The sequence below is a fragment of the Cucurbita pepo genome, chromosome 20 (assembly GCF_057944985.1).
Source record: "Cucurbita pepo subsp. pepo isolate OVF chromosome 20, ASM5794498v1, whole genome shotgun sequence".
In the NCBI taxonomy this organism is placed as follows: domain Eukaryota; kingdom Viridiplantae; phylum Streptophyta; class Magnoliopsida; order Cucurbitales; family Cucurbitaceae; genus Cucurbita; species Cucurbita pepo.
This window is the reverse complement of record NC_141817.1, coordinates 9,399,179-9,542,438: the sequence shown is the minus strand read 5'-3', so window position 1 is coordinate 9,542,438 and position 143,260 is coordinate 9,399,179. Positions and strand designations below refer to the sequence as shown.

Below are 143,260 nucleotides of genomic sequence, written 5' to 3'. Positions count from 1 at the left end.
AATCAAATTTCGTTTTTAGGAGTTTGGTGTATGTTCCAAGCAAGTATGGTGAACCACACCCGATCATGATCGGAAAGGAGGTGAGCACCAAAAACCATCGTCATTCAACAACTTGTTTTACAAATTGCCAACTTTCTGTCCCACGGTTGTCATCCATGGGTCACTAAAAATTGATTATTGATTAGGAATAAGAGAAGTCAGCGTTGAATGTGAATGAGAATGAGAATGAGAATAAGGAATGAGGAATGAGGAATGAGGAATGGGGAACAAAGAATAAAGATCAAAGAGTGAAAATTGGGAATGAGATTTCGGGTCCCCAATTTGGTTCCCTATAAAGGAAATTCAGTTCCACAGTTGACGTACCAAACATCTTACCTAAAGCAACGTAGGAAAAGTTTAGTGATGGAAAATGGTGTCCCAAGCTGAAATAAACAGCAACTTCCTCTTCTACACCCCATCAACCGTGAGCTTTCAGGTGAACTTAGCCAAGAAGGATAAAAATAAATAAACCCCCAACAACCCACCCCTTCCATAACATCATTTGTCGTTCCTAGTGTCATCGATGCATTTTCACCCTTCTAACATTCTATTTTCTTCACCTTCGATCTATATCTTTTTCGATATGTTCATAACAATATAATTTATGACAAAAGTTGTTTTGAAGAATAGGTTCATGCATCTCTATTGACATTTATTGGGTTCACAACTCTCATTTATTCTATTTGTAACCTTTTATTCATAACTCTCATCTATTTGGTTCATAACTCTTTTGATTCATAACTATCATCTATTTGGTTCATCTCTCATTTATTTTGTTCATAAACCTTTTGATTCATCTTTCATTTTGATACATGAATCATCTTGATTCAGGTATGACATTATTGTCTAGGATGATTGAGATGTATTCAGTTTGAATGTCATTTTTGTCTTTGTTGAGTGACATATGGGAGGAATTTTGTTTGAGAGACTTTGTAGTGGGAGAGTGTGAGATATACACTTTGTAAACACTTTAATTATTGAGATTTGTCACCCCTCATGGATGTAAGAGAATTTTTTTTCTCCAAACATCATAAATTTTTGCTTCTCTTTGTTTAGTTTCTGTTTGTGGGTGTGTGAGTGCTATCGATCTTGCTTTCGCTTCTGTTACAACAATTAGTATTAAAGCATTTTGATGGTAGTTTTTGGGTATTCTAAAAAATTTAACTTTATTGACCTGAGACGTGCTTACACTCACTATCAATTATCTAAAACAAGTTTTATTGCAAGCATGCTTATTTTCTAGGAAATTATTTTTCAAGAATTTGCACATTGTTGACTCATTGAAAAGGAAGGTGCACATGGTTGATATAGATAGTAACTTTAAATTGTTTTAAGTTTTTTAGTCATTCTATTTTTAGAATCGCCTCTCACTAGGATTGATCTAGAATCGCCTCTCATATATTTTGAGAACACTTGTGGAAACTTACCTCAAAGTAGATGGGTGATACTATTGGTTTTGTCATATATAATCTTTAGTTCTCCGTCATGTTAATGAAAAAAATTACATCTTTAATGAAATTAGATTGTTGTGAAGGTGAAATTAGATTGTTAGAGGGATGAAAATGAATCTATGACACCAAGAACTACAACTGATGTTATGGAAGGGGTGAGTTGTTGTTTGGGATTTATTTATTTTTATCCTTTTGTCCAAGTTCAAGCTCAACTGAAAGCTCATTGTTGACAGGGTGTAGGAGAGGAAGTTGCTGTCTGTTTCAGCTTGAAAACCATTTTCCATTATTAAACTCGGCCTTTGTTACCCTTAGGTAAGATGTTTGGTACATAAACTGTGGAACTGAATTTCCTTTATACAGGATGTAGGAGAGGAAGTTGCTGTCTGTTTCAGCTTGAAAACCATTTTCCATTATTAAACTCGGCCTTTGTTACCCTTAGGTAAGATGTTTGGTACATAAACTGTGGAACTGAATTTCCTTTATACGGCACCAAATTGGGACCCAAAATCTCATTCCCAATTTTCATTCTTTATTCTCCATTCTCAGCCACCACTAACTCCTCTTATTCTTGATCAATCATCAAATTCTAGTACCCATTAGCCCGATCGGTGACCATGGGCGACAACCGTGGAGTAGAAAGTTAGCTATTTGTGAAACAAGTTGTTGAAGGATGATGGTTTTCAATGTTCACATATTTTCTAATCATGATCGGCTGCGGTTCACCTTACTTATTCGGAACATACTCTAAACTCTTAAAAACAAAATTTGACTACAATCAAACCCAACTTAATACCTTGGGATTCGCTAAAGATCTCGGCTCCAACCTCGGAGTTTTTGCCGGGCTTTTCGCCGAGGTGGCTTCGCCGTGGATGCTTTTCCTTGTGGGGATATCCTCCAATTTCTTCAGTTACTTTATGATTTGGCTCTCTGTTTCTAACTACGTCCCAAAACTCCATTTATGGCTAATGTTTGTTTACATCTATATTACTTCTAATTCACAGAACTTCCCCAACACCGTTGTTATGGTCACCAGCGTTGGAAATTTTTCCGATCAACGCTGTATCATTTTGGGCCTTCTCAAGGGTTTCGTTGGCCTCGGTGGGGCCATCCTAACTCAAATTAATGTAGCAAGGCAACCAAAATTCTATCGATCTTCTCCTCCTTCTTTCATGGCTACCCTCTATTGTATGTTTCTTGTGTTTTCTTCCAATTCGGACAATCAAAGCTCGAAAGCATCCACAGGAGCTCAAAGTGTTCTACCACTTGCTTTACGTGGCCATAGCGATAGCAGTCTTCCTCTTGTTTCTCACCATAACCCAGAAAAATATTGTTTTCTCTCAGGCTGGCTATGCCAGTGGCGTCGCGGTCATCGTCATATTAATTTGTTTGCCCCTTATGATAGCTATTAAAGAAGAACTTTTTCTCTTCAAACTCGGTAAACAAACTATGAATTCTTCTGTTCTTGTTTCGATTCCGCGTGAGCAACTTGAGGAAATTTTAGAAATTTCTTTGCCGAGTGTCTCACATGTATATAAGAAGCCACAAAGAGGAGAAGATTTCAGCATCTTGCAAGCTCTTCTAAGCAAAGATATGACTCTTATTTTCATAGCAACGGTTTCAACATGTGGGTCCTCCGTTGCAGCCATTGACAATCTTGGGCAGATCGCCGAGTCACTTAAATATCAAAATCATTCCATAAGTATACTGGTTTCATGGATTTCCATATTCAATTTCTTTGGTCGGGTCTTCTCTGGTTTCATCTCTGAAACCCTTATGACCAAATACAAATTACCTCTCCCTTTCATGTTCGGTCTTACACAACTTTTCACCTGCACTGGTTTGCTCTCCATCGCCTTCCCTTATATAAATTCAGTCTATGTAGCTTCGTTGATCATTGGGTTTGGCCTTGGAGCCCAAACTCCATTGATATTTGCCATAATCTCTGATCTCTTTGGCCTCAAACATTACTCGACATTGCTCAACTGTGGGCAATTGGCTGTCCCACTTGGATCTTATATAATGAACGTGGAAGTAATAGGGAGGTTTTACGATGCAGAAGCCACTAAAATTTGAAATGTGAAGAATGGGAAGGGCCTAACTTGTGCGGGAAATCATTGCTTTAGTGAATTGTTCATGATTTTGGCTACAGTGACTTTGTTTGGAGCGATGGCTTCGTTTGTGCTAGCTTATAGAACTCGAGACTTCTACGAAGGTGATGTATATAAGAAATACAGAGATGACATAGAGGTTACGCAGTCGAACGTAGAATTATATTCTTTTGATGCTAAGAACAATGAACACAAAAAGAAAACTGATGATCGAAATAAATAAGAGAAACTGCCCAACAAAAACATCAAACTTTAGGACATTCTACTTTGCTTTTAACCTTTTGATTTTGTGTGGTAGATGCTTCATTCTTTTGTAAAGTTTGCTTGAATACGTGACCATTTATAAATATATTATCAAAGACAATTGCATGGTGAAACAAATTGTGGATATGGGAGAAGGGAGTTTGAAATTTAATGTTTTTGAAACATAAGTGGTTGATATATCTAATATCAACCGTCTTTTTATTTCTTACAATTGACATACTTTACATTTGATATGTCAACATATTTACCATGACTCTCTTTTTGAGATATAAGATACAGCCACTCTAGATTTGGAATGAAAATTGACTCCATAATTTCTATAATTTAAAAAACAATAGTTGATCAAATAGATTTTGATATAATTCAACAAAAGTTTATAAAAAAGACAGGTAGAAATCATTAACAAACATACCAAAAACAAAAACAAAGTATACATTCAAAACATAAAAATCTTATGCATGACTTAGATCTATGTTCTAACCTTACTCTTTTCTTGAACTTTAAATTAAAAATTTCTTGAACTTTAAATTAAAAATTGCAAGAGGACTGACAAATAGATATCGAAAAGTAAGATGAAATTTTTTGCAAACTTTAAAAACAATAAAATATTTTTAAAAAAAATATAAACCAATACATTTACCATTTATGTACCATTTTAGATTTAATTAAAAAACTAGCATGGAAAACAAAATACTAAGTACCAAAAATCCACCTCGGTGGCCACATAACTCCCAAAATTTTTCGAGGTGGATCAATAAATCAATTATCACCTTAAAAAAGAAAAAGGTAATATCTTGTAAGTATAAATAAACTCAATAAGTAATCTACTTATAGGTTCTTAATTGCATCCATGACTTAATTAGTTACCATTGGTTTTGATCTCGAGTCTAAGAAGTTCGGACCTAGTACAACTATCTAAGCTTTTGGAGTTCCTAAAGTACCTAAGGTAGTTTTCCTGCATGCCATAAACCAAAATGTCGTTTCGAGGAAATTCACGTAACCTGGTGCCGCAGGATCTCCTGAATGGCCTAATTGAGCTTTTGTGTGAACATCTTTCTTAACTAGCTTACATTGTCTAGGAAGTAAATTATCGGTTTCAATAGGAGCAACCTCATCAAACATAATAACATGAAAGACGATATGGTATCATGAATCTTGAACATCATTCATGCAAAGGTGCTGGTAACCCTCCACAGACCTTAACGTCCTACTAAAATGGTGGAAAGCCCTCGTGTGTAGATAAACTACTGAGCCTATTTAGAGACTCTTAACCATTTTCACATATGATAAGAGCATTAACACGAAACAACCTCAATGCACTACTATATGACCAAATGAGTCAAACTCAATAGCACTAATCATGAAGCTACCACTCGACAAGGTATTTTTAGGTCTATTTATGTCCCTAAGAGCATTAATAATTTCCTAGAGGGAATATGAAGTGATCTCGGCTCTAGTGATATCATTCACCACTGCTAATAGGCATGATAAGCTATCAACGTTCTCCTAAATGCTATAATTATAAACTAGGTACTTAAGGACATCTTTAACGGTTTATAACTTACATTCTTGTTTTAAGGATTTTCTGGACTAATTCATGGGGTTAATCATAATCTAGGAGCACTAACGTTCAATTCTTTAAGCATAACTCATGATCCATTGGTCTTTGATTCACTGAAAATTTCCTAACATGATAATTGTGACATAACTCTAGTTCTAGTGCTCTAATCTTATCATAATTTTCTTATTCAAGTTTGTGCAAGGATTTAAATTTTGAAATCCTATTATTAGTGTTTTAACTAAAATCAAAGTTTCTAGCATAGCAAAAATCTTCTTATATAGCTTAAAACATTTAGTTCTCATCGTGGAAGAATGTAGTCTTCTGACACGTATTCTTCTAACATGCAAATCAATATGCTGAGTTTAGCATTCTAATTATGCACTCTAGCTATTTAAAATAATCATGCTCATAAGCTATCATATCCCAACAATTCCTAATATAACAACTTATGGGTCATTTTGTCCTTCGGCCCATAAGCCATCATATCCCAACAATTCCTAATATAACAACTTATGGGTCATTTTGTCCTTCGGCCCATTATGGGTCTTGATTGGTCTTAACACAATACCGGCAAAAGAAAGAAAAGTTGGAAAGTTGAGAGAAGTAGAAGAGAAGAAAGAAAGAGTGGCCAGAGTACTCACCGGACCACCGCCGGAATTCGCCCTCAACCTTGATGTAGTTTCATGGACCTCTTTCTTGAAGTTATAGTGAGGTTCAAGAGGTCGGAGTCCTATTTCTTCCGTCAACAAACCGAGAAGGTCCGTGAGGTGAGTTATTGGTATTCTTCAGATCCAAGACCACCATTTGCGACTCATGAATATGTTCATATAGGAGGATTGCTCTACAAGATCAGTGAAGAAACTTGCCCGGGAAATGTGACTGATATCGATATTTCGAGGTCTCTTTCCAAGAACTATAAGGAGGCGAACGACCTATTTTTAACTCTCTTATTTTGGTCTATGTTGAAGTAAAGTTTAAGAAAAAAAATATCCAGACCCAGTTTAAATCACGGTCTATAACTTTACCAACGAAACTATATCAGATTTGGATTCTGTATCAAAAGATATGAAAAAAGAGAAAATGGGAAAAAATCTAACAAAAAATTTGATTAGAGGGAGGGGGGGGGGGGGGGGAGGGCGATAGGAGAAACGTGTTGAGACCAGAGAGGGACAGAGTCAAGTTTTGGGTGGAGTCACGATTCGTATGCCATGTGGAGCAATGCAGCTTTGTCCTTTCTGTGACGGTCTGACCCAACCCACTAACTCGAGTAACGATCCCAACCCAGCGAAGCAGTCGACCCACTGTCCAACCTTAACTGCCATCCGAAACCCAGTCCGTGACTCGCGTGTGAGACCTGCGATTGGAATCCTCCTTGGCACTCGGGGTGCGCGGAAGGTGCGTGTAAGCTCCTTTTAGGCCCGTTCGATTTCTATTTGTCCGATTTTTATCCCGATTCTAATCCTAACCATGTTTTTATGTGAATTAGGACCTTATTGGAGAAAATCAGTATTTTTAGAAATGCTATTTGTGTAGAAACGCTAAATGAAGGGCATGCGTCAATCATGTAAGTCACCGGATTTTTAGGAAGCAATACTCGTAGGGATTGCTTGGAATGCATGCATGCTAGTGAATTTACCTTAGGTGGCAGCTTTCCATGACTGAATTTTAGTAATGTGATTATTACGAGTTTGGATGTAATATGTGAAGCATTATGAGAATCGTCTGAGTGTTGTACTTATGCTTTAAACTTCCGCTATATATGTATGTGTTTAATTCATGGTTAAAGGAAGATGAGAATTTGTGAACTTTGTGCTCTGGAAGCATGATGATTGCTTGTGTTATCTTTCTTATTGAATAGGAAGGAATTATGAGCGTAGATTAGGGTGCTTGTGACTAAGTATGCTAGACGAGATCCTAGATTGGGAGACCTCTAGAACACCGTGCATATAGACCCGCAAAATGATTACTGGCAGATCCAGAGCCTAGAATTCCAAACCCGATAGGTTTGTGAGAGTAGGCACGAGAATCCTAGAGATGCATGAATCCAAGTCTAAGCCACCAAGTTCCACCCTAGAAAGGATAGTAGAACACCACGGTAAGTGTAGGTAGCCCGCTAGAGTTGAGCAGTGTGGGTAGTATCATCAGAATCTCCACTTCCCTCTCTACTCCTATACCGTACCGTCGAGACAGAGCTCTGGTACGAAGATCGGTGAGCTTGGCAGATCCAGATAGGGAAGTGTGACAGGTGCCCAGACTTAGTGGTGATAGCTAAGGGGTCTTCTGAACAGGACTCTTGGGCCGTAGAAACCCGTCCCTGAGCGGGGGACGTGGAGCCACGTAGGATGACTTAGTAGCTGACCGGCACACAGGGGGTCGCACCCCGAGTTTAGTGGATGTATGGTCCCATGAGAGGGTTGTCAGCTAACCTCTTCGGATGATGTTCAGAGAGAGACGTATTCAGATCCAGCCATACGATCCCCTCAGATTTACTTATGAGGTCGCCTCACCTCAGGACACTGACCATTTCACTGCATATGATGGGCAAGCCTCCTAAGATACAGAAAAGAGAGTTGTAGCTTAGATCACTCTCCTAAGAAACCTGAGAAAGACCGTGGATACGTAGATAAGGATGCGAAAAGAGACTACAAGTAGGTTGCTTACTGAGTATATTTTTGTACTCACCCCTTTCTCCCCTTTTTTTTCAGTACCCGTCGATACGGAGAGGTGTTCGAGAGCTGCACTGTCACAGTGGGGTGTCATTCTGGAGCGTTAGTCCCTTGTCGTTTTTTTAGAGTTTTGTATTTTTCTTCATAATTGTATTTTATTTTATTTTAATTTTGTATTTAATTTTGGTGTCATTCACTCCTTTTTCTTGTTTTAAATTTTATCAAATTTTCATCTCCTATTTTATCTTCTTTTTAATTTCATTTGTTTTTTATTTCATCTTTTTAGTCACGATTTTGTTTTTTGAAACCTCAAAAACCGGGTCATGACATTATGTATGTTAAATGTCTTAATATGTTGTCGTGAGTTAACAGTCATGTGATGCATGTAGTAGCAGCTCTATTTCAAAAGAAAATATGGTCATTACAATTAGCAGAAAGGCCATATTTTTTTTTATAGTTCTGTCGACAAAAAAGTCTTATAATAAAGTCTTATGTTAATAATGACATGAATAATCATATTAAAATGAAATTTTAAAAAAATTAGGGATACAAAAATTTGAATCTTCCCTCTTAGAAAATATCTCTTTCAAAGGACATGAAGGGACATCCCTATTTGGTTCATGTTCTGATGCTTGATACAAAGATTTGAATCATAAGCAACAAATAATGTAATGAGGGGATATCCCTATTTAGTTCTCTGATAGCTCTGGATCTTTTCAACGTTTGCTCAAGCGTCAATTCCCTCCTGCACCATATATCTTTTTAGATATGTTCACAACAATATAATTTCAAACCAATATAATTTCATGAAATATACCATTTATACCGTGATTTTTTGCTACTCCTAATCTCCCTAATTTATGCATAATTTTTATGTTTCTTGAATTCTATACTTTTCTAAAGTTCCTTGATCTCTCCAAACTTTCACTTTTTATTTTTTAATCTTATTCTTTAGAGAGGGTTGTTTTGAAGATATTGTTTTGAATATTCAAATTGTAAATCTACTCTTCAACTCAGCTGTGTTGTATTCTTCAAAATTTCAACATCTATAACGGTTTGATCTTGAGTCGTAGAAAGAATTGAGTTTGCTTTTAAACTCGTAAAAAGAGTTTGTAGCAGTTTTACTCTGATGTGTGGAACGAGTCAAGAAAGATTTGTAGCAGTTTTACTCTGATGTGTGGAAAGAGTCCAGAAAGATTATTTTCAAAATTCTCAATAGGTACTTATTGAGTGGAGTAAGTCGAGTTTGATTGAACCACGGTAAAGCTACAGTGTTATATTCTCTTCTAACACTATTGAAGTGTGAAATTAATATTGTGATTTATTCCTTATTCTAAATCTTTCATAATTATTTATGGTTTTGAATAGAACTATTATTACTTGATGTGTTAATTATTAATTGTGATTTTTAATTGATCTAAATAATTCGGAAAATTAAGCATATTTAAATACTTTTTTTTTAGAACCTTATTCACCCTCTATGTTGCCATATCCATTCAATAGAGGTGACATTTGACCACAAAATTCCTTAGAGCACATCTGATCCTTAGGGTTGAGTACAGGATCCTTAAGATAAATTAGTTAGTCACTTTATTTATGTCTATGTCGTGATCCTGTGTATCTTATAATTATGAGGTGCTACCTCGTTTTAGTTTCAATATTGAATGATTTGCCAGGGTCATCGTGGAATAAACTTGATCAATACCGAATTTTTATCTACAAAAGATTGGTTGTTGAACAGATCCATATTGTCGTGTCAAGTTTTAAGAGGGAACGACCCTTGTGTCTACCAACTACGAAGTACTCGTATGACTTCTCTTCGAGCTTGTAGGCGAAAAAGTAGGAGCTCTATTGGGAGACCCATGTCTATTTTAACGTATGATACTAGCACATATCAAGTTCTATTCTTCAGCATCTCATAAAAGTTCAGTTAACTCATTTTAACTTTGTCCTCCATCAAAGTAGTTTTTCACAAAGAACCTATAAAAATTAAGTTCATACCATTTAATTAACTATGAAAAACTTGGCTCAAATAACTATGAAAAACTTGGCTTTTCGAAAGTTATTTCCCTTCGATTTTATTAAAAGAATTGTCCCTTTAAATGTAACAGCCCAAACCCACTGCTAGCTAGTATTCTCCTCATTTTGCTTTTCTTTTGAGTTTTGCCTCAAGATTTTTAAAATGTGTCTGCTAGATAATGAAGAATCATTGTATGATGTATTGAACAATCACTTTTTCCAATACTTCAGGTTCTATCCATCAGAAGGTCTTCTAAAAGATCATCACTAATTTAAGAAGATTAATCGATCTTGTTAGAGCATGAGTTCACTATTTAGAAGTTTCTCTAAAAAGTTTTAGATATTTATATATATTTTGGAATAATATAAAAAAATTCAAATATTTGGTCAACATTTAATAATGAAATGGATAATCATATTAAAATGAAATTTTAAAAAATTTAGAGATACAAACATTTGAATATTCCGTCTCAAATATCTTTTTCAAAGGACCCTTAGGGTGTCCTCAAATTGAGTGAGCATGAGAGGTTTGAAAGATTAATGGTTTGAATTTAATCCTCAATGTTCTTCTTGTTATCTAAGCGATAGAACTCCATTTCGGTTTGGGGAACCCATATCTCCTCGTTAAAGTTCTTATACACATCCCTTTTGTAGAATTCTCGAGTCCGGTAAGCCAACACAAACATAACCACAGCTCCAAACAATGTGGTTGCAGCCAATATTGTGAAAGACCCACCAAAGCAATGAGCTCCGGTGCAAGTTAACCCCTTCCCCGCAATCTGCTTATGTTCACGTAAAGCTTCCATATCGTACAACTTCCCAACAACATCCACGTTCAGTATGTAAGACCCAAATGGGGCTGCCAATAACCCACAATTGAACAGCGTCGAGTAACGTTTAAGACCAAACATCTCAGATATTACGGCAAATAGCATTGGATTTTGAGCTCCAAATCCAAACCCAATAATTATGGCAGCTAAGTAGACGGAGCCTGGGAAAGGGTAGGCGATGAAAAGCTGGCCAATGCAAGTGATGAGAAAGGCAAAAGCAAAGGTTAGAGGACGAGGCAACTTGTATTTGGTCATGAGGGTTTCTGAGATGAAGCCAGAGAAAACTCGGCCGAAGAAATTGAATATGGAAACCCACGAAACAAGGATGCCTATGGCTCGTTGTGGGTAGCCAAGTGATTCCCCAACTTGACCTAGATTATCTATAGCGGCTAGAGAGGACCCACATCCAGAAAATGTAGCTAACCAAATAAGAGCCATATCTTTGCTGAACACGGCTTGCAAGATGGTGAAATCCTCCCCTCTTTCAGGCTTGTTCCATATGTTTTGGCAACACGAGGGCGAAACCTCGGGGACTTCTGAACTGGCAGAGGTAGCGAGGGTGGGAGGGTTTTGGTGAAGCATGGAGACTGGGACAGAAGGACTAGCGGTTTGCTTGTTGAGTTTGTAGAGCAACAACTCTTCTCTACATGCGATTAAAATGGGTACGCATAGTAAGCAAACCACAAAGGATGCGCCACCTACGTACCCAGCTTGAGAGAAAACCACTTGTTTTTGTGCAATGGTTAAAAACAAGATGAAAATGGCCAAAAGAATTGAGACGTAAAGTAACTGGTAAAACACTTTGAGTTCATCGGGATGCTTACGGATACGGATTGGTCGAATTGAGGGGAAAAGGATGAAGATTAGGAGAGAGGGGAGCCATGCGAAAAGAAGAACCAGATTGGATGGATCATTGTGGCCGTAAATGGCTAAATAAAGTTGGCTTATGATGGCACCTCCAATACCCACATATCCTTTAAGAAGACCCAAAATGATCCCTCGTCGGTCGGGGAAGTTTCTCACGCTCGTCACCATAATGGCAGTGTTGGCCCAATTTGAAGAATTAGTACCGAAGCAAACCAGAATGAACATTTGCCAGAATTTTGGCTTGGCGATCCGGGCAGTTATGGAGAGCCAAATCAAGAAGAAGCCGGTGAAGTTTTGAAATGCCCCAATTATGAAGAGAACCCACGTCGGAGTCACCTCCGCCAGAAGCCCCGCGATAATTCCGATGTTCGACCCGAGATCTTTGGCGAATCCCAATGTGTTAATTTGGGTTTGGCTATAATCAAATTGGGTTTTTATGACTTTGGAATATGTTGGAAACACGTAAGTGGTGCCGTTGCCGATCATCATTATCAGTCCCGCGAATACACTAAACCATCGTCCTGCTACCACTTGTTTGATGAAAGCCCAAGCTTCTGATCCTCCCTTGTTGCCCATATCTTTTCTTGGTGCAATTCAGTGCCTCACTCTTTTAAAACCAATTCAGTTCCATAGTTTGGTGCGCTTTGGTAAATTTTAATGGACAACAAACCAAACTCAAACTTCCTCATCTTCATCATTATTGTCAGCCTAACCATTTTCTTTTTTTACCCTAAAATAACCCAAAGCATAACTACATGCTCTCACCAAAATAAGACATTCATTCATTTGTAGGTTACAAGTTTAGTCCCTTCTACTTTAATAAGCATTTCATCAAAACTAAGCACCAATTTTTCTTAACCCACATTTAATTAGTAATTAATTTAGTTGAATGTGATGACACAGAAATTCAAGCAGATACTCTAGACAACGTTGAATTATCATGTTCCTGGTTTGAACAAAAATCTTAGCTTCTATATCACAAATAACAGATTTAGGAAGCTATGCTCTTTTTTTGTCTTAAAGATATTCAAATTCATGTTGTTGCTGATATCATATTCTGTGGAAAAAGAAAGAATCTTGTCTGTTTTATCAGCTAGTGTTGAATCTATCAAGAAAACTGGTCATAATGCAAGCTCAACGCTTTGGCGTGCTCATTTGAGTCATGTGGATTTTTAGTTGTTGTAGAAAATATCCACAAAACAACTTCTTGATGGTGTCCTTGTTTTTAAAGCTATTCAGCATGATGCGATTTGTCCCAGACTGCCAATATGGCAAGTTTCATCGTCTTCCTTTCCCAAGCTCAAGGAGTAGAGCTTCAACAGTATTGGAATTGATCCATTCTGATCTTTTGGATCCAACGTGAACAGCAAGCTATACCGGCCTTCAGTACGTGATGGTGTTTGTGGATGATTTCTCTCATTTCAGTTGGGCATACTTCTTAGAACACAAAACTAAAGCTTTTTCAAAGTTTATTCAGTTTTGTTAAAGATGACATATTTGTTTAGATTGTTGTATCTGATTAAATCTCCTTATCAGAGCTATTTTCTTAAGGGATCGGTGAGATCAAAATGGAAGGAGAATCCAGTTTTTCAGCTGTTGCACCACCAGTCTTCGATGGAGATAATTATCAAATGTGGACAGTTCGTATGGAGACTTATCTAGAGGCTTTGGATCTTTAGGAAGTAATAGAAGAGGATTATGAGGTCCCTCCGCTTCCAGCAAATCTTACTGTAGCACAAATCAAAGTACAGAAGGAAAAGAAAACAAGAAAATCAAAGGCAAAAGCTTACCTATTTGCCGTTGTATCTCAAATGATCTTCATGCAAATAATGTCCCTCAAAACAGCAAACGAAATCTGGGATTATATCAAGGTTGAATATGAAGGAGATGAGAGGATTCGTGGAATGAAAGTCTTGAATTTGATTAGGGATTTCGAGTTGCGGAAGATGAAGGAGTCGGAGTCGGTGAAAGAGTACTCTAACAGACTTCTCAGCATTGCCAACAAGATGAGATTGCTTGGTTCTGTGTTAAATGATTTCAGGATGGTTGAAAAGCTGCTAGTCACTGTTCTAGAGAAGTTTGAAACCACCATTACTACTCTGGAGAACACCAAAGACTTGTCAAAGATTTCTCTTATAGAGCTCCTGAATGCTTTACAGGCATAAGAGCAAAGGAGGCCTATGAGGCAAGAAGGGGTGATTGAAGGTGCCTTACATGTCAAGCATCAAGACGACAGGTATAAAACAAGAAAATTTTCAAAAACCAATCGACGAATGGAGATCCATTTGCCAATTATTAGAAGACAAAAGGAGGAGGTTTCGAAAAATCCTAGTGTTGGAGAAGACCTGATGCCTTTTGTTCCAAATGCAATCAACTTGGACATGAAGCTGTGATCTACAAAGCCAAAGATCAGGTGAAAGAAGTAGATGCACATGTAGTTGATCAAGAAGAAGAAGAAGAAGATCAATTGTTTATGGTCACTTCTTCCTTAGGCAAAGAATCAAGCGAGAGTTGGTTGATTGACAGTGGGTGCACAACTCACATGACATATGACAAGAAGTTTTTTAAGGAATTAAGAGACATTGAAGTCAAGAGAGTGAGGATTGGCAATGTTGAACACTTGGAAGTCAAGGGAAAAGGCACAGTAGCTATAACAAGCTATGAAGGTACAAAATTTATTCGAGATATTTTATTTGTGCCTAAAATTGATCAAAATCTCTTAAGCGTTGGTCGGTTACTTGATAAAGGCTATAAAGTGTTGTTTGAGAATAAGCAGTGCTTGATTAGAGATGCTTGTGGCAAAGACTTGTTCCATGTCAAAATGAATGGAAAAAGCTTTGCTCTAAATTCGACGGCCTTTATATCCAAAGTTAGTGCCACTGAGATTTGGCACTAAAGACTTGAGAACTTCCATCATCGAGGTTTGCTTCATATACAGTCAAAGAAACTGGCAGGACACGCTGACATTGTTGATGACATGCCTCTTTGCCATGCTTCTAATTTTGGGAAGCAACATAGGCAACCCTTTCCTAAACGGGCATGGAGAGCCTCGAAAAAACTACAGCTGGTTCATATTGATCTTTGTGGTCCTCAGCGAACACCATCATTAAATGGTAATCTTTATTACATTCCTTTTATTGATGATCTAACAAGAATGTGTTGGATCTTCTTTATGAAGCAAAAGTCAGAAGTTGCGGGTGTATTTTGGAAATTCAAAGCCAGAGTTGAGAATGAAAGTGCATGCTTGATTCAAACTGTAAGATCAGATAATGGCAAGGAGTACACTTCGGAAACTTTTAATAGGTTTTGTGAAGAGGCTGGAATTGAACATCACCTGACAGCACCATACACTCCTCAACAGAATGACGTTAGTGAAAGGAGGAATAGATTCATAATGGAGATGACGAGATGCATGCTTCATGAGAAGAATCTTCCAAATCGTTTTTGGGGAGAAGCAGCAAACACTGTTGTGTACTTGCAAAATCGAATATCAACAAAATTTGTGAAGGACCTGACACCATTTGAAGCTTGATATGGTTACAAACCTTCTTTAAAGTTCCTTTGGGTTTCTTTGTTGTACTTACATTCCACAAGTCAAGCATGATAAGCTTGACAAGCTTGACAAAAAGGCAGAAGCTAGCATCTTTGTTTGGTATAGCACTATATTCAAAACTTACAGAGTTTTTCAACCACACAGTAGTCGTGTTATTGTGAGCAGAGATGTTCATTTTAGTGGAAATGCGCAATGGAATTGGGAAGAATTGACGAAGGTGAATCAGATTTCTAATGCACCAAGCAATTTAATCTTTGGTAGCATGTTAGAAGAGTCTGAAGATGAACGACTAGAAGAGTCTGAAGATGAACGACAAGAAGAGTCTAAAGATGAACGACAAGATGCTTTGGTTGATGATGCACCTGTCAAAGGAGGAGCTTTTGATGATCGAGAAAGACAAAACTTGGGAGTTGGTTAATTGACCACTGAACAGAAAGATAATTGGAGTAAGATGGATCTTCAAGAAAAAGTTTGGAGTTCACAGCATCTAAACAAGGAGGAGTGTTAAAAGATCACATATTTGTTTAGATTGTTGTATCGGATTAAATCTCCTTGTAGTTAAGAGTTAGATTTAGTTTTGATTTGATTTAGTTTGTTATTCGTTTACTAGTTTGTTACCAGATTTTCTACAGCTTTTTAGGTAGATTTTCTAAATATCTTTTTGTATTGTTTGTATATATATAGAGCATTCTTGCTCTTCATAACATAATCTTCTTATCAACCATTCAATCACTCATTCTTTCACTAATAAGTTTAAGTATGCTGTAGAAAAAGAATTTGAATTGAAAATCAAATGCTTGCGCACTGATAATGGTGGGAAATTTCTTTCAAATGATTTTATGGAATACTCTAAGGAGCATGGGATTCAGGGTCAACTGACTTGTCCAGAAATCCCGCAACAAAATGGGGTGGTTGAGCGCAAGTTGCTCATCTTACATCAGTTTGCTTGTCTTGGCTGCATGTGAGGAGTCTTCCAAGAGAGTTATGGACATCGACTTTTCAAATAGCTTGTCATGTTGTAACTGGCTGCCTCCATGGCCAGAGACAGAATCATCACCATTCGAGCTAATTTATCATCGTAAACCCAATGTGAGTTATTTTAGTAATTTTGGTCTATTTTTTATGTTCATGTACTAAAACATAATCGAACTAAACTTGACCCAAAGAACAAGAAATACATTTTTGTTGGCTATGATACACATAGAAAGAAGGTTATTGTATCTCGTGATGTGGTGTTTGATGAAATTTCATGTTACAAAGACGATGCAGATGGCAGCAAAAGTACAACTATTGTTGCACACTTTCCTAATGATTCTACATTAGGGAGAAAGAAAATTTTCAATTGCGACAGGCATTCAAGCTAAGAACAATACAGAAGCCACTACAAATATTGAGGTTGGCACAAGAAAAAATCCTTAAAGACAGAAAAAGTTACCAGATCATTTGTCTGGTTTTGTATTAATCAATTTTATGTTCTATCTTATTTTTTTATGGGAGATACAAGGAAAAATGAGCCGAAGTTGTATAGTGAAGCTAAAGGGATTTCAGAATGGAAAAATGTAATGATGGAACAAATTTCAGCACTTGAAAAAAATGACACCTGTGAGCTTGTACCAAAGTCTCATAATGCCGATTTAATTACTTGTAAGAGGGTTTACAAGTTGAAGAAAAAAGCTCATGATAGAATTGATAGACACAAAGCTCGTCTTGTTGCTCGTGGGTTCTCTTAGCAATATGGTCGAGACTATGATGAGGCTTTTAGTTCGGTCACAAGGATGACATCATTACGGACAATCATCTCTTTAGCTACTAGTAAAGGCTGAAAGTTATGGCAGCTTGATGTGAAAAATGCTTTCCTTTATGGAGAGTTGAATCGTGATATTTTTATGGAGCAGCTGCAAGGATTTACCGCTAAGGAATATCCTGATTATGTGCGCAGACTTAAGAAGACATTGTCCGGACTCGAGCAAGCTCGTCGTGCTTGGTTTGGTAAGATTGCTCAGTATCTTAATTTTTGTTGTTTTAAGTCTTCATGTGCTGATCCAAGCTTATATGTTAAGAAAATAACAACTGTATGCACCCTACCCTTACTTTATGTTGATGCCATGATTATTACTGGTGATGATATTGTTGAAATCAGTAGTCTCAAAGATGTCTTGTCTGTTCGTTTTCAAATGACAAGATTAGGTGAAGTTGATTGGTTTCTCGGTTTGGAAACTAAGAAGTGTGATGGTTATTTTCTCTCTAAAAAATGATATGCAGCATGTTTATTGCAGCGGTTTCGTATAGAGAATTCAAGAGATAAAATTACTTCTATGGAACCAAATCTCAAATTAGCTAGAAATGAAGGGAAGTCATCCGAAGATGCTACATTCTTTCGGCAACTTGTTGGTAGTTTATTCTATTTAACTATCACAAGGCCAGACATTGCTTTTTTAGTAGGAGGTGTGTCTCAATTTTTGGATAAGCCACATGAGACTCATTTAATTGCAGCAAAAAGAATTCTTTGTTACATCAATGACATTCTAAATTATGGATTAATGTATGAGAAATCAAAGTCATTTTTCTTAAGTAGTTTTGTGGATGCTGATTGGGCTGGTGACGTGAACGACAGATACCTCACAACAAGTTTTTTTTTTACAGCAAGCTCAACTGCAATTTCATGGTGCAGTAAAAAGCAAAGAACTGTTGCTTTGTCCAGCTATGAAGCAAAATATGTAGCTGCTACAATGGCTACTCAAGAATGTTTGTGGCTTAGGAGGCTTATTCAAGAAATGGTGACTACTCTCAATCATCCAACTCAAATTAATTGTGATAATGAAAGTGCAATAAAACTTGCTCGAAATCCGGTGATTCATGCTCGTTCGAAACATATTGAAGCTCATTATTATTTTGTTCGAGAGAAAGTGTTTTCGCAGGATTTTGAACTGCAGAAAATACATACTAATAAGCAAGTTGCAAACATATTTACTAAGGCACTTGTCAAAGTGAATTTTGATGTTTTTCGTAAGGCTCTCGAAGTTATTGAGAAATAAGCTTGCACTAACTGAGGCTACAGAATTTAGTGTAACTTATTGCTAGCTTGAATTAGTCAAGTTATTCATTTCTATTAGAACTCTGTTAGCTTTATTTCTGCAAATAAATTAGTTGCACGTTAAGTAGTTTGGTGCAAATCGGTTGAGTCTTTATAGAAGTTATTTTAGTTTAAATAGAAGTCTTACTTTTAGTAAAATAAACCTACGGTACAACACTTCATATTTCAGTTTTCTCTCTTTTTTTAGTAATAATAATTTCAGATTTATTCATACTTTTGAGTGTTAGATATTGTGTCATGGTTCTTTGTCCTTTAATTTAAACTCTAAGAGTTCCCTCATTCCAAGCTGTGAATGACTTGTGACATACGAGGAGCTACCTCAAGCATTGCTTATGAGACTACTTGGTATCTTACCTAGGAAGTGAGCTAGAACCCCCTAGGTCCATAATAGTCCACCTCATCAGGGAGGGGCTACCCTTCCCTTATCTCATCCAACTAAATGGTCTGTTCGACGTGGGCTCACGTTTTCCATGCAAACGGCTAGGAGCAGTGGATTCTGATCGGGAATCCCTGGTCCCTCATGAAGCTAAGAGACCGTTCATACACTTGCAGCCTAAGGGTACTCCTAAGGTGGTTTGTATGTCGTGGTGGTCTATTAGGCTTCTATGACTTGTCATTTTAACCATAAATCTCTAGACATAACATAATACTGGATAATGAAAACTAAGTGTGCGTGCAACTATTTTCTAGCATCATCATACATAATTCATGTAAAATTAAAAAATACATGCTCAACGGAGCGATGACATCCATCAAGCTTCCGGAGTAAAATTCTCATCTTCCTTTCAGCATGAATTAAACACATACATATATAGCGGAAGTTTAAAGCATAAGTGCAACACTCAGACGATTCTCATAATGCTTCAAATATTACATCCAAACTCGTAATAATCACATTACTTAAGTTCAGTCATGGAAAGCTGCTACCTAAGGTAAATTCACTAGCATGCATGCATTCCAAGCAATCCCTACAAGTATTGCTTCCTAAAAATCCAGTGACTTACATGATTGACGCATGCCCTTCATTTAGCGTTTCCACACATATAGCATTTCTAAAAATATTGATTTTCTCCAATAAGGTCCTAATTCACATAAAAACATGGTTAGGATTAGAATCAGGATAAAAATCGGACAAATAGAAATCGAACGGGCCTAAAAGGAGCTTACACGCACCTTCCGCGCGCCCCGAGTGCCCAGGAGGATTCCAATCGCAGGTCTCACACGCGAGTCACGGACTGGGTTTCAAATGGCAGTTAAGGTTGGACAGAAAATGATAAGAAAATCAACTATAATGAGGAAGGTTCGGCTAAGAGAGATTAAATAGATAAGTTGTTGAGTTTTGTGGTAGATTTTAGTTCCTTTTAATAGATTCTCAAGCCCACTTCCGAGGGTCATGAATGGTGATTATTTCCATAATCGTTGTAATTTCTATTAACAAGGCTCTAGAAGAAGAATTATTCCTAACCCTTCTATTACCCTTCAAGTCTCCTTGCTATGGAACTAGAGTATTAAAGAGGATTTCATTGCTCCCTCTCTTATCCCGAATAAGAGAACAACTATGTATGTAAAATAGCTAATTAAACATACATGTAAATCATTGACAACAACTCTTTCATAAACTAAAATCATACCGTCAACGTACTTAAACTATATAAAACTCTCTCGCCTCCCCTATTAAGTTTAGCTCTCCATACAAACTGAATTAAACAGAGAAATCCGCATCTTCATCATGTAAAATTGATGGAATAAGGAAAGAGAATAAGGAAATAGAGAGTTATCCCGGTTTGTTGCCATTCGTCAATGGAAGTTTCCTTCTCTTGAGCTCTCACGTCCACCTCTTTGCCCTAATCAATCCTTATTGGTCTCCTGTTCCTTCTGCTGGCAACAGCTGCTGGATTAGGGTTTTCTTCTTCTTCTTTGGTTTCACAGCAGTTCACTGCAGCAGAGGCTGCTGCTGTGTAATTCGATTTTCTCCCCCAAAGTGTGGCTCCCCTTCCTCTTGGTCTTCCTTTTCCTTTTATATTGTGCATGAGTTCCCCCTTAGGGCTGAAAAGGAATAAGTTGTCCATTTCCTCATTGGGCTTTAGGGCTGAAAAGGAATAAATTGTCCCCATAGGATGTTCCTCATTGGGTAGTCAATGACCCACTTGGACTGCTGACGTGGATTTAAAATTTCCATGTCATCCCCATTTGTTTCCAAATTTGCTACTCCCACATGGTTTAGCATAAATGTCTGAAATTTTACCACATAATTCAATTAAATATACAATTAAGATCGATTTATGCCAAATCATATTTTTTTCATGTTCAGCCGCAATAAACGATTTCATGTTCACTAAGTAGAATAAATGGGGAATAAATGAGAAAATGGTGAATAAGAGTGCAATATTAACTACAAAAAGACTTGATATGACTCTACATTTAGAGAGTTATCACACACCCAAACTTAAAAGATTGCTCATCCTTGAGCAATCATTCTCTTCACTCTCCCTTTTTTCTCATTAACAAACTGTTCGTGAGTATTCATCATAGACATGATTTAGATCACATTCTTTATATTCCTTCCTCAAATTAGTTATTTCCCACATTTCACCCTACACTTATCACCAAATCTTACCACAAAAGTAACACATTCCTCACTTCCATCGTATTCTCCAAAACACTACTAAAATGATTACCATTCATTTTACCTTTGCTTCATAATTTATTTCATTAACTTTCTCTTATCATGACAAATTTTTTTCTCCTAAGAATCCTTCAAGTCATCCCCCTATTCTCTGGGTGCTTCCACTTGTGGTGCAAATCACCTAAGTCTTCAAGGGATGACTATACAGGCTAACACTCATTCTCCCCTTAACTCGACTCTTTTGCTAGCATCCTATAGTTTTTAGTGTGGCCACATTTGTGATGCAACTCATCTGAACAATAAGGATACTCTTTTTTTTTTTTTTTTTTTTTTTTTTACATCCCAATTACCTTCGATTCAGACACCTCCATTGGTGATGCAGATTGTCTGACAACGAGCAATTAGGACTTTTTTTCATATTTTTTTTTTTTTAGCATTGAGAGTTCAAGCTTTAGGTTGACGATCTATAATTATCATGTTAGGACATTTTTAGTGAATCGAACACCCATGAATCGTGAGTTATGCTTAACTGAACTTTAGTGCACCTAGATTATGATTAACCCCATGAATTAGTCTAGAAAGTCCTTAATACAAGTACCTAGTTTACAATTATAGCATTTAGGAGAACTTGGAAAGGTTATCTTGCCTATTAGCAGTGGTGAATGATATCACTAGAGCCAAGACCACTTCATATTCCCTCTAGGAAATTATTAATACTCAGTGACACAAATAGACCTAAAAATACCATGTTCAGTGGTAGCTTCATGATGAGTACTATTGAGTTTGACTCAGTTTGGTCATAGAGGTAGTGCATTGAGGTTGTTTCGTGTTAATGCTTTTATCATGTGTGGAAATGGTTAAGAGTCTCTAAATAGGATTTTTTTCCATAAACCCATCTCAATCGGGAGAATGGGCATCACAGGTAGACTCAGTAGTTTGTCTGCACACGAGGTCTTTCCTCCATTTTAGTGTGACGTTATGGTTTGTGGAGGGTTACAAACTATCCTTTTCATAAATGATGTTCAAGATTCATGATACCATACCATCCTTCAAGTTATTATGTTTGATGAGGTTGCTCCTCTTCAATTTAGGATACCCATAATTTACTTCTGAAGAAATGTAAGAAGAGTCTGAAGATGAACGACTAGAAGAGTCTGAAGATGAACGACAAGAAGAGTCTGAAGATGAACGACAAGAAGAGTCTAAAGATGGACGACAAGATGCTTTGGTTGATGATGCACCTGTCAAAGGAGGAGCTTTCGATGATCGAGAAAGACAAAACCTGGGAAGATGCGGATTAACTCTCTATTTCCTTATTCTCTTTCCTTATTTTATCAATTTTACATGATGAAGATGCGGATTCCTCTGTTTAATTCAGTTTGTATGGAGAGCTAAACTTAATAGGGGAGGCGAGAGAGTTTTATATAGTTTAAGTATGTTGACGGTATGATTTTAGTTTATTAAAGAGTTGTTGTTAATGATTTACATGTATGTTTAATTAGCTACTTTACATACATAGTTGTTCTCTTATTCGGGAGAAGAGAGGGAGCAATGAAATCCTCTTTAATACTCTAGTTCCATAGCAAGGAGACTTGAAGGGTAATAGAAGGGTTAGGAATAATTCTTTTCTTAGAGCCTTGTTAATAGAAATTACAACGATTATGGAAATAATCACCATTCATGACCCTTGGAAGTGGGCTTGAGAATCTATTAAAAGGAACTAAAATCTACCACAAAACTCAACAACTTATCTATTTAATCCCTCTTAGCCGAACCTTCCTCATTAGAGTTGATTTTCTCATCATTTTCTGTTTTTCGACAGCAGTGGCACTCTGTTTTAGTTTTGTTTAAATAGTTAAAATCTCCAACTCCCATTTGAATGTTACCCAAAAACTCATTTAATTTCCAGCGATAAAATTAACCAAAAAGATAGGTTCCATGTGGAATCGATAATTTACTTATTACTTGCTACTTGTGATAGTGTATACTTGCACTTATTCTTGTGAATTTTACATCATTTTATTATATACATCCACAAGTGATCAAATAGCTTGGCATGTTGTATATGGCTGCCTCCATGGCCAAGGACACAATCATCACCATTCGAGCTAATTTATCATCATAAACCCAATGTGAGTTATTTTTATAATTTTGGGTCTATTTGTCATGTTCATGTACTGAAACATAATCGAACTAAACTTGACCCAAAGAACAAGAAATGCATTTTTGTTGGCTATGATACTCATAGAAAGCGTTGGTGGTGTATGGATTTGGAAACAAAGAAGGTTATTGTATCTCGTGATGTGGTGTTTGATGAAATTTCATATTACAAAGACGATGCAGATAGCAGCAAAAGTACAACTACTATTGCACGCTTTCCTAATGATTCTACATTAGGGAGAAAGAAAATTTTCAATTGCAACCGGCATTCAAGCTGAGGAGAATACAGAAGCCACTACAAATATTGAGGTTGGCACAAGAAAAAATCCTCAAAGATAAAAAAATTATCATATCATTTGTCTGATTTTGTAGTTGACAATAATAAATTTTCTGTTCTATCTTGTTTTTTTAGGGGAGATACAAGGGAAAATGAGCCGAAGTTGTATAGTGAACCTAAAGGGATTTCAGAATGGGAAAATGCAATGATGGAACAAATTTCAGCACTTGAAAAAAATGACACCTATGAGCTTGTACCAAAGTCTCATGATGCCGGTTTAATTACTTGTAAGAGAGTTTACAAGTTGAAGAAAAAAGTTGATGATAGAATTGATAGACACAAAGCTCGTTTTGTTGCTCGTGGGTTCTCTCAGCAATATGGTCGAGACTATGATGAGGCTTTTAGTTCGGTCGCAAGGATGACATCATTACAGACAATCATCTCTTTAGTTGCTAGTAAAGGCTGAAAGTTATGGCAGCTTGATGTGAAAAATGCTTTCCTTTACGAAGAGTTGAATCGTGATATTTTTGTGCATGGATTTACCTCTAAGGAATATCCTGATTATGTGTGCAGACTTAAGAAGGCATTGTACGGACTCGAGCAAGCTCCTCGTGCTTGGTTTGGTAAGATTGCTCAGTATCTTAATTTTTGTTGTTTTAAGTCTTTATGTGCTGATCCAAGCTTATATGTTAAGAAAACAACAGCTGTATGCACCCTGCCCTTACTTTATGTTGATGACGTGATTATTACTAGTGATGATATTGTTGAAATCAGTAGTCTCAAAGATGTCTTGTCTGTTAGTTTTGAAATTACAAGATTAGGTGAAGTTGATTGTTTTCTCGGTTTGGAAACTAAGAAGTGTGATGGTAATTTACTCTCTCAAAAAGGATATGCAGCAAGTTTATTGCAGCTGTTTCGTATAGAGAATTCAAGAGATAAAATTACTCCTATGGAACCAAATCTCAAATTAGCTAGGAATGAAGGGAAGTCATTAGAAGATGCCACGTTCTTTCTGCAACTTGTTGGTAGTTTATTCTATTTAACTATCACAAGGCCAGACATTGCTTGTTCAGTAGGAGTTGTATCTCAATTTATGGATAAGCCACATTAGATTCATTTAATTGCAGCAAAAATGATTATTTGTTACATCAATGACATTCTAAATTATGGATTAATGGATGAGAAATCAAAGTCATTTTTCTTAAGTAGTTTTGTGGATGCTGATTGGGCTGCTGACGTGAATGACAGATGCTCCACAACAAGTTTTTGTTTTATAGCAGGCTCAACTGCAATTTCATGTGATGGTGTTAATATAACACATGCGGAAGCAATTTGGATCTTAGGCACTTTTAGAACATCAATTATAGTAAATAACTAGCATGTTCATAAGTATTAAAACTTAATGAGTTTGAATACTAACCTTGTGTAGTTCAAATTCTTTTTTCCTCACGAACTGGTTTCGAACCACCACTAGTGTCTTCTCCACTATCCTCCGGCCTTAGAACGGGATTGTGGAATCCGGTGAGTGACTAAACTTGGGAGGGATTTTGTATATATGAAAAGAGTGTTTGTGAGAGGTTTTTCTAAGGTTTTTCACCAAGAAGACCTTCCATGTACCATGATCACTCTATTTATAGAGTTATGTTTGCATGTTCATTCAAATTTGAGATCACAAAATTTTGACACTCAAAATTTCACTCAAATGTTTGGGCTTATGTGGCAAGCATGCAAGTTTGAGTTCACCAAATTTTGACACTCAAAATTCCACTAAAATTTGTGGAGTTTATTTGGCAAGCATGCAAGTTTGGTTAAACCAAATTTTGACACCTCAAAATTCCACTGACATGGATTTTTCCATTAAATGAAGTTAGCATTTTGACTTTCTTCATTTTAATTCAACAATTAATTTGAATAATTAATTTCAAATTGAAGTAATATTAAATGATTAATTAAACTATTTAATTAATATTTAATATTAATTCAAATGTCAATCTCAATCAATTCCAACCGATTAAGATATTTAAATCTTATTTAAATATCTTAGATTCTCTCTTTTTGTTTAATTCGTAAATAAAACAAAAATGCGGTTAAATATATCGTATATATGTAGCGCATATTCCCTAATTTGAATTCGAACACTTTGAACTCTCTCGTCACACTGTTCTATGGTTTAGTCCAATATGAGCTAGCATCGGGACCTAATGGACCTATAGATCATGGGCTCCAACGATCCAAGATTAACCGGTTAAACTCATTAACCTTGTTAACCAACATTCGTTAACTACTAGGACACTCCACTATAGCCTAGTAGTTGCACTCCCCTCACTATAGATATATTTCTGTTCATTTGATATAACCATGATTAGTAAGTCGATCCTTCACAGGTTGTTCGTAACAAGAGCTGGGTCAATTTACCGTTTTACCCCTGAAGTTACTTCCTGTTCCTTATGTCTCACTAATTCTCTAATGAACAATTTGTTTGTGGTCCAACCAGTAAACCGAATCCCTCTCGGGCCAATGAGAGGGTGGGGCCCCTTGTTCAAGATCTAGAGTCAGTGCTTAAGGAAATTACATCTCTTCTATCCCTAAAAGTGGGTAGGAGTGGATTCCATCTTGCACCCCACGTCCCCAGCCATTCACCCAGTCTTACCCCTGAAATGGGAGGTCTATTGAGTCGGCGAACTCGAGCCACTCTCACCCATGTAAATCTAAGGATAATTCCGAATAAACAGGAGTTCATGGTTAGCTCAGGATTAAAATTGAGTTACCTAGGTCATCGAATAAAAAGAAAATCAGTCTCAACAGTAAACGACATTATAAAGTGAGAGTGATTTTCTTCACGATCTTATATATTACTCATTGCATAGGACACCCCCACTCACATGTCTCCACATGTACAATTTAGTGATCACATTGTTTATGTCATATACAAAAGTGGGCCGCATCCATAGTGTCCCCAAGATAAGGTACTCAGCCTTATATCCCCATACGATAGATCATTTTGACTATATACTTGAACTTGATCCACTCTTATGTCTCTACATATAGTTCAAGTAATCATACTATAGTTAGAGTGTTATTAGTTTATTGGATTTAGATTAATAATCGTAAAACAATCTTTACTGAATAAACAACAATAATAACTTTATTGAAAATAGAATATGTTTTTGTTTACAAACTATGAGTTTTAGGACATAAAACCCAACAAACTCCCACTTGGACTAAAACTCTAGTGGGGTTTTATAACGTTGAGTAGAGAGAAAGACATAAATGCAATAAACTATAACATCACATACTCATGCCTTTTCTCCCACTTGCCCTAGATTACATAACTCGCAGTCCTAGACTCACTAGGTGCCTTTCAAACACTTTAGCCCTGAGAGGCTTTGTAAATGGATCAACAATGTTGTGCTCTAAAGCTATCTGTGTGACGATCACATCTCCTCATTGCACAATCTCCCTTATGAGATGATATTTGTGCTCAATATGTTTTCCTCGCTTATGGCTTCTTGGTTCTTTTGAATTTGCAACTACTCCACTGTTGTCACAATAAAGAGTGACAGAAAGATGCATATTTGGAACGACTTCCAAATCAGTTAAGAACTTCCTAAGCCATATAGATTCTTTCGCTGCTTCACAAGCAGCAACATACTCAGCCTCCATGGTGGAATCAGCAATGCAACCTTGCTTTATGCTTCTCCATATTATTGCTCCTCCATTTAGAGTGAAGACAAATCCTGATGTCGATTTTCTCAAATCTACATCGGTCTGAAAATCTGAGTCAGTGTACCCTATAAGGATTAGATCCCTAGCACCGTACATTAGCATATAGTCCCTCGTTCTCCTAAGATACTTGAGGATATTCTTAACGGAAGTCCAATGAGCACGTCCCGGATTGGACTGATATCTGCTGACAATTCCCACAGCATAGCATATGTTGGGTCGGGTACATAGCATGGCATACATCAGACTACCGACCGCTGATGCATAGAGAATATGTCTCATATCCTCAACTTCTTGAGGTGTCTTAGGACTTTGTTCCTTTTACAAATGAACTCCATGCCTGAAAGGTAATAATCCTTTCTTGGAGTCCTGCATCTTATATCGAATCAACATTTTGTCGATGTACGATGCCTGAGACAATGCTAGTGTTTTGTTCTTGCGATTCCGAACAATTTGAATTCCAAGAACAAACTGAGCCTCTCCTAAATCTTTCATTTGGAATTGTGTCACTAGCCAATGCTTAATGTCAGTCAGAAACCCCACATCATTTCCAATGAGTAAGATATCGTCAACGTACAACACCAGGAAAGCTACTGTAGAGTTGACTATCCTTTTATAAATACAAGGTTCGTCAACATTCTGTTTAAAGCCATAAGATTTGATCGCAATATCAAACTTTATATTCCAGGATCGAGATGCTTGCTTCAACCCATAAATGGATCTTTTAAGCTTGCAAACCCTTTGCTCGTGATCCTGTTCAATGAACCCCTCTGGTTGAGCCATATAGATACTCTCTTCAAGATTGACGTTTAGAAAGGCTGTCTTAACATCCATTTGCCAAATTTCATAATCATAAAATGTGGCAATAGACAAGAGTATTCTAATCGATTTAAGCATAGCAATAGGAGAGAAGGTTTCTTCATAGTCTACCCCCTCTCTTTGGGTATAACCCTTTGCTACTAGTCGAGCTTTAAAGGCTTGTACCTTACCGGTTTGGTCTCGTTTCCTCTTATAGATCCATTTGCAACCAATAGGTTTTACCCCATCTGGTTGATCTACTAGTTCCTAGACTGAATTGAAGTACATTGACTCCATTTCAAGATTCATGGCTTTAATCCACTGATCTCTATCTTCATCATTCAATGCCTGTTTATAGGTCAACGGATCCTCAACGCCATCATCAGGTATGATGACTTGAGTTTCTGCCAAACCCAAGTAACGATCGGGTTGAGTTATAACCCTCCCACTACGTCGAGGCATTCTCAACTCTTGAGAAGGATGTGATTGACTAGAAGTGTCTGCTCCATCAACAACTCTTGTTGAAGGACCAGCTTGATCAACAACTCTTGTTGTTTTATCAGTAGCTTCTTTAGAAATCTCACTTAATACTAGTTTGCTGCGAGGTTGATGATTTCTTACGTGGTCTTCCTCTAAGAATGTAGCGTTTATTGATACAAACACTCTATTTTCTTGAGGGTCATAAAACAAACCACCTTTCGTCTCTTTGGGGTATCCTACGAATAGACATAATTTTGAACGACGTTCTAAATTCGTGGGGTTTTGCAATAACACATGTGCTAGACATCCCCAAATTCTGAAGTGACGTAAACTACATTTACGCCCTTTCCATAACTCATAAGGTGTTTCTAAAACACTCTTAGTAGGAACCATGTTTCAAAATGTATGCAGCAGTCTCCACTGCATATCCCCAAAACGGATCGGGTAATTGAGCGAAACTCATCATAGACCGAACCATGTCTAACATAGTTCTATTTCTCCTTTCTGATACACCATTTTGTTGAGGCATACCAGGGGCTGAAAGTTGAAACTTTATTCCATGTTCTATCATATAGTCCTGAAATCTTAAGTCCATGTACTCTCCACCTCGATCTGATCGAAGCGTTTTAATAGTTTTACCTAATAGATTCTCAACCTCAGTCTTATACTCTCTGAATTTTTCAAGAGCTTCGAACTTGTGAGGCATTAGGTAAAGATAGCCATACCTAGAATAATCATCAATAAAACTGATGAAATATTCATACCCTCCTCGTGCTTTGACATTCATTGGACCACAGAGATCTATATGCACGAGTTCTAAGGTTTCTTTGGCTCTATAACCTTTTTCGGAAAATGATCGTTTAGTCATTTTACCCTCAAGACAAGACTCACATGGAGGTAAAGAGTTGTCTTCTAACTCATTTAGAAGTCCTCTTTTAACCAATCTCTCAATCCTATTGAGATTAATTTGGCCTAGTCTTAAGTGCCAAAGATAGGTATTAGGAGAAATCTTTTGTCGTTTATTTTGAGTTTCAGCTGTTTTAAACATCTCGGTATTTAAAATAGCTTTTGTTTCGCTCGGTTTTAACATATATAAGTTGTTTTCTAGTTTTGCAGAACAAATATGAATACCTCTTTTGCAAATGAACACTTCATTGATTTCAAAAGATACTTTATACAATTGTTCTAATAAACAAGAGATAGATATTAGATTTCTTTTCATTTCAGGAACAAAAAGTACATTATCTAATATAATGAATCTATCTCCAAAAAACAACTTTAAATTTCCTACTGATCTTGCTGAGACAACCTCTCCTGTTCCAACCCTGAGTGTTATCTTGCCGTCTGCAAGCATTCTCCAGGAGCTAGTTTGCAGGTAAAAAGAACAAATATGATTAGTCGCCCCTGAATCTAGTATCAAAGTTGAGTTGTCATACTCTACTAAACATATTTCTACAACGAGTAAATCATATTTACCTTGTTGTGTCTTTTCGGCTTTCTTCTCTGCAAGGTATTTTGGGCAGTTTCTCTTCCAGTGCCCGCTTTCGTTGCAAAGGAAACATTTTCCTTTATCTGCTTTTTGAACCTTGTGTTTGCGGTTAGTAGGAATCTTATTTTTCCCTTTACCCTTCTTCTTCATCAAAACACTTTTAGAAGTTGAAGGTCCAGACTTATTTTTGGAGGACGATCCTCGTAGTAATTTCTTGGAGATAGCAACATTTGCTTCTCCTGTTTGTCCCTTGTTCGTTAAGAGGGACTGATAAGTCTGTAGCTCATTGAGAAGAGCAGTCAAGTTATATTCTATTTTGTTCATTACCACATTTGTGCGGAACTGGAAGAAGCTCTTCTATAAGTTATAATCTTATTTAGTCAAGTTATTCATTTCTATTAGGAGTCTGTTAGCTTTATTTCTTCAAATAAATTAGTTGCACGTTAAGTAGTTTGGTGCAAATCGGTTGAGTCTTTATAGAAGTTATTTTAGTTTAAATAGAAGTCTTACTGTTAGTAAAATAAACCTACGGTACAACACTTCATATTTCAGTTTTCTCTCTTTTTTTAGTAATAATAATTTCAGATTTATTCATACTTTTGAGTGTTAGATATTGTGTCATGGTTCTCTGTCCTTTAATTTAAACTCTAAGAGTTCCCTTATGCCAAGCTTTGAATGACCCATGACCTACGAGGAGATACCTCAAGCATGGCTTATGAGACTACTTGGTATCTTACCTAGGAAGTGAGCTGCAACCCGCTAGGTTCATAATAGTCCACCTCATCGGGGAGGGGCTACCCATCCCTTATTCGTGGGCTCACGTTTCCCATGCAAAACGGCTAGGAGCAGTGGATTCTTATCAGGAATCCCTGGTCCCTCATGAAGCTAAGAGACCGTTCATACACTTGCAGCCTAAGGGTACTCCTAAGGAGGTTTGTATGTCGTGGTGGTCTATTAGGCTTCTATGACTTGTCACTCTAACCACAAATCTCTAGACTTAACATAATACTGGATAATGAAAACTAAGTGTGTGTGTGCAACTATTTTCTAACATCATCATACATAATTCATATAAAATAAAAAAATACATGCTCAACGGAGCGATAACATCCATCAAGCTTCCGGAGCACAAAGTTCACAAATTCTCATCTTTCTTTTAGCATGAATTAAACACACACATATATAGTGGAAATTTAAAGCATAAGTGCAACACTGAAACGATTCTCATAATGCTTCACATATTACATCCAAACTCGTAATAATCACATTACTTAAATTCAGTCATGGAAAACTGCCACCTAAGGTAAATTCACTAGCATGCATGCATTCCAAGCAATCCCGACGAATATTGCTTCCTAGAAATCCGGTGACTAACATGATTGATGCATGCCCTTCATTTAGCGTTTCTACACAAATAGCATTTCCAAATATACTAATTTTCTCCAATAAGATCCTAATTCACATAAAAACATGGTTAGGATTAGAATCCGGATAAAAATCGGACAAATAGAAATCGAACGGGCCTAAAAGGAGCTTACACGTACCTTCCACGCGCCCTGCGTGCCCAGGAGGATTCCAATCGCAGGTCTCACACGCGAGTCATGGACTGGGTTTCAGATGGCAGTTAAGGTTTGACAGCGGGTCGACTGCTTCGTTGGGTTGTTGATCGTTACTCAAGTTAGTGGGTTGGGTCAGACCGTCACAGAAAGGACAAAGTTGCATTGCTCCACGTGGCGTATGAATCGTAGCTCCACCCAAAACTTGACTCGTGTCCCTCTCTGGTCTCGATGCGTTTCTCCTATCGCCAGAGGACATGTGGCTCGTTGGAAAAACTCTCTCTCTCTCCTGGTGGAAAGCGAAACTCGATTTTTGGTTAGATTTTTTCCCATTTTCTCTTTTTCATATCTTTTGATCGAGAATCCAAATCTGATAGTTTCGTCGGTAAAGTTATAGATCGTGATTTAAACTAGGTATGGATATTTTTTTTCTTAAACTTTACTTCAACATAGACCAAAATAAGAGAGTTAAAAATAGGTCGTTCGCCTCCTTATAGTTCTTGGAAAGAGACCTCGAAATATCGATATCAGTCACATTTCCCGGGCAAGTTTCTTCACTGATCTTGTAGAGCAATCCTCCTCTATGAACATATTCACGAGTCGCAAATGGTGGTCTTGGATCTGAAGAATACCAATAACTCACCTCATGGACCTTCTCGGTTTGTTGACGGAAGAAATGGGACTCCGACCTCTTGAGCCTCACTATAACTCCAAGAAAGAGGTCCATGAAACTACATTAAGGTTGAGGGCGAATTCCGGCGGTGGTCCGGTGAGTACTCTGGCCACTCTTTCTTTCTTCTCTTCTACTTCTCTCAACTTTCCAACTTTTCATTCTTTTGCAGGTATTGTGTTAAGACCAATCAAGACCCATAATGGGCCGAAGGACAAAATGACCCATAAGTTGTTATATTAGGAATTGTTGGAATATGATAGCTTATGAGCATGATTATTTTAAATAGCTAGAGTGCATAATTAGAATGCTAAACTCAGCATATTGATTTGCATGTCAGAAGAATACGTGTCAAAAGACTACATTCTTCCATGATGAGAACTAAATGTTCTAAGCTATATAAGAAGATTTTTGCTATGCTAGAAACTTTGATTTTAGTTAAAACACTAATAATGGGGATTTCAAAATTTAAATCCTTGCACAAACTTGAATAAGAAAACTATGATAAGATTAGAGCACTAAAACTAGAGTTATGTCACAATTATCATGTTAGGACATTTTCAGTGAATCGAACACCCATGAATCGTGAGTTATGCTTAAAGAACTGAACTTTAGTACACCTAGATTATGATTAACCCCATGAATTAGTCCAAAAAGTCCTTAAAACAAGAATGTAAGTTATAAACGGTTAAGATGCCCTTAAATACCTAGTTTACAATTATAGCATTTAGGAGAACTTGGAAAGATTATCTTGCCTATTAGCAGTGAGCCAAGACCACTTCATATTTCCTCTAGGAAATTATTAATACTCGGTTCAGTGGTAGCTTCATGATGAGTGTTATTGAGTTTGACTCAGTTTGGTCATAGAGGTAGTGCATTGAGGTTGTTTCGTGTTAATGCTTTTATCATGTGTGGAAATGGTTAAGAGTCTCTAAATAGGATTTTTTTCCATAAACCCATCTCAAGCGGGAGAATGGGCAACACAGGTAGACTCAGTAGTTTGTCTACACACGAGGTCTTTCTTCCATTTTAGTGTGACCTTATGGTTTGTGGAGGGTTACCAACTATCCTTTTCATAAATGATGTTCAAGATTCATGATACCATACCATCCTTCATGATTTTATGTTTGATGAGGTTGCTCCTCTTCAATTTAGGATACCCATAATTTACTTCCTAAATAATGTAAGCTAGTTAAGTAAGTTGTTCACTCTAAAGCTCAATTAGGCCATTCAGGAGATCCTGCGACACCAGGTTACATGAACTTCCTCTAAACCACATTTTGGTTTATGGCATGCATGAAAACTACCTTAAGTACTTCAGGAACTCCCAAAAGCTTAGATAGTTGTACAACTTAGGTCTGAACTTCCTAGATTCCAGACGAAAACCAAAGATAGCTAACTAAGTCATGGATGCAATTAAGAACCTATAAGTAGATTACTTATTGAGTTTATTTATACCCACAAGATATTACCTTTTTGGTTTTTTTAGATGATAGTTGATTTATTAGTCTAGGTAGAAAATTTGTGGGAGTTATGCGGCCATGAAGGAGGCTTTTCCTTGGGCGTCAGTCTTTTTGGTACTTGATTTGTATTTGGTTTTCTATGCTAGTTTTTTAATTAAATCTCAAATGGTACATTTGAATGGTAAATGTATTTGTTTATATTTTAAATTTTTTTTTTATTGTTTTAAGGTTTGTAAAAAAATTCATCGTACTTTTCGATATCTATTTGTCAGTTTTCTTGCAATTTTTTATTTGAAGTTTCAGAAAACGAGTCACGGTAGAACATAGATGTAAGTCATGATTTAGATATTTTATGTTTTGAATGTATACTTTGTTTTTTATATGTTTGTTAATGATTTCCACAACCTACTTTTTGTAAATTTTTGTTGAATTATATAAAAAACTATTTAATTAACTATTATTTTTTAAATTATAGAAATTATAAATTATTTTCATTCTAAGTCAAGAGTGACTTGCCTCTATTTTGTATATGGCATATCAAATGTAAAGTATGTCAATGGTAAGAAATAAAAAGACAGTTGATATTAAAATATCAACCAATGTTCCAAAAACATTAAATTTCAAACTCCCTTCTCCCATGTCCACAATATGTTTTACTAGTCATGCAACTTTCTTGATAATAAATTTATAAATGGTCACGTATTAAAATAAACCTTATAAAAGAATGAAACATCAACAACACAAAATTAAAAGGTTAAAACTAAAGTAGAATCTCCTAAAGTAGGTATGCTTTTGTTGAGTAGTTTCTCTTATTTACTTTGATCATGAGTTTTCATTTTGTGTTCATTGTTCTTATCATCGGAAGAATATAATTTCACATTCGAATGCTTAACCTCCATGTCATCTCTGTATTTCTTATATACATCTCCTTTGTAGAAGTCTCGAGTTCTATAAGCTAGCACAAATGAAGCCATCGCTCCAAACAACGTCACTGCAGCCAAAATCATGAACGATTCACTAAAGCAATGAGTTCCATTACAAGTTAGGCCCTTCCCATTCTTCACATTTCCAATTTTAGTGGCTTCTGCATCATAAAACCTCCCTATTACTTCCACGTTCATTATATAAGATCCAAGTGGGACAGCCAGTTGCCCACAGTTGAGTAGTGTCGAGTAATGTTTGAGGCCGAAGAGATCAGAGATTATGGCAAATATCAATGGAGTTTGGGCTCCAAGGCCAAACCCAATGATCAACGAAGCTACATAGACTGAATTTATATAAGGGAATGCGATGGAGAGCAAGCCGATGCAGGTGAAAACTTGGGTAAGACCGAACAGGAAAGGGCGGGGTAATTTGTATTTGGTCGTAAGGGTTTCAAAGATGAAACCGGAGAAGACCCCACCAAAGAAATTGAATATGGAAATTCATGAAACCAAAATACTTATGGAATGATTTGGATATTTAAGTGACTCGGCGATCTGCCCAAGATTGTCAATGGCTGCAACGGACGACCCACATGCAGAAACCGTTGCTATGAAAATAAGAGCCATATCTTTGCTTAGAAGAGCTTGCAAGATGATGAAATCTTCTCCTCTTTGCGGCTCCTTACATACCTTTGAGACACTCGGCAAAGAAATTTTTGAAATTTCCTTAAGTTGTTCACGGGGAATCGAAACAATAACAAAAGGATTCATGGTTTGTTTACTGAGTTTGAAGATAAAAAGTTCTTCTTTAATAGCTATTAGAAGGGGCAGACAAATTAAGACGACGATGACCGCGACATCACCGGCATAGCCAGCCTAAGAGAAAGCAATGTTCTCTGGGTTATGGTGAGAAACAAGAGGAACATCGCGATCCCTATGGACACGTAAAGCAAGTGGTAGAACACTTTGAGCTCCTCTGGATGCTTTCGAGCTTTGATTGTCCGAATTGGAAGAAAACACAAGAAACATACAATGGAGGGTAGCCATGAAAGAAGGAAGAGAAGATCGATAGAATTTTGGTTGCCGTGGATTGCTAAATTAATCTGAGTTAGGATGGCAGCACCGAGGCCAACGAAACCCTTGAGAAGGCCTAAAATGATACCGCGTTGATTAGGAAAATTTTCAACGCTAGTGACCATAACGGCCGTGTTGGGGAAGTTCTGTGAATTAGAAGTAATATAGATGTAAACAAACATTAGCCATAAATGGGGTTTTGGGACGTTGCTAGAAATGGAGAGCCAAATCATAAAGTAACTGAAGAAATTAGAGGATATCCCCACAAGGAAAAGCATCCACGGAGGAGCCACCTTGGCGAAAAGCCCGGCAAAAACTCCGAGGTTGGAGCCGAGATCTTTAGCAAATCCCAAGGTATTAAGTTGGGCTTGATTGTAGTCAAATTTTGTTTTTAAGAGTTTGGAGTATGTTCCGAACAAGTAAGGTGAACCGCAACCGATCATGATCGGAAAAGAGGTGAACACTGAAAACCATCGTTCTTCGACAACTTGTTTCACAAATAGCTAACTTTTTGTTTCATGGTTGTAGCCCATGGTCACTAACTAGACTAATGGGCGCTAAAAATTGATTATTACTTAGGAATAAGAGGTGTCAGCATTGGCTGAAAATGAGAACGAGAATTGGCTGAAAATGAGAACGAGAACGAGGAATACAGGACAGGAATAAGGAATAAAGAAGGAAGAATGAAGAATGAAAATTGGGAATGAGATTTTGAGTCCCCAATTGGTGCCCTATAAAGAAAATTCAGTTCCAAACATCTTACCTTATGTTCATAGATAGAGTTTAATGATGGAAAATGGTTTCACAAGCGGGAAAAAACACTAACTTCCTCTCTTCCTCTCTGACACCGTATATCTTTTTAGATATGTTCACAACAACATAATTTCATGAAATATACCATTTTTTACGATGATTTTTGCTACTCCATCTTCCTTTTTAAATTCGTCTTAATCTCTCTAATTTATGCAAAAAATTTACCTTTCTTGAATTTTATACTTTTCTAAAGTTTTTGTGTTTGACTCTCCAAACTTTCACTTTTTATTTTTTAATCTTCTTGAGAGAGAGTAATATTATATTTTGAGTATATTGTTTTGAGTATTCAAATGGTATATCTACTCTTGACCTCAACTGTGTTGTATTTTTTAGATTTCAACAACTATAACGGTTTGATCTTGAGTCCTAGAAAGGATTAAGTTTGCTTTTAAACTCGTAAAGAGAGTTTGTAGCAATTTTACTCTGATCTGTGTAGAGAGTCAAGTAAGATTCTTTTCAAAATTCTCAATAGGTGCTTGGTGAATGAAGTAAGTCGAGTTTGATCGAACCACTGTCACGAATACAGTATTAAATTTTCTTACTCTTCCCTATTTAATTGTGAAATTAATATTGTGATGCTAAGCCTTTCCTAATTATTTATTGTTTTGAATAGAATTATAATTGATCTAAAAAGCTTGATAATTCGGAAAATTAAGCATATTTAAATACTTTTTTATTTAAAAGCCTATTCACCCTCTAGGGTTGCCATATTGATCCAATAGATTTGACATTTAACCACAAAGTTGCTTAGGGAACATCTAATCCTTAGGGTTGAGTATAGGATCCTTAAGGTAAATTAGTTAACCACTTTATTTACGCCTATGTCGTGATCCTGTGTATCTTAGAATTATGAGGCGCTACCTCGTTTTAGTTCTAATACTAAATGATTTGCTAAGGTCATCATGGAATAAATTTGATCAATATCGAATCTTTATCCACAAAAGATTATTGGTGAATAGATCCATAACGTCGTGTCAAGTTCTAAGAGGGAGCGACCCTTGTGTCTACCAACTACTAAGTACTCATATAGCCTTGAAAAAGTAGGAGGTTTATTGTGAGACCATGTTTATTTTAACATATAATACTAGCACATATCAAGTTCTATTATTGAGCATACCTCATCCCCTTTTCATATGTTTTCCACTTTAACTCATTTCAAAAGTTGAAAAGTTTTTTCACAAAGAATCTATAAAAATTAAATTCATACCATTTAATTATGAAAAACTTGGCTTTCCAAAAGTTATTTCTTAATGGCCCCTTTAAAAGTGTTTTTAAAATGGGTCTACTAAGAAGAGGTTTGCCCAAATCTACCACTAGTAGATATTGTTTTTTGGACTTTCCTTTTCGGACTTTCCTTCTCGGGCTTCCCATCAAGATTTTTAAAACATGTTTGCTAGGGAGAGGTTTCCACACCCTTGTAAAGGGTGTTTCGTTCTCCTACCCAACCGATGTGGGATCTTACAATTCACCCCCTTTTAGGGCCAAGCGTACTCGTTCCCTTCTTCAATCAATGTGGGACCCCTCAATCAACCCTCCATTGGGGCCAAAGTCCTTGCTGGCACACCGCCTCGTGTCCACCCCCCTTCGGGGCTCAACCTCCTCGATGGCACATCGCGTGCACTCCGGCCCCAACTCAGTTCTACAACTCGCGTGAACTCCTATCCCAAAAATCGACCCACAAACTGAACTCGATCACAGTTTTGACCTGTACGCGCCATTGTCTTTAGCTCGGCTTAGCTTCAACACGACTCAGTGCTCCATGACTTCTAATGTGCTTATTCGGGTTGGATTAGGGTTTTTGGACTCCTTCCCTACGCTTTTGGCCCTTGGCCCTTCTAGAGTTATTTTTGATCTTATTGAGGCATTTAAGGTTAGTATGACTTATAAATGGTCAATTTAAATTATATTTTAAGCTAAAAATGAAATTACGAGGAACTATCCGGTAGGTTATGTATGTTATATGTCTTAATATGTTGTCATGAGTGAACAGTTATGTGATGCATGTAGTAGCAGCTCTATTTCAAAAAAAAAATATGACCATTATAATTAGCAGAAAGGACATTTTTTTCGATATTTCATGTTTTGTCTACACAAAAAAATCTTATAATAAAGTTTTATGTTAGTAATGAAATGAATAATCATATTAAAATGAAATTTTAAAAAATTTAGGGATACAAAGATTTGAATCTTCCCTCTCAGAAAATATCTTTTTCAAAAGACCCTTAGGGTGTCCTCAAATTGAGTGAGCATGGGAGGTTTGAAAGATTAATGGTTTGAATTTAATCCTCAATGTTCTTCTTGTTATCTAAGCGATAGAACTCCATTTCGGTTTGTGGAATCCATATCTCCTCGTTAAAGTTCTTATACACATCCCTTTTGTAGAATTCTCGAGTCCTGTAAGCCAACACAAACATAACCACGACTCCAAACAATGTTGTTGTAGCCAATATTGTGAAAGACCCACCAAAGCAATGAGCTCCAGTGCAAGTTAACCCCTTCCCCACAATCTGCTTATGTTCACGTGAAGCTTCCATATCGTACAACTTTCCGACAACATCCACGTTCAGTATGTAAGACCCAAGTGGGACTGCCAATTGCCCACAATTGAACAGCGTCGAGTAAAGTTTAAGACCAAACATCTCAGATATTACGGCAAATAGCATTGGATTTTGAGCTCAAAATCCAAACCCAATAATTATGCAGCTAAGTAGACGGAGCCTGGGAAAGGGTAGGCGATGAAAAGCTGGCCAATGCAAGTGATGAGAAAGGCAAAAGCAAAGGTTAGAGGACGAGGTAACTTGTATTTGGTCATGAGGGTTTCTGAGATGAAGCCAGAGAAAACTCGGCCAAAGAAATTGAATATGGAAACCCACGAAACAAGGATGCCTATGGCTCGTTGTGGGTAGCCAAGTGATTCCCCAACTTGACCTAGATTATCTATAGCGGCTAGAGAGGACCCACATCCAGAAAATGTAGCTAAGCAAATAAGAGCCATATCTTTGCTGAACACGGCTTGCAAGATGGTGAAATCCTCCCCTCTTTCAGGCTTGTTCCATATGTTTTGGCAACACGAGGGCGAAACCTCGGGGACTTCCGAACTGGCAGAGGTAGCGAGGGTGGGAGGGTTTTGGTGAAGCATGGAGACTGGGACAGAAGGACCAGCGGTTTGCTTGTTGAGTTTGTAGAGCAACAACTCTTCTCTACATGCGATTAAAATGGGTATGCATAGTAAGCAAACCACAAAGGATGCGCCACCTACGTACCCAGCTTGAGAGAAAATCACTTGTTTTTGTGCAATGGTTAAAAACAAGATGAAAATGGCCAAAAGAATTGAGACGTAAAGTAACTGGTAAAACACTTTGAGTTCATCGGGATGCTTACGGATACGGATTGGTCGAATTGAGGGGAAAAGGATGAGGATTAGGAGAGAGGGGAGCCATGGGAAAAGAAGAACCAGATTGGATGGATCATTGTGGCCCTACATGGCTAAATAAAGTTGGCTTATGATGGCACCTCCAATACCCACATACCCTTTAAGAAGACCCAAAATGATCCCTCGTCGGTCGGGGAGGTTTCTCACACTCGTCACCATAATGGCAGTGTTGGCCCAATTTGAAGAATTAGTACCGAAGCAAATCAGAATGAACATTTGCCAGAATTTTGGCTTGGCGATCCGAGCAGTTATGGAGAGCCAAATCAAGAAGAAGCCGGTGAAGTTTTGAAATGCCCCAATTATGAAGAGAACCCACGTCGGAGTCACCTCCGCCAGAAGCCCCGCGATAATTCCGATGTTCGACCCGGGATCTTTGGTGAATCTCAATGTGTTAATTTGGGTTTGGCTGTAATCAAAATGGATTTTTATGACTTTGGAATATGTTGGAAACACGTAAGTGGTGCAGTTGCCGATCATCATTATCAGTCCCGCGAATACACTAAACCATCGTCCTGCTACCACTTGTTTGATGAAAGCCCAAGCTTCTAATCCTCCCTTGTTGCCCATATCTTTTTTTGGTGCCAAGCAATTCAGTGCCTCACTCTTTTAAAACCAATTAAGTTCGATAGTTTGGTGCGCTTTGGTAAATTTTAATAGACAACAAACCAAACTCAAACTTCCTCATCTTCATCATTATTGTCAGCCTAACCATTTTCTTTTTGTTACCCTAAAATAACCCAAAGCATAACTACATGCTCTCACCAAAATAACACATTCATTCATTTGTTGGTTGCGAGTTTAGTCCGCTCTACTTTAATAAACATTTCATCTATCAATTATTTTTATGAGCCCACGTCCTAGAGATCTTTTAGCTGGATGGACGGTGGGTTATGGGCCCACCACGCTTCGCGCCACTCTGATTTGTTAAATATATGGCTACAATTATTTTTATATAAATATAGCTTAATTTAGAAATATGAAAATTTGTTAAATTCCAAGTATTTGTCTATATATCTACCCAACTTGAATTAAATCCTTTTTTCACCTACAATTATTTATTTCTATTATATTTTTTTTTTTACTAACATTTTATATTCCTTGTTCTTGCTTAATTTAACCTTTTATAAACTAAACTCAATTATTTCATTAATGATTTTTTTTAAATTGAATTTAATTATTATAACATATTTTTTACCTTTCTTGTAAAGTTATCTAATTGTCGTAACAATTATATATATATTAAATAAACTTTCAATTATTCAAATATGGAATAGTATTAATTAAAAAGGGACAAAATGGGGAGAAAGTCTCTACTAGAATCATTGATGGATTATAGATTATAGATGGTTGAGAATTATTATTATTATTTAAAAGTAGTTTTCAATTTTTCAAATATTACATTGACCAAATACACACTAAATTAAATATCAACTATTTTTATCTTAAATTATTTTGACCATTATAATAAGATATACGTAGCCTTCCATATATTTAATAAGAATTATAAAAATATTAATTCATAAAAAGAGAGAAAATACCAAAGTTCTGCCTATCCACTTTATTATTGATATAAATATAATTCAAGAAATTATTATTATTATTATTATAAATGTGAAAGTTTGAATCTTCCGTTATTCATCTCTAATAAATATCAAATTAAATAATTATTTTCAACTAGACTTTCTTTAAAAGATTAAAATGTTCTTTGATCTCTAGTTAACTACGATTTATGATCGTATAAAGATGCAAGTTAGGAAGATGGGAACGAGGACGAAGATAAAGAATAAGATGATAATTATGAATATTTGTTTCCTTCTTTTTTCTTTTCTTTCTTTTTGTTCTCACACCCATGCAGCTATCTTTGAAATTCGGAATAATTGTGACTTCACTGTTTGGGCTGCCGCAGTGCTAGGCGGTGGACGACTGCTTAATCAAACTGATGTTTGGACACTCGAAGTGAAACCCGACGTTACGAATGCTCGTATTTGGGCTTGAACCAACTGCAACTTCGATGCGTCAGGTCGTGGTAGATGTGAGACTGGTGACTGTGGTGGCCTCCTCCACTGCCAAGCTTAGGGTACTCCACCCACCACCCTCGCCAAATATATATCCTACCAGTTTGATATCTTGAACTTAGACATTGGTGATATTTCTCTCACCGATGGGTTTAATGTTCCAATGGAGTTCAGCCCCACTTCTAGCGAGTGTACTGGTGGCTACCCTTTCCTTATCCCATCCAGCTAAAAGATCTGTAGGACGTGGGCTCATGTTTCCCATGCAAAACGGCTAGGAGCAGTGGGTTCTGATCAAGAACCCCTGGTCCCCCATGAAGCTATGAGACCGTTCATACACTTGCTAAGGGTACTCCTAAGGGTGTTTGTATGTCGTGGTGGTCTGTTAGACTTTTATGACTTGTCACTCTAACCACAAATCTCTAGACTTAACATAATACTTGGTTATGAAAACTAACTAAGTGTGCATGTAACTATTTTCTTTCATCATCATACATAATTCATGTAAAATAAAAATACATGCTCAGCAGGGCGATAACATCCATCAAGCTCCCGGAGCACAGAGTTCACAAATTCTCATCCTCCTTTTAGCATGAATTAAACACATACATATATACCGGAAGTTTAAAGCATAAGTGCAACACTCTAACGATTCTCATAATGCTTCACATATTACAACCCAAATCATAATAATCACATTACTTAAATTCATTCATGGAAAGCTACCACCTAAGGTAAATTCAATAGCATGCATGCATTCCAAGCGATCCTTATGAGTATTGCTTCCTAAAAATCCGTACGGTGACTTACATAATTGACGGATACCCTTCATTTAGTGTTTCTACACAAATAGCATGTCCAAAAATACTGATACAAATAAAATCGGGATAACAATCGAACAAAAAGAAGTCGAACCGGCTAAAAAGGAGCTTACACGAACCTGCCACGCGCACCACACGCCCAGGAGGATTCTAGTGGCGGATTTCACGCGCAAGTGCCATGCGCGGGCCAAAACCTGCAGTCGCAAGTCATGGACTGGGTTTTGGATGGCGGTTCAGGTTGGACGACGGGTCGGCTGCTTCGCTGTTTCGTGGATCGGTACTTGAGTTTTTTGGTTGGGTCAGGCTGTCACGAGAAGGACGAAGCTGCATTTCTCCATGTGGCGTACGAATCGTGGCTCCACCCAAAACTTGACTCGTGTCCCTCTATGATCTAGACACATTTCTCCTATCGCCGGTGGACACGTGGCTCGTCAAAAAAACTCTCTCTCTCTCTCTCTCTCTCTCCTAGCGAAACGCGAAATTCAATTTTCGGTTAGAGTTATGTCACAATTATCATGTTAGAAAATTTTCAGTTAATCCATGGATCATGAGTTATGCTTAAAGAACTTAACTTTAGTGCTCCTAGACTATGATTAACCCCATAAATTAGTCCAGAAAATCCTTAAAACAAAAATGTAAGTTATAACCTGCCCTTAAGTACCTAGTTTACAATTATGGCATTTAGGAGAACGTGGATAACTTATCATGCCTATTAGCAGTGGTGAATGATATCCCTAGAGCCGAGACCACTTCATATTCCCTCTAGGAAATTATTAATGCTCTTAAGGACATAAATAGACTTAAAAATACCCGGTGGAGTGGTACTTCATGATTAGTGCTATTGAGTTTGACTCACTTTGGTCATATAGATAGTGCATTGAGGTTCTTTCGTGTTAATGCTCTTATTATGTGTGGAAATGGTTAAGAGTCTCTAAATAGGCTCAGTAGTTTGTCTGCACACGAGGACTTTCCTCCATTTTAGTATGACGTTATGGTTTGTGGAGGGTTTACCAGCTAACCTTTTCGTGAATGATGTTCAAGATTCATGATACCATATCATCTTTCATGTTATTATGTTTGTTGAGGTTGCTCCTCTTCAATTTAGGAAACCGATAATTTACTTCCTAGACAATGTAAGCTAGTTTAGAAAGATGCTCACTCGAAAGCTCAATTAGGCCATTCAGGAGATCCTACGACACCAGATCACGTGAACTTACGATAAACCACATTTTAGTTTATGGCATGCATGAAAACTACCTTAGGTACTTTAGGAACTCCCAAAAGCTTAGATAGTTGTACAACTTAGGTCTGAACTTCCTAGACTCCAGACCAAAACCAATGGTAGCTAATTAAGCCATGAATTTAATTAAGAACTTATAAGTAGATTATTTATTGAGTTTATTTATACTCACAAGATATTTCCTTTTTCTTTTTTAAGGTGATAGTTGATTTATTGATCCTGGTGGACAATTTTTGGGAGTTATGCGGCCATGAGGGAGGGTCGTCCTAGGGCGTCAGTGTTTTTAGTACTTAGTTTGTATTTTTGTCTTCTATGCTAGTTTTTTAATTAAATCTCAAATGGTACATTTGAATTGTAAATGTATTTGTTTATATTTTTAAAACAAATGTTTTATTGTTTTAAAGTTTGAAAAAGATTTCATCGTACTTTTCGATATCTATTTCATCGTACTTGCAATTTTTTATTTGAAGTTCAAGAAAACTAGTCAGGGTAGAATATAGATATAAGTCATGATTTAAATTTTTATGTTTTGAATGTATAGTTGTTTTTGGTATGTTTGGTAATGATTTCGACGTCTGTTTTTATAAATTTTTGTTGAATTATATCAAAATCTATTTGATCAACTATTGTTTTTTAAGTTATAGAAAGTACGAGTCGATTTCATTCTAAGTTAGAAGTGGTTGTATCTTGTATATCAAATGTAAAGTATGTCAATTGCAAGAAATAAAAAGGGAGTATCCACAATTTGTTTTACTAGTCATGCAATTGTCTTTGATAATATATTTATAAATTGTCACATATTCAAGTAATCCTTACAAAAGAATGAAACATCTACGACACAAAATCAAAAGGTTAAAAGTAAAGTAGAATGTCCTAAAGTTTGATGTTTTTGTTGAGCAGTTTCTCTTATATACTTCGATCATCAGTTTTCTTTTTGTGTTCATTGTTCCTATCATCAGAAGAATATAATTCCACGTTCGACTGCGTAACCGCTATGTCATCTCTGTATTTCTTATATACATCGCCTTTGTAGAAGTCTCGAGTTCTATAAGCTAGTACAAACGAAGCCATCGCTCCAATAAAAGTCACTACAGCCAAAATCATGAACGATTCACTAAAGCAATGAGTTCCAGTGCAAGTTAGGCCCTTCCCATTCTTCACATTTCCAATTTTAGTGGCTTCTGCATCGTAAAACCTCCCTATTACCTCCACGTTCATTATATAAGATCCAAGTGGGACAGCCAGTTGCCCACAGTTGAGCAGTGTCGAGTAATGTTTGAGGCCGAAGAGATCAGAGATTATGGCAAATATCAATGGAGTTTGGGCTCCAAGGCCAAACCCAATGATCAACGAAGCTACATAAACTGAATTTATATAAGGGAATGCGATGGAGAGCAAGCCAGGTGAGAACTTGGGTAAGACCGAACATGAAAAGGCGAGGTAATTTGTATTTGGTCATAAGGGTTTCAGAGATGAAACCGGAGAAGACCCGACCAAAGAAATTGAATATGGAAATCCATGAAACCAAAATACTTATTGAATGATTTGGATATTTAAGTGACTAGGCGATCTGCCCAAGATTATCAATGGCTGCAACGGACGACCCACATGCAGAAACCGTTGCTATGAAAATAAGAGCCATATCTTTGCTTAGAAGAGCTTGCAAGATGCTGTAATCTTCTCCTCTTTGCGGCTTCTTACATACATTTGAGACACTCGGCAAAGAAATTTTTGAAATTTCCTCAAGTTGCTCGCAGGGAAGCGAAACAACAACGGAAGGATTCATGGTTTGTTTACCGAGTTTGAAGAGAAAAAGTTCTTCTTTAATAGTTATCAGAAGGGGCAGACAGATTAAGATGACGATGACCGCGACGCCACCGGCATATCCAACCTAAGAAAAAGCAATGTTTCTCTGGGTTATGGTGAGAAACAAGAGGAACACCGCTATCACTATGGACACGTAAAGCAAGTGGTAGAACACTTTGAGCTCTTGTGGATGCTTCCGACCTTTGATTGTCCGAATTGGAAGAAAACACAAGAAACATACAATGGAGGGTAGCCATGAAAGAAGGAGGAGAAGATCAGTAGAATTTTTGTTGCCCTAAATTGCTAAATTAATTTGAGTTAGGATGGCCCCACCAAGGCCAACGAAACCCTTAAGAAGGCCCAAAATGATACCGCGTTGATCAGGAAAATTTCTGGCGTTGGTGACCATAACAGCGGTGTTGGGGAAGTTCTGTGAATTAGAAGTAATATAGATGTAAACAAACATTAGCCATAAATGGGGTTTTGGGACGTAGTCAGAAACGGAGAGCCAAATCATAAGGAAAAGCATCCACGGAGGAGCCACCTCGGCGAAAAGCCCGGCAAAAACTCCGAGGTTGGAGCCGAGATCTTTAGCGAATCCCAAGGTATTAAGTTGGGTTTGATTGTATCAAATTTTGTTTTAAGAGTTTGGAGTATGTTCCGAACAAGTAAGGTGAACCGCAACCGATCATGATCGGAAAAGAGGTGAACACTGAAAACCATCGTCCTTCAACAACTTGTTTCACAAATAGCCAACTTTCTACTCCACGGTTGTTGCCCATGGTCACCGATCGGGCAAATGGGCACTAGAATTTGATTATTGATCAAGAATAAGAGGAGTCAGTGGTGGCTGAGAATGGAGAATAAAGAATGAAGAATGGAGAATGAAAATTGGGAATGAGATTTTGGGTCCCAATTTGGTGGCCTATAAAGGAAATTCAGTTCCACAGTTTATGTACCAAACATCTTACCTAAGGTAACAAAGGCAGAGTTTAATGATGGAAAATGGTTTTGCAAGCTGAAACAAACAGCAACTTCCTCTCCTACACCCTGTCAACAATGAGCTTTTCCGGTGAACTTGAACAAGATGGATAAAAATAAATAAACCCCAAACAACAACTCACTCCTTCCATAACATCATTTGTAGTTCCTGGTGTCATACATTCATTTTCATCCCTCAAACATTCTATTTCTTTCTACTTCACAACAATAGAATTTCATAAAAGATGTAATTTTTTTCATTAACACGACCGAGAACTAAAAATTATATATGACAAAACCTATGCTAAATAGACCCATCTACTTTGAGGTTGGTTTCCACCTTTTGTGTTCTGGAAATAAATGAGAAGTATATAAATACATGAGAGGAATTTTAAAAATAGAATTTTTAAAAAACTTAAAACAATCTAAAGTTACTATCTATACCAACAATAATGTGCATCTTCATTTTCAATGAATCAACAATGTGCAAATTCTTGAAAAGTGATTTCAAAGAAAATAAGCATATTTGCAATGAGAAACTTGTCTTCGACAATTGATGGTGAGTGCAAGCATGTCTCGTAGTCAATAAAGTTAAATCTTTGAGAATACCCAAAAACCACAATCAAAATGTTCTAATACTAATTGTTGTAACGGAAGCGAAAGCAAGATCGATCGCACTCACACGCCCACAAACAGAAATTAAACAAAGAGACGCAAAAATTTACGTTGTTCTGAGGGAAAAATTCCCCTATATCAAGGAGTAGTAACAAATCTCAATAATAAAAGTGTGTACAAAGTGTATATCTTGTTAGTTTATTTAATCTTGTATTAACCGTAATTTATTTGTATTTACTGTTTGTATTTCAAATTATGTCAGTTGAGGGAAGTAATTAGTGGTTAAGGGTAGTTACTAGCGGTTAAGGGTAGTTACTAGCGGTTAGTGTGGCTATTCTGTCTATATATGTATTCTGTAACAAGTTGAATAATGAGGAAGTTGGTTTATTGTCTCTCTTAGTAGTATGTGTGTTTTCTAACATTTGGTATCAGAGCTTGGTTACATGCCTAAGATCATGCCGAGAAATAATAACAACACTGGAGAGAGAGGAGAGTCGTCGAAGTTTGCAACAAAGGAAGGTCTGGTAACACTCCAATACCCAACGTTATCGAGAACCAACTACTCAGCATGGGCTATGAAGATGAAGGTCTATTTGCGTGCTCAAGGGGTGTGGGACGCAATCGAATCAACTGAGCCTCTGGATAGTCTTGATGAAAGGAAGGATCAAATGGCCTTAGCAGCTATCTATCAAGCAATCCCTGAGGAGATGTTGTTTTTGTTAGCAGAGAAAGAGACAACAAAGGAAGCATGGCAGACACTAAAAACTATTCATCTCGGTGCTGAACGTGTAAAGGAGGCAAAGATCCAAACTCTGAAGATTGAGTTTGAAATTATGAATATGAAGGAGTCCGAGACTATTGATGATTATGCAGCAAGGTTGACAGAAGTTGTTAATAAAATACGTACTTTTGGAGACAAGTTTGAAGAGGCATACTTGGTGAAAAAATTTCTCCGCTCAGTACCTCCTAAGTTTCTTCATATCGCATCGGCAATAGAGCAATTTGCCGATTTAAAGGTGATGACTATGGAGGAAGTCATCGGTCGTCTTAAAGCATACGAGGAACGGATCGGTGGCAACAAAGAGAATGCTGAGCATGTCTTATTGACTGAAGGAGAATGGAAAGCAAAAGAATGTAGCGACAATGGAGGCCATAGCCGAAGGCGAGGTCGCAGTGGTCGCTGGAGAGGGAGAGGTCATGGACGTGGAAACGACTCGTTTCATCAAGAGAAGAAGGCTGACAAGAGCAAGGTAAGATGCTACAATTGTCAAGGCCTAGGCCACTATGCCTCAGAATGTCGGAAGGTGAAGTGTTATAATTGCCAAAAGATTGGCCATTATGCATCCGACTGTAGATCGAAGAAAAGGGAGGACCATTATGCATCCGACTGTAGATCGAAGAAATGGGAGGATCAGGCGCACTTGGCTGAGACGCAAAGTGATGAGGATGAGCCAGCCTTACTTACAGCACAAGTTTGTGAAGTCCGAACTCTCGGTTCACCAGAGTTGACGGAAATGGCTCTTTATGAAGAGAAGATTGTCTCGGAAGAAATTGAGAAGAAAAACAACATTTGGTTCCTAGATACGGGAGCCAGTAATCACATGACTGGTTGTTGAGGTTGGTTCTCGGAATTGAACGAGTCAGTGACCGGCACGGTGAAGTTCGGAGATGGAACACTTGTAGAGATAAAAGGACATGGAGATGTGAAGGCTGCGTCTGTGAAAAAAACAGAGAAGATGATTGATGAGGAGAAAATCGATGGCTCTGTGAAGATTAAATCGAAGGAAAAAACAGAGAAGCGAGAAGAGAAGAAGAGCGATGGCGAGAAAATCGTTGGCACTGTGAAGTTTGAATCCAAGGAGAAGAGCGATAGCGTTGTGGCGGAGGTCCAGAATGTGGCAACGGAGGTAGCGAAAGTAAAGGAGATAAAAGAGAAGGACTGTGACGGCGAGAAGAAGGAGAAGGAGGACGGAAACAATGGCGGTGCTATTGAAAAACAGGTCGCCGGATAAACGAAAGCGGAGAAGGAGAAGGAGGCCATTGTTTCCGGCAGTGCAATTGAGGTGGCACAGGTAATTAAACCTGTTGAGGAAAAGCCATTGGCCGGACAAGTAGAACAGGTAATTAAAACTGTCGATGAAAAGCAGTTGCCCATTGAAAGGAAGACAGAGAAGAAGGAAGGCGGAGATAATGGCGGCAGCTTTCATCCTAGGAAGCGGAGTATATTGTGGCGACGTCAGCTGCTTGTCAAGGAATATGGTTAGGACGTTTACTGAAAGAATTGATTTGAAGAATGTAAGAATGTGAAGATCGAAATACAAGATTAAGGGGATGATTTGTTAGTTTATTTAATCTTGTATTAACCGTAATTTATTTGTATTTACTGTTTGTATTTCAAATTATGTCAGTTGAGGGAAGTAATTAGCGGGTAAGGGTAGTTACTAGCGGTTAAGGGTAGTTACTAGCGGTTAGTGTGGCTATTCTGTCTATATATGTATTCTGTAACAAGTTGAATAATGAGGAAGTTGGTTTATTGTCTCTCTTAGTTGTAGTTGTATGTGTGTTTTCTAACATATCTCACCCTCTCCCACTACAAAGTCTCTCAACAAAGTTCCTCCCAAATGTCACTCAACAAATACAAAAATGACATTCAAACTCAATACATCTCAATACGTTAAAAAATGACATTCAAACTCAATATATATATCCTACCTATACTTTAATTTCATATTTACATACGTCGTAGTGACAAAACTTTCTTTCGGCACTACCACTTTTAATTTATAGCATACTATAAGATATTGTTGTCTATCAAGCTTCTTTTGTCATTTTCATTTGAAACTACTTACTCATCACTATACATTGGTACATTCATTTTCATCTTTATGGTATTAATAAAGAGTGCCGAGTGTTTTCCACAAAAAGTTGTGCTCAACCAGAAGTTCATTGGATACATCTTAGACTTAGATTCATTTGGGAGATACATGTATTAGATTACTCATGAATCACCATAACGATAGTATATATATTCGGCAAATTCATTATTTAATACTTTGGTACATGGAGAATGTTGCAAAAGGCGTATATAAAGATCGCCTAGGTAGAGATTTCAACAAAAACAAATAACTTAAGAAAGAGAATAGAAAATTATGCCCGTTTCCATAAAGAATAGCAAATTACAAACACGAATAGAGTTTCGTCCCAATGGCATGAGACCCATATCCAAAGCTATTTGACAACCTTGGTTGATATGATCATATAGAAATTTTTAGCTTGAAATTTAGATATCAATTTCAATTATGTGCCTAAACGAAATGTTTAAGGCAAAGAATACAATACTTGACAAGATTTGGCGACACACCAACTACATTAAAGCTTGAGAAAATTATATTTGGGCGGCATATCCATCCGTGGTAAATTGTTACCACCTTTCTTCCTGTCATCTATACAATAGAATTCCATATCCGATTGAGGAATCCACATGTCCTCTCTATACTTGTTATAAACGTCGCCTTTGTAAAAGTCTTGAGTCCTATAAGCCAACACAAGCGAAACCACTGCTCCGAACAATACCACCACAGCCAAAATCAAGAAAGACCCACTAAAGCAAGGAGTGCCCGTGCAAGTTAGCCCCTTCCCATTCTTAACCCCACCAAGCTTTGCTGCTTCAATGTCATACAACTTCCCAATTACATCAACGTTCAGTATGTAAGATCCAATTGGGACAGCCAATTGCCCACAATTGAAGATTGTCGAGTAATATTTGAGGCCGAAGAGTTCCGAGATTATGGCGAACACCATTGGAACTTGCGCTCCAAATCCGAACCCAATGATCAAGGACGCTGCGTAAACGGAACCCTTATATGGGAAGGCAATAAAGAGAATGCCAATGCAAGTTAAAAGATGGGAAAAAGCGAATATGAGAGGACGGGGTAATTTGTATTTGGTCATAAGCGCTTCCGAGATGAAACCGGAGAAGACCCGACCGAAGAAATTGAATATCGAAACCCATGAAACGAATATGCTTATTGATTGAGATGGATAGCCAAGTGATTCACCAACTTGACCTAAGTTATCAATGGCTGCAATTGATGCGCCACAGGCAGTAAGTGTGGCTATGAAAACAAGCGCCATGTCTTTGCTGAATAAAGCTTGTAAAATGGTGAAATCTTCACCTCTTTGTGGCTTTTTGAATGTCATTGAGAAACACGAGGTTGAAGCTTCGGGAATTTGCTGTATTGTGGGTGGGGCTTTGGGGGAAGGCTCGTGCTCCGGCATTAAAATGGGGACGGTAGGATTGTTATTTAGGGTTTGTTTGTTGAGTTTGAAGAGCATGAACTCTTCTCTAATGGCTATCAAAAGAGGGATAAGCAATAAGCCGATGATGACGGTGGCGCCGCTCATGTAAGCTTCTTGAGTAAACACTGTTTGTTTTTGGGTTATGGTTAAGAATAAGAGAAACAGCGCCAAAATTATGGACACATAAAGCAAATGGTAAAGAACTCTAAGCTCATCTGGATGTTTACGGACTTTGATTGGTCGAATTGAGAGAAAAAACAACATAGACACAACGGTTGGTAGCCAAGAGAGAAGAAGCACCAAATTGGTTGGGTTATCATGGCCGTAAAGAGCTAAATAGAATTGAGTCAAAATAGCACCTCCGAACCCAACGAAACCTTTGAGAAGCCCGAGAATGATGCCTCGTCGGTCCGGGAAGTTTCGAACGCTCGTGACCAAAATGGCGGTGTTGGCGAAATTTTGTGAATTTGCAGCTACGCAGATGAAAAGGAACATTTCCCAAAACGGGGGCTTGGCGATACGGCCGGTGATGGAGAGCCAAATCATGAAGTAGCTCCAGAAGTTGAGAGCTGAGCCGACGAGGAATAGAACCCACGGTGGAGCAACTTCGCCGAGAAGGCCAGCGAAAACTCCGAAGTTTGAGCCGAGATCTTTGGCAAATCCTAATGTGTTGATTTGTGTTTGATTGTAATCGAATTGCGACTTTATCGCTTTTGAGTATGTTCCGAAAATGTAGGTTGAACCAGCTCCGATCATGATTAGAAAGGAGGCGAATACCGCAAACCATCGTCCTTCGACGACTTGTTTGATAAAACGCCAGCTTTCTGGTAAAGAGTTGTCGGCCATTGCTACAAAGAATGGTTGGTAATGGAAGAGGAGAGCTGCGGAGAAGATTGGAAGTGAGAATTGTGTTTAATTTGGTGGGTTAATAAAAGGAATTCAGTTCTTCAGTTTGTGTAACAAATACCTGTCTCATCTGACATCTGTATAATTTAACCGTTGGTGTCATTCAAGTTGTAAGGAAGTCAAAACTTCCTAACCAATGATATCACAACAACTACAACTAACCATTCAGGAAAATATTAGAATCCCACTAACTCATAATTCGATATAAAGATTAGATCTAAATGAAGAGCACGAAATAGAGAATATATCAATCATGAGTACATTAATAATAGAGATATATTATTTATACACTAATGTCTTATTCTTGAAATAAATTTTGGATAAGTGACCATTTGATGGACTATGGTACATCAATGTTATGCTAAAATTGCATTTTTGAATGAGTGCCAATATATTACTGATATATTACTCGTATACACTATATATCAGTATCTACTTTATATTCAAAATATCAATTGTATACCTAATATTATATGGCTAAATTAATAAGAATATATGTATTTATAAAAAAAAAAAAGCATTTAATTTTTTTAAAATCGTTAATATTAAGTTTCAAAAAATACTCATCAACTTTCTTAAATAGAGTATTCTATGAATTTTCTCTAAGTTTCTCCTCTTTTAATCTCCCGTAGATTTCTTTCCATGGGTTCTTATAATATTTTTTTTCTTGGGTTCGAGTTATAACATGAAAATTTTGTGAGGATATTTGACATCATTGACATCACATTTCATCATTGTGAGTAGGTTATCCGGAATTTTTACGATACTTACATTTTATATATATATATATATATATATATATAAGCAATTCATGGCTTTTGTTAACCATTATAAATTTTCTATTTTATTTTTATGTTCAAAACAAAAATTAATGTTATGTCCTTTTAAAAAAAAATATGTTGTAATTATAGATTAGTGATTACTTTGTTGAGATTGTTCTCTAGTCAAGAAAATGGTCGATTATGTTGTAGATGAAGTCCTACTCACATGAAGTCGGTCACTCTTCGGGATGGAATGGAAAGGGGGAGGAGATTCACGAACAAGAAAATGGATCCAATGACTTCGAAAGAATTGAACGAGGAGCTGTATATGACAATCTCATGTACAATTGTGTCGAGTGGCCATATGGGTGACTTTGTCAACTTTTTCACTATCACTCAAAAAAAAAAAAAAAAAAAAAATCTTTTCTTTCTTCTTTCCAAGTTATTTATTATTTATACTATTTTAGAAGATAAAAGGACCAAGTAAGAAATTAGAAAGGAAAAAACTAAATTTCTATTTGATAAACTCCATTTTTATTTAAATTATAGAAATTAATGTCCATTTTTATTCCAAGTGACTTTGGATATCTCAAAAGAGAGTCATTATAGATATTGTTATTGTTGACATATCAAATATGAAATATGTCGACATTATCAAATATAAAATATGTCAGTGCATGAAATAAAAGACAGTTAGATATTCTATATATATAAACTACTAATATTTTAAAAATCTTAAATTTCAAATTCCATTCTTCAATATACACAATTTGTTTTACTAGTCATGTAACTGTCCTTGATTATATTAATAAATTGTCACGTTTTCAAGCCATCTTTTAAAAAGGATAAAACATATACATACAAAATTAAAAAGTTAAAAGGAAAAAAGAATGCCCTAAAGTAGGTATGTTTTTGTTGTGCAATTTCTCTTATTTACTTCCATCATCATTTTTTTTTCCTCACCAGAAGAATATAATTCCACGTTCGACTGCGTAACCCTCATGTCATCTCTGTATTTTTTATATATATCGCCTTTGTAGAAGTCTCGAGTTCCATAACCCAGCACAAACGAAGTCATCGCTCCAAACGAAGTCCCTGCAGCCAAAATCATGAACGATTCACTAAAGCAATGAGTTCCAATGCAAGTTAGACTCTTCCCGTTCTTCACATTCTTTATTTTAGTGGCTTCAGCATCGTAAAACTTCCCTACTACTTCCATGTTCATTATATATGATCCAAGTGGGACTGCCAGTTGCCCACAGTTGAGCAGTGTCGAGTAATGTTTGAGGCCAAAGAGATCAGAGATTATGGCCAATATCAATGGAGTTTGGGCTCCAAGGCCAAACCCAATGATCAATGAAGCTACATAGACTGAATTTATAAAAGGGAAGGCGATGGAGAGCAAGCAGGTGCGGGTGAAAAGTTGGGTAAGACCGAACATGAAAGGGCGAGGTAAATGTATTTGGTTATAAGGATTTCAGAGATGAAAGCAGAGAAGACCCGACCAAAGAAATTTATTATGGAAATCCATGAAACTAGAATACTTATGGAATGAGTTGGATATTTAAGTGAGTCGGCGATCTGCTCAAGATTGTCAATGGCTGCAATGGACGACCCACATACAGAAACCGTTGCTATAAAAATAAGAGCCAAATCTTTGGTTAGAAGAGCTTGCAAGATGCTGAAATCTTCTCCTGTTTGGGGTACATATTGAGACACTGGGCAAAGAAATTTTTTAAATTTTCTCGAGTTGCTCACAATTAATTTGAATAGCAACAGATGGACTCATGGTTTGTTTATCAAGTTTGAAGAGAAAAAATTCTTCTTTAATAGCTATCAGAAGGGGTAAACAGATTAAAACGACGATGACTGCGTCGTCACCAACATAGCCTATTAGATAAATCCCTAAGTTAAGCCATTCCTATTTTTCTATTGTTCGAGTGATCCCTATTTCTTAGTTAAAGCCACATAAATTAAGAGTGGAATAGCCACGCGTGGGAGGGCTTTAATTGAGTTGCCATTTTTTTTTTCCTATTTTTAGGATATACTGTTATTTAAATATGACAATTGAACGACAAACAGATATTGAGTCTTCAACGCAAATATTGTCTCTCTCTTTATTCTTCCGTTATTTTCTTCTCCCAACAATATCTTCGGCTTTTTCCTCCGTCAACGATTTCCTCACACTCAGTCGCAGATAACATAGCCAGCCTGAGAGAAAGCAATGTTTCTCTGGGTTATGGTGAGAAACAAGAGGAACACCGCTATCGCTATGGATACATAAAGCAAGTGGTAGAACACTTTGAGCTCTTGTGGATGCTTCCGAGCTTTGATTGTCTGAATTGGAAGAAAACAAAAGAAACATACAATGGAGGGTAGCCATGAAAGAAGGAAGAGAAGATCGATAGAATTTTGGTTGCCGTAAATTGCTAAATTAATTTGAGTTAGGATGGCCCCATGGAGGCCAACGAAACCCTTGTGAAGTCCTAAAATGATACCGCGTTGATCAGAAAAATTTCCAACGCTAGTGACCATAACGGCGGTGTTGGGGAAGTTCTGTGAACTTGAAGTAATATAGATGTAAACAAACTGTTAGGATCGATATCAGTTGTTAGCTCTAATACCAATTGTTAGGATTGCTCAACAACGCATACAATCGAACAAGATGAACACAAAGAACATGAGGGAGAAAATAAAATGAGAAATATTGGCTAAAAGTTTTATTTTTGATGACTTCAGATATGTACAACAAGATAGAATACAGAAAAGGAAGAAAAGTACATTTTGAGAGCACCGCCTAGTGAGGTATATATATGTTTTCAATTTACTAAATATAGCTTCCAAAGATTTAATCCTACAAGATATATCTAACAAATATATCTCTATCAAATATTTCCAAATATCTACCATATATATCTGTTAGGATCACACAACAACGCACACACTCGATCTAGATGAACACAAAGAACAAGATAGAGAAAATGCAAGGAGAATATTAGCTAAATGATTTGTATTGATAAGTCCAAGTATATACAGTAAGAGAGAATACAGAGAATATAGAAAGTACATTTTCATAGCTCTGCCCGAGGGATATATATATGGTTTAGCTTACTATATATAGTTTTACCAGATATAACCATCTACTATATATAACTATCTACCATATATAGCTTTACCTTACAGTTATTTACTATAAATTACAATTTACTTTATATGTCATTTACTAAATATAGCTTTACTATGTATAACTGTTGACTAAGCTATAAATAAGCATTAGGCTCGATAGCCTAACAATTCTCCCACTTGGAGACGGATCTAGTCAACCAAGAATTTCATTCTCAAACGACCATGAGCATCTTCATGGCACCATACCAATTGATGCTTTGCACAACCTCAATATTCCAACATCAACACATTTTGTCAACATGTTTGTTGGATTCTTTGCACCCTCTACCTTCTCCAAACACATCACCATCTTCCACTAACCTACGAGTGAAATTGAATTGCCTTCTGTGTTTTGTCTTTAAATGATAGATCGAGTTCCTCACCAACTATATGGCACTCTGACTATCTCTATAAAGAATTTTTTCGTGCTGCTTCTTGCCCAATTCTTCTAGATAGTCAGTCATCCATATCGTCTCCTTTCCAGCTTCTGTTATTGCCATGCACTCAGCCTCAGTACAGCACATTTTTGAAGCCTAGACATCCCATCATCCATGGCTTGCTCCCACTTGGTTGTATCCTCCAATTGTAGGGCCTCATCAAAGGGCTCTGGTTCCCTTTCATTAGCAACAAATAGGGTAATGAAGGTACATACATATATGGTACTCTGATAGTACTGGATGATCTTCTCAACATCGGTTCAGGTGTTACTTGCACTACCGCTGGTTCTTCTGCAACAGTCTCAGAAGTTTCTTGAGTATCTGCTATAACATCACTAGGTGATTTTTTCCGCAACTCAACCTCAACTCCCACTTGCTTCGTTGTCTTGGAACCTTGCTCCACATCTAGTTCCTCAGCAGTAGTCTCAAGAGTTTAATGAGTATCTACTACATCACTAGGTGAGTTTCCCTGCAACTCAAGCTCAATTCCCACTTGCTTCGTGGTCTTGGAACCTTGCTCCACAATTGGTTCCTCAGCAGTAGTCTCAAGAGTTTCAATAGTATCTGCTACAACATCACTTAGTGAGTTTCCCTGCAACTCAAGCTCAACTCCCACTTTCTTCAATTCTCTAGCAGTCCTTGTGAAGTTAACTCGTTTCTACTTGCTCATAACGTAGTTCTCACAATGATCCACATCAACAAATTTCAGACCTTCTAAAACTCCTTTCGTAGCCAGCATCTTCATTCCTTTCATGCTCATATGTCCAAGTCTATTGTGCCGTAGACTTGAATTTGAAGCACTCTCAGCAATAGCAGCTATGTTCATACCACCATAGCACCCTTAATAATCTTCCATGAACTCTTCCCTAACTTTGTTGCATAACCTATGCTGTCCAACTAACCAATAGAGATTAAGTTCTTCTTGAGACCAGGAATATATCTAACAACCTTTAATGTCCACTGATTTCTTGTCCGAGTTTTTATGCAGACATCCCCTTTTCCTTTAATCTCCAACTCTTTGTTGTTGCAAAGATACATCTTCTCGAAATTTTCAGACTTGAAATTTTGGAACAACTTTTTATTTGGAGACGAATGAAAAGATGCACCTGAATTTAAAATTCAGAATTCAATCGAACTGTCCACGCTAAGGATTAAAGCATCCTCAATGTCTTCTTCTGAATTTATATAATCATCATCATCTCCAGATTTGTGATTCTGCTTCCTCTTTGGTCTTGTAAAATATGTCCGAAAGTGACATTTTTCTCCACAATTCCAACACGTTACGTTTGGTCTATTTGAAGATTTTTCTCGGTTCTTTGATTTTGATTGCCCTTTGTTTGGGCCCTTCGGTTTACTTCTTCCCCATTGGTCAACATTGAGAGCACTACCAAATGAATTTCCAATTTCTCGTTTGCGAGTACTTTCGCTGAGAACTACATCTCAAATTTCATCAAACTTCAGTTACTAGATCCTCGGGAACTACTGATTGAGGAAACAACAGTATCCCATTACTCGGGTAAAGATGACATCAAAATCAACGCTTTAATTTCATCCTCGAAATTAATTTTCACCGAACTCAGTTGTCTAACAATTATATTGAATTCATTAATATGATCAACAACAGATTCACCTTCAGACATCTGTAGATTAAACAATCTTCGTATCAAATATACCTTGTTCATAGCCGACGGTTTTTCGTACATATTCGACAGCACATTCAACAGATCTGACGTTGTTTTCTCCTTGATGATGTTAAACGCAACACTTCTGGATAGCGCCAAACAGATCAACCCTAATGCCTGTCGATCCTTGAGCTTCCACTGTTCCATGGTCATGGTATCCAGCTTCACCCCCACCAAGGGTTCGTGAAGATCTTTCTAATACAAATAATCTTTAATCTGCATCTTCCAGAAACTGAAATTGGATCCATCGAACTTCTCAATTCCAATCCAATCTTTAAGCTTTCCATCTTCGATGATTGTGGTGACTTCTGCCTAGCTCTGATACCAGTTGTTAGGATCGCACAACAACGCACACACTCGATCTAGATGAACACAAAATAGGATAGAGAAAATGCAAGGAGAATATTGGCTAAAGGAATTGTATTGATGACTCCAAGTATGTACAGTAAGAGAGAATACAAAGAACATAGAAAGTACATTTTCAAAGCTCTGCCTGAGGGGATATATATATGGTTTAGCTTACTATATCTAGTTTTACAAGATATAACCATCTACTATATATAACTATCTATCATATATAGCTTTACCAAATATAGCTTTTTACTATACATAACTATTTATATAAATGACAATTTACTTTATATGTCATTTACTAAATATAGTTTTACTATGTATAATCGTTGACTAAGCTATAAATAAACATCAGGCTCCATAGCCTAACAATATCTCTATCCGATCTTTACGAAATATCTTCAAATATATCTCTGCCAGATCTTTACGAAATATCTTCGAAATACATCTCTACTAGATCTTTACGAAATATCTTCCAAATATATCTCTACCAGATCTAGGCATCAGACTCCATATCCCAACAATCTGGAGACTGATTCAGTCAACCCCAACAATCTCCCAATTGGAGATTGATCTAGTCAACCCTAACAATCTCCCATTTGGAGACAGATCCAGTCAACCAAGAATTTCATTATCAATCTGTACCATACCACTTGAGGTTTTGCACAACTTCAATGTTCCAGCATCAACACAAAATGCTTGTTGGATTCTTTGCACCCTCTATCTCCTCCTAACACATCACCATCTTCCACTAACCTGCTAGTGAAATGGTATCGCTTTCTGTGTTTTGTCTTTGAATGATAAATCGGGTTCCTAACCAACTGTATGACACACTAACTATCTGTATAAAGAATATTCTCGTGCTGCTTCTTGCCCAATTCATCTAGATAGTCTGTCATCCGTATCATCTCCTTTCCAGCTTCAACTATTGTCACGTACTAAGCCTTAGTAGATGAAAGAGCAACACATTTTTGAAGCCTAGACATTCCATCATCCGTAGCTTGCTCCCACTTAGTTGTATCCTTCAACTGTAGGGCCTCATCAAGGGGCTTTCGTTCCCCTTCATTAGTCACCAACCGATAGTGTAAATAAGGTACATACCTATCTGGAATCTGATGACTCTGGATGATCTTTTCAACACCTGCTCAGGTGTCACTTGCTCCTCTTCCAATTCTTCAGCAACAGTCTCATGAGTTTCTTAAGTATTAGCTACAACATCACTAGGTGAATCTTTCAACAACTCAACCTCAACCTCAACTCCAACTTGCTTCACCTCTGGTTCCTTAGCAAGAGTCTCAGGAGTTTCTTGAGTATCCGCTACAACATCACTATGTGAATCTTTCAGCAACTCAACCTCAACTCCCACTTGCTTCCCTCTGGTTTCTCAGCAACAGTCTCAGGAGTTTCTTGAGTATCTGCTACAACATCGCTCTGTGAATTGTTCTGCAACTCAACCTCAACTCTCACTTGCTTTGTTGTCTCGGTACTTTCCTTCAATTCTCTGACAGTTTTTGTGAAGCTAACTCGTTTCTGTTTGCTCATAATGCAGTTCACACAATGACTTATATCAACAGATTTCAGACGTCCCAAAACTCCTTCCAGCATCTTCATTGCTTTAACGCTCATATGTCCAAGTCTATTATGCCATAGGCTTGAATTTGAAGCACTCTCAGCAACAGCAGCCATGTCCATACACCCTGTAGTGGTGTACAAAGTTCCAGATTTTGTGCCACGTGCTACCACCATAGCACCCTTCACAATCTTCACGAACTCTTCTTAAACTTTGTTGCATAACCTATGCTATCCAACTGACCAATAGAGATCAGGTTCTTCTTGAGACTAGGAATATATCTACATCGTTTAATGTCCACTGATTTTCTGCCAGAGTTTTTATGCAGACACCCCCTTTTCCTTCGATCTTCAAATCTTTGTTGTCAGCAAGATACACCTTTTCGAAACTTTCAGACTTGAAATTTCGAAACAACTCTTTATTTGGAGACGAATGAAAAGATGCATCTGAATCCAAAATCCAGGATTTAATCGGACTATCCACGTTGAGGATTAAAACATCGCCAATGTCTTCTGCTGAATTTACCGAATTATCGTCATATTCTGATTTGTGATTCTGTTTCCTCTTTGTACAATCTGCCCGAAAGTGACCTTTTTCTCCACAACACCAACACTTTACATTTGGTTTGTTTGGAGATTTTCCTCGGTTCCTTGATTTTGATCGCCCATTGTTTGGGCTCTTTGATTTACTTCTTCCCCTTCGATCAACACTGAGAGCATTGCATGATGAATCTACGATTTCCCATTTGCGAATACTTTCGCTAAGAACTACACTCGAATTTCATCAAACTTCACTTCATCAGATCCTTGTGAACTGCTGATCGTGGCAACATATAGTATCCCACGACTCGGGTAAAGATGACATCAAAATCAATGCCTTAATTTCATCTTCGAAATTAATATCCACCGAACTTAGTTGACTTGTAATCATATTGAATTCATTTATATGACCAGCAACAGATCCACCTTCAGACATTTATAGATTAAACAGCCTTCGCATCAAATACACCTTGTTCATAGTCGACGGTTTCTTGTACATATTCGACAGCGCCTTCAACAGATCTGACGTTGTATTCTCCTTGATAATTTTGAACGCCACGTTTTTGGACAGCGTCAACCAGATCAACCCTAAGGCCTGATGATTCTTGAGCCTCCACTGCTCCGTGGTCATAATATCCAGCTTCACCCCCAACAGGGGTTTGTGAAGACCGTTCTAGTACAGACAGTCTTCAATCTATATCTTCCAAAAACTGAAATCGGGTCCATCAAACTTTTTAATTCCAATCTTTGAAATTTTCATCTTCACAGATCCTAGTGAATTTTACCTCGCTCTGATACCAGTTGTTAGAATCATACTAGTTGTTAGCTCTGATACCAATTGTTAGGATCGCTCAACAATGCACACACTCGATCAAGATGAACACAAAGAACAGGAGAGAGAAAATACAATGAGGAGGTATGTACAACAAGATAGAATACAGAGAATGAAGAAAAATACATTTTAAGAGCCCTGCCTGATGGGTATATATATGGTTTCAATTTACTAAATATAGCTTCCAAAGATTTATGTAGATATAATCTAATAAATACATCTCTATCAAATATCTCCAAATATATGTTTACTAGATCTTTACGAAATATCTCCCAAATATATCTCTCTGCCAGATCTAGGTATCAGGCTCCATATCCCAACATAAACATTAGCCATACATGGGGTTTTGGGATGTAGTTAGAAACAGAGAGCCAAATCATAAAGTAGTTGAAGAAATTGGAGGATATCCCCACAAGGAAAAGCATCCACAGTGGAGCCACCTCGGCAAGAATTTCGGCAAAAACTCCAAGGTTGGAGCCGAGATCTTTAGCGAACCCCAAGGTATTAAGTTGGGTTTGGTTGTAATCAAATTTTGTTTTTAAGAGTTTGGTGTATGTTCCAAGCAAGTATGGTGAACCACACCCGATCATGATCGGAAAGGAGGTGAGCACCAAAAACCATCGTCATTCAACAACTTGTTTTACAAATTGCCAACTTTCTGTCCCACGGTTGTCATCCATGGGTCACTAAAAATTGATTATTGATTAGGAATAAGAGAAGTCAGCGTTGAATGCGAATGAGAATAACAATGAGAATGAGAATGAGGAATGAGGAATGAGGAATGAGGAATGGGGAACAAAGAATAAAGATCAAAGAGTGCAAATTGGGAATGAGATTTCGGGTCCCCAATTTGGTTCCCTATAAAGGAAATTCAGTTCCACAGTTGACGTACCAAACATCTTACCTAAAGCAACGTAGGAAGAGTTTAGTGATGGAAAATTGTGTCCCAAGCTGAAATAAACAGCAACTTCCTCTTCTACACCCCGTCAACCGTGAGCTTTCAGGTGAACTTAGCCAAGATGGATAAAAATAAATAAACCCCCAACAACCCACCCCTTCCATAACATCATTTGTCGTTCCTAGTGTCATCGATGCATTTTCACCCTTCTAACATTCTATTTTCTTCACCTTCGATCTATATCTTTTTCGATATGTTCATAACAATATAATTTATGACAAAAGTTGTTTTGAAGAATAGGTTCATGCATCTCTATTTACATTTATTGGGTTCACAACTCTCATTTATTCTATTTGTAACCTTTTATTCATAACTCTCATCTATTTGGTTCATAACTCTTTTGGTTCATAACTATCATCTATTTGGTTCATCTCTCATTTATTTTGTTCATAAACCTTTTGATTCATCTTTCATTTTGATACATGAATCATCTTGATTCAGGTATGACATTAATGATTCTATGCATATATTAAAGGTTGTCTAGGATGATTGAGATGTATTGAGTTTGAATGTCATTTTTGTCTTTGTTGAGTGACATATGGAAGGAACTTTGTTTGACAGACTTTGTAGTGGGAGAGTGTGAGATATACACTTTGTAAACACTTTAATTATTAAGATTTGTCACCCCTCATGGATGTAAGAGAATTTTTTTCTCCAAACATCATCAATTTTTGCTTCTCTTTGTTTAGTTTCTGTTTGTGGGTGTGTGAGTGCTATCGATCTTGCTTTCGCTTCTGTTACAACAATTAGTATTAGAGCATTTTGATTGTAGTTTTTGGGTATTCTAAAAAATTTAACTTTATTGACCTGAGACGTGCTTACACTCACTATCAATTATCTAAAACAAGTTTTATTGCAAGCATGCTTATTTTCTAGGAAATTATTTTTCAAGAATTTGCACATTGTTGACTCATTGAAAATGAAGATGCACATGGTTGATATAGATAGTAACTTTAAATTGTTTTAAGTTTTTTAGTCATTCTATTTTTAGAATCCCCTCTCACTAGGATTGATCTAGATTTATTTATATACTTCTCATATATTTTGAGAACACTTGTGAAAACTTATCTCAAAGTAGATGGGTGATACTATTGGTTTTGTCATATATAATCTTTAGTTCTCCGTCATGTTAATGAAAAAAATTACATCTTTAATGAAATTAGATTGTTGTGAAGGTGAAATTAGATTGTTAGAGGGATGAAAATGAATCTGACACCAAGAACTACAATTGATGTTATGGAAGGGGTGAGTTGTTGTTTCGGATTTATTTATTTTTATCCTTTTGTCCAAGTTCAAGCTCAACTGAAAGCTCATTGTTGACAGGGTGTAGGAGAGGAAGTTGCTATCTGTTTCAGCTTGAAAAACCATTTTCCATTATTAAACTCTGCCTTTGTTACGCTTAGGTAAGATGTTTGGTACATAAACTGTGGAACTGAATTTCCTTTATACGGCACCAAATTGGGACCCAAAATCTCATTCCCAATTTTCATTCTTTATTCTCCATTCTCAGCCACCACTGACTCCTCTTATTCTTGATCAATAATCAAATTCTAGTACCCATTAGCCCGATCGGTGACCATGGGAGACAACCGTGGAGTAGAAAGTTAGCTATTTGTGAAACAAGTTGTTGAAGGATGATGGTTTTCAATGTTCACATCTTTTCTAATCATGATTGGTTGCGGTTCACCTTACTTATTCGGAACATACTCTAAACTCTTAAAAACAAAATTTGACTACAATCAAACCCAACTTAATACCTTGGGATTCGCTAAAGATCTCGGCTCCAACCTCGGAGTTTTTGCCGGGCTTTTCGCCGAGGTGGCTCCGCCGTGGATGCTTTTCCTTGTGGGGATATCCTCCAATTTCTTCAGTTACTTTATGATTTGGCTCTCTGTTTCTAACTACGTCCCAAAACCCCATTTATGGCTAATGTTTGTTTACATCTATATTACTTCAAGTTCACAGAACTTCCCCAACATCGTTGTTATGGTCACCAGCGTTGGAAATTTTTCTGATCAACGCGGTATCATTTTGGGCCTTCTCAAGGGTTTCGTTGGCCTCGGTGGGGCCATCCTAACTCAAATTAATGTAGCAAGGCAAAAAAAATTCTATCGATCTTCTCCTCCTTCTTTCATGGCTACCCTCCATTGTATGTTTCTTGTGTTTTCTTCCAATTCGGACAATCAAAGCTCGAAAGCATCCACAGGAGCTCAAAGTGTTCTACTACTTGCTTTACGTGGCCATAGAGATAGCGGTCTTCCTCTTGTTTCTCACCATAACCCAGAAAAACATTGTTTTCTCTCAGGCTGGCTATGCCAGTGGCATCGCGGTCATCGTCATCTTAATTTTTGTTTGCCCCTTATGATAGCTATTAAAGAAGAACTTTTTCTCTTCAAACTCGGTAAACAAACTATGAATTCTTCTGTTCTTGTTTCGATTCCGCGTGAGCAACTTGAGGAAATTTTAGAAATTTCTTTGCCGAGTGTCTCACATGTATATAAGAAGCCATAAAGAGGAGAAGATTTAAGCATCTTGCAAGCTCTTCTAAGCAAAGATATGACTCTTATTTTCATAGCAATGGTTTCAACATGTGGGTCCTCCGTTGCAGCCATTGACAATCTTGGGCAGATCGCCGAGTCACTTAAATATCCAAATCATTCCATAAGTATACTGGTTTCATGGATTTCCATATTCAATTTCTTTGGTCGGGTCTTCTCTGGTTTCATCTCTGAAACCCTTATGACCAAATACAAATTACCTCGCCCTTTCATGTTCGGTCTTACACAACTTTTCACCTGCACTGGTTTGCTCTCCATCACCTTCCCTTATATAAATTCAGTCTATGTAGCTTCGTTGATCATTGGGTTTGGCCTTGGAGCCCAAACTCCATTGATATTTGCCATAATCTCTAATCTCTTCGGCCTCAAACATTACTCAACATTGCTCAACTGTGGGCAATTGGCTGTCCCACTTGGATCTTATATAATGAACGTGGAAGTAATAGGGAGGTTTTACGATGCAGAAGCCACTAAAATTTGAAATGTGAAGAATGGGAAGGGCCTAATTTGTGCCGGAACTCATTGCTTTAGTGAATCGTTCATGATTTTGGCTACAGTGACTTTGTTTGGAGCAATGGCTTCGTTTGTGCTAGCTTATAGAACTCGAGACTTCTACGAAGGTGATGTATATAAGAAATACAGAGATGACATAGAGGTTACGCAGTCGAAGGTAGAATTATATTCTTTTGATGCTAAGAACAATGAACACAAAAAGAAAACTGATGATCGAAATAAATAAGAGAAACTGCCCAACAAAAACATCAAACTTTAGGACATTCTACTTTGCTTTTAACCTTTTGATTTTGTGTTGTAGATGCTTCATTCTTTTGTAAAGTTTGCTTGAATACGTGACCATTTATAAATATATTATCAAAGACAATTGCATGGTGAAACAAATTGTAGATATGGGAGAAGGGAGTTTGAAATTTAATGTTTTTGAAACATAAGTGGTTGAAATATCTAATATCAACCGTCTTTTTATTTCTTACAATTGACATACTTTACATTTGATATGTCAACAATATTTACCATGACTCTCTTTTTGAGATATACAAGATACAGCCACTCTAGATTTGGAATGAAAATTGACTCGATAATTTCTATAATTTAAAAAACAATAGTTGATCAAATAAATTTTGATATAATTCAACAAAAGTTTATAAAAAAGACAGGTAGAAATCATTAACAAACATATCAAAAACAAAAAACAAAGTATACATTCAAAACATAAAAATTTTATGCATGACTTAGATCTATGTTCTAACCTTACTCTTTTATTGAACTTTAAATTAAAAATTGCAAGACGATTGACAAATAGATATCTAAAAGTAAGATGAAATTTTTTGCAAACTTTAAAACAATAAAATATTTTTTTTAAAAATATAAACCAATACATTTACCATTTATGTACCATTTTAGATTTAATTAAAAAACTAGCATGGAAAACAAAATACAAACTAAGTACCAAAAATCCACCTCGGTGGCCACATAACTCCCAAAATTTTTCGAGGTGGACCAATAAATCAATTATCACCTTAAAAAAGAAAAAGGTAATATCTTGTAAGTATAAATAAACTCAATAAGTAATCTACTTATAGGTTCTTAATTGCATCCATGACTTAATTAGTTACCATTGGTTTTGGTCTCGAGTCCAGGAAGTTCAAACCTAGTACAACTATCTAAGCTTTTGGGAGTTCCTAAAGTACCTAAGGTAGTTTTCCTGCATGCTATAAACCAAAATGTCGTTTCAAGGAAATTCACGTAACCTGGTGCCGCAGGATCTCCTGAATGGCCTAATTGAGCTTTCGAGTGAACATCTTTTTTAACTAGCTTACATTGTCTAGGAAGTAAATTATCGGTTTCAATAGGAGCAACCTTATCAAACATAATAACATGAAAGATGATATGGTATCCTGAATCTTGAACATCATTTATGCAAAGGTGCTGGTAACCCTCCACAAACCTTAACGTCCTACTAAAATGGTGGAAAGACCTCGTGTGTAGATAAACTACTGAGCCTATTTAGAGACTCTTAACCATTTTCACATATGATAAGAGCATTAACACGAAACAACCTCAATGCACTACTATATGACCAAAGTGAGTCAAACTCAATAGCACTAATCATGAAGCTACCACTCGACAAGGTATTTTTAGGTCTATTTATGTCCCTAAGAGCATTAATAATTTCCTAGAGGGAATATGAAGTGATCTCGGCTCTAGTGATATCATTCACCACTACTAATAAGCATGATAAGCTATCCACGTTCTCCTAAATGCTATAATTGTAAACTAGGTACTTAATGACATCTTAACGGTTTATAACTTACATTCTTGTTTTAAGGATTTTTTGGACTAATTCATGGGGTTAACCATAATCTAGGAGCACTAAAGTTCAATTCTTTAAGCATAATTCATGGTCCATGGATGCTCGATTCACTAGAAATGTCCTAACATGATAATTGTGACATAACTCTAACTGAAAATTGAATTTCATGTTTCGCCAAGAGAGGGAGAGAGTTTTTCCGACAAGTTCGTGTCCGCCGGTGATAGAAGAAACGTGTATGGACCATAGAGGGACAAAAGTCAAGTTTTGGGTGGAGTCACGATTCGTACGCCACATGGAGCAATGCAACTTCGTCCTTTCCGTGATAGCCTGACCCAACCCACAAACTCGAGTACCGATCCACGACACAGCAAAGCAGCTGACCCGCCATCCAACCTGAACTGCCATCCGAAACCCAGTCCGTGACTCGCGACTGCAGATTTCTGCCCGCGCATGGCACTCGCGCGTGAGATCTGCGACTGGAATCCTCCTAGGTGCGTGGGGCGCGTGGCAGGTTCGTGTAAGCTCCTTTTTAGCCCGTTCGACTTCTTTTTGTTCAATTTTTATCCCGATTCTAATTCTTACCATATTTTTATATGTATTGGGACCTAATTCGAGAAAATCGGTATTTTTGGACATGCTATTTGTGTCAAAATGCTAAATGAAGGGTATCCGTCAATTATGTAAGTCACGGTACGGATTTTTAGGAAGCAATACTCGTAGGGAACGCTATTCATGCTAGTGAAGTTACCTTAGGTGGTAACTTTCCATGAACGAATTGAAGTAATGTGATTATATTGATTTTGGTTGTAATATGTGAAGCATTATGAGAATGGTCAGAGTGTTGCACTTATGCTTTAAACTTCCGCTATATATATATATGTGTGTGTTTAATTCATGCCGAAAGGAGGATGAGAATTTGTGAACTCTGTGGCAAACTTTAAGCTTAGGATGTGAATAGAGCCTACAAGTAGGCAGTATAATTTTTATACTCATCCATATCTTCCAATCTTTTTCAGGTATTTGCTTGCAACCGGTCGAGGTGAAGGAGCGTTCGAGAGCTGTCCGGTCACAAAGGGGGTCAGTCAGATTGATAAATTAATATTCGAGAACTTTCTTTCCCACACAGAATGAGAAATTAATTAGAAATCAAATGTGATTAAGGAAAATTGATAGATGAAATGTTAATTAAAGTAGAAGGGACTAAACTCACAACCAACAAATGAATAACTTGACTAATTCAAACTAGCAATAAGTTACACTAAATTCTGCAGCCTTCGTTAGTGCAAGCTTATTTCTCAATAACTCCGAGAGCCTTACGAAAAACTTCAAACTTCACTTTGACAAGTGCCTTAGTAAATATGTCTGCAACTTGCTTATTAGTATGTATTTTTTGCAATTCAACATCCTACAATAACACTTTCTCTTGAACATAATAATAATGAGTTTCAATATGTTTCGAACGAAAATGAAACACCGGATTTCCAACAAGTTTTATTGCACTTTGATTATCACAATTAATTTGAGTGGGATGATTGAGAGTAGTCACCATTTCTTGAATAAGCCTCCTGAGCCACAAACATTCTTGAGTAGCCATTGTAGCAGCTACATATTTTGTTTCACAACTGGACAAAGCAACAGTGATTTGCTTTTTACTGCACCATGAAATTGCAGCTGAGCCTACTGTAAAACAAAAACTTGTTGTGGAGCATCTGTCGTTCACGTCACTAGCCCAATCAGCATCCACAAAACTACTTAAGAAAAATGACTTTGATTTCTCATACATGAATCCATAATTTAGAATGTCATTGATGTAACAAAGAATCCTTTTTGCTGCAATTAAATGAGTCTCATGTGGCTTATCCATAAATTGAGACATAACTCCTACTTAAAAGCAATGTCTTGCCTTGTGATAGTTAAATAGAATAAACTACCAACAAGGTGCAGAAAGAATGTAGCATCTTCTAATGCCTTCCCTTAAGTTCTAGCTAATTTGAGAATTGGTTATATAGGAGTAATTTTATCTCTTGAATTCTCTATACGAAACCGCTGCAATAAACATGCTATATATTCTTTTTGAGAGAAAAATAACCATCACACTTCTTAGTTTCCAAACCCAGAAAACAATTAGCTTCACCTAATCCTATCATTTCAAAATGAATAGACAAGACATCTTTGAGACTACTGATTTCAAAAATATCATCACGAGTAATAATCACGTCATCAACCTAAAGTAAGGGCAAGGTGCATACAGTTGTTTTTTTTCTTAACATATAAGCTCGAATCAGTACATGAAGACTTAAAACAACAAAAATTAAGATATTGAGCAATCTTACCAAACCAATGTCTTCTTAAGTCTGCACGCATAATCAGGATATTCCTTAGAGGTAAATCCTTGCGGCTGCTCCAAAAAAATATCACGATCCAACTCTCCGTAAAAGAAAGCATTTTCCACATCAAGCTGTCATAACTTTCAGCCTTTACTAGCAGCTAAAGAGATGATTGTCCGTAATGATGTCATCCTTGCGACTGAACTAAAAGCCTCATCATAGTCTCGACCATATTGCTGAGAGAACCCACGAGCAACAAGACGAGCTTTGTGTCTATCAATTCTATCATCAGCTTTTTTCTTCAACTTGTAAACCCTCTTACAAGTAATTGAATCGACATCATGAGACTTGGGTACAAGCTCACAGGTGTCATTTTTTTCAAGTGCTGAAATTTGTTCCATCATTGCATTTTCCCATTCTGAAATCCCTTTAGCTTCACTATATAACTTCGGCTCATTTTCCCTTGTATCTCCCATAAAAAAAACAAGATAGAACAGAAAATTGTCAACTACAAAATCGGACAAATGATCTCGTAACTTTTTCTGTCTTTGAGGATTTTTTCTTGTGCCAACCTCAATATTTGTAGTGGCTTCTGTATTCTCCTCAGCTTGAATGTCTGTCGCAATTGAAAATTTTCTTTCTCCCTAATGTAGAATCATTAGGAAAGCGTGCAATAGTAGTTGTAATTTTGCTGCCATCTGCATCGTCTTTGTAACATGAAATTTCATCAAACACCACATCACCAGATACAATAACCTTCTTTGTTTCCAAATCCATACCCCACCAATGCTTTTTATGAGTATCATAGCCAACAAAAATGCATTTCTTGTCTTTTGGGTAAAGTTTAGTTTGATTATGTTTCAGTACATGAACATAAAAAATAGACCCAAAATTACGAAAATAACTCACTTTGGATTTACGATGATAAATTAGGTCGAAGGTGATGATTCTGTCCCTAGCCATGGAGGCAGCCATTTACAACATGACAAGCTATTTGAAAAAACGATGCCCATAACTCTCTTGGAAGACTCCTCGCATGCAGCCAAGACAAGCAAACTGATGTAAGATGAGCTAACTTGTGCTCAGCCACCCCATTTTGTTACAGGGGTTCTGGACAAGTCAGTTGACCCTGAATCCCATGCTCATTGGAGTATTCCATAAAATCATTTGAAAGAAATTTCCCTCCATTATCAGTGCGCAAGCACTAGATTTTCAATTCAAATTCTTTTTCTACAGCATACTTAAACTTGTTAGTGAAAGAATGAGTGATTGAATGGTTGATAAGAAGATTATATTATGAAGAGCAAGAATGCTCTATATATATACAAACAATACAAAAAGATATTTAGAAAATCTAACTAAAAATATGCAGAAAATCTGGTAACAAACCAGTAAACGAATAAAAAACTAAATCAAATCAAAATTAAATCAAATCAAAATTAAATCAAATAAAAGCTAAATCTAACTCTTAACTATAAGGAGATTTAATCAAATACAAGAATCTAAACAAATACATGATCTTTTAACACTCCTCCTTGTTTAGATGTTGTGAACTCGAAGCTTTTTCCTGAAGATCCATCTTACTCCAATTATCTTTCTGTTCAGAGGTCAATTAACCAATTCCCAGGTTTTGTCTTTCTCGATCATCGAAAGCTCCTCCTTTGACACGTGCATCTCATCAACCAAAGCATCTTGTCGTTCATCTTTAGACTCTTCTTGTCGTTCATCTTCAGACTCTTCTTGTCATTCATCTTCAGACTCTTCTAGTCGTTCATCTTCAGACTCTTCTAACATGCTACCAAAGATTAAATTGCTTGGTGCATTAGAAATCTGATTCACCTTCGTCAATTCTTTCCAATTCCATTGCGCATTTCCAATAAAATGAATATCTCGGCTCACAATAACACGACTAGTGTGTGGTTGAAAAACTCTGTAAGTTTTGAATATAGTGCTATACCAAACAAAGATGCCAGCTTCTGCCTTTTTGTCAAGCTTGTCAAACTTATCATGCTTGACCTGTGGAATGTAAGTGAAGCAAAGACCCCCATAGGAACTTTAAAGAAGGTTTGTAACCATATCAAGCGTCAAATGGTGTCAGGTTCTTCACAGATTTTGTTGATATTCGATTTTGCAAGTACACAGCAGTGTTTGCTGCTTCTCCCCAAAAACGTTTTGGAAGATTCTTCTCATGAAGCATGCATCTCGTCATCTCCATTATGAATCTATTCCTCCTTTCACTAACGCCATTCTGTTGAGGAGTGCATGGTGCTGTCAATTGATATTCAATTCCAGCCTCTTCACAAAACCTGTTAAAAGTTTCCAAAGTGTACTACTTGCCATTATCTGATCTTACAGTCTGAATCAAGCATGCAATTTCATTCTGACTTTTTCCAAAATACACCCGCAACTTCTGACTTTTGCTTCATAAAGAAGATCCAACACATTCTTGTTAGATTAGCAATAAAAATAATGTAATAAAGATTACCATTTAATGATGGTGTTCGCTGAGGACCACAAAGATAGTACGAACCAGCTGCAGTTTTTTCGAGGCTCTCTATGCCTGTTTAGGAAAGGGTTGCCTATGTTGCTTCCAAAAATTACAAGCACCGCAAAGAGGCATGTCATCAACAATGTAAGCGAGTCCTGCCAGTTTCTTTCACTGCATATGAAGCAAACCTCGATGATGAAAGTGCCCAAGTCTTTTGTGCTAAATCTCAGTGGCACTAACTCTTGATATAAAGGCCGTCGGATTTAGAGAAAAGATTTTTCCTTTCATTTTCACATTGAACAAGTCTTTGCCACTAGCATCTCTGATCAAGGACTGCTTATTCTCAAACAACACTTTAGAGCCTTTATCAAGTAGCTTACCAAAGCTTAAGAGATTTTGATCAATTTTAGGCACAAATAAAACATCTCGAATAAATTTTGTACCTTCATAGCTTGTTATAGCTATAGTGCCTTTTCCCTTGACTTCCAAGTGTTCACCACTGCCAATCCTCACTCTCTTGACTTCAGTGTCTCTTAATTTCTCAATGAACTTCTTGTCATATGTCATGTGATTTGTGCACCCACTGTCATTCAACCATCTCTCGCTTGATTCTTTGCTTGTGGAAGAAGTGACCATAAACAATTAATCTTCTTCTTCTTCTTCTTCTTCTTCTTCTTCTTGATCAACTACATGTGCATCTACTTCTTTCACCTGATCTTTGGCTTTGCAGATCACAACTTCATGTCCAAGTTGATTGCATTTGGAGTAGAAGGTGTTAGGTCTTCTCCAACACTTGTATGGTGGATGACCTTTCTTCTCACAATGACAGCAAGGTGGATAGGATTTTTTGAAACCTCCTCCTTTTGTCTTCTGATAATTGGCAGATGGATCTCCATTCGTCGATTGATTTTTGAAAATTTTCTTGTTTTTATACCTGCTGTTGTTTTGATGCTTGACATGTAGCACACCTTCAATCACCCCTTCTTGCCGCCTCATAGACCTCCTTTGCTCTTGTGATTGTAAAGCATTCAAGAGCTCTGTAAGAGAAATCTTTGACAAGTCTTTGGTGTTCTCCAGAGTAGTAATGGTGGCTTCAAACTTCTCTGGAACAGTGACTAGCAGCTTTTCAACGATCCTAGAATCATTTAACACAAAACCAAGCAATCTCACCTTGTTGGCAATGCTGAGAAGTTTGTCAGAGTACTCTTTCACTGAATCCGACTCCTTCATCTTCTGCAACTCGAAATCCCTTATCAAATTCAGGACTTTCATTCCACGAATCCTCTCATCTCCTTCATATTCAGCCTTGAGATAATCTCAGATTTTCTTTGCTGTTTTGAGGGACATTATTTGCATGAAGATCCTTTGAGTACCTTATTCTGGGGACACTATGGATGCGGTCCACTTTTGTATATGATATAAACAATGTGATCACTAAATTGTACATGTGAAGACATGTGAGTGAGGGCATCCTATGCAATGAGTATTGCATAAGATCGGACCATGAAGAAAATCACTCTCACTTTATAATGTCGTTTACTGTTGAGACTGATTTTCTTTTCATTCGATGACCTAGGTAACTCGATCTTAATCCTGAGCTAACCATGAACTCCTTTTTATTCGGAATTATCCTTAGATTTGCATGGGTGAGAGTGGCTCAAGTTTGCCGACTCAATAGACCTCCCATATCAGGGGTAAGACTGGGTGAATAGCTGGGGACGTGGGGTGCAAGATGGAATTCGCTCCTACCCACTTTTAGGGATAGAAGAGAGGTAGTTCCCTTAAGTACTGACTCCAGATCTTGAATAAGGGGCCCCACCCACTCATTGGTCTGAGAGGGATTCGGTTTACTGGTTGAACCACAAACCAATTGTTCATAAGAGGATCAGTGGGACATAAGAAACAAGAAGCAACTTCAGGGGTAAAACGGCTAATTGACCCAGCTTTAGCTACGAACAACCTGTGAAGGATCGACTTACTAATCATGGTTATATCAAATGGACAGAAATATATCTATCGTGAGGGGAGTACAACTACTAGGCTATAGTGGAGTGTCCTAGTAGTTAACGAGTGTTGTTGATTAACAAGGTTAATGAGTTTAACCGGTTAATCTTGGATCGTTGGAGCCCATGATCTATAGGTCCATTAGGTCCCTCTGCTAGCTCATATCGAACTAAACAATAGAATAGTGTGACGAGTGAGTTCGAAGTGTTTGAATTCAAATTAGGGAATATGCGCTACATATGTACGATATATTTAACCGCATTTTTGTTTTATTTACGAATTAAACAAAAAGAGAGAATTTGAGATATTTAAATAAGTTTTAAAGATTTTAATCAAATATGTGTCGGAATTGATTGGGATTGGCTTTTGAGTTAATATTAAATATTAATTAAATAGTTTAATTACTCATTTAATATTACTTTAATTTGAAATTAATTATTCAAATTAATTGTTGAATTAAAATGAAGAAAGTCAAAATGTTGACTTCATTTAATGGAAAAGTGGAATTTATAAGTGTCAAAATTTGGTTTAACCAAACTTGCATGCTTGCCAAATAAACCCCACAAGTTTGAGTGGAATTTTGAGTATCAAAATTTGGTGATCTCAAATTTGCATGAACATGCAAACATGACTCTATAAATAGAGTGATCATGGTACATGAAAGTTCTTCTCGGTGAAATACCTTAAGAAAAACCTCTCACAAACACTCTCTTCATATATACAAAATCCCTCACAAGTCTAATCAGTCACCGGATTCCACAATCCCGTTCTAAGGCCGGAGGATAGTGGAGAAGACACTAGTGGTGGTTCGAAACCGGTTCGTGAGGAAAAAGGAATTTGAACTACAAAAGGTTAGTATTCAAACTCATTAAGTTTTAATACTTGTGAACATGCTAGTTATTTACTATAATTGATGTTCTAAAAGTGCCTAAGATCCAAGTTGCTTCCGCATGTGTTATATTAACACCATCACAAACTTCTATTCCAGTGACTAGCAGCTTTTCAACGATCCTGGAATCATTTAACACAGAACCAAGCAATCTCACCTTGTTGGCAGTGTTGAGAAGTCTGTTAGAGTACTCTTTCACCGACTCCGATTCCGACTCCTTCATTTTCCGCAACTCGAAATTCCTAATCAAATTCAGGACTTTTATTCCACAAATCCTCTCATCTCCTTCATATTCGGCCTTGATATAATCCCAGATTTCCTTTGCTGTTTTGAGGGACATTATTTGTATGAAGATCATTTGAGATACAGCGGCAAATAGGCAAGCTTTTGCCTTTGATTTTCTCGTCTTCTTTTCCTTCTGTACTTTGATTTGTGCTACAGTAGGATTTGCTGGAAGCGGAGGGACCTCGTAATCCTCTTCTATTACTTCCCAAATATCCAAAGCCTCTAGATAACTCTCCATACGAACTGCCCACATTTGATTATTGTCTCCATCGAAGACTGGTGGTGCAACAGCTGAAAAACTGGATTCTCCTTCCATTTTGATCTCACCGATCACTTAAGAAAATAGCTCTGATACCAACTGTTAATGAAATAATGAGTGATTGAATGGTTGATAAGAAGATTATATTATGAAGTGCAAGAATGCTCTCTCTGTATATATAAACAATACAAAAAGATATTTAAAGAATCTACCTAAAAATTGGTTAACAAACCAGTAAAGAAATAAAAAACTAAATCAAATCAAAACTAAATCAAATTAAAATTAAATCAAATCAAAACTAAATCTAACTCTTAACTAGAAAGAAGATTTAATCAGATACAACAATCTAAACAAATACGTCATCTGTAACAAAACTGAATAAACTTTGAAAAAACTTCACTTTTGTGTTCTAAGAAGTATGCCCAACTGAAACGAGAGAAATCATCCACAAACACCATCACGTACTGAAGGCCGGTATAGCTTGTTGTTCGCGTTGGACCCAAAAGATCAGAATTGATGAATTTCAATACTGTTGAAGCTCTACTCCATGAGCTTGGGAAAGGAAGACGATGAGACTTGCCATATTGACAGCCTGGACAAATCTCATCATGCTGAATATCTTTTTAAATAGGAACGATGTTGTTTTGTGGATATTTTCTGCAACAACTGAAAAACTCACCTAACCCAAACGAACATGCCAAAACGTTGAGCTTGCATTATGACCAATTTTCTTGATATATTCATCCCTAGCCGATAAAACATACAAGGATTCTTTTCTTTTTCCAAAGAACAGGATATCAACAGCAACATGTTTCACATAAGAAAGAATTTGAATATCTTTAGGACCAAAAAGAATATACTCTCCTGTATCTGTTATTTGTGATACAGAAAGCAAGATTTTTCTTCAAACCAGGAACATGATAATTCAACGTTGTCTAGAGTATCTACTGGAATTTGTGTGTCATCACATTCAATTAAATTAATTAGAATGATAAATTAATTAGAAATTAAATGTGGGTTAAGAAAAATTAATGCTTAGTTTTGATGAAATGTTAATTAAAGTAGAAGGGATTAAACTTGTAACCTACGAATGAATGTCTCATTTTGGTGAGAGCATGTAGTTATGCTTTGGGTTATTTTAGGGTAACAAAAAGACAATGGTTATGTTGAGATGAGGAAGTTTGAGTTTGGCTTCTTGTCCATTAAAATTTACCAAAGCGCACCAAACTATCGAACTGAATTGGTTTTAAAAGAGTGAGGCACTGAATTGCTTGGCACCAAGAAAAGATATGGGCAACAAGGGAGGATCAGAAGCTTTGGCTTTCATCAAACAAGTGGTAGCAGGACGATGGTTTAGTGTATTCGCGGGACTGATAATGATGATCGGCAACGGCACCACTTACGTGTTTCCAACATATTCCAAAGTCATAAAAACCCAATTTGATTACAGCCAAACCCAAATTAACACATTGGGATTCGCCAAAGATCTCGGGTCAAACATCGGAATTATCGCGGGGCTTCTGGCGGAGGTGACTCCGACGTGGGTTCTCTTCATAATTGGGGCATTTCAAAATTTCACCGGCTTCTTCTTGATTTGGCTCTCCATAACTGCCCGAATCGCCAAGCCAAAATTCTGGCAAATGTTCATTTTGGTTTGCTTCAGTACTAATTCTTCAAATTGGGCAAACACTGCCATTATGGTGACGAGCGTGAGAAACTTCCCCGACCGACGAGGGATCATTTTGGGTCTTCTTAAAGGGTACGTGGGTATTGGAGGTGCCATCATAAGCCAACTTTATTTAGCCATTTACGGCCACGATGATCCATCCAATCTGGTTCTTCTTTTCGCATGACTCCCCTCTCTCCTAATCCTCGTCCTTTTCCCCTCAATTCGACCCATCCGTATCCGTAAGCATCCCGATGAACTCAAAGTGTTTTACCAGTTACTTTACGTCTCAATTCTTCTGGCCATTTTCATCTTGTTTTTAACCATTGCACAAAAACAAGTGGTTTTCTCTCAAGCTGGGTACGTAGGTGGCGCATCCTTTGTGGTTTGCTTACTATGCGTACCCATTTTAATCGCATGTAGAGAAGAGTTGTTGCTCTACAAACTCAACAAGCAAATCGCTGGTCCTTCTGTCCCAGTCTCCATGCTTCACCAAAACCCTCCTACCCTCGCTACCTCTGCCAGTTCGGAAGTCCCCGAGGTTTCGCCCTCGTGTTGCCAAAACATATGGAACAAGCCTGAAAGAGGGGAGGATTTCACCATCTTGCAAGCCGTGTTCAGCAAAGATATGGCTCTTATTTGCTTAGCTACATTTTCTGGATGTGGGTCCTCTCTAGCCGCTATAGATAATCTAGGTCAAGTTGGGGAATCACTTGGCTACCCACAACGAGCCATAGGCATCCTTGTTTCGTGGGTTTCCATATTCAATTTCTTCGGCCGAGTTTTCTCTGGCTTCATCTCAGAAACCCTCATGACTAAATACAAGTTGCCTCGTCCTCTAACCTTTGCTTTTGCCTTTCTCATCACTTGCATTGGCCAGCTTTTCATCGCCTACCCTTTCCCAGGCTCCGTCTACTTAGCTGCCATAATTATTGGGTTTGGATTTGGAGCTCAAAATCCAATGCTATTTGCCGTAATATCTGAGATGTTTGGTCTTAAACATTACTCGACGCTGTTCAATTGTGGGCAATTGGCAGCCCCACTTGGGTCTTACATACTGAACGTGGATGTTGTCGGGAAGCTGTACGATATGGAAGCTTTACGTGAACATAAGCAGATTGCGGGGAAGGGGTTAACTTGCACTAGAGCTCATTGCTTTGGTGGGTCTTTCACAATATTGGCTGCAGCGACATTGTTTGGAGCCGTGATTATGTTTGTGTTGGCTTACCGGACTCGAGAATTCTACAAAAGGGATGTGTATAAGAACTTTAACGAGGAGATATGGATTCCACAAACGGAAATGGAGTTCCATCACTTAGATAACAAGAAGAACATTGAGGATTAAATCCAAACCATTAATCTTTCAAACCTCCCATGGGCACTCAATTTGAGGACACCCATAGGGTCCTTTGAGAAAGATATTTTCTGAGAGGGAAGATTCAAATATTTGTATCCCTAATTTTTTAAAATTTCATTTTAATATGATTATTCATTAAATTATTAACATAAAACTTTATTATAAGACTTTTTTGTTGACAGAACATGAAATATCGAAAAAAATGAGCAGAAATGACCATATTTTTCTTTTGAAATAGAGCTGCCACTACATGCATCACATGACTGTTAACTCACGACAACATATTAAGACATATAACATACATAACCTATGGGATAGTAGCTCGTAATTTCATTTTTAGCTTAAAATATAATTTAAATTGACCATTTATAACTCATATTAACCTAAAATGCCTCAATAAGGTCAAAAATAGCTCTAGAAGGGCCAAGGGCCAAAAGCGTAGGGAAGGAGTCCAAAAACCCTAATCCAACCCGAATAAGCACATTAGAAGTCGTGGAGCACTGAGTCATGTTGAAGCTAAGCCGAGCTAAAGACAGTGGCGCGTACAGGTCAAAACTGTGATTGAGTTCCGTTTGTGGGTCGATTTTTGGGATAGGAGTTCACGCGAGTTGTAGAATTGAGTCGGGGCAGGAGTGCACGCGATGTGCCATCGAGGAGGTTGAGCCCCGAAGGGGGGTGGACCCGAGGCGGTGTGCCTGCAAGGATGTTGGGCCCCAATGGGGGATTGATAGGGGGTCCCACATTCATTGGAGAAGGGAACGAGTGCTAGCGAGTACGCTTGGCCTTGAAGGGGAGTGGATTGTAAGATCCCACGTCGGTTGGGGAGGAGAACGAAACACCCTTTACAAGGGCGTGGAAACCTCTCCCTAGCAAACATGTTTTAAAAACCTTGATGGGAAGCCCAAAAAAGGAAAGTACAAAAAACAATATATGCTCGTGGTAGACTTCAACAAACTCTCCTTTGGAGACCCATTTTAAAACCCCTTTTTAAAGGGGCATTCTTTTAAGAAAATAGAGAAGGGGAAATAACTTTTGGAAACCCAAGTTTAACCAAGTTTTTCATAATTAAATGGTATGAATTTAATTTTTATAGATTCTTTGAGAAAAACTTTTAACTTTGTTCATCAAAGTTGAAATGAGTTAAGTGGAAAACATATGAAAATGAGATGAGTTATGCTCAATAATAGAATTTAATATGTGCTAGTATCATATGTTAAAATAAATATGGGTCTCCCAATGGATCTCCTACTTTTTCGAGGCCATATGAGTACTTAGTAGTTGGCAGTAACAGGGTCGCTCCTTCTTAGAACTTGACACGACGTTATGGATCTGTTCACCAATGATCTTTTGTGGATAAAAATTTGGTATTGATCAAATTTATTCCACGATGACCCTAGCAAATCATTCAGTATTAGAACTGAAACGATGTAGCACCTCATAATTCTAAGATACACAGGATCACGACATAGGCGTAAATAAAGTGGTTAACTAATTTACCTTAAGGATCCTATACTCAACCCTAAGGATCAGATGTACCCTAAGCAACTTTGTGGTCAAATGTCACATCTATTGGATTGATATGGCAACTCTAGAGGGAGAATAGGGTTTTAAATAAAAAAGTATTTAAATATGCTTAATTTTCATAATTATCCAGCTTTTTAGATCCATTATAACTCTTAGAATATGGAATAAATCACGATATTAATTTCACAGTTCAATAGGGAAGAGTAAGAAAATTTAACATTGTATCCCTTACACTGGTTCGATCAAACTCGACTTACTCCACTCACCAAGTACCTAGAGAATTTTGAAAAGAATCTTACTTGACTCCTTCCACATATCAGAGTAAAATTGCTACAAACTCTTTTTACGAGTTTAAAAGCAAACTCAATACTTTATAAGACTCAAGATCAAACCGTTATAGTTGTTGAAATTTTAAACAGCTGAGGTCAAGAGTAGATTTACCATTTGAATACTCAAAACAATATACTCAAAATATAATATAACTCTCTCTAAAGAAGATTAAAAAATAAAAAGCGAAAGTTTGTAGAGTCAAACACAGAAACTTTAGAAAAGTATAGAATTCAAGAAAGGAAAAACTTTTGCATAAATTAGGACGAGTTTAAAAAGGAAGATGGAGTAGCAAAAATCATGGTATAAATGGTATATTTCATGAAATTATGTTGTTGTGAACATATCTAAAAAGATATATGGTGTAGGAGAGGAAGTTAGTGTTTGTTTCCGCTTGCGAAACCATTTTCCATAATTAAACTCTATCTATGTTGCGTTAGGTAAGATGTTTGGAACTAAATTTCCTTTATAGGGCACCAAATTGGGGACTCAAAATCTCATTCCCAACTTTCATTCTTCATTCTTCATTCCTCATTCTCGTTCTCATTTTCAGCCAATTCTGACACCTCTTATTCCTAAGTAATAATAAATTTTTAGCGCCCAATAGTCCAGTTAGTGACCATGGGCGACAACCATGAAACGGAAAGTTGGCTATTTGTGAAACAAGTTGTCGAAGGACGATGGTTTTCAGTGTTCACCTCTTTTCCGATCATGATCGGTTGCGGTTCACCTTACTTGTTCGGAACATACTCCAAACTCTTAAAAACAAAATTTGACTACAATCAAACTCAACTTAATACCTTGGGATTTGCTAAAGATCTCGGCTCCAACCTTGGAGTTTTTGCCGGGCTTTTCGCCGAGGTGGCTCCTCCGTGGATGCTTTTCCTTGTGGGGATATCCTCCAATTTCTTCAGCTACTTTATGATTTGGCTCTCCGTTTCTAGCTACGTCCCAAAACCCCATTTATGGCTAATGTTTGTTTACATCTATATTACTTCTAATTCACAGAACTTCCCCAATACCGCCGTTATGGTCACTAGCGTTGGAAATTTTCCTGATCAACGCGGTATCATTTTGGGCCTTCTCAAGGGTTTCGTTGGCCTCGGTGGTGCCATCCTAACTCAGATTAATTTAGCAATCCACGGCAACCAAAATTCTATCGATCTTCTCCTCCTTCTTTCATGGCTACCCTCCATTGTATGTTTCTTGTGTTTTCTTCCAATTCGGACAATCAAAGCTCGAAAGCATCCACAGGAGCTCAAAGTGTTCTACCACTTGCTTTACGTGTCCATAGCGATAGCGGTGTTCCTCTTTTTTCTCACCATAACCCAGAGAAACATTGCTTTCTCTCAGGCTGGTTATGCCGGTGGCGTCGCGGTCATCGTCGTCTTAATCTGTCTGCCCCTTCTGATAGCTATTAAAGAAGAACTTTTTCTCTTCAAACTCGGTAAACAAACCATGAATCCTTCTATTGTTGTTTCGATTCCCCGTGAACAACTTAAGGAAATTTCAAAAATTTCTTTGCCGAGTGTCTCAAATGTATGTAAGGAGCCGCAAAGAGGAGAAGATTTCAGCATCTTGCAAGCTCTTCTAAGCAAAGATATGGCTCTTATTTTCATAGCAACGGTTTCTGCATGTGGGTCGTCCGTTGCAGCCATTGACAATCTTGGGCAGATCGCCGAGTCACTTAAATAAACAAATCATTCCATAAGTATTTTGGTTTCATGGATTTCCATATTCAATTTCTTTGGTCGAGTCTTCTCCGGTTTCATCTCTGAAACCCTTATGACCAAATACAAATTACCCCGCCCTTTCCTGTTCGGTCTTACCCAAGTTTTCACCTGCATCGGCTTGCTCTCCATCGCATTCCCTTATATAAATTCAGTCTATGTAGCTTCGTTGATCATTGGGTTTGGCCTTGGAGCCCAAACTCCATTGATATTCGCCATAATCTCTGATCTCTTCGGCCTCAAACATTACTCGACACTGCTCAACTGTGGGCAACTGGCTGTCCCACTTGGATCTTATATAATGAATGTGGAAGTAATAGGGAGGTTTTACGATGCAGAAGCCACTAAAATTGGAAATGTGAAGAACGGGAAGGGCCTTACTTGCACTGGAACTCATTGCTTTAATGAATCGTTCATGATTTTGGCTGCAGTGACCTTGTTTGGAGCGATGGCTTCATTGGTGCTAGCTTATAGAACTCGAGACTTCTACAAAGGAGATGTATATAAGAAATACAGAGATGACATGGAGGTTAAGCATTTGAACGTGGAATTATATTCTTCCGATGATAAGAACAATGAACACAAAATGAAAACTCATGATCAAAGTAAATAAGAGAAACTACTCAACAAAAGCATACCTACTTCAGGACATTCTACTTTAGTTTTAGCCTTTTGATTTTGTGTGGTTGGTGTTTCATTCTTTTATAAGGATTTCTTTAATACGTGACCATTTATAAATTTATTATCAAGAAAGTTGCATGACTAGTAAAACAAATTGTGGACATGGGAGAAGGGAGTTTGAAATTTAATGATTTTGGAACATTAGTGGTTGATATATTTAATATCAACTATCTTTTTATTTCTTACCATTGACATACTTTACATTTGATATGCCATATATATGCCATATACAAAATCGAGAGGGTCACTCTTGACTTAGAATGAAAATCGACTCGATAATTTCTATAATTTAAAAATAATAGTTAATCAAATAGATTTTTATATAATTCAACAAAAATTTACAAAAAGTAGGTTGTAGAAATCATTAACAAACATATCAAAAACAAAGTATACATTCAAAACATAAAATATCTAAATCATGACTTACATCTATGTTCTACCGTGACTCGTTTTTTGAAACTTCAAATAAAAAATTGCAAGAGGACTGACAAATAGATATCGAATGTACCATTTGAGATTTAATTAAACAAAATACAAATCAAGTACCAAAAAGATTGACGCCCTAGGAAAAGCCTCCTTCATGGCCACATAACTCCCACAAATTTTCCACCTAGACTAATAAATCAACTATCACCTAAAAAACGAAAAAGGTAATATCTTGTGGGTATAAATAAACTCAATAAGTAATCTACTTATAAGTTCTTAATTGCATCCATGACTTAGTTAGCTATCATTGGCTTTCGTCTAAAATCTAGGAAGTTCAGACCTAAGTTGTACAACTAGCTAAGCTTTTGGGAGTTCCTGAAGTACCTAAGGTAGTTTCCATGCATGCCGTAAACCAAAATGTGGTTTAGAGGAAGTTCACGTAACCTGGTGTCGCAGGATCTCCTGAAGGGCCTAATTGAGCTTTAGAGTGAACAACTTACTTAACTAGCTTACATTTCTTAGTAAGTAAATTATGGGTATCCTAAATTGAAGAGGAGCAACCTCATCAAACATAATAACATGAAGGATGCTATGACATCATGAATCTTGAACATCATTTATGAAAAGGATAGTTGGTAACCCTCCACAAACCATAACGTCACACTAAAATGGAGGAAAGACCTCGTGTGGAGACAAACTATTGAGTCTACCTGTGTTGCCCATTCTCTTGCTTGAGATGGGTTTATGGAAAAAAAAATCCTATTTAGAGACTCTTAACCATTTCCATACATGATAAAAGCATTAACACTAAACAACCTCAATGCACTACCTCTATGACCAAACTGAGTCAAACTCAATAGTACTCATCATGAAGCTACCACTAAACAGGGTATTTTTAGGTCTATTTGTGTCCCTGAGTATTAATAATTTCCTAGAGGGAATATGAAGTGGTCTTGGCTCTAGTGATATCATTCACCACTGCTAATAGGCAAGATAAGCTTTCCAAGTTCTCCTACATGCTATAATTGTAAACTAGGTACTTGTATTAAGGACTTTCTGGACTAATTCATGGGGTTAATTATAATCTAGGTGCACTAAAGTTCAGTTCTTTAAGCATAACTCACGATCCATTGGCCTTTGATTCACTGAAAATGTCCTAACATGATAATTGTGACATAACTCTAGTTCTAGTGCTCTAATCTTATCATAATTTTCTTATTCAAGTTTGTGCAAGGATTTAAATTTTGAAATCCTATTATTAGCTTTTTAACTAAAATCAAAGTTTCTAGCATAGCAAAAATCTTCTTATATAGCTTAAAACATTTAGTTCTCATCATGGAAGAATGTAGTCTTTTGACACGGATTCTTCTAACATGCAAATGAATATGCTGAGTGTAGCATTCTAATTATGCACTCTAGCTATTTAAAATAATCATGCTCATAAGCTATCATATCCCAACCATTCCTAATAATAACAACTTATGGGTCATTTTGTCCTTGGGCCCATTATGGGTCTTGATTGGTCTTAACACAATACCTGCAAAAGAAAGAAAAGTTGGAAAGTTGAGAGAAGTAGAAGAGAAGAAAGAAAGAGTGGCTAGAGTACTCACCGGACCACCGTCGGAATTCGCCCTCAACCTTGATGTAGTTTCATGGACCTCTTTCTTGAAGTTATAGTGAGGTTCAAGAGGTCGGAGTCCCATTTGTTCCGTCAACAAACCGAGAAGGTCCGTGAGGTGAGTTATTGGTATTCTTCAGATCCAATACCACCATTTGCGACTCGTGAATATGTTTATATAGGAGGATTTCTCTACAAGATCAGTGAAGAAACTTGCCCGGGAAATGTGACTGATATCGATATTTCGAGGTCTCTTTCCAAGAACTATAAGGAGGCGAACGACCTATTTTTAACTCTCTTATTTTGGTCTATGTTGAAGTAAAGTTTAAGAAAAAAAATATCCAGACCCAGTTTAAATCACGGTCTATAACTTTACCGACGAAACTATATCAGATTTGGATTCTGGATCAAAAGATATGAAAAAAGAGAAAATGGGAAAAAATCTAACCAAAAATTTGATTAGAGAGGGAGGGGGGGAGGGAGGCGATAGGAGAAACGTGTCGAGACCAGAGAGGGACACGAGTCAAGTTTTGGGTGGAGCCACGATTCGTATGCCACGTGGAGCAATGCAGCTTTGTCCTTTCTAAGACGATCTGACCCAACCCACTAACTCGAGTAACGATCCACAACCCAGCGAAGCAGTCGACCCGCTGTCCAACCTTAACTGCCATCCAAAACCTAGTCCGTGACTCGCGTGTGAGACCTGCGATTGGAATCCTCCTGGGCACTCGGGGCGCGCGGAAGGTGCGTGTAAGCTCCTTTTAGGCCCGTTCGATTTCTATTTGTCCGATTTTTATCCCCATTCTAATCCTAACCATGTTTTTATGTGAATTAGGACCTTATTGGAGAAAATCAGTATTTTTAGAAATGCTATTTGTGTAGAAACGCTAAATGAAGGGCATGCGTCAATCATGTAAGTCACCGGATTTTTAGGAAGCAATACTCGTAGGGATTGCTTGGAATGCATGCATGCTAGTGAATTTACCTTAGGTGGCAGCTTTCCATGACTGAATTTTAGTAATGTGATTATTACGAGTTTGGATGTAATATGTGAAGCATTATGAGAATCGTCTGAGTGTTGCACTTATGCTTTAAACTTCCGTTATATATGTATGTGTTTAATTCATGGTTAAAGGAAGATGAGAATTTGTGAACTTTGTGCTCCGGAAGCTTGATGGATGTTATCGCTCCGTTGAGCATGTATTTTTTTATTTTACATGAATTATGTATGATGATGCTAGAAAATAGTTGCACGCACACTTAGTTTTCATTATCCAGTATTATGTTAAGTCTAGAGATTTGTGGTTAGAATGACAAGTCATAGAAGCCTAATAAACCACCACGACATACAAACCACCTTAGGAGTACCCTTAGGCTGCAAGTGTATGAACGGTCTCTTAGCTTCATGAGGGACCAGGGATTCCCGATTAGAATCCACTGCTCCTAGCCGTTTTGCATGGGAAACGCGAGCCCATGTCGTACAGACCATTTAGTTGGATGAGATAAGGGAAGGGTAGCCCCTCCCCGATGAGGTGGACTATTATGGACCTAGGGGGTTGCAGCTCACTTCCTAGGTAAGATACCAAGTAGTCCCATAAGCCATTCTTGAGGTAGCTCCTCGTAGGTCACGAGTCATTCACAGCTTGGCGGCATAAGGGAACTCTTAGAGTTTAAATTAAAGGATAGAGAACCATGACACAATATCTAACACTAAAAAACATGAATAAATCTGAAATTATTATTACTCAAGAAAGACAATACAGAGAAAACTGAAATATGAAGTGTTGTACTGTAGGTGTATTTTACTAATGGTAAGACTTCTATTTAAACTGAAATAACTTCTATAAAGACTGAACCGATTTGCACCAAACTACTTAACGTGCAACTAATTTATTTGCAGAAATAAAGCTAACAGACTCCTAATAGAAATGAATAACTTGACTAATTCAAACTAGCAATAAGTTACACTAAATTCTGCAGCCTTCGTTAATGCAAGCTTATTTCTCAATAACTCCGAGAGTCTTACGAAAAACCTCAAACTTCACTTTGACAAGTGGCTTAGTAAATATGTCTGCAACTTGCTTATTAGTATGTATTTTTCAATTCAACATCCTGCAATAACACTTTCTCTCGAACATAATAATAATGAGTTTCAATATGTTTCGAACGAGAATGAAACACCGGATTTCCAGCAAGTTTTATTGCACTTTGATTATCACAATTAATTTGAGTGGGATGATTGAGAGTAGTCACCATTTCTCGAATAAGCCTCCTGAGCCACAAACATTCTTGAGTAGCCATTGTAGCAGCTACATATTTTGCTTCACAACTGGACAAAGCAATAGTGCTTTGCTTTTTACTGCACCATGAAATTGCAGCTGAGCCTACTGTAAAACAAAAACTTGTTGTGGAGCATCTGTCGTTCACGTCACTAGCCCAATCAGCATCCACAAAACTACTTAAGAAAAATGACTTTGATTTCTCATACATGAATCCATAATTTAGAATGTCATTGATGTAACAAAGAATCCTTTTTGCTGCAATTAAATGAGTCTCATGTGGCTTATCCATAAATTGAGACATAACTCCTACTGAAAAGAAATGTCTGGCTTGTGATAGTTAAATAGAATAAACTACCAACAAGGTGCAGAAAGAATGTACCATCTTCTAATGACTTCCCTTAATTTCTAGCTAATTTGAGATTTGGTTATATAGGAGTAATTTTATCTCTTGAATTCTCTATACGAAACCGCTGCAATAAACATGCTATATATTCTTTTTTAGAGAGAAAATAACCATCACACTTCTTAGTTTCCAAACCCAGAAAACAATCAGCTTCACCTAATCTTGTCATTCCAAAACGAACAGACAAGACATCTTTGAGACTACTGATTTCAAAAATATCATCACGAGTAATAATCACGTCATCAACCTAAAGTAAGGGCAGGGTGCATACAGTTGTTTTTTTCTTAACATATAAGCTCGAATTAGCACATGAAGACTTAAAACAACAAAAATTAAGATATTGAGCAATCTTACCAAACCAAGCACGAGGAGCTTGCTCGAGTCCGTACAATGTCTTCTTAAGTCTGCACACATAATCAGGATATTCCTTAGAGGTAAATCCTTGCGGCTGCTCCATAAAAATATCACGATCCAACTCTCCGTAAAAGAAAGCATTTTCCACATCAAGCTGCCAAAACTTTCAGCCTTTACTAGCAGCTAAAGAGATGATTGTCCGTAATGATGTCATCCTTGCAACCGAACTAAAAGCCTCATCATAGTCTCGACCATATTGCTGAGAGAACCCACGAGAAACAAGACGAGCTTTGTGTCTATCAATTCTATCATCAGCTTTTTTCTTCAACTTGTAAACCCTCTTACAAGTAATTGAATCGGCATCATGAGACTTGGGTACAAGCTCACAGGTGTCATTTTTTTCAAGTGCTGAAATTTGTTCCATCATTGCATTTTCCCATTCTGAAATCCCTTTAGCTTCACTATACAACTTCGGCTCATTTTCCCTTGTATCTCCCATAAAAAAACAAGATAGAACAGAAAATTGTCAACTACAAAATCGGACAAATGATCTCGTAACTTTTTCTGTCTTTGAGGATTTTTTCTTGTGTCAACCTCAATATTTGTAGTGGCTTCTGTATTCTCCTCAGCTTGAATGTCTGTCGCAATTGAAAATTTTCTTTCTCCCTAACGTAGAATCATTAGGAAAGCGTGCAATAGTAGTTATAATTTTGCTGCCATCTGCATCGTCTTTGTAACATGAAATTTCATCAAACACCACATCACGAGATACAATAACCTTCTTTGTTTCCAAATCCATACCCCACCAACGCTTTTTATGAGTATCATAGCCAACAAAAATGCTTTTCTTGTCTTTTGGGTAAAGTTTAGTTCGATTATGTTTCAGTACATGAACATAACAAATAGACCCAAAATTACGAAAATAACTCACTTTGGATTTACGATGATAAATTAGGTCGAATGGTGATGATTCTGTCCCTGACCATGGAGGCACCCATTTACAACATGACAAGCTATTTGAAAAAACGATGCCCATAACTCTCTTGGAAGACTCCTCGCATGCAGCCAAGACAAGCAAACTGATGTAAGATGAGCTAACTTGTGCTCAGCCACCCCATTTTGTTGCGGGGGTTCTGGACAAGTTAGTTGACCCTGAATCCCATGCTCATTGGAGTATTCCATAAAATCATTTGAAAGAAATTTCCCTCCATTATCAGTGCGCAAGCACTAGATTTTCAATTCAAATTCTTTTTCTACAGCATACTTAAACTTGTTAGTGAAAGAATGAGTGATTGAATGGTTGATAAGAAGATTATATTATGAAGAGTAAGAATGCTCTATATATATACAAATAATACAAAAAGATATTTAGAAAATCTATCTAAAAATATGCAGAAAATCTGGTAACAAACGAGTAAACGAATAAAAAACTAAATCAAATCAAAATTAAATCAAATCAAAATTAAATCAAATCAAAGCTATATCTAACTCTTAACTATAAGGAGATTTAATCAAATACAACAATCTAAACAAATACATGATCTTTTAACACTCCTCCTTGTTTAGATGTTGTGAACTCGAAGCTTTTTCCTAAAGATCCATCTTACTCAAATTATCTATCTGTTCAGAGGTCAATTAACCAATTCCCAGGTTTTGTCTTTCTCGATCATCGAAAGCTCCTCCTTTGACACGTGCATCTCATCAACCAAAGCATCTTGTCGTTCATCTTTAGACTCTTCTTGTCGTTCATCTTCAGACTCTTCTTGTCATTCATCTTCAGACTCTTCTAGTCGTTCATCTTCAGACTCTTCTAACATGCTACCAAAGATTAAATTGTTTGGTACATTAGAAATCTGATTCACCTTCGTCAATTCTTACCAATTCCATTGCGCATTTCCAATAAAATGAATATCTCGGCTCACAATAACACGACTAGTGTGTGGTTGAAAAACTCTGTAAGTTTTGAATATAGTGCTATACCAAACAAAGATGCCAGCTTCTGCCTTTTTGTCAAGCTTGTCATGCTTATCATGCTTGACCTGTGGAATGTAAGTGAAGCAAAGACCCCCATAGGAACTTTAAAGAAGGTTTGTAACCATATCAAGCTTCAAATGGTGTCAGGTTCTTCACAGATTTTGTTGATATTCGATTTTGCAAGTACACAGCAGTGTTTGCTGCTTCTCCCCAAAAACGTTTTGGAAGATTCTTCTCATGAAGCATGCATCTCGTCATCTCCATTATGAATCTATTCCTCCTTTCACTAACGCCATTCTGTTGAGGAGTGCATGGTGCTGTCAATTGATGTTCAATTCCAGCCTCTTCACAAAACCTGTTAAAAGTTTCAAAAGTGTACTACTTGCCATTATCTGATCTTACAGTCTGAATCAAGCATGCAATTTCATTCTCAACTCTGGCTTTGAATTTCCAAAATACACCCGCAACTTCTGACTTTTGCTTCATAAAGAAGATCCAACACATTCTTGTTAGATCAGCAATAAAAATAATGTAATAAAGATTACCATTTAATGATGGTGTTCGCTGAGGACCACAAAGATCAGTACGAACCAGCTGCAGTTTTTTCGAGGCTCTCTATGCCTGTTTAGGAAAGGGTTGCCTATGTTGCTTCCAAAAATTACTAGCACCGCAAAGAGGCATGTCATCAACAATGTCAGCGAGTCCTGCCAGTTTCTTTGACTGCTTATGAAGCAAACCTCGATGATGAAAGTGCCCAAGTCTTTTGTGCCAAATCTCAGTGGCACTAACTCTAGATATAAAGGCCGTCGGATTTAGAGAAAAGATTTTTCCTTTCATTTTCACATTGAACAAGTCTTTGCCACTAGCATCTCTGATCAAGGACTGCTTATTCTCAAACAACACTTTAGAGCCTTTATCAAGTAGCTGACCAAAGCTTAAGAGATTTTGATCAATTTTAGGCACAAATAAACCATCTCGAATAAATTTTGTACCTTCATAGCTTGTTATAGCTACTATGCCTTTTCCCTTGACTTCCAAGTGTTCACCACTACCAATCCTCACTCTCTTGACTTCAGTGTCTCTTAATTCCTCAATAAACTGCTTGTCATATGTCATGTGATTTGTGCACCCACTGTCATTCAACCATCTCTCGCTTGATTCTTTGCCTGTGGAAGAAGTGACCATAAACAATTGATCTTCTTCTTCTTCTTCTTCTTGATCAACTACATGTGCATCTACTTCTTTCACCTGATCTTTGGCTTTGCAGATCACAACTTCATGTCCAAGTTGATTGCATTTGGAGTAGAAGGTGTTAGGTCTTCTCCAACACTTGTATGGTGGATGACCTTTCTTCTCACAATGGCAGCAAGGTGGATAGGATTTTTCGAAACCTCCTCTTTTTGTCTTCTGATAATTGGCAGATGGATCTCCATTCGTTGATTGATTTTTGAAAATTTTCTTGTTTTTATACCTGCTGTTGTTTTGATGCTTGACATGTAGCACACCTTCAATCACCCCTTCTTGCCGCCTCATAGACCTCCTTTGCTCTTGTGCTTGTAAAGCATTCAAGAGCTCTGTAAGAGAAATCTTTGACAAGTCTTTGGTGTTCTCCAGAGTAGTAATGGTGGCTTCAAACTTCTCTGGAACAGTGACTAGCAGCTTTTCAACGATCCTGGAATCATTTAACACAAAACCAAGCAATCTCACCTTGTTGGCAATGCTGAGAAGTTTGTCAGAGTACTCTTTCACTGAATCCGACTCCTTCATCTTCTGCAACTCGAAATCCCTTATCAAATTCAGGACTTTCATTCCACGAATCCTCTCATCTCCTTCATATTCAGCCTTGAGATAATCTCAGATTTTCTTTGCTGTTTTGAGGGACATTATTTGCATGAAGATCCTTTGAGTACCTTATTCTGGGGACACTATGGATGCGGTCCACTTTTGTATATGATATAAACAATGTGATCACTAAATTGTACATGTGAAGACATGTGAGTGAGGGCATCCTATGCAATGAGTATTGCATAAGATCGGACCATGAAGAAAATCACTCTCACTTTATAATGTTGTTTACTGTTGAGACTGATTTTCATTTCATTCGATGACCTAGGTAACTCGATCTTAATCCTGAGCTAACCATGAACTCCTGTTTATTTGGAATTATCCTTAGATTTGCATGGGTGAGAGTGGCTCAAGTTTGCCGACTCAATAGACCTCCCATTTCAGGGGTAAGACTGGGTGAATAGCTGGGGACGTGGGGTGCAAGATGGAATTCGCTCCTACCCACTTTTAGGGATAGAAGAGAGGTAGTTCCCTTAAGTACTGACTCCAGATCTTGAACAAGGGGCCCCACCCACTCATTGGCCTGAGAGGGATTCGGTTTACTGGTTGAACCACAAACCAATTGTTCATAAGAGGATCGGTGGGACATAAGAAACAAGAAGCAACTTCAGGGGTAAAACGGCTAATTGACCCAGCTTTAGCTACGAACAACCTGTGAAGGATCGACTTACTAATCATGGTTATATCAAATGGACAGAAATATATCTATAGTGAGGGGAGTACAACTACTAGGCTATAGTGGAGTGTCCTAGTAGTTAACGAGTGTTGTTGATTAACAAGGTTAATGAGTTTAACGGGTTAATCTTGGATCGTTGGAGCCCATGATCTATAGGTCCATTAGGTCCCTCTGCTAGCTCATATCGAACTAAACAATAGAATAGTGTGACGAGTGAGTTCGAAGTGTTCGAATTCAAATTAGAGAATATGCGCTACATTGTACGATATATTTAACCGCATTTTTGTTTTATTTACGAATTAAACAAAAAGAGAGAATTTGAGATATTTAAATAAGTTTTAAAGATTTTAATCAAATATGTATCGGAATTGATTGAGATTGGCTTTTGAGTTAATATTAAATATTAATTAAATAGTTTAATTACTCATTTAATATTACTTTAATTTGAAATTAATTATTCAAATTAATTGTTGAATTAAAATGAAGAAAGTCAAAATGTTGGCTTCATTTAATGTAAAAATTCATGTCAGTGGAATTTTGAGGTGTCAAAATTTTGTTTAACCAAACTTGCATGCTTGCCAAATAAACCCCACAAGTTTGAGTGAAATTTTGAGTATCAAAATTTGGTGATCTCAAATTTGCATGAACATGCAAACATGACTCTATAAATAGAGTGATCATGGTACATGAAAGTTCTTCTCGGTGAAAAACCTTGAGAAAAACCTCTCACAAACACTCTCTTCATATATACAAAATCCCTCCCAAGTCTAGTCACTCACCGGATTCCACAATCCCGTTCTAAGGGCGGAGGATAGTGGAGAAGACACTAGTGGTGGTTCGAAACCGGTTCGTGAGGAAAAAGGAATTTGAACTACAAAAGGTTAGTATTCAAACTCATTAAGTTTCAATACTTGTGAACATGCTAGTTATTTACTATAATTGATGTTCTAAAAGTGCCTAAGATTCAAGTTGCTTCCGCATGTGTTATATTAACACCATCACAAACTTCTATTCCAGTGACTAGCAGCTTTTCAACGATCCTGGAATCATTTAACACAGAACCAAGCAATCTCACCTTGTTGGCAGTGTTGAGAAGTCTGTTAGAGTACTCTTTCACCGACTCCGATTCCGACTCCTTCATCTTCCGCAACTCGAAATTCCTAATCAAATTCAGGACTTTTATTCCACAAATCCTCTCATCTCCTTCATATTCGGCCTTGATATAATCCCAGATTTCCTTTGCTGTTTTGAGGGACATTATTTGTATGAAGATCATTTGAGATACAGCGGCAAATAGGCAAGCTTTTGCCTTTGATTTTCTCGTCTTCTTTTCCTTCTGTACTTTGATTTGTGCTACAGTAGGATTTGCTGGAAGCGGAGGGACCTCGTAATCCTCTTCTATTACTTCCCAAATATCCAAAGCCTCTAGATAACTCTCCATACGAACTGCCCACATTTGATTATTGTCTCCATCGAAGACTGGTGGTGCAACAGCTGAAAAACTGGATTCTCCTTCCATTTTGATCTCACCGATCACTTAAGAAAATAGCTCTGATACCAACTGTTAATGAAATAATGAGTGATTGAATGGTTGATAAGAAGATTATATTATGAAGTGCAAGAATGCTCTCTCTGTATATATAAACAATACAAAAAGATATTTAAAGAATCTACCTAAAAATCGGTAGAAAATCGGTTAACAAACCCGTAAAGAAATAAAAAACTAAATCAAATCAAAACTAAATCAAATTAAAATTAAATCAAATCAAAACTAAATCTAACTCTTAACTATAAAGGAGATTTAATCAGATACAACAATCTAAACAAATACGTCATCTGTAACAAAACTGAATAAACTTTGAAAAAAACTTCACTTTTGTGTTCTAAGAAGTATGCCCAACTGAAACGAGAGAAATCATCCACAAACACCATCACGTACTGAAGGCCGGTATAGCTTGTTGTTCGCGTTGGACCCAAAAGATCAGAATTGATGAATTTCAATACTGTTGAAGCTCTACTCCATGAGCTTGGGAAAGGAAGACGATGAGACTTGCCATATTGACAGCCTGGACAAATCTCATCATGCTGAATATCTTTTTAAATAGGAACGATGTTGTTTTGTGGATATTTTCTGCAACAACTGAAAAACTCACCTAACCCAAACGAACATGCCAAAACGTTGAGCTTGCATTATGACCAATTTTCTTGATATATTCATCCCTAGCCGATAAAACATACAAGGATTCTTTTCTTTTTTCCAAAGAGCAGGATATCAACAGCAACATGTTTCACATAAGAAAGAATTTGAATATCTTTAGGACCAAAAAGAATATACTCTCCTGAATCTATTATTTGTGATACAGAAAGGAAGATTTTTCTTCAAACCAGGAACATGATAATTCAATGTTGTCTAGAGTATCTACGGGAATTTGTGTGTCATCACATTCAATTAAATTAATTAGAATGATAAATTAATTAGAAATTAAATGTGGGTTAAGAAAAATTAATGCTTAGTTTTGATGAAATGTTAATTAAAGTAGAAGGGATTAAACTTGTAACCTACAAATGAATGAATGTCTCATTTTGGTGAGAGCATGTAGTTATGCTTTGGGTTATTTTAGGGTAACAAAAAGACAATGGTTATGTTGAGATGAGGAAGTTTGAGTTTGGCTTCTTGTCCATTAAAATTTACCAAAGCGCACCAAACTATCGAACTGAATTGGTTTTAAAAGAGTGAGGCACTAAATTGCTTGGCACCAAGAAAAGATATGGGCAACAAGGGAGGATCAGAAGCTTGGGCTTTCATCAAACAAGTGGTAGCAGGACGATGGTTTAGTGTATTCGCGGGACTGATAATGATGATCGGCAACGGCACCACTTACGTGTTTCCAACATATTCGAAAGTCATAAAAACCCAATTTGATTACAGCCAAACCCAAATTAACACATTGGGATTCGCCAAAGATCTCGGGTCGAACATCGGAATTATCGCGGGGCTTCTGGCGGAGGTGACTCCGACGTGGGTTCTCTTCATAATTGGGGCATTTCAAAATTTCACCGGCTTCTTCTTGATTTGGCTCTCCATAACTGCCCGGATCGCCAAGCCAAAATTCTGGCAAATGTTCATTCTGGTTTGCTTCAGTACTAATTCTTCAAATTGGGCAAACACTGCCATTATGGTGACGAGCGTGAGAAACTTCCCCGACCGACGAGGGATCATTTTGGGTCTTCTTAAAGGGTACGTGGGTATTGGAGGTGCCATCATAAGCCAACTTTATTTAGCCATTTACGGCCACGATGATCCATCCAATCTGGTTCTTCTTTTCGCATGGCTCCCCTCTCTCCTAATCCTCATCCTTTTCCCCTCAATTCGACCCATCCGTATCCGTAAGCATCCCGATGAACTCAAAGTGTTTTACCAGTTACTTTACGTCTCAATTCTTCTGGCCATTTTCATCTTGTTTTTAACCATTGCACAAAAACAAGTGGTTTTCTCTCAAGCTGGGTACGTAGGTGGCGCATCCTTTGTGGTTTGCTTACTATGCGTACCCATTTTAATCGCATGTAGAGAAGAGTTGTTGCTCTACAAACTCAACAAGCAAACCGTTGGTCCTTTTGTCCCAGTCTCCATGCTTCACCAAAACCCTCCTACCCTCGCTACCTCTGCCAGTTCGGAAGTCCCCGAGGTTTCGCCCTCGTGTTGCCAAAACATATGGAACAAGCCTGAAAGAGGGGAGGATTTCACTATCTTGCAAGCCGTGTTCAGCAAAGATATGGCTCTTATTTGCTTAGCTACATTTTCTGGATGTGGGTCCTCTCTAGCCGCTATAGATAATCTAGGTCAAGTTGGGGAATCACTTGGCTACCCACAACGAGCCATAGGCATCCTTGTTTCGTGGGTTTCCATATTCAATTTCTTCGGCCGAGTTTTCTCTGGCTTCATCTCAGAAACCCTCATGACTAAATACAAGTTGCCTCGTCCTCTAACCTTTGCTTTTGCCTTTCTCATCACTTGCATTGGCCAGCTTTTCATCGCCTACCCTTTCCCAGGCTCCGTCTACTTAGCTGCCATAATTATTGGGTTTGGATTTGGAGCTCAAAATCCAATGCTATTTGCCGTAATATCTGAGATGTTTGGTCTTAAACGTTACTCGACGCTGTTCAATTGTGGGCAATTGGCAGCCCCACTTGGGTCTTACATACTGAACGTGGATGTTGTCGGGAAGCTGTACGATATGGAAGCTTTACGTGAACATAAGCAGATTGCGGGGAAGGGGTTAACTTGCACTGGAGCTCATTGCTTTGGTGGGTCTTTCACAATATTGGCTGCAGCGACATTGTTTGGAGCCGTGATTATGTTTGTGTTGGCTTACCGGACTCGAGAATTCTACAAAAGGGATGTGTATAAGAACTTTAACGAGGAGATATGGATTCCACAAACGGAAATGGAGTTCTATCACTTAGATAACAAGAAGAACATTGAGGATTAAATCCAAACCATTAATCTTTCAAACCTCCCATGGGCACTGAATTTGAGGACACCCATAGGGTCCTTTGAGAAAGATATTTTCTGAGAGGGAAGATTCAAATATTTGTATCACTAATTTTTTAAAATTTCATTTTAATATGATTATTCATTAAATTATTAACATAAAACTTTATTATAAGACTTTTTTGTTGACAGAACATGAAATATCGAAAAAAATGAGCAGAAATGACCATATTTTTCTTTTGAAATAGAGCTGCCACTACATGCATCACATGACTGTTAACTCACGACAACATATTAAGACATATAACATACATAACCTATGGGATAGTAGCTCGTAATTTCATTTTTAGCTTAAAATATAATTTAAATTGACCATTTATAACTCATATTAACCTAAAATGCCTCAATAAGGTTAAAAATAGCTCTAGAAGGGCCAAGGGCCAAAAGCGTAGGGAAGGAGTCCAAAAACCCTAATCCAACCCGAATAAGCACATTAGAAGTCGTGGAGCACTGAGTCATGTTGAAGCTAAGCCGAGCTAAAGACAGTGGCGCGTACAGGTCAAAACTGTGATCGAGTTCCGTTTGTGGGTCGATTTTTGGGATAGGAGTTCACGCGAGTTGTAGAATTGAGTCGGGGCAGGAGTGCACGCGATGTGCCATCGAGGAGGTTGAGCCCCGAAGGGGGGTGGACACGAGGCGGTGTGCCTGCAAGGATGTTCGGCCCCAATGGGGGATTGATAGGGGGGTCCCACATTCATTGGAGAAGGGAACGAGTGCTAGCGAGTACGCTTGGCCCTGAAGGGGAGTGGATTGTAAGATCCCACGTCGGTTGGGGAGGAGAACGAAACACCCTTTACAAGGGCGTGGAAACCTCTCCCTAGCAAACATGTTTTAAAAACCTTGATGGGAAGCCCAAAAAAGGAAAGTACAAAGAACAATATCTGCTCGTGGTAGACTTCAACAACCTCTCCTTTGGAGACCCATTTTAAAACCCCTTTTTAAAGGGATATTCTTTTAAGAAAATAGAGAAGGGAAATAACTTTTGGAAACCCAAGTTTAACCAAGTTTTTCATAATTAAATGGTATGAATTTAATTTTTATAGATTCTTTGAGAAAAACTTTTAACTTTGTTCATCAAAGTTGAAATGAGTTAAGTGGAAAACATATGAAAATTTGATGAGTTATGCTCAATAATAGAATTTAATATGTGCTAGTATCATATGTTAAAATAAATATGGGTCTTCCAATGAATCTCCTACTTTTTCGAGGCCATATGAGTACTTAGTAGTTGGCAGTCACAAGGGTCGCTCCCTCTTAGAACTTGACACGACGTTATGGATCTGTTCACCAATAATCTTTTGTGGATAAAAATTCGGTATTGATCAAATTTATTCCACGATGACCCTAGCAAATCATTCAGTATTAGAACTGAAACGATGTAGCGCCTCATAATTCTAAGATACACAGGATCACGACATAGGCGTAAATAAAGTGGTTAACTAATTTACCTTAAGGATCCTATACTCAACCCTAAGGATCAGATGTACCCTAAGCAACTTTGTGGTCAAATGTCACATCTATTGGATTGATATGGCAACTCCAGAGGGAGAATAGGGTTTTAAATAAAAAAGTATTTAAATATGCTTAATTTTCATAATTATCCAACTTTTTAGATCCATTATAACTCTATTCAAAACAATAAATAATTATGAAAGGCTTAGAATATGGAATAAATCACGATATTAATTTCACAGTTCAATAGGGAAGAGTAAGAAAATTTAACATTGTATCCCTTACACTGGTTCGATCAAACTCGACTTACTCCACTCACCAAGTACCTAGAGAATTTTGAAAAGAATCTTACTTCACTCCTTCCACAGATCAGAGTAAAATTGCTACAAACTCTTTTTACGAGTTTAAAAGCAAACTCAATACTTTATAAGACTTAAGATCAAACCGTTATAGTTGTTGAAATTTTAAATAGCTGAGGTCAAGAGTAGATTTACCATTTGAATACTCAAAACAATATACTCAAAATATAATATAACTCTCTCTAAAGAAGATTAAAAAATAAAAAGCGAAAGTTTGTAGAGTCAAACACAGAAACTTTAGAAAAGTATAGAATTCAAGAAAGGAAAAACTTTTGCATAAATTAGGACGAGTTTAAAAAGGAAGATGGAGTAGCAAAAATCATGGTATAAATGGTATATTTCATGAAATTATGTTGTTGTGAACATATCTAAAAAGATATATGGTGTAGGAGAGGAAGTTAGTGTTTGTTTGCGCTTGCGAAACCATTTTCCATAATTAAACTCTATCTAGGTTGCGTTAGGTAAGATGTTTGGAACTAAATTTCCTTTATAGGGCACCAAATTGGGGACTCAAAATCTCATTCCCAACTTTCATTCTTCATTCTTCATTCCTCATTCTCGTTCTCATTTTCAGCCAATTCTGACACCTCTTATTCCTAAGTAATAATAAATTTTTAGCGCCCAATAGTCCAGTTAGTGACCATGGGCGACAACCATGAAACGGAAAGTTGGCTATTTGTGAAACAAGTTGTCGAAGGACGATGGTTTTCAGTGTTCACCTCTTTTCCGATCATGATCGGTTGCGGTTCACCTTACTTGTTCGGAACATACTCCAAACTCTTAAAAACAAAATTTGACTACAATCAAACTCAACTTAATACCTTGGGATTTGCTAAAGATCTCGGCTCCAACCTTGGAGTTTTTGCCGGGCTTTTCGCCGAGGTGGCTCCTCCGTGGATGCTTTTCCTTGTGGGGATATCCTCCAATTTCTTCAGCTACTTTATGATTTGGCTCTCCGTTTCTAGCTACGTCCCAAAACCCCATTTATGGCTAATGTTTGTTTACATCTATATTACTTCTAATTCACAGAACTTCCCCAATACCGCCGTTATGGTCACTAGCGTTGGAAATTTTCCTGATCAACGCGGTATCATTTTGGGCCTTCTCAAGGGTTTCGTTGGCCTCGGTGGTGCCATCCTAACTCAGATTAATTTAGCAATCCACGGCAACCAAAATTCTATCGATCTTCTCCTTCTTCTTTCATGGCTACCCTCCATTGTATGTTTCTTGTGTTTTCTTCCAATTCGGACAATCAAAGCTCGAAAGCATCCAGAGGAGCTCAAAGTGTTCTACCACTTGCTTTACGTGTCCATAGCGATAGCGGTGTTCCTCTTTTTTCTCACCATAACCCAGAGAAACATTGCTTTCTCTCAGGCTGGTTATGCTGGTGGCGTCGCGGTCATCGTCGTCTTAATCTGTCTGCCCCTTCTGATAGCTATTAAAGAAGAACTTTTTCTCTTCAAACTCGGTAAACAAACCATGAATCCTTCTATTGTTGTTTCGATTCCCCGTGAACAACTTAAGGAAATTTCAAAAATTTCTTTGCCAAGTGTCTCAAATGTATGTAAGGAGCCGCAAAGAGGAGAAGATTTCAGCATCTTGCAAGCTCTTCTAAGCAAAGATATGGCTCTTATTTTCATAGCAACGGTTTCTGCATGTGGGTCGTCCGTTGCAGCCATTGACAATCTTGGGCAGATCGCCGAGTCACTTAAATATCCAAATCATTCCATAAGTATTTTGGTTTCATGGATTTCCATATTCAATTTCTTTGGTCGAGTCTTCTCCGGTTTCATCTCTGAAACCCTTATGACCAAATACAAATTACCCCGCCCTTTACTGTTCGGTCTTACCCAAGTTTTCACCTGCATCGGCTTGCTCTCCATCGCATTCCCTTATATAAATTCAGTCTATGTAGCTTCGTTGATCATTGGGTTTGGCCTTGGAGCCCAAACTCCATTGATATTCGCCATAATCTCTGATCTCTTCGGCCTCAAACATTACTCGACACTGCTCAACTGTGGGCAACTGGCTGTCCCACTTGGATCTTATATAATGAATGTGGAAGTAATAGGGAGGTTTTACGATGCAGAAGCCACTAAAATTGGAAATGTGAAGAACGGGAAGGGCCTTACTTGCACTGGAACTCATTGCTTTAATGAATCGTTCATGATTTTGGCTGCAGTGACCTTGTTTGGAGCGATGGCTTCATTGGTGCTAGCTTATAGAACTCGAGACTTCTACAAAGGAGATGTATATAAGAAATACAGAGATGACATGGAGGTTAAGCATTCGAACGTGGAATTATATTCTTCCGATGATAAGAACAATGAACACAAAATGAAAACTCATGATCAAAGTAAATAAGAGAAACTACTCAACAAAAGCATACCTACTTCAGGACATTCTACTTTAGTTTTAGCCTTTTGATTTTGTGTGGTTGGTGTTTCATTCTTTTATAAGGATTTCTTTAATACGTGACCATTTATAAATTTATTATCAAGAAAGTTGCATGACTAGTAAAACAAATTGTGGACATGGGAGAAGGGAGTTTGAAATTTAATGATTTTGGAACATTAGTGGTCGATATATTTAATATCAACTATCTTTTTATTTCTTACCATTGACATACTTTACATTTGATATGCCATATATATGCCATATACAAAATCGAGAGGGTCACTCTTGACTTAGAATGAAAATCGACTCGATAATTTCTATAATTTAAAAATAATAGTTAATCAAATAGATTTTTATATAATTCAACAAAAATTTACAAAAAGTAGGTTGTGGAAATCATTAACAAACATATCAAAAACAAAGTATACATTCAAAACATAAAATATCTAAATCATGACTTACATCTATGTTCTACCGTGACTCGTTTTTTGAAACTTCAAATAAAAAATTGCAAGAGGACTGACAAATAGATATCGAATGTACCATTTGAGATTTAATTAAACAAAATACAAATCAAGTACCAAAAAGATTGACGCCCTAGGAAAAGCCTCCTTCTTGGCCACATAACTCCCACAAATTTTCCACCTAGACTAATAAATCAACTATCACCTAAAAAACGAAAAAGGTAATATCTTGTGGGTATAAATAAACTCAATAAGTAATCTACTTATAAGTTCTTAATTGCATCCATGACTTAGTTAGCTATCATTGGCTTTCGTCTAAAATCTAGGAAGTTCAGACCTAAGTTGTACAACTAGCTAAGCTTTTGGGAGTTCCTGAAGTACCTAAGGTAGTTTCCATGCATGCCGTAAACCAAAATGTGGTTTAGAGGAAGTTCACGTAACCTGGTGTCGCAGGATCTCCTGAAGGGCCTAATTGAGCTTTAGAGTGAACAACTTACTTAACTAGCTTACATTTCTTAGGAAGTAAATTATGGGTATCCTAAATTGAAGAGGAGCAACCTCATCAAACATAATAACATGAAGGATGCTATGACATCATGAATCTTGAACATCATTTATGAAAAGGATAGTTGGTAACCCTCCACAAACCATAACGTCACACTAAAATGGAGGAAAGACCTCGTGTGGAGACAAACTACTGAGTCTACCTGTGTTGCCCATTCTCTTGCTTGAGATGGGTTTATGGAAAAAAAAAATCCTATTTAGAGACTCTTAACCATTTCCATACATGATAAAAGCATTAACACTAAACAACCTCAATGCACTACCTCTATGACCAAACTGAGTCAAACTCAATAGTACTCATCATGAAGCTACCACTAAACAGGGTATTTTTAGGTCTATTTGTGTCCCTGAGTATTAATAATTTCCTAGAGGGAATATGAAGTGGTCTTGGCTCTAGTGATATCATTCACCACTGCTAATAGGCAAGATAAGCTTTCCAAGTTCTCCTACATGCTATAATTGTAAACTAGGTACTTGTATTAAGGACTTTCTGGACTAATTCATGGGGTTAATTATAATCTAGGTGCACTAAAGTTCAGTTCTTTAAGCATAACTCACGAACCATTGGCCTTTGATTCACTGAAAATGTCCTAACATGATAATTGTGACATAACTCTAGTTCTAGTGCTCTAATCTTATCATAATTTTCTTATTCAAGTTTGTGCAAGGATTTAAATTTTGAAATCCTATTATTAGTGTTTTAACTAAAATCAAAGTTTCTAGCATAGCAAAAATCTTCTTATATAGCGTAAAACATTTAGTTCTCATCATGGAAGAATGTAGTCTTTTGACACGGATTCTTCTAACATGCAAATCAATATGCTGAGTGTAGCATTCTAATTATGCACTCTAGCTATTTAAAATAATCATGCTCATAAGCTATCATATCCCAACCATTCCTAATAATAACAACTTATGGGTCATTTTGTCCTTGGGCCCATTATGGGTCTTGATTGGTCTTAACACAATACCTGCAAAAGAAAGAAAAGTTGGAAAGTTGAGATAAGTAGAAGAGAAGAAAGAAAGAGTGGCTAGAGTACTCACCGGACCACCGCCGGAATTCGCCCTCAACCTTGATGTAGTTTCATGGACCTCTTTCTTGGAGTTATAGTGAGGTTCAAGAGGTCGGAGTCCCATTTGTTCCGTCAACAAACCGAGAAGGTCCGTGAGGTGAGTTATTGGTATTCTTCAGATCCAAGACCACCATTTGTGACTCGTGAATATGTTCATATAGGAGGATTTCTCTACAAGATCAGTGAAGAAACTTGCCCGGGAAATGTGACTGATATCGATATTTCGAGGTCTCTTTCCAAGAACTATAAGGAGGCAAACGACCTATTTTTAACTCTCTTATTTTGGTCTATGTTGAAGTAAAGTTTAAGAAAAAAAATATCCAGACCCAGTTTAAATCACGGTCTATAACTTTACCGACGAAACTATATCAGATTTGGATTCTGGATCAAAAGATATGAAAAAAGAGAAAATGGGAAAAAATCTAACCAAAAATTTGATTAGAGAGGGAGGGGGGGAGGGAGGCGATAGGAGAAACGTGTCGAGACCAGAGAGGGACACGAGTCAAGTTTTGGGTGGAGCCACGATTCGTATGCCACGTGGAGCAATGCAGCTTTGTCCTTTCTAAGACGGTCTGACCCAACCCACTAACTCGAGTAACGATCCACAACCCAGCGAAGCAGTCGACCCGCTGTCCAACCTTAACTGCCATCCAAAACCTAGTCCGTGACTCGCGTGTGAGACCTGCGATTGGAATCCTCCTGGGCACTCGGGGCGCACGGAAGGTGCGTGTAAGCTCCTTTTAGGCCCGTTCGATTTCTATTTGTCCGATTTTTATCCCCATTCTAATCCTAACCATGTTTTTATGTGAATTAGGACCTTATTGGAGAAAATCAGTATTTTTAGAAATGCTATTTGTGTAGAAACGCTAAATGAAGGGCATGCGTCAATCATGTAAGTCACCGGATTTTTAGGAAGCAATACTCGTAGGGATTGCTTGGAATGCATGCATGCTAGTGAATTTACCTTAGGTGGCAGCTTTCCATGACTGAATTTTAGTAATGTGATTATTACGAGTTTGGATGTAATATGTGAAGCATTATGAGAATCGTCTGAGTGTTGCACTTATGCTTTAAACTTCCGTTATATATGTATGTGTTTAATTCATGGTTAAAGGAAGATGAGAATTTGTGAACTTTGTGCTCCGGAAGCTTGATGGATGTTATCGCTCCGTTGAGCATGTATTTTTTTATTTTACATGAATTATGTATGATGATGCTAGAAAATAGTTGCACGCACACTTAGTTTTCATTATCCAGTATTATGTTAAGTCTAGAGATTTGTGGTTAGAATGACAAGTCATAGAAGCCTAATAAACCACCACGACATACAAACCACCTTAGGAGTACCCTTAGGCTGCAAGTGTATGAACGGTCTCTTAGCTTCATGAGGGACCAGGGATTCCCGATTAGAATCCACTGCTCCTAGCCGTTTTGCATGGGAAACGCGAGCCCATGTCGTACAGACCATTTAGTTGGATGAGATAAGGGAAGGGTAGCCCCTCCCCGATGAGGTGGACTATTATGGACCTAGGGGGTTGCAGCTCACTTCCTAGGTAAGATACCAAGTAGTCCCATAAGCCATTCTTGAGGTAGCTCCTCGTAGGTCACGAGTCATTCACAGCTTGGCGGCATAAGGGAACTCTTAGAGTTTAAATTAAAGGATAGAGAACCATGACACAATATCTAACACTAAAAAACATGAATAAATCTGAAATTATTATTACTCAAGAAAGACAATACAGAGAAAACTGAAATATGAAGTGTTGTACTGTAGGTGTATTTTACTAATGGTAAGACTTCTATTTAAACTGAAATAACTTCTATAAAGACTGAACCGATTTGCACCAAACTACTTAACGTGCAACTAATTTATTTGCAGAAATAAAGCTAACAGACTCCTAATAGAAATGAATAACTTGACTAATTCAAACTAGCAATAAGTTACACTAAATTCTGCAGCCTTCGTTAATGCAAGCTTATTTCTCAATAACTCCGAGAGTCTTACGAAAAACCTCAAACTTCACTTTGACAAGTGGCTTAGTAAATATGTCTGCAACTTGCTTATTAGTATGTATTTTTCAATTCAACATCCTGCAATAACACTTTCTCTCGAACATAATAATAATGAGTTTCAATATGTTTCGAACGAGAATGAAACACCGGATTTCCAGCAAGTTTTATTGCACTTTGATTATCACAATTAATTTGAGTGGGATGATTGAGAGTAGTCACCATTTCTCGAATAAGCCTCCTGAGCCACAAACATTCTTGAGTAGCCATTGTAGCAGCTACATATTTTGCTTCACAACTGGACAAAGCAATAGTGCTTTGCTTTTTACTGCACCATGAAATTGCAGCTGAGCCTACTGTAAAACAAAAACTTGTTGTGGAGCATCTGTCGTTCACGTCACTAGCCCAATCAGCATCCACAAAACTACTTAAGAAAAATGACTTTGATTTCTCATACATGAATCCATAATTTAGAATGTCATTGATGTAACAAAGAATCCTTTTTGCTGCAATTAAATGAGTCTCATGTGGCTTATCCATAAATTGAGACATAACTCCTACTGAAAAGAAATGTCTGGCTTGTGATAGTTAAATAGAATAAACTACCAACAAGGTGCAGAAAGAATGTACCATCTTCTAATGACTTCCCTTAATTTCTAGCTAATTTGAGATTTGGTTATATAGGAGTAATTTTATCTCTTGAATTCTCTATACGAAACCGCTGCAATAAACATGCTATATATTCTTTTTTAGAGAGAAAATAACCATCACACTTCTTAGTTTCCAAACCCAGAAAACAATCAGCTTCACCTAATCTTGTCATTCCAAAACGAACAGACAAGACATCTTTGAGACTACTGATTTCAAAAATATCATCACGAGTAATAATCACGTCATCAACCTAAAGTAAGGGCAGGGTGCATACAGTTGTTTTTTTCTTAACATATAAGCTCGAATTAGCACATGAAGACTTAAAACAACAAAAATTAAGATATTGAGCAATCTTACCAAACCAAGCACGAGGAGCTTGCTCGAGTCCGTACAATGTCTTCTTAAGTCTGCACACATAATCAGGATATTCCTTAGAGGTAAATCCTTGCGGCTGCTCCATAAAAATATCACGATCCAACTCTCCGTAAAAGAAAGCATTTTCCACATCAAGCTGCCAAAACTTTCAGCCTTTACTAGCAGCTAAAGAGATGATTGTCCGTAATGATGTCATCCTTGCAACCGAACTAAAAGCCTCATCATAGTCTCGACCATATTGCTGAGAGAACCCACGAGAAACAAGACGAGCTTTGTGTCTATCAATTCTATCATCAGCTTTTTTCTTCAACTTGTAAACCCTCTTACAAGTAATTGAATCGGCATCATGAGACTTGGGTACAAGCTCACAGGTGTCATTTTTTTCAAGTGCTGAAATTTGTTCCATCATTGCATTTTCCCATTCTGAAATCCCTTTAGCTTCACTATACAACTTCGGCTCATTTTCCCTTGTATCTCCCATAAAAAAACAAGATAGAACAGAAAATTGTCAACTACAAAATCGGACAAATGATCTCGTAACTTTTTCTGTCTTTGAGGATTTTTTCTTGTGTCAACCTCAATATTTGTAGTGGCTTGTGTATTCTCCTCAGCTTGAATGTCTGTCGCAATTGAAAATTTTCTTTCTCCCTAACGTAGAATCATTAGGAAAGCGTGCAATAGTAGTTATAATTTTGCTGCCATCTGCATCGTCTTTGTAACATGAAATTTCATCAAACACCACATCACGAGATACAATAACCTTCTTTGTTTCCAAATCCATACCCCACCAACGCTTTTTATGAGTATCATAGCCAACAAAAATGCTTTTCTTGTCTTTTGGGTAAAGTTTAGTTCGATTATGTTTCAGTACATGAACATAACAAATAGACCCAAAATTACGAAAATAACTCACTTTGGATTTACGATGATAAATTAGGTCGAATGGTGATGATTCTGTCCCTGACCATGGAGGCACCCATTTACAACATGACAAGCTATTTGAAAAAACGATGCCCATAACTCTCTTGGAAGACTCCTCGCATGCAGCCAAGACAAGCAAACTGATGTAAGATGAGCTAACTTGTGCTCAGCCACCCCATTTTGTTGCGGGGGTTCTGGACAAGTTAGTTGACCCTGAATCCCATGCTCATTGGAGTATTCCATAAAATCATTTGAAAGAAATTTCCCTCCATTATCAGTGCGCAAGCACTAGATTTTCAATTCAAATTCTTTTTCTACAGCATACTTAAACTTGTTAGTGAAAGAATGAGTGATTGAATGGTTGATAAGAAGATTATATTATGAAGAGTAAGAATGCTCTATATATATACAAATAATACAAAAAGATATTTAGAAAATCTATCTAAAAATATGCAGAAAATCTGGTAACAAACGAGTAAACGAATAAAAAACTAAATCAAATCAAAATTAAATCAAATCAAAATTAAATCAAATCAAAGCTATATCTAACTCTTAACTATAAGGAGATTTAATCAAATACAACAATCTAAACAAATACATGATCTTTTAACACTCCTCCTTGTTTAGATGTTGTGAACTCGAAGCTTTTTCCTAAAGATCCATCTTACTCAAATTATCTATCTGTTCAGAGGTCAATTAACCAATTCCCAGGTTTTGTCTTTCTCGATCATCGAAAGCTCCTCCTTTGACACGTGCATCTCATCAACCAAAGCATCTTGTCGTTCATCTTTAGACTCTTCTTGTCGTTCATCTTCAGACTCTTCTTGTCATTCATCTTCAGACTCTTCTAGTCGTTCATCTTCAGACTCTTCTAACATGCTACCAAAGATTAAATTGTTTGGTACATTAGAAATCTGATTCACCTTCGTCAATTCTTACCAATTCCATTGCGCATTTCCAATAAAATGAATATCTCGGCTCACAATAACACGACTAGTGTGTGGTTGAAAAACTCTGTAAGTTTTGAATATAGTGCTATACCAAACAAAGATGCCAGCTTCTGCCTTTTTGTCAAGCTTGTCATGCTTATCATGCTTGACCTGTGGAATGTAAGTGAAGCAAAGACCCCCATAGGAACTTTAAAGAAGGTTTGTAACCATATCAAGCTTCAAATGGTGTCAGGTTCTTCACAGATTTTGTTGATATTCGATTTTGCAAGTACACAGCAGTGTTTGCTGCTTCTCCCCAAAAACGTTTTGGAAGATTCTTCTCATGAAGCATGCATCTCGTCATCTCCATTATGAATCTATTCCTCCTTTCACTAACGCCATTCTGTTGAGGAGTGCATGGTGCTGTCAATTGATGTTCAATTCCAGCCTCTTCACAAAACCTGTTAAAAGTTTCAAAAGTGTACTACTTGCCATTATCTGATCTTACAGTCTGAATCAAGCATGCAATTTCATTCTCAACTCTGGCTTTGAATTTCCAAAATACACCCGCAACTTCTGACTTTTGCTTCATAAAGAAGATCCAACACATTCTTGTTAGATCAGCAATAAAAATAATGTAATAAAGATTACCATTTAATGATGGTGTTCGCTGAGGACCACAAAGATCAGTACGAACCAGCTGCAGTTTTTTCGAGGCTCTCTATGCCTGTTTAGGAAAGGGTTGCCTATGTTGCTTCCAAAAATTACTAGCACCGCAAAGAGGCATGTCATCAACAATGTCAGCGAGTCCTGCCAGTTTCTTTGACTGCTTATGAAGCAAACCTCGATGATGAAAGTGCCCAAGTCTTTTGTGCCAAATCTCAGTGGCACTAACTCTAGATATAAAGGCCGTCGGATTTAGAGAAAAGATTTTTCCTTTCATTTTCACATTGAACAAGTCTTTGCCACTAGCATCTCTGATCAAGGACTGCTTATTCTCAAACAACACTTTAGAGCCTTTATCAAGTAGCTGACCAAAGCTTAAGAGATTTTGATCAATTTTAGGCACAAATAAACCATCTCGAATAAATTTTGTACCTTCATAGCTTGTTATAGCTACTATGCCTTTTCCCTTGACTTCCAAGTGTTCACCACTACCAATCCTCACTCTCTTGACTTCAGTGTCTCTTAATTCCTCAATAAACTGCTTGTCATATGTCATGTGATTTGTGCACCCACTGTCATTCAACCATCTCTCGCTTGATTCTTTGCCTGTGGAAGAAGTGACCATAAACAATTGATCTTCTTCTTCTTCTTCTTCTTGATCAACTACATGTGCATCTACTTCTTTCACCTGATCTTTGGCTTTGCAGATCACAACTTCATGTCCAAGTTGATTGCATTTGGAGTAGAAGGTGTTAGGTCTTCTCCAACACTTGTATGGTGGATGACCTTTCTTCTCACAATGGCAGCAAGGTGGATAGGATTTTTCGAAACCTCCTCTTTTTGTCTTCTGATAATTGGCAGATGGATCTCCATTCGTTGATTGATTTTTGAAAATTTTCTTGTTTTTATACCTGCTGTTGTTTTGATGCTTGACATGTAGCACACCTTCAATCACCCCTTCTTGCCGCCTCATAGACCTCCTTTGCTCTTGTGCTTGTAAAGCATTCAAGAGCTCTGTAAGAGAAATCTTTGACAAGTCTTTGGTGTTCTCCAGAGTAGTAATGGTGGCTTCAAACTTCTCTGGAACAGTGACTAGCAGCTTTTCAACGATCCTGGAATCATTTAACACAAAACCAAGCAATCTCACCTTGTTGGCAATGCTGAGAAGTTTGTCAGAGTACTCTTTCACTGAATCCGACTCCTTCATCTTCTGCAACTCGAAATCCCTTATCAAATTCAGGACTTTCATTCCACGAATCCTCTCATCTCCTTCATATTCAGCCTTGAGATAATCTCAGATTTTCTTTGCTGTTTTGAGGGACATTATTTGCATGAAGATCCTTTGAGTACCTTATTCTGGGGACACTATGGATGCGGTCCACTTTTGTATATGATATAAACAATGTGATCACTAAATTGTACATGTGAAGACATGTGAGTGAGGGCATCCTATGCAATGAGTATTGCATAAGATCGGACCATGAAGAAAATCACTCTCACTTTATAATGTTGTTTACTGTTGAGACTGATTTTCATTTCATTCGATGACCTAGGTAACTCGATCTTAATCCTAAGCTAACCATGAACTCCTGTTTATTTGGAATTATCCTTAGATTTGCATGGGTGAGAGTGGCTCAAGTTTGCCGACTCAATAGACCTCCCATTTCAGGGGTAAGACTGGGTGAATAGCTGGGGACGTGGGGTGCAAGATGGAATTCGCTCCTACCCACTTTTAGGGATAGAAGAGAGGTAGTTCCCTTAAGTACTGACTCCAGATCTTGAACAAGGGGCCCCACCCACTCATTGGCCTGAGAGGGATTCGGTTTACTGGTTGAACCACAAACCAATTGTTCATAAGAGGATCGGTGGGACATAAGAAACAAGAAGCAACTTCAGGGGTAAAACGGCTAATTGACCCAGCTTTAGCTACGAACAACCTGTGAAGGATCGACTTACTAATCATGGTTATATCAAATGGACAGAAATATATCTATAGTGAGGGGAGTACAACTACTAGGCTATAGTGGAGTGTCCTAGTAGTTAACGAGTGTTGTTGATTAACAAGGTTAATGAGTTTAACGGGTTAATCTTGGATCGTTGGAGCCCATGATCTATAGGTCCATTAGGTCCCTCTGCTAGCTCATATCGAACTAAACAATAGAATAGTGTGACGAGTGAGTTCGAAGTGTTCGAATTCAAATTAGAGAATATGCGCTACATTGTACGATATATTTAACCGCATTTTTGTTTTATTTACGAATTAAACAAAAAGAGAGAATTTGAGATATTTAAATAAGTTTTAAAGATTTTAATCAAATATGTATCGGAATTGATTGAGATTGGCTTTTGAGTTAATATTAAATATTAATTAAATAGTTTAATTACTCATTTAATATTACTTTAATTTGAAATTAATTATTCAAATTAATTGTTGAATTAAAATGAAGAAAGTCAAAATGTTGGCTTCATTTAATGTAAAAATTCATGTCAGTGGAATTTTGAGGTGTCAAAATTTTGTTTAACCAAACTTGCATGCTTGCCAAATAAACCCCACAAGTTTGAGTGAAATTTTGAGTATCAAAATTTGGTGATCTCAAATTTGCATGAACATGCAAACATGACTCTATAAATAGAGTGATCATGGTACATGAAAGTTCTTCTCGGTGAAAAACCTTGAGAAAAACCTCTCACAAACACTCTCTTCATATATACAAAATCCCTCCCAAGTCTAGTCACTCACCGGATTCCACAATCCCGTTCTAAGGGCGGAGGATAGTGGAGAAGACACTAGTGGTGGTTCGAAACCGGTTCGTGAGGAAAAAGGAATTTGAACTACAAAAGGTTAGTATTCAAACTCATTAAGTTTTAATACTTGTGAACATGCTAGTTATTTACTATAATTGATGTTCTAAAAGTGCCTAAGATTCAAGTTGCTTCCGCATGTGTTATATTAACACCATCACAAACTTCTATTCCAGTGACTAGCAGCTTTTCAACGATCCTGGAATCATTTAACACAGAACCAAGCAATCTCACCTTGTTGGCAGTGTTGAGAAGTCTGTTAGAGTACTCTTTCACCGACTCCGATTCCGACTCCTTCATCTTCCGCAACTCGAAATTCCTAATCAAATTCAGGACTTTTATTCCACAAATCCTCTCATCTCCTTCATATTCGGCCTTGATATAATCCCAGATTTCCTTTGCTGTTTTGAGGGACATTATTTGTATGAAGATCATTTGAGATACAGCGGCAAATAGGCAAGCTTTTGCCTTTGATTTTCTCGTCTTCTTTTCCTTCTGTACTTTGATTTGTGCTACAGTAGGATTTGCTGGAAGCGGAGGGACCTCGTAATCCTCTTCTATTACTTCCCAAATATCCAAAGCCTCTAGATAACTCTCCATACGAACTGCCCACATTTGATTATTGTCTCCATCGAAGACTGGTGGTGCAACAGCTGAAAAACTGGATTCTCCTTCCATTTTGATCTCACCGATCACTTAAGAAAATAGCTCTGATACCAACTGTTAATGAAATAATGAGTGATTGAATGGTTGATAAGAAGATTATATTATGAAGTGCAAGAATGCTCTCTCTGTATATATAAACAATACAAAAAGATATTTAAAGAATCTACCTAAAAATCGGTAGAAAATCGGTTAACAAACCAGTAAAGAAATAAAAAACTAAATCAAATCAAAACTAAATCAAATTAAAATTAAATCAAATCAAAACTAAATCTAACTCTTAACTATAAAGGAGATTTAATCAGATACAACAATCTAAACAAATACGTCATCTGTAACAAAACTGAATAAACTTTGAAAAAAACTTCACTTTTGTGTTCTAAGAAGTATGCCCAACTGAAACGAGAGAAATCATCCACAAACACCATCACGTACTGAAGGCCGGTATAGCTTGTTGTTCGCGTTGGACCCAAAAGATCAGAATTGATGAATTTCAATACTGTTGAAGCTCTACTCCATGAGCTTGGGAAAGGAAGACGATGAGACTTGCCATATTGACAGCCTGGACAAATCTCATCATGCTGAATATCTTTTTAAATAGGAACGATGTTGTTTTGTGGATATTTTCTGCAACAACTGAAAAACTCACCTAACCCAAACGAACATGCCAAAACGTTGAGCTTGCATTATGACCAATTTTCTTGATATATTCATCCCTAGCCGATAAAACATACAAGGATTCTTTTTTTTTTTCCAAAGAACAGGATATCAACAGCAACATGTTTCACATAAGAAAGAATTTGAATATCTTTAGGACCAAAAAGAATATACTCTCCTGAATCTGTTATTTGTGATACAGAAAGCAAGATTTTTCTTCAAACCAGGAACATGATAATTCAATGTTGTCTAGAGTATCTACGGGAATTTGTGTGTCATCACATTCAATTAAATTAATTAGAATTATAAATTAATTAGAAATTAAATGTGGGTTAAGAAAAATTAATGCTTAGTTTTGATGAAATGTTAATTAAAGTAGAAGGGATTAAACTTGTAACCTACAAATGAATGAATGTCTCATTTTGGTGAGAGCATGTAGTTATGCTTTGGGTTATTTTAGGGTAACAAAAAGACAATGTTTATGTTGAGATGAGGAAGTTTGAGTTTGGCTTCTTGTCCATTAAAATTTACCAAAGCGCACCAAACTATCGAACTGAATTGGTTTTAAAAGAGTGAGGCACTGAATTGCTTGGCACCAAGAAAAGATATGGGCAACAAGGGAGGATCAGAAGCTTGGGCTTTCATCAAACAAGTGGTAGCAGGACGATGGTTTAGTGTATTCGCGGGACTGATAATGATGATCGGCAACGGCACCACTTACGTGTTTCCAACATATTCGAAAGTCATAAAAACCCAATTTGATTACAGCCAAACCCAAATTAACACATTGGGATTCGCCAAAGATCTCGGGTCGAACATCGGAATTATCGCGGGGCTTCTGGCGGAGGTGACTCCGACGTGGGTTCTCTTCATAATTGGGGCATTTCAAAATTTCACCGGCTTCTTCTTGATTTGGCTCTCCATAACTGCCCGGATCGCCAAGCCAAAATTCTGGCAAATGTTCATTCTGGTTTGCTTCAGTACTAATTCTTCAAATTGGGCAAACACTGCCATTATGGTGACGAGCGTGAGAAACTTCCCCGACCGACGAGGGATCATTTTGGGTCTTCTTAAAGGGTACGTGGGTATTGGAGGTGCCATCATAAGCCAACTTTATTTAGCCATTTACGGCCACGATGATCCATCCAATCTGGTTCTTCTTTTCGCATGGCTCCCCTCTCTCCTAATCCTCATCCTTTTCCCCTCAATTCGACCCATCCGTATCCGTAAGCATCCCGATGAACTCAAAGTGTTTTACCAGTTACTTTACGTCTCAATTCTTCTGGCCATTTTCATCTTGTTTTTAACCATTGCACAAAAACAAGTGGTTTTCTCTCAAGCTGGGTACGTAGGTGGCGCATCCTTTGTGGTTTGCTTACTATGCGTACCCATTTTAATCGCATGTAGAGAAGAGTTGTTGCTCTACAAACTCAACAAGCAAACCGTTGGTCCTTCTGTCCCAGTCTCCATGCTTCACCAAAACCCTCCTACCCTCGCTACCTCTGCCAGTTCGGAAGTCCCCGAGGTTTCGCCCTCGTGTTGCCAAAACATATGGAACAAGCCTGAAAGAGGGGAGGATTTCACTATCTTGCAAGCCGTGTTCAGCAAAGATATGGCTCTTATTTGCTTAGCTACATTTTCTGGATGTGGGTCCTCTCTAGCCGCTATAGATAATCTAGGTCAAGTTGGGGAATCACTTGGCTACCCACAACGAGCCATAGGCATCCTTGTTTCGTGGGTTTCCATATTCAATTTCTTCGGCCGAGTTTTCTCTGGCTTCATCTCAGAAACCCTCATGACTAAATACAAGTTGCCTCGTCCTCTAACCTTTGCTTTTGCCTTTCTCATCACTTGCATTGGCCAGCTTTTCATCGCCTACCCTTTCCCAGGCTCCGTCTACTTAGCTGCCATAATTATTGGGTTTGGATTTGGAGCTCAAAATCCAATGCTATTTGCCGTAATATCTGAGATGTTTGGTCTTAAACGTTACTCGACGCTGTTCAATTGTGGGCAATTGGCAGCCCCACTTGGGTCTTACATACTGAACGTGGATGTTGTCGGGAAGCTGTACGATATGGAAGCTTTACGTGAACATAAGCAGATTGCGGGGAAGGGGTTAACTTGCACTGGAGCTCATTGCTTTGGTGGGTCTTTCACAATATTGGCTGCAGCGACATTGTTTGGAGCCGTGATTATGTTTGTGTTGGCTTACCGGACTCGAGAATTCTACAAAAGGGATGTGTATAAGAACTTTAACGAGGAGATATGGATTCCACAAACGGAAATGGAGTTCTATCACTTAGATAACAAGAAGAACATTGAGGATTAAATCCAAACCATTAATCTTTCAAACCTCCCATGGGCACTGAATTTGAGGACACCCATAGGGTCCTTTGAGAAAGATATTTTCTGAGAGGGAAGATTCAAATATTTGTATCACTAATTTTTTAAAATTTCATTTTAATATGATTATTCATTAAATTATTAACATAAAACTTTATTATAAGACTTTTTTGTTGACAGAACATGAAATATCGAAAAAAATGAGCAGAAATGACCATATTTTTCTTTTGAAATAGAGCTGCCACTACATGCATCACATGACTGTTAACTCACGACAACATATTAAGACATATAACATACATAACCTATGGGATAGTAGCTCGTAATTTCATTTTTAGCTTAAAATATAATTTAAATTGACCATTTATAACTCATATTAACCTAAAATGCCTCAATAAGGTTAAAAATAGCTCTAGAAGGGCCAAGGGCCAAAAGCGTAGGGAAGGAGTCCAAAAACCCTAATCCAACCCGAATAAGCACATTAGAAGTCGTGGAGCACTGAGTCATGTTGAAGCTAAGCCGAGCTAAAGACAGTGGCGCGTACAGGTCAAAACTGTGATCGAGTTCCGTTTGTGGGTCGATTTTTGGGATAGGAGTTCACGCGAGTTGTAGAATTGAGTCGGGGCAGGAGTGCACGCGATGTGCCATCGAGGAGGTTGAGCCCCGAAGGGGGGTGGACACGAGGCGGTGTGCCTGCAAGGATGTTCGGCCCCAATGGGGGATTGATAGGGGGGTCCCACATTCATTGGAGAAGGGAACGAGTGCTAGCGAGTACGCTTGGTCCTGAAGGGGAGTGGATTGTAAGATCCCACGTCGGTTGGGGAGGAGAACGAAACACCCTTTACAAGGGCGTGGAAACCTCTCCCTAGCAAACATGTTTTAAAAACCTTGATGGGAAGCCCAAAAAAGGAAAGTACAAAGAACAATATCTGCTCGTGGTAGACTTCAACAACCTCTCCTTTGGAGACCCATTTTAAAACCCCTTTTTAAAGGGACATTCTTTTAAGAAAATAGAGAAGGGAAATAACTTTTGGAAACCGAAGTTTAACCAAGTTTTTCATAATTAAATGGTATGAATTTAATTTTTATAGATTCTTTGAGAAAAACTTTTAACTTTGTTCAACTAGTTAAGTGGAAAACATATGAAAATGGGATGAGTTATGCTCAATAATAGAATTTAATATGTGCTAGTATCATATGTTAAAATAAATATGGGTCTTCCAATGGATCTCCTACTTTTTCGAGGCCATATGAGTACTTAGTAGTTGGCAGTCACAAGGGTCGCTCCCTCTTAGAACTTGACACGACGTTATGGATCTGTTCACCAATAATCTTTTGTGGATAAAAATTCGGTATTGATCAAATTTATTCCACGATGACCCTAGCAAATCATTCAGTATTAGAACTGAAACGATGTAGCGCCTCATAATTCTAAGATACACAGGATCACGACATAGGCGTAAATAAAGTGGTTAACTAATTTACCTTAAGGATCCTATACTCAACCCTAAGGATTAGATGTACCCTAAGCAACTTTGTGGTCAAATGTCACATCTATTGGATTGATATGGCAACTCCAGAGGGAGAATAGGGTTTTAAATAAAAAAGTATTTAAATATGCTTAATTTTCATAATTATCCAACTTTTTAGATCTATTATAACTCTATTCAAAACAATAAATAATTATGAAAGGCTTAGAATATGGAATAAATCACGATATTAATTTCACAGTTCAATAGGGAAGAGTAAGAAAATTTAACATTGTATCCCTTACACTGGTTCGATCAAACTCGACTTACTCCACTCACCAAGTACCTAGAGAATTTTGAAAAGAACCTTACTTCACTCCTTCCACAGATCAGAGTAAAATTGCTACAAACTCTTTTTACGAGTTTAAAAGCAAACTCAATACTTTATAAGACTTAAGATCAAACCGTTATAGTTGTTGAAATTTTAAATAGCTGAGGTCAAGAGTAGATTTACCATTTGAATACTCAAAACAATATACTCAAAATATAATATAACTCTCTCTAAAGAAGATTAAAAAATAAAAAGCGAAAGTTTGTAGAGTCAAACACAGAAACTTTAGAAAAGTATAGAATTCAAGAAAGGAAAAACTTTTGCATAAATTAGGACGAGTTTAAAAAGGAAGATGGAGTAGCAAAAATCATCGTATAAATGGTATATTTCATGAAATTATGTTGTTGTGAACATATCTAAAAAGATATATGGTGTAGGAGAGGAAGTTAGTGTTTGTTTGCGCTTGCGAAACCATTTTCCATAATTAAACTCTATCTACGTTGCGTTAGGTAAGATGTTTTGGAACTAAATTTCCTTTATAGGGCACCAAATTGGGGACTCAAAATCTCATTCCCAACTTTCATTCTTCATTCTTCATTCCTCATTCTCGTTCTCATTTTCAGCCAATTCTGACACCTCTTATTCCTAAGTAATAATAAATTTTTAGCGCCCAATAGTCCAGTTAGTGACCATGGGCGACAACCATGAAACGGAAAGTTGGCTATTTGTGAAACAAGTTGTCGAAGGACGATGGTTTTCAGTGTTCACCTCTTTTCCGATCATGATCGGTTGCGGTTCACCTTACTTGTTCGGAACATACTCCAAACTCTTAAAAACAAAATTTGACTACAATCAAACTCAACTTAATACCTTGGGATTTGCTAAAGATCTCGGCTCCAACCTTGGAGTTTTTGCCGGGCTTTTCGCCGAGGTGGCTCCACCGTGGATGCTTTTCCTTGTGGGGATATCCTCCAATTTCTTCAGCTACTTTATGATTTGGCTCTCCGTTTCTAGCTACGTCCCAAAACCCCATTTATGGCTAATGTTTGTTTACATCTATATTACTTCTAATTCACAGAACTTCCCCAATACCGCCGTTATGGTCACTAGCGTTGGAAATTTTCCTGATCAACGCGGTATCATTTTGGGCCTTCTCAAGGGTTTCGTTGGCCTCGGTGGTGCCATCCTAACTCAGATTAATTTAGCAATCCACGGCAACCAAAATTCTATCGATCTTCTCCTCCTTCTTTCATGGCTACCCTCCATTGTATGTTTCTTGTGTTTTCTTCCAATTCGGACAATCAAAGCTCGAAAGCATCCACAGGAGCTCAAAGTGTTCTACCACTTGCTTTACGTGTCCATAGCGATAGCGGTGTTCCTCTTTTTTCTCACCATAACCCAGAGAAACATTGCTTTCTCTCAGGCTGGTTATGCCGGTGGCGTCGCGGTCATCGTCGTCTTAATCTGTCTGCCCCTTCTGATAGCTATTAAAGAAGAACTTTTTCTCTTCAAACTCGGTAAACAAACCATGAATCCTTCTATTGTTGTTTCGATTCCCCGTGAACAACTTAAGGAAATTTCAAAAATTTCTTTGCCGAGTGTCTCAAATGTATGTAAGGAGCCGCAAAGAGGAGAAGATTTCAGCATCTTGCAAGCTCTTCTAAGCAAAGATATGACTCTTATTTTCATAGCAACGGTTTCTGCATGTGGGTCGTCCGTTGCAGCCATTGACAATCTTGGGCAGATCGCCGAGTCACTTAAATATCCAAATCATTCCATAAGTATTTTGGTTTCATGGATTTCCATATTCAATTTCTTTGGTCGAGTCTTCTCCGGTTTCATCTCTGAAACCCTTATGACCAAATACAAATTACCCCGCCCTTTCCTGTTCGGTCTTACCCAAGTTTTCACCTGCATCGGCTTGCTCTCCATCGCATTCCCTTATATAAATTCAGTCTATGTAGCTTCGTTGATCATTGGGTTTGGCCTTGGAGCCCAAACTCCATTGATATTCGCCATAATCTCTGATCTCTTCGGCCTCAAACATTACTCGACACTGCTCAACTGTGGGCAACTGGCTGTCCCACTTGGATCTTATATAATGAATGTGGAAGTAATAGGGAGGTTTTACGATGCAGAAGCCACTAAAATTGGAAATGTGAAGAACGGGAAGGGCCTTACTTGCACTGGAACTCATTGCTTTAATGAATCGTTCATGATTTTGGCTGCAGTGACCTTGTTTGGAGCGATGGCTTCATTGGTGCTAGCTTATAGAACTCGAGACTTCTACAAAGGAGATGTATATAAGAAATACAGAGATGACATGGAGGTTAAGCATTCGAACGTGGAATTATATTCTTCCGATGATAAGAACAATGAACACAAAATGAAAACTCATGATCAAAGTAAATAAGAGAAACTACTCAACAAAAGCATACCTACTTCAGGACATTCTACTTTAGTTTTAGCCTTTTGATTTTGTGTGGTTGGTGTTTCATTCTTTTATAAGGATTTCTTTAATACGTGACCATTTATAAATTTATTATCAAGAAAGTTGCATGACTAGTAAAACAAATTGTGGACATGGGAGAAGGGAGTTTGAAATTTAATGATTTTGGAACATTAGTGGTTGATATATTTAATATCAACTATCTTTTTATTTCTTACCATTGACATACTTTACATTTGATATGCCATATATATGCCATATACAAAATCGAGAGGGTCACTCTTGACTTAGAATGAAAATCGACTCGATAATTTCTATAATTTAAAAATAATAGTTAATCAAATAGATTTTTATATAATTCAACAAAAATTTACAAAAAGTAGGTTGTGGAAATCATTAACAAACATATCAAAAACAAAGTATACATTCAAAACATAAAATATCTAAATCATGACTTACATCTATGTTCTACCGTGACTCGTTTTTTGAAACTTCAAATAAAAAATTGCAAGAGGACTGACAAATAGATATCGAATGTACCATTTGAGATTTAATTAAACAAAATACAAATCAAGTACCAAAAAGATTGACGCCCTAGGAAAAGCCTCCTTCTTGGCCACATAACTCCCACAAATTTTCCACCTAGACTAATAAATCAACTATCACCTAAAAAACGAAAAAGGTAATATCTTGTGGGTATAAATAAACTCAATAAGTAATCTACTTATAAGTTCTTAATTGCATCCATGACTTAGTTAGCTATCATTGGCTTTCGTCTAAAATCTAGGAAGTTCAGACCTAAGTTGTACAACTAGCTAAGCTTTTGGGAGTTCCTGAAGTACCTAAGGTAGTTTCCATGCATGCCGTAAACCAAAATGTGGTTTAGAGGAAGTTCACGTAACCTGGTGTCGCAGGATCTCCTGAAGGGCCTAATTGAGCTTTAGAGTGAACAACTTACTTAACTAGCTTACATTTCTTAGGAAGTAAATTATGGGTATCCTAAATTGAAGAGGAGCAACCTCATCAAACATAATAACATGAAGGATGCTATGACATCATGAATCTTGAACATCATTTATGAAAAGGATAGTTGGTAACCCTCCACAAACCATAACGTCACACTAAAATGGAGGAAAGACCTCGTGTGGAGACAAACTACTGAGTCTACCTGTGTTGCCCATTCTCTTGCTTGAGATGGGTTTATGGAAAAAAAAAATCCTATTTAGAGACTCTTAACCATTTCCATACATGATAAAAGCATTAACACTAAACAACCTCAATGCACTACCTCTATGACCAAACTGAGTCAAACTCAATAGTACTCATCATGAAGCTACCACTAAACAGGGTATTTTTAGGTCTATTTGTGTCCCTGAGTATTAATAATTTCCTAGAGGGAATATGAAGTGGTCTTGGCTCTAGTGATATCATTCACCACTGCTAATAGGCAAGATAAGCTTTCCAAGTTCTCCTACATGCTATAATTGTAAACTAGGTACTTGTATTAAGGACTTTCTGGACTAATTCATGGGGTTAATTATAATCTAGGTGCACTAAAGTTCAGTTCTTTAAGCATAACTCACGATCCATTGGCCTTTGATTCACTGAAAATGTCCTAACATGATAATTGTGACATAACTCTAGTTCTAGTGCTCTAATCTTATCATAATTTTCTTATTCAAGTTTGTGCAAGGATTTAAATTTTGAAATCCTATTATTAGTGTTTTAACTAAAATCAAAGTTTCTAGCATAGCAAAAATCTTCTTATATAGCTTAAAACATTTAGTTCTCATCATGGAAGAATGTAGTCTTTTGACACGGATTCTTCTAACATGCAAATCAATATGCTGAGTGTAGCATTCTAATTATGCACTCTAGCTATTTAAAATAATCATGCTCATAAGCTATCATATCCCAACCATTCCTAATAATAACAACTTATGGGTCATTTTGTCCTTGGGCCCATTATGGGTCTTGATTGGTCTTAACACAATACCTGAAAAAGAAAGAAAAGTTGGAAAGTTGAGATAAGTAGAAGAGAAGAAAGAAAGAGTGGCTAGAGTACTCACCGGACCACCGCCGGAATTCGCCCTCAACCTTGATGTAGTTTCATGGACCTCTTTCTTGGAGTTATAGTGAGGTTCAAGAGGTCGGAGTCCCATTTGTTCCGTCAACAAACCGAGAAGGTCCGTGAGGTGAGTTATTGGTATTCTTCAGATCCAAGACCACCATTTGCGACTCGTGAATATGTTCATATAGGAGGATTTCTCTACAAGATCAGTGAAGAAACTTGCCCGGGAAATGTGACTGATATCGATATTTCAAGGTCTCTTTCCAAGAACTATAAGGAGGCGAACGACCTATTTTTAACTCTCTTATTTTGGTCTATGTTGAAGTAAAGTTTAAGAAAAAAAATATCCAGACCCAGTTTAAATCACGGTCTATAACTTTACCGACGAAACTATATCAGATTTGGATTCTGGATCAAAAGATATGAAAAAAGAGAAAATGGGAAAAAATCTAACCAAAAATTTGATTAGAGAGGGAGGGGGGGAGGGAGGCGATAGGAGAAACGTGTCGAGACCAGAGAGGGACACGAGTCAAGTTTTGGGTGGAGCCACGATTCGTATGCCACGTGGAGCAATGCAGCTTTGTCCTTTCTAAGACGGTCTGACCCGACCCACTAACTCGAGTAACGATCCACAACCCAGCGAAGCAGTCGACCCGCTGTCCAACCTTAACTGCCATCCAAAACCTAGTCCGTGACTCGCGTGTGAGACCTGCGATTGGAATCCTCCTGGGCACTCGGGGCGCGCGGAAGGTGCGTGTAAGCTCCTTTTAGGCCCGTTCGATTTCTATTTGTCCGATTTTTATCCCCATTCTAATCCTAACCATGTTTTTATGTGAATTAGGACCTTATTGGAGAAAATCAGTATTTTTAGAAATGCTATTTGTGTAGAAACGCTAAATGAAGGGCATGCGTCAATCATGTAAGTCACCGGATTTTTAGGAAGCAATACTCGTAGGGATTGCTTGGAATGCATGCATGCTAGTGAATTTACCTTAGGTGGCAGCTTTCCATGACTGAATTTTAGTAATGTGATTATTACGAGTTTGGATGTAATATGTGAAGCATTATGAGAATCGTCTGAGTGTTGCACTTATGCTTTAAACTTCCGTTATATATGTATGTGTTTAATTCATGGTTAAAGGAAGATGAGAATTTGTGAACTTTGTGCTCCGGAAGCTTGATGGATGTTATCGCTCCGTTGAGCATGTATTTTTTTATTTTACATGAATTATGTATGATGATGCTAGAAAATAGTTGCACACACACTTAGTTTTCATTATCCAGTATTATGTTAAGTCTAGAGATTTGTGGTTAGAATGACAAGTCATAGAAGCCTAATAAACCACCACGACATACAAACCACCTTAGGAGTACCCTTAGGCTGCAAGTGTATGAACGGTCTCTTAGCTTCATGAGGGACCAGGGATTCCCGATTAGAATCCACTGCTCCTAGCCGTTTTGCATGGGAAACGCGAGCCCATGTCGTACAGACCATTTAGTTGGATGAGATAAGGGAAGGGTAGCCCCTCCCCGATGAGGTGGACTATTATGGACCTAGGGGGTTGCAGCTCACTTCCTAGGTAAGATACCAAGTAGTCCCATAAGCCATTCTTGAGGTAGCTCCTCGTAGGTCACGAGTCATTCACAGCTTGGCGGCATAAGGGAACTCTTAGAGTTTAAATTAAAGGATAGAGAACCATGACACAATATCTAACACTAAAAAACATGAATAAATCTGAAATTATTATTACTCAAGAAAGACAATACAGAGAAAACTGAAATATGAAGTGTTGTACTGTAGGTGTATTTTACTAATGGTAAGACTTCTATTTAAACTGAAATAACTTCTATAAAGACTGAACCGATTTGCACCAAACTACTTAACGTGCAACTAATTTATTTGCAGAAATAAAGCTAACAGACTCCTAATAGAAATGAATAACTTGACTAATTCAAACTAGCAATAAGTTACACTAAATTCTGCAGCCTTCGTTAATGCAAGCTTATTTCTCAATAACTCCGAGAGTCTTACGAAAAACCTCAAACTTCACTTTGACAAGTGGCTTAGTAAATATGTCTGCAACTTGCTTATTAGTATGTATTTTTCAATTCAACATCCTGCAATAACACTTTCTCTCGAACATAATAATAATGAGTTTCAATATGTTTCGAACGAGAATGAAACACCGGATTTCCAGCAAGTTTTATTGCACTTTGATTATCACAATTAATTTGAGTGGGATGATTGAGAGTAGTCACCATTTCTTGAATAAGCCTCCTGAGCCACAAACATTCTTGAGTAGCCATTGTAGCAGCTACATATTTTGCTTCACAACTGGACAAAGCAATAGTGCTTTGCTTTTTACTGCACCATGAAATTGCAGCTGAGCCTACTGTAAAACAAAAACTTGTTGTGGAGCATCTGTCGTTCACGTCACTAGCCCAATCAGCATCCACAAAACTACTTAAGAAAAATGACTTTGATTTCTCATACATGAATCCATAATTTAGAATGTCATTGATGTAACAAAGAATCCTTTTTGCTGCAATTAAATGAGTCTCATGTGGCTTATCCATAAATTGAGACATAACTCCTACTGAAAAGAAATGTCTGGCCTTGTGATAGTTAAATAGAATAAACTACCAACAAGGTGCAGAAAGAATGTACCATCTTCTAATGACTTCCCTTAATTTCTAGCTAATTTGAGATTTGGTTATATAGGAGTAATTTTATCTCTTGAATTCTCTATACGAAACCGCTGCAATAAACATGCTATATATTCTTTTTTAGAGAGAAAATAACCATCACACTTCTTAGTTTCCAAACCCAGAAAACAATCAGCTTCACCTAATCTTGTCATTCCAAAACGAACAGACAAGACATCTTTGAGACTACTGATTTCAAAAATATCATCACGAGTAATAATCACGTCATCAACCTAAAGTAAGGGCAGGGTGCATACAGTTGTTTTTTTCTTAACATATAAGCTCGAATCAGCACATGAAGACTTAAAACAACAAAAATTAAGATATTGAGCAATCTTACCAAACCAAGCACGAGGAGCTTGCTCGAGTCCGTACAATGTCTTCTTAAGTCTGCACACATAATCAGGATATTCCTTAGAGGTAAATCCTTGCGGCTGCTCCATAAAAATATCACGATCCAACTCTCCGTAAAAGAAAGCATTTTCCACATCAAGCTGCCAAAACTTTCAGCCTTTACTAGCAGCTAAAGAGATGATTGTCCGTAATGATGTCATCCTTGCAACCGAACTAAAAGCCTCATCATAGTCTCGACCATATTGCTGAGAGAACCCACGAGCAACAAGACGAGCTTTGTGTCTATCAATTCTATCATCAGCTTTTTTCTTCAACTTGTAAACCCTCTTACAAGTAATTGAATCGGCATCATGAGACTTGGGTACAAGCTCACAGGTGTCATTTTTTTCAAGTGCTGAAATTTGTTCCATCATTGCATTTTCCCATTCTGAAATCCCTTTAGCTTCACTATACAACTTCGGCTCATTTTCCCTTGTATCTCCCATAAAAAAACAAGATAGAACAGAAAATTGTCAACTACAAAATCGGACAAATGATCTCGTAACTTTTTCTGTCTTTGAGGATTTTTTCTTGTGTCAACCTCAATATTTGTAGTGGCTTGTGTATTCTCCTCAGCTTGAATGTCTGTCGCAATTGAAAATTTTCTTTCTCCCTAACGTAGAATCATTAGGAAAGCGTGCAATAGTAGTTATAATTTTGCTGCCATCTGCATCGTCTTTGTAACATGAAATTTCATCAAACACCACATCACGAGATACAATAACCTTCTTTGTTTCCAAATCCATACCCCACCAACGCTTTTTATGAGTATCATAGCCAACAAAAATGCTTTTCTTGTCTTTTGGGTACAGTTTAGTTCGATTATGTTTCAGTACATGAACATAACAAATAGACCCAAAATTACGAAAATAACTCACTTTGGATTTACGATGATAAATTAGGTCGAATGGTGATGATTCTGTCCCTGACCATGGAGGCAGCCATTTACAACATGACAAGCTATTTGAAAAAACGATGCCCATAACTCTCTTGGAAGACTCCTCGCATGCAGCCAAGACAAGCAAACTGATGTAAGATGAGCTAACTTGTGCTCAGCCACCCCATTTTGTTGCGGGGGTTCTGGACAAGTCAGTTGACCCTGAATCCCATGCTCCTTGGAGTATTCCATAAAATCATTTGAAAGAAATTTCCCTCCATTATCAGTGCGCAAGCACTAGATTTTCAATTCAAATTCTTTTTCTACAGCATACTTAAACTTGTTAGTGAAAGAATGAGTGATTGAATGGTTGATAAGAAGATTATATTATGAAGAGTAAGAATGCTCTATATATATACAAATAATACAAAAAGATATTTAGAAAATCTATCTAAAAATATGCAGAAAATCTGGTAACAAACGAGTAAACGAATAAAAAACTAAATCAAATCAAAATTAAATCAAATCAAAATTAAATCAAATCAAAGCTATATCTAACTCTTAACTATAAGGAGATTTAATCAAATACAACAATCTAAACAAATACATGATCTTTTAACACTCCTCCTTGTTTAGATGTTGTGAACTCGAAGCTTTTTTCTGAAGATCCATCTTACTCCAATTATCTTTCTGTTCAGAGGTCAATTAACCAATTCCCAGGTTTTGTCTTTCTCGATCATCGAAAGCTCCTCCTTTGACACGTGCATCTCATCAACCAAAGCATCTTGTCGTTCATCTTTAGACTCTTCTTGTCGTTCATCTTCAGACTCTTCTTGTCATTCATCTTCAGACTCTTCTAGTCATTCATCTTCAGACTCTTCTAACATGCTACCAAAGATTAAATTGTTTGGTGCATTAGAAATCTGATTCACCTTCGTCAATTCTTCCCAATTCCATTGTGCATTTCCAATAAAATGAATATCTCGGCTCACAATAACACGACTAGTGTGTGGTTGAAAAACTCTGTAAGTTTTGAATATAGTGCTATACCAAACAAAGATGCCAGCTTCTGCCTTTTTGTCAAGCTTGTCATGCTTATCATGCTTGACCTGTGGAATGTAAGTGAAGCAAAGACCCCCATAGGAACTTTAAAGAAGGTTTGTAACCATATCAAGCTTCAAATGGTGTCAGGTTCTTCACAGATTTTGTTGATATTCGATTTTGCAAGTACACAGCAGTGTTTGCTGCTTCTCCCCAAAAACGTTTTGGAAGATTCTTCTCATGAAGCATGCATCTCGTCATCTCCATTATGAATCTATTCCTCCTTTCACTAACGCCATTCTGTTGAGGAGTGCATGGTGCTGTCAATTGATGTTCAATTCCAGCCTCTTCACAAAACCTGTTAAAAGTTTCAAAAGTGTACTACTTGCCATTATCTGATCTTACAGTCTGAATCAAGCATGCAATTTCATTCTCAACTCTGGCTTTGAATTTCCAAAATACACCCGCAACTTCTGACTTTTGCTTCATAAAGAAGATCCAACACATTCTTGTTAGATCAGCAATAAAAATAATGTAATAAAGATTACCATTTAATGATGGTGTTCGCTGAGGACCACAAAGATCAGTACGAACCAGCTGCAGTTTTTTCGAGGCTCTCTATGCCTGTTTAGGAAAGGGTTGCCTATGTTGCTTCCAAAAATTACTAGCACCACAAAGAGGCATGTCATTAACAATGTCAGCGAGTCCTGCCAGTTTCTTTGACTGCTTATGAAGCAAACCTCGATCATGAAAGTGCCCAAGTCTTTTGTGCCAAATCTCAGTGGCACTAACTCTAGATATAAAGGCCGTCGGATTTAGAGAAAAGATTTTTCCTTTCATTTTGACATTGAACAAGTCTTTGCCACTAGCATCTCTGATCAAGGACTGCTTATTCTCAAACAACACTTTAGAGCCTTTATCAAGTAGCTGACCAAAGCTTAAGAGATTTTGATCAATTTTAGGCACAAATAAACCATCTCGAATAAATTTTGTACCTTCATAGCTTGTTATAGCTACTATGCCTTTTCCCTTGACTTCCAAGTGTTCACCACTACCAATCCTCACTCTCTTGACTTCAGTGTCTCTTAATTCCTCAATAAACTGCTTGTCATATGTCATGTGATTTGTGCACCCACTGTCATTCAACCATCTCTCGCTTGATTCTTTGCCTGTGGAAGAAGTGACCATAAACAATTGATCTTCTTCTTCTTCTTCTTCTTGATCAACTACATGTGCATCTACTTCTTTCACCTGATCTTTGGCTTTGCAGATCACAACTTCATGTCCAAGTTGATTGCATTTGGAGTAGAAGGTGTTAGGTCTTCTCCAACACTTGTATGGTGGATGACCTTTCTTCTCACAATGGCAGCAAGGTGGATAGGATTTTTCGAAACCTCCTCCTTTTGTCTTCTGATAATTGGCAGATGGATCTCCATTCGTTGATTGATTTTTGAAAATTTTCTTGTTTTTATACCTGCTGTTGTTTTGATGCTTGACATGTAGCACACCTTCAATCACCCCTTCTTGCCGCCTCATAGACCTCCTTTGCTCTTGTGCTTGTAAAGCATTCAAGAGCTCTGTAAGAGAAATCTTTGACAAGTCTTTGGTGTTCTCCAGAGTAGTAATGGTGGCTTCAAACTTCTCTGGAACAGTGACTAGCAGCTTTTCAACGATCCTGGAATCATTTAACACAAAACCAAGCAATCTCACCTTGTTGGCAATGCTGAGAAGTTTGTCAGAGTACTCTTTCACTGAATCCGACTCCTTCATCTTCTGCAACTCGAAATCCCTTATCAAATTCAGGACTTTCATTCCACGAATCCTCTCATCTCCTTCATATTCAGCCTTGAGATAATCTCAGATTTTCTTTGCTGTTTTGAGGGACATTATTTGCATGAAGATCCTTTGAGTACCTTATTCTGGGGACACTATGGATGCGGTCCACTTTTGTATATGATATAAACAATGTGATCACTAAATTGTACATGTGAAGACATGTGAGTGAGGGCATCCTATGCAATGAGTATTGCATAAGATCGGACCATGAAGAAAATCACTCTCACTTTATAATGTTGTTTACTGTTGAGACTGATTTTCATTTCATTCGATGACCTAGGTAACTCGATCTTAATCCTGAGCTAACCATGAACTCCTGTTTATTCGGAATTATCCTTAGATTTGCATGGGTGAGAGTGGCTCAAGTTTGCCGACTCAATAGACCTCCCATTTCAGGGGTAAGACTGGGTGAATAGCTGGGGACGTGGGGTGCAAGATGGAATTCGCTCCTACCCACTTTTAGGGATAGAAGAGAGGTAGTTCCCTTAAGTACTGACTCCAGATCTTGAACAAGGGGCCCCACCCACTCATTGGCCTGAGAGGGATTCGGTTTACTGGTTGAACCACAAACCAATTGTTCATAAGAGGATCGGTGGGACATAAGAAACAAGAAGCAACTTCAGGGGTAAAACGGCTAATTGACCCAGCTTTAGCTACGAACAACCTGTGAAGGATCGACTTACTAATCATGGTTATATCAAATGGACAGAAATATATCTATAGTGAGGGGAGTACAACTACTAGGCTATAGTGGAGTGTCCTAGTAGTTAACGAGTGTTGTTGATTAACAAGGTTAATGAGTTTAACGGGTTAATCTTGGATCGTTGGAGCCCATGATCTATAGGTCCATTAGGTCCCTCTGCTAGCTCATATCGAACTAAACAATAGAATAGTGTGACGAGTGAGTTCGAAGTGTTCGAATTCAAATTAGAGAATATGCGCTACATTGTACGATATATTTAACCGCATTTTTGTTTTATTTACGAATTAAACAAAAAGAGAGAATTTGAGATATTTAAATAAGTTTTAAAGATTTTAATCAAATATGTATCGGAATTGATTGAGATTGGCTTTTGAGTTAATATTAAATATTAATTAAATAGTTTAATTACTCATTTAATATTACTTTAATTTGAAATTAATTATTCAAATTAATTGTTGAATTAAAATGAAGAAAGTCAAAATGTTGGCTTCATTTAATGTAAAAATTCATGTCAGTGGAATTTTGAGGTGTCAAAATTTTGTTTAACCAAACTTGCATGCTTGCCAAATAAACCCCACAAGTTTGAGTGAAATTTTGAGTATCAAAATTTGGTGATCTCAAATTTGCATGAACATGCAAACATGACTCTATAAATAGAGTGATCATGGTACATGAAAGTTCTTCTCGGTGAAAAACCTTGAGAAAAACCTCTCACAAACACTCTCTTCATATATACAAAATCCCTCCCAAGTCTAGTCACTCACCGGATTCCACAATCCCGTTCTAAGGGCGGAGGATAGTGGAGAAGACACTAGTGGTGGTTCGAAACCGGTTCGTGAGGAAAAAGGAATTTGAACTACAAAAGGTTAGTATTCAAACTCATTAAGTTTTAATACTTGTGAACATGCTAGTTATTTACTATAATTGATGTTCTAAAAGTGCCTAAGATTCAAGTTGCTTCCGCATGTGTTATATTAACACCATCACAAACTTCTATTCCAGTGACTAGCAGCTTTTCAACGATCCTGGAATCATTTAACACAGAACCAAGCAATCTCACCTTGTTGGCAGTGTTGAGAAGTCTGTTAGAGTACTCTTTCACCGACTCCGATTCCGACTCCTTCATCTTCCGCAACTCGAAATTCCTAATCAAATTCAGGACTTTTATTCCACAAATCCTCTCATCTCCTTCATATTCGGCCTTGATATAATCCCAGATTTCCTTTGCTGTTTTGAGGGACATTATTTGTATGAAGATCATTTGAGATACAGCGGCAAATAGGCAAGCTTTTGCCTTTGATTTTCTCGTCTTCTTTTCCTTCTGTACTTTGATTTGTGCTACAGTAGGATTTGCTGGAAGCGGAGGGACCTCGTAATCCTCTTCTATTACTTCCCAACTATCCAAAGCCTCTAGATAACTCTCCATACGAATTGCCCACATTTGATTATTGTCTCCATCGAAGACTGGTGGTGCAACAGCTGAAAAACTGGATTCTCCTTCCATTTTGATCTCACCGATCACTTAAGAAAATAGCTCTGATACCAACTGTTAATGAAATAATGAGTGATTGAATGGTTGATAAGAAGATTATATTATGAAGTGCAAGAATGCTCTCTCTGTATATATAAACAATACAAAAAGATATTTAAAGAATCTACCTAAAAATCGGTAGAAAATCGGTTAACAAACCAGTAAAGAAATAAAAAACTAAATCAAATCAAAACTAAATCAAATTAAAATTAAATCAAATCAAAACTAAATCTAACTCTTAACTATAAAGGAGATTTAATCAGATACAACAATCTAAACAAATACGTCATCTGTAACAAAACTGAATAAACTTTGAAAAAAACTTCACTTTTGTGTTCTAAGAAGTATGCCCAACTGAAACGAGAGAAATCATCCACAAACACCATCACGTACTGAAGGCCGGTATAGCTTGTTGTTCGCGTTGGACCCAAAAGATCAGAATTGATGAATTTCAATACTGTTGAAGCTCTACTCCATGAGCTTGGGAAAGGAAGACGATGAGACTTGCCATATTGACAGCCTGGACAAATCTCATCATGCTGAATATCTTTTTAAATAGGAACGATGTTGTTTTGTGGATATTTTCTGCAACAACTGAAAAACTCACCTAACCCAAACGAACATGCCAAAACGTTGAGCTTGCATTATGACCAATTTTCTTGATATATTCATCCCTAGCCGATAAAACATACAAGGATTCTTTTCTTTTTTCCAAAGAACAGGATATCAACAGCAACATGTTTCACATAAGAAAGAATTTGAATATCTTTAGGACCAAAAAGAATATACTCTCCTGAATCTGTTATTTGTGATACAGAAAGCAAGATTTTTCTTCAAACCAGGAACATGATAATTCAGTGTTGTCTAGAGTATCTACGGGAATTTGTGTGTCATCACATTCAATTAAATTAATTAGAATGATAAATTAATTAGAAATTAAATGTGGGTTAAGAAAAATTAATGCTTAATTTTGATGAAATGTTAATTAAAGTAGAAGGGATTAAACTTGTAACCTACAAATGAATGAATGTCTCATTTTGGTGAGAGCATGTAGTTATGCTTTGGGTTATTTTAGGGTAACAAAAAGACAATGGTTATGTTGAGATGAGGAAGTTTGAGTTTGGCTTCTTGTCCATTAAAATTTACCGAACTGAATTGGTTTTAAAAGAGTGAGGCACTGAATTGCTTGGCACCAAGAAAAGATATGGGCAACAAGGGAGGATCAGAAGCTTGGGCTTTCATCAAACAAGTGGTAGCAGGACGATGGTTTAGTGTATTCGCGGGACTGATAATGATGATCGGCAACGGCACCACTTACGTGTTTCCAACATATTCGAAAGTCATAAAAACCCAATTTGATTACAGCCAAACCCAAATTAACACATTGGGATTCGCCAAAGATCTCGGGTCGAACATCGGAATTATCGCGGGGCTTCTGGCGGAGGTGACTCCGACGTGGGTTCTCTTCATAATTGGGGCATTTCAAAATTTCACCGGCTTCTTCTTGATTTGGCTCTCCATAACTGCCCGGATCGCCAAGCCAAAATTCTGGCAAATGTTCATTCTGGTTTGCTTCAGTACTAATTCTTCAAATTGGGCAAACACTGCCATTATGGTGACAAGCGTGAGAAACTTCCCCGACCGACGAGGGATCATTTTGGGTCTTCTTAAAGGGTACGTGGGTATTGGAGGTGCCATCATAAGCCAACTTTATTTAGCCATTTACGGCCACGATGATCCATCCAATCTGGTTCTTCTTTTCGCATGGCTCCCCTCTCTCCTAATCCTCATCCTTTTCCCCTCAATTCGACCCATCCGTATCCGTAAGCATCCCGATGAACTCAAAGTGTTTTACCAGTTACTTTACGTCTCAATTCTTCTGGCCATTTTCATCTTGTTTTTAACCATTGCACAAAAACAAGTGGTTTTCTCTCAAGCTGGGTACGTAGGTGGCGCATCCTTTGTGGTTTGCTTACTATGCGTACCCATTTTAATCGCATGTAGAGAAGAGTTGTTGCTCTACAAACTCAACAAGCAAACAGTTGGTCCTTCTGTCCCAATCTCCATGCTTCACCAAAACCCTCCTACCCTCGCTACCTCTGCCAGTTCGGAAGTCCCCGAGGTTTCGCCCTCGTGTTGCCAAAACATATGGAACAAGCCTGAAAGAGGGGAGGATTTCACTATCTTGCAAGCCGTGTTCAGCAAAGATATGGCTCTTATTTGCTTAGCTACATTTTCTGGATGTGGGTCCTCTCTAGCCGCTATAGATAATCTAGGTCAAGTTGGGGAATCACTTGGCTACCCACAACGAGCCATAGGCATCCTTGTTTCGTGGGTTTCCATATTCAATTTCTTCGGCCGAGTTTTCTCTGGCTTCATCTCAGAAACCCTCATGACTAAATACAAGTTGCCTCGTCCTCTAACCTTTGCTTTTGCCTTTCTCATCACTTGCATTGGCCAGCTTTTCATCGCCTACCCTTTCCCAGGCTCCGTCTACTTAGCTGCCATAATTATTGGGTTTGGATTTGGAGCTCAAAATCCAATGCTATTTGCCGTAATATCTGAGATGTTTGGTCTTAAACGTTACTCGACGCTGTTCAATTGTGGGCAATTGGCAGCCCCACTTGGGTCTTACATACTGAACGTGGATGTTGTCGGAAAGTTGTACGATATGGAAGCTTTACGTGAACATAAGCAGATTGCGGGGAAGGGGTTAACTTGCACTGGAGCTCATTGCTTTGGTGGGTCTTTCACAATATTGGCTGCAGCGACATTGTTTGGAGCCGTGATTATGTTTGTGTTGGCTTACCGGACTCGAGAATTCTACAAAAGGGATGTGTATAAGAACTTTAACGAGGAGATATGGATTCCACAAACGGAAATGGAGTTCTATCACTTAGATAACAAGAAGAACATTGAGGATTAAATCCAAACCATTAATCTTTCAAACCTCCCATGGGCACTCAATTTGAGGACACCCATAGGGTCCTTTGAGAAAGATATTTTCTGAGAGGGAAGATTCAAATATTTGTATCCCTAATTTTTTAAAATTTCATTTTAATATGATTATTCATTAAATTATTAACATAAAACTTTATTATAAGACTTTTTTGTTGACAGAACATGAAATATCGAAAAAAATGAGCAGAAATGACCACATTTTTCTTTTGAAATAGAGCTGCCACTACATGCATCACATGACTGTTAACTCACGACAACATATTAAGACATATAACATACATAACCTATGGGATAGTAGCTCGTAATTTCATTTTTAGCTTAAAATATAATTTAAATTGACCATTTATAACTCATATTAACCTAAAATGCCTCAATAAGGTTAAAAATAGCTCTAGAAGGGCCAAGGGCCAAAAGCGTAGGGAAGGAGTCCAAAAACCCTAATCCAACCCGAATAAGCACATTAGAAGTCGTGGAGCACTGAGTCATGTTGAAGCTAAGCCGAGATAAAGACAGTGGCGCGTACAGGTCAAAACTGTGATCGAGTTCCGTTTGTGGGTCGATTTTTGGGATAGGAGTTCACGCGAGTTGTAGAATTGAGTCGGGGCAGGAGTGCACGCGATGTGCCATCGAGGAGGTTGAGCCCCGAAGGGGGGTGGACACGAGGCGGTGTGCCTGCAAGGATGTTCGGCCCCAATGGGGGATTGATAGGGGGGTCCCACATTCATTGGAAAAGGGAACGAGTGCTAGCGAGTACGCTTGGCCCTGAAGGGGAGTGGATTGTAAGATCCCACGTCGGTTGGGGAGGAGAACGAAACACCCTTTACAAGGGCGTGGAAACCTCTCCCTAGCAAACATGTTTTAAAAACCTTGATGGGAAGCCCAAAAAAGGAAAGTACAAAGAACAATATCTGCTCGTGGTAGACTTCAACAACCTCTCCTTTGGAGACCCATTTTAAAACCCCTTTTTAAAGGGACATTCTTTTAAGAAAATAGAGAAGGGAAATAACTTTTGGAAACCCAAGTTTAACCAAGTTTTTCATAATTAAATGGTATGAATTTAATTTTTATAGATTCTTTGAGAAAAACTTTTAACTTTGTTCATCAAAGTTGAAATGAGTTAAGTGGAAAACATATGAAAATGGGATGAGTTATGCTCAATAATAGAATTTAATATGTGCTAGTATCATATGTTAAAATAAATATGGGTCTTCCAATGGATCTCCTACTTTTTCGAGGCCATATGAGTACTTAGTAGTTGGCAGTCACAAGGGTCGCTCCCTCTTAGAACTTGACACGACGTTATGGATCTGTTCACCAATAATCTTTTGTGGATAAAAATTCGGTATTGATCAAATTTATTCCACGATGACCCTAGCAAATCATTCAGTATTAGAACTGAAACGATGTGGCGCCTCATAATTCTAAGATACACAGGATCACGACATAGGCGTAAATAAAGTGGTTAACTAATTTACCTTAAGGATCCTATACTCAACCCTAAGGATCAGATGTACCCTAAGCAACTTTGTGGTCAAATGTCACATCTATTGGATTGATATGGCAACTCCAGAGGGAGAATAGGGTTTTAAATAAAAAAGTATTTAAATATGCTTAATTTTCATAATTATCCAACTTTTTAGATCCATTATAACTCTATTCAAAACAATAAATAATTATGAAAGGCTTAGAATATGGAATAAATCACGATATTAATTTCACAGTTCAATAGGGAAGAGTAAGAAAATTTAACATTGTATCCCTTACACTGGTTCGATCAAACTCGACTTACTCCACTCACCAAGTACCTAGAGAATTTTGAAAAGAATCTTACTTCACTCCTTCCACAGATCAGAGTAAAATTGCTACAAACTCTTTTTACGAGTTTAAAAGCAAACTCAATACTTTATAAGACTTAAGATCAAACCGTTATAGTTGTTGAAATTTTAAATAGCTGAGGTCAAGAGTAGATTTACCATTTGAATACTCAAAACAATATACTCAAAATATAATATAACTCTCTCTAAAGAAGATTAAAAAATAAAAAGCGAAAGTTTGTAGAGTCAAACACAGAAACTTTAGAAAAGTATAGAATTCAAGAAAGGAAAAACTTTTGCATAAATTAGGACGAGTTTAAAAAGGAAGATGGAGTAGCAAAAATCATCGTATAAATGGTATATTTCATGAAATTATGTTGTTGTGAACATATCTAAAAAGATATATGGTGTAGGAGAGGAAGTTAGTGTTTGTTTGCGCTTGCGAAACCATTTTCCATAATTAAACTCTATCTAGGTTGCGTTAGGTAAGATGTTTGGAACTAAATTTCCTTTATAGGGCACCAAATTGGGGACTCAAAATCTCATTCCCAACTTTCATTCTTCATTCTTCATTCCTCATTCTCGTTCTCATTTTCAGCCAATTCTGACACCTCTTATTCCTAAGTAATAATAAATTTTTAGCGCCCAATAGTCCAGTTAGTGACCATGGGCGACAACCATGAAACGGAAAGTTGGCTATTTGTGAAACAAGTTGTCGAAGGACGATGGTTTTCAGTGTTCACCTCTTTTCCGATCATGATCGGTTGCGGTTCACCTTACTTGTTCGGAACATACTCCAAACTCTTGAAAACAAAATTTGACTACAATCAAACTCAACTTAATACCTTGGGATTTGCTAAAGATCTCGGCTCCAACCTTGGAGTTTTTGCCGGGCTTTTCGCCGAGGTGGCTCCTCCGTGGATGCTTTTCCTTGTGGGGATATCCTCCAATTTCTTCAGCTACTTTATGATTTGGCTCTCCGTTTCTAGCTACGTCCCAAAACCCCATTTATGGCTAATGTTTGTTTACATCTATATTACTTCTAATTCACAGAACTTCCCCAATACCGCCGTTATGGTCACTAGCGTTGGAAATTTTCCTGATCAACGCGGTATCATTTTGGGCCTTCTCAAGGGTTTCGTTGGCCTCGGTGGTGCCATCCTAACTCAGATTAATTTAGCAATCCACGGCAACCAAAATTCTATCGATCTTCTCCTCCTTCTTTCATGGCTACCCTCCATTGTATGTTTCTTGTGTTTTCTTCCAATTCGGACAATCAAAGCTCGAAAGCATCCACAGGAGCTCAAAGTGTTCTACCACTTGCTTTACGTGTCCATAGCGATAGCGGTGTTCCTCTTTTTTCTCACCATAACCCAGAGAAACATTGCTTTCTCTCAGGCTGGTTATGCCGGTGGCGTCGTGGTCATCGTCGTCTTAATCTGTCTGCCCCTTCTGATAGCTATTAAAGAAGAACTTTTTCTCTTCAAACTCGGTAAACAAACCATGAATCCTTCTATTGTTGTTTCGATTCCCCGTGAACAACTTAAGGAAATTTCAAAAATTTCTTTGCCGAGTGTCTCAAATGTATGTAAGGAGCCGCAAAGAGGAGAAGATTTCAGCATCTTGCAAGCTCTTCTAAGCAAAGATATGGCTCTTATTTTCATAGCAACGGTTTCTGCATGTGGGTCGTCCGTTGCAGCCATTGACAATCTTGGGCAGATCGCCGAGTCACTTAAATATCCAAATCATTCCATAAGTATTTTGGTTTCATGGATTTCCATATTCAATTTCTTTGGTCGAGTCTTCTCCGGTTTCATCTCTGAAACCCTTATGACCAAATACAAATTACCCCGCCCTTTCCTGTTCGGTCTTACCCAAGTTTTCACCTGCATCGGCTTGCTCTCCATCGCATTCCCTTATATAAATTCAGTCTATGTAGCTTCGTTGATCATTGGGTTTGGCCTTGGAGCCCAAACTCCATTGATATTCGCCATAATCTCTGATCTCTTCGGCCTCAAACATTACTCGACACTGCTCAACTGTGGGCAACTGGCTGTCCCACTTGGATCTTATATAATGAATGTGGAAGTAATAGGGAGGTTTTACGATGCAGAAGCCACTAAAATTGGAAATGTGAAGAACGGGAAGGGCCTTACTTGCACTGGAACTCATTGCTTTAATGAATCGTTCATGATTTTGGCTGCAGTGACCTTGTTTGGAGCGATGGCTTCATTGGTGCTAGCTTATAGAACTCGAGACTTCTACAAAGGAGATGTATATAAGAAATACAGAGATGACATGGAGGTTAAGCATTCGAACATGGAATTATATTCTTCCGATGATAAGAACAATGAACACAAAATGAAAACTCATGATCAAAGTAAATAAGAGAAACTACTCAACAAAAGCATACCTACTTCAGGACATTCTACTTTAGTTTTAGCCTTTTGATTTTGTGTGGTTGGTGTTTCATTCTTTTATAAGGATTTCTTTAATACGTGACCATTTATAAATTTATTATCAAGAAAGTTGCATGACTAGTAAAACAAATTGTGGACATGGGAGAAGGGAGTTTGAAATTTAATGATTTTGGAACATTAGTGGTTGATATATTTAATATCAACTATCTTTTTATTTCTTACCATTGACATACTTTACATTTGATATGCCATATATATGCCATATACAAAATCGAGAGGGTCACTCTTGACTTAGAATGAAAATCGACTCGATAATTTCTATAATTTAAAAATAATAGTTAATCAAATAGATTTTTATATAATTCAACAAAAATTTACAAAAAGTAGGTTGTAGAAATCATTAACAAACATATCAAAAACAAAGTATACATTCAAAACATAAAATATCTAAATCATGACTTACATCTATGTTCTACCGTGACTCGTTTTTTGAAACTTCAAATAAAAAATTGCAAGAGGACTGACAAATAGATATCGAATGTACCATTTGAGATTTAATTAAACAAAATACAAATCAAGTACCAAAAAGATTGACGCCCTAGGAAAAGCCTCCTTCATGGCCACATAACTCCCACAAATTTTCCACCTAGACTAATAAATCAACTATCACCTAAAAAACGAAAAAGGTAATATCTTGTGGGTATAAATAAACTCAATAAGTAATCTACTTATAAGTTCTTAATTGCATCCATGACTTAGTTAGCTATCATTGGCTTTCGTCTAAAATCTAGGAAGTTCAGACCTAAGTTGTACAACTAGCTAAGCTTTTGGGAGTTCCTGAAGTACCTAAGGTAGTTTCCATGCATGCCGTAAACCAAAATGTGGTTTAGAGGAAGTTCACGTAACCTGGTGTCGCAGGATCTCCTGAAGGGCCTAATTGAGCTTTAGAGTGAACAACTTACTTAACTAGCTTACATTTCTTAGTAAGTAAATTATGGGTATCCTAAATTGAAGAGGAGCAACCTCATCAAACATAATAACATGAAGGATGCTATGACATCATGAATCTTGAACATCATTTATGAAAAGGATAGTTGGTAACCCTCCACAAACCATAACGTCACACTAAAATGGAGGAAAGACCTCGTGTGGAGACAAACTATTGAGTCTACCTGTGTTGCCCATTCTCTTGCTTGAGATGGGTTTATGGAAAAAAAAATCCTATTTAGAGACTCTTAACCATTTCCATACATGATAAAAGCATTAACACTAAACAACCTCAATGCACTACCTCTATGACCAAACTGAGTCAAACTCAATAGTACTCATCATGAAGCTACCACTAAACAGGGTATTTTTAGGTCTATTTGTGTCCCTGAGTATTAATAATTTCCTAGAGGGAATATGAAGTGGTCTTGGCTCTAGTGATATCATTCACCACTGCTAATAGGCAAGATAAGCTTTCCAAGTTCTCCTACATGCTATAATTGTAAACTAGGTACTTGTATTAAGGACTTTCTGGACTAATTCATGGGGTTAATTATAATCTAGGTGCACTAAAGTTCAGTTCTTTAAGCATAACTCACGATCCATTGGCCTTTGATTCACTGAAAATGTCCTAACATGATAATTGTGACATAACTCTAGTTCTAGTGCTCTAATCTTATCATAATTTTCTTATTCAAGTTTGTGCAAGGATTTAAATTTTGAAATCCTATTATTAGCTTTTTAACTAAAATCAAAGTTTCTAGCATAGCAAAAATCTTCTTATATAGCTTAAAACATTTAGTTCTCATCATGGAAGAATGTAGTCTTTTGACACGGATTCTTCTAACATGCAAATGAATATGCTGAGTGTAGCATTCTAATTATGCACTCTAGCTATTTAAAATAATCATGCTCATAAGCTATCATATCCCAACCATTCCTAATAATAACAACTTATGGGTCATTTTGTCCTTGGGCCCATTATGGGTCTTGATTGGTCTTAACACAATACCTGCAAAAGAAAGAAAAGTTGGAAAGTTGAGAGAAGTAGAAGAGAAGAAAGAAAGAGTGGCTAGAGTACTCACCGGACCACCGTCGGAATTCGCCCTCAACCTTGATGTAGTTTCATGGACCTCTTTCTTGAAGTTATAGTGAGGTTCAAGAGGTCGGAGTCCCATTTGTTCCGTCAACAAACCGAGAAGGTCCGTGAGGTGAGTTATTGGTATTCTTCAGATCCAATACCACCATTTGCGACTCGTGAATATGTTCATATAGGAGGATTTCTCTACAAGATCAGTGAAGAAACTTGCCCGGGAAATGTGACTGATATCGATATTTCGAGGTCTCTTTCCAAGAACTATAAGGAGGCGAACGACCTATTTTTAACTCTCTTATTTTGGTCTATGTTGAAGTAAAGTTTAAGAAAAAAAATATCCAGACCCAGTTTAAATCACGGTCTATAACTTTACCGACGAAACTATATCAGATTTGGATTCTGGATCAAAAGATATGAAAAAAGAGAAAATGGGAAAAAATCTAACCAAAAATTTGATTAGAGAGGGAGGGGGGGAGGGAGGCGATAGGAGAAACGTGTCGAGACCAGAGAGGGACACGAGTCAAGTTTTGGGTGGAGCCACGATTCGTATGCCACGTGGAGCAATGCAGCTTTGTCCTTTCTAAGACGATCTGACCCAACCCACTAACTCGAGTAACGATCCACAACCCAGCGAAGCAGTCGACCCGCTGTCCAACCTTAACTGCCATCCAAAACCTAGTCCGTGACTCGCGTGTGAGACCTGCGATTGGAATCCTCCTGGGCACTCGGGGCGCGCGGAAGGTGCGTGTAAGCTCCTTTTAGGCCCGTTCGATTTCTATTTGTCCGATTTTTATCCCCATTCTAATCCTAACCATGTTTTTATGTGAATTAGGACCTTATTGGAGAAAATCAGTATTTTTAGAAATGCTATTTGTGTAGAAACGCTAAATGAAGGGCATGCGTCAATCATGTAAGTCACCGGATTTTTAGGAAGCAATACTCGTAGGGATTGCTTGGAATGCATGCATGCTAGTGAATTTACCTTAGGTGGCAGCTTTCCATGACTGAATTTTAGTAATGTGATTATTACGAGTTTGGATGTAATATGTGAAGCATTATGAGAATCGTCTGAGTGTTGCACTTATGCTTTAAACTTCCGTTATATATGTATGTGTTTAATTCATGGTTAAAGGAAGATGAGAATTTGTGAACTTTGTGCTCCGGAAGCTTGATGGATGTTATCGCTCCGTTGAGCATGTATTTTTTTATTTTACATGAATTATGTATGATGATGCTAGAAAATAGTTGCACGCACACTTAGTTTTCATTATCCAGTATTATGTTAAGTCTAGAGATTTGTGGTTAGAATGACAAGTCATAGAAGCCTAATAAACCACCACGACATACAAACCACCTTAGGAGTACCCTTAGGCTGCAAGTGTATGAACGGTCTCTTAGCTTCATGAGGGACCAGGGATTCCCGATTAGAATCCACTGCTCCTAGCCGTTTTGCATGGGAAACGCGAGCCCATGTCGTACAGACCATTTAGTTGGATGAGATAAGGGAAGGGTAGCCCCTCCCCGATGAGGTGGACTATTATGGACCTAGGGGGTTGCAGCTCACTTCCTAGGTAAGATACCAAGTAGTCCCATAAGCCATTCTTGAGGTAGCTCCTCGTAGGTCACGAGTCATTCACAGCTTGGCGGCATAAGGGAACTCTTAGAGTTTAAATTAAAGGATAGAGAACCATGACACAATATCTAACACTAAAAAACATGAATAAATCTGAAATTATTATTACTCAAGAAAGACAATACAGAGAAAACTGAAATATGAAGTGTTGTACTGTAGGTGTATTTTACTAATGGTAAGACTTCTATTTAAACTGAAATAACTTCTATAAAGACTGAACCGATTTGCACCAAACTACTTAACGTGCAACTAATTTATTTGCAGAAATAAAGCTAACAGACTCCTAATAGAAATGAATAACTTGACTAATTCAAACTAGCAATAAGTTACACTAAATTCTGCAGCCTTCGTTAATGCAAGCTTATTTCTCAATAACTCCGAGAGTCTTACGAAAAACCTCAAACTTCACTTTGACAAGTGGCTTAGTAAATATGTCTGCAACTTGCTTATTAGTATGTATTTTTCAATTCAACATCCTGCAATAACACTTTCTCTCGAACATAATAATAATGAGTTTCAATATGTTTCGAACGAGAATGAAACACCGGATTTCCAGCAAGTTTTATTGCACTTTGATTATCACAATTAATTTGAGTGGGATGATTGAGAGTAGTCACCATTTCTTGAATAAGCCTCCTGAGCCACAAACATTCTTGAGTAGCCATTGTAGCAGCTACATATTTTGCTTCACAACTGGACAAAGCAATAGTGCTTTGCTTTTTACTGCACCATGAAATTGCAGCTGAGCCTACTGTAAAACAAAAACTTGTTGTGGAGCATCTGTCGTTCACGTCACTAGCCCAATCAGCATCCACAAAACTACTTAAGAAAAATGACTTTGATTTCTCATACATGAATTCATAATTTAGAATGTCATTGATGTAACAAAGAATCCTTTTTGCTGCAATTAAATGAGTCTCATGTGGCTTATCCATAAATTGAGACATAACTCCTACTGAAAAGAAATGTCTGGCCTTGTGATAGTTAAATAGAATAAACTACCAACAAGGTGCAGAAAGAATGTACCATCTTCTAATGACTTCCCTTAATTTCTAGCTAATTTGAGATTTGGTTATATAGGAGTAATTTTATCTCTTGAATTCTCTATACGAAACCGCTGCAATAAACATGCTATATATTCTTTTTTAGA

The 143,260-nt window shown here is 37.4% G+C and overlaps 18 protein-coding genes across 18 annotated transcripts; 11 read left to right on the top strand and 7 right to left on the bottom strand.

The window, feature by feature from the left end:
• The first annotated feature begins 2,936 nt into the window (after window positions 1–2,936).
• On the top strand, window positions 2,937–3,563 carry LOC147786525 (uncharacterized). Its single transcript, XM_087120489.1, has one exon. The coding sequence runs from the start codon at window positions 2,937–2,939 to the stop codon at window positions 3,561–3,563; it is 627 nt and encodes a 208-aa protein (XP_086976615.1).
• A 7,096-nt stretch (window positions 3,564–10,659) lies between these two features.
• Window positions 10,660–12,381, bottom strand: LOC147786524 (protein NUCLEAR FUSION DEFECTIVE 4-like). Its single transcript, XM_087120488.1, has one exon. The coding sequence runs from the start codon at window positions 12,379–12,381 to the stop codon at window positions 10,660–10,662; it is 1,722 nt and encodes a 573-aa protein (XP_086976614.1).
• Window positions 12,382–34,503: 22,122 nt separating this feature from the next.
• On the bottom strand, window positions 34,504–35,388 carry LOC111783617 (putative transporter MCH1). The gene is made up of 2 exons (XM_087120487.1): window positions 35,136–35,388; window positions 34,504–34,961 (listed from the first exon to the last, which is right to left on the bottom strand). Exons 1-2 carry the CDS (start codon window positions 35,386–35,388, stop codon window positions 34,504–34,506), a joined length of 711 nt encoding a protein of 236 aa, XP_086976613.1.
• A 3,811-nt stretch (window positions 35,389–39,199) lies between these two features.
• LOC147786523 (uncharacterized) lies at window positions 39,200–40,504 on the bottom strand. Its single transcript, XM_087120486.1, has 2 exons — window positions 40,035–40,504; window positions 39,200–39,704 (listed from the first exon to the last, which is right to left on the bottom strand). Exons 1-2 carry the CDS (start codon window positions 40,502–40,504, stop codon window positions 39,200–39,202), a joined length of 975 nt encoding a protein of 324 aa, XP_086976612.1.
• Window positions 40,505–50,781: 10,277 nt separating this feature from the next.
• On the bottom strand, window positions 50,782–52,557 carry LOC111784657 (protein NUCLEAR FUSION DEFECTIVE 4-like). The gene has a single exon (XM_023665291.2). It carries the CDS (start codon window positions 52,555–52,557, stop codon window positions 50,782–50,784), a length of 1,776 nt encoding a protein of 591 aa, XP_023521059.2.
• Window positions 52,558–65,489: 12,932 nt separating this feature from the next.
• On the top strand, window positions 65,490–65,951 carry LOC111782789 (uncharacterized). The gene has a single exon (XM_023663589.2). The coding sequence runs from the start codon at window positions 65,490–65,492 to the stop codon at window positions 65,949–65,951; it is 462 nt and encodes a 153-aa protein (XP_023519357.2).
• Window positions 65,952–77,340: 11,389 nt separating this feature from the next.
• On the top strand, window positions 77,341–79,062 carry LOC111783616 (protein NUCLEAR FUSION DEFECTIVE 4-like). The gene is made up of 3 exons (XM_023664531.2): window positions 77,341–77,886; window positions 77,995–78,077; window positions 78,141–79,062. Exons 1-3 carry the CDS (start codon window positions 77,341–77,343, stop codon window positions 79,060–79,062), a joined length of 1,551 nt encoding a protein of 516 aa, XP_023520299.2.
• A 2,484-nt stretch (window positions 79,063–81,546) lies between these two features.
• On the top strand, window positions 81,547–82,620 carry LOC147786522 (protein NUCLEAR FUSION DEFECTIVE 4-like). The gene has a single exon (XM_087120485.1). The coding sequence runs from the start codon at window positions 81,547–81,549 to the stop codon at window positions 82,618–82,620; it is 1,074 nt and encodes a 357-aa protein (XP_086976611.1).
• A 90-nt stretch (window positions 82,621–82,710) lies between these two features.
• Window positions 82,711–83,268, top strand: LOC147786521 (uncharacterized). The gene has a single exon (XM_087120484.1). The coding sequence runs from the start codon at window positions 82,711–82,713 to the stop codon at window positions 83,266–83,268; it is 558 nt and encodes a 185-aa protein (XP_086976610.1).
• A 5,317-nt stretch (window positions 83,269–88,585) lies between these two features.
• LOC147786520 (uncharacterized) lies at window positions 88,586–94,172 on the bottom strand. Its single transcript, XM_087120483.1, has 3 exons — window positions 93,921–94,172; window positions 91,056–92,163; window positions 88,586–88,911 (listed from the first exon to the last, which is right to left on the bottom strand). The coding sequence occupies exons 1-3, from the start codon at window positions 94,170–94,172 to the stop codon at window positions 88,586–88,588; spliced, it is 1,686 nt and encodes a 561-aa protein (XP_086976609.1).
• Window positions 94,173–95,682: 1,510 nt separating this feature from the next.
• On the top strand, window positions 95,683–97,404 carry LOC111782790 (protein NUCLEAR FUSION DEFECTIVE 4-like). Its single transcript, XM_087120482.1, has one exon. The coding sequence runs from the start codon at window positions 95,683–95,685 to the stop codon at window positions 97,402–97,404; it is 1,722 nt and encodes a 573-aa protein (XP_086976608.1).
• A 2,515-nt stretch (window positions 97,405–99,919) lies between these two features.
• On the top strand, window positions 99,920–101,641 carry LOC147786519 (protein NUCLEAR FUSION DEFECTIVE 4-like). The gene has a single exon (XM_087120481.1). The coding sequence runs from the start codon at window positions 99,920–99,922 to the stop codon at window positions 101,639–101,641; it is 1,722 nt and encodes a 573-aa protein (XP_086976607.1).
• Window positions 101,642–106,959: 5,318 nt separating this feature from the next.
• On the bottom strand, window positions 106,960–112,546 carry LOC147786518 (uncharacterized). Its single transcript, XM_087120480.1, has 3 exons — window positions 112,295–112,546; window positions 109,430–110,537; window positions 106,960–107,285 (listed from the first exon to the last, which is right to left on the bottom strand). Exons 1-3 carry the CDS (start codon window positions 112,544–112,546, stop codon window positions 106,960–106,962), a joined length of 1,686 nt encoding a protein of 561 aa, XP_086976606.1.
• Window positions 112,547–114,056: 1,510 nt separating this feature from the next.
• Window positions 114,057–115,778, top strand: LOC147786517 (protein NUCLEAR FUSION DEFECTIVE 4-like). Its single transcript, XM_087120479.1, has one exon. The coding sequence runs from the start codon at window positions 114,057–114,059 to the stop codon at window positions 115,776–115,778; it is 1,722 nt and encodes a 573-aa protein (XP_086976605.1).
• A 2,505-nt stretch (window positions 115,779–118,283) lies between these two features.
• On the top strand, window positions 118,284–120,005 carry LOC147786516 (protein NUCLEAR FUSION DEFECTIVE 4-like). The gene has a single exon (XM_087120478.1). It carries the CDS (start codon window positions 118,284–118,286, stop codon window positions 120,003–120,005), a length of 1,722 nt encoding a protein of 573 aa, XP_086976604.1.
• Window positions 120,006–125,324: 5,319 nt separating this feature from the next.
• Window positions 125,325–130,911, bottom strand: LOC147786515 (uncharacterized). The gene is made up of 5 exons (XM_087120477.1): window positions 130,660–130,911; window positions 127,823–128,902; window positions 127,021–127,197; window positions 126,258–126,385; window positions 125,325–125,643 (listed from the first exon to the last, which is right to left on the bottom strand). Exons 1-5 carry the CDS (start codon window positions 130,909–130,911, stop codon window positions 125,325–125,327), a joined length of 1,956 nt encoding a protein of 651 aa, XP_086976603.1.
• A 1,492-nt stretch (window positions 130,912–132,403) lies between these two features.
• On the top strand, window positions 132,404–134,125 carry LOC147786514 (protein NUCLEAR FUSION DEFECTIVE 4-like). Its single transcript, XM_087120476.1, has one exon. The coding sequence runs from the start codon at window positions 132,404–132,406 to the stop codon at window positions 134,123–134,125; it is 1,722 nt and encodes a 573-aa protein (XP_086976602.1).
• A 2,515-nt stretch (window positions 134,126–136,640) lies between these two features.
• On the top strand, window positions 136,641–138,362 carry LOC111785084 (protein NUCLEAR FUSION DEFECTIVE 4-like). The gene has a single exon (XM_023665560.2). It carries the CDS (start codon window positions 136,641–136,643, stop codon window positions 138,360–138,362), a length of 1,722 nt encoding a protein of 573 aa, XP_023521328.2.
• The last annotated feature ends 4,898 nt before the right edge of the window (window positions 138,363–143,260 follow it).

What these genes read in the sequence shown, in the direction of transcription:
- LOC147786525 (XM_087120489.1), top strand. Translation starts at nt 2,937, where the DNA reads ATGAATTCTTCTGTTCTTGTTTCGATTCCGCGTGAGCAACTTGAGGAA.
- LOC147786524 (XM_087120488.1), bottom strand. Translation starts at nt 12,381, where the DNA reads ATGGGCAACAAGGGAGGATCAGAAGCTTGGGCTTTCATCAAACAAGTG.
- LOC111783617 (XM_087120487.1), bottom strand. Translation starts at nt 35,388, where the DNA reads ATGAATCCTTTTGTTATTGTTTCGATTCCCCGTGAACAACTTAAGGAA. An exon ending in ATATCCAAATCATTCCATAA is followed by an intron (nt 34,962 to 35,135) that starts GTATTTTGGTTT and finishes ATATAAATTCAG; the next exon opens with TCTATGTAGCTTCGTTGATC.
- LOC147786523 (XM_087120486.1), bottom strand. Translation starts at nt 40,504, where the DNA reads ATGGGCAACAAGGGAGGATTAGAAGCTTGGGCTTTCATCAAACAAGTG. An exon ending in ATTTTGGGTCTTCTTAAAGG is followed by an intron (nt 39,705 to 40,034) that starts GTATGTGGGTAT and finishes AATCGCATGTAG; the next exon opens with AGAAGAGTTGTTGCTCTACA.
- LOC111784657 (XM_023665291.2), bottom strand. Translation starts at nt 52,557, where the DNA reads ATGGCCGACAACTCTTTACCAGAAAGCTGGCGTTTTATCAAACAAGTC.
- LOC111782789 (XM_023663589.2), top strand. Translation starts at nt 65,490, where the DNA reads ATGGTTTCAACATGTGGGTCCTCCGTTGCAGCCATTGACAATCTTGGG.
- LOC111783616 (XM_023664531.2), top strand. Translation starts at nt 77,341, where the DNA reads ATGGGCAACAAGGGAGGATCAGAAGCTTTGGCTTTCATCAAACAAGTG. An exon ending in ACGATGATCCATCCAATCTG is followed by an intron (nt 77,887 to 77,994) that starts GTTCTTCTTTTC and finishes GTGTTTTACCAG; the next exon opens with TTACTTTACGTCTCAATTCT. An exon ending in GTGGTTTTCTCTCAAGCTGG is followed by an intron (nt 78,078 to 78,140) that starts GTACGTAGGTGG and finishes AATCGCATGTAG; the next exon opens with AGAAGAGTTGTTGCTCTACA.
- LOC147786522 (XM_087120485.1), top strand. Translation starts at nt 81,547, where the DNA reads ATGGGCGACAACCATGAAACGGAAAGTTGGCTATTTGTGAAACAAGTT.
- LOC147786521 (XM_087120484.1), top strand. Translation starts at nt 82,711, where the DNA reads ATGACCAAATACAAATTACCCCGCCCTTTCCTGTTCGGTCTTACCCAA.
- LOC147786520 (XM_087120483.1), bottom strand. Translation starts at nt 94,172, where the DNA reads ATGTCCCTCAAAACAGCAAAGGAAATCTGGGATTATATCAAGGCCGAA. An exon ending in TGCTAGTCACTGGAATAGAA is followed by an intron (nt 92,164 to 93,920) that starts GTTTGTGATGGT and finishes TTCGAGTTGCAG; the next exon opens with AAGATGAAGGAGTCGGATTC. An exon ending in CATGCCTCTTTGCGGTGCTA is followed by an intron (nt 88,912 to 91,055) that starts GTAATTTTTGGA and finishes TTTTTATGGGAG; the next exon opens with ATACAAGGGAAAATGAGCCG.
- LOC111782790 (XM_087120482.1), top strand. Translation starts at nt 95,683, where the DNA reads ATGGGCAACAAGGGAGGATCAGAAGCTTGGGCTTTCATCAAACAAGTG.
- LOC147786519 (XM_087120481.1), top strand. Translation starts at nt 99,920, where the DNA reads ATGGGCGACAACCATGAAACGGAAAGTTGGCTATTTGTGAAACAAGTT.
- LOC147786518 (XM_087120480.1), bottom strand. Translation starts at nt 112,546, where the DNA reads ATGTCCCTCAAAACAGCAAAGGAAATCTGGGATTATATCAAGGCCGAA. An exon ending in TGCTAGTCACTGGAATAGAA is followed by an intron (nt 110,538 to 112,294) that starts GTTTGTGATGGT and finishes TTCGAGTTGCAG; the next exon opens with AAGATGAAGGAGTCGGATTC. An exon ending in CATGCCTCTTTGCGGTGCTA is followed by an intron (nt 107,286 to 109,429) that starts GTAATTTTTGGA and finishes TTTTTATGGGAG; the next exon opens with ATACAAGGGAAAATGAGCCG.
- LOC147786517 (XM_087120479.1), top strand. Translation starts at nt 114,057, where the DNA reads ATGGGCAACAAGGGAGGATCAGAAGCTTGGGCTTTCATCAAACAAGTG.
- LOC147786516 (XM_087120478.1), top strand. Translation starts at nt 118,284, where the DNA reads ATGGGCGACAACCATGAAACGGAAAGTTGGCTATTTGTGAAACAAGTT.
- LOC147786515 (XM_087120477.1), bottom strand. Translation starts at nt 130,911, where the DNA reads ATGTCCCTCAAAACAGCAAAGGAAATCTGGGATTATATCAAGGCCGAA. An exon ending in TGCTAGTCACTGGAATAGAA is followed by an intron (nt 128,903 to 130,659) that starts GTTTGTGATGGT and finishes TTCGAGTTGCAG; the next exon opens with AAGATGAAGGAGTCGGATTC. An exon ending in ATTGGGAAGAATTGACGAAG is followed by an intron (nt 126,386 to 127,020) that starts GTGAATCAGATT and finishes TTGAAAATCTAG; the next exon opens with TGCTTGCGCACTGATAATGG.
- LOC147786514 (XM_087120476.1), top strand. Translation starts at nt 132,404, where the DNA reads ATGGGCAACAAGGGAGGATCAGAAGCTTGGGCTTTCATCAAACAAGTG.
- LOC111785084 (XM_023665560.2), top strand. Translation starts at nt 136,641, where the DNA reads ATGGGCGACAACCATGAAACGGAAAGTTGGCTATTTGTGAAACAAGTT.